The 109,409-nt window shown below is 39.1% G+C and overlaps 3 protein-coding genes and 1 pseudogene across 7 annotated transcripts; 1 reads left to right on the top strand and 3 right to left on the bottom strand.

Moving 5' to 3' along the window:
- Window positions 1-4,604: 4,604 nt before the first annotated feature.
- LOC121304974 (tubulin alpha-8 chain-like) lies at window positions 4,605-11,901 on the bottom strand. Its single transcript, XM_041236438.1, has 3 exons — window positions 11,670-11,901; window positions 7,344-7,492; window positions 4,605-6,048 (listed from the first exon to the last, which is right to left on the bottom strand). Exons 1-3 carry the CDS (start codon window positions 11,848-11,850, stop codon window positions 5,068-5,070), a joined length of 1,311 nt encoding a protein of 436 aa, XP_041092372.1. The 5' UTR covers window positions 11,851-11,901; the 3' UTR covers window positions 4,605-5,067.
- A 3,074-nt stretch (window positions 11,902-14,975) lies between these two features.
- LOC121327301 lies at window positions 14,976-19,277 on the bottom strand (annotated as a pseudogene).
- A 13,056-nt stretch (window positions 19,278-32,333) lies between these two features.
- On the bottom strand, window positions 32,334-36,253 carry LOC121304966 (tubulin alpha-8 chain-like). The gene is made up of 3 exons (XM_041236425.1): window positions 35,863-36,253; window positions 34,096-34,244; window positions 32,334-33,381 (listed from the first exon to the last, which is right to left on the bottom strand). The coding sequence occupies exons 1-3, from the start codon at window positions 36,140-36,142 to the stop codon at window positions 32,410-32,412; spliced, it is 1,401 nt and encodes a 466-aa protein (XP_041092359.1). The 5' UTR covers window positions 36,143-36,253; the 3' UTR covers window positions 32,334-32,409.
- Window positions 36,254-44,705: 8,452 nt separating this feature from the next.
- On the top strand, window positions 44,706-98,520 carry LOC121304936 (FYN-binding protein 1-like). 5 transcript variants are annotated; one of them, XM_041236392.1, is made up of 19 exons: window positions 44,706-44,780; window positions 68,919-69,930; window positions 72,079-72,208; window positions 75,150-75,232; window positions 79,109-79,128; window positions 79,644-79,690; window positions 81,078-81,201; window positions 84,403-84,562; window positions 85,044-85,194; window positions 86,748-86,767; window positions 87,075-87,144; window positions 90,614-90,715; window positions 92,263-92,291; window positions 93,127-93,205; window positions 93,916-93,994; window positions 94,373-94,535; window positions 95,833-95,866; window positions 97,031-97,062; window positions 97,809-98,520. In XM_041236392.1, exons 1-19 carry the CDS (start codon window positions 44,778-44,780, stop codon window positions 97,829-97,831), a joined length of 2,361 nt encoding a protein of 786 aa, XP_041092326.1. In that variant the 5' UTR covers window positions 44,706-44,777; the 3' UTR covers window positions 97,832-98,520. The 5 variants fall into 5 exon arrangements, with proteins under 5 accessions (XP_041092326.1, XP_041092316.1, XP_041092349.1 ...); XM_041236382.1 differs by lacking the exon at window positions 44,706-44,780 and adding an exon at window positions 48,888-48,954; XM_041236409.1 differs by lacking the exon at window positions 44,706-44,780 and adding an exon at window positions 60,957-61,034.
- Window positions 98,521-109,409: the final 10,889 nt, after the last annotated feature.

The raw sequence follows: 109,409 nt of genomic DNA, 5'->3' as shown, positions 1-109,409 counted from the left end.
CATTAAAAACATCTTTTATATATATATATATATATATATATATATATATATATATATATATATATATATATATATATATATATATAAAATACAAAACTGAAAGATCATAATTGGATAAGTCTCCACCTCCCTGAGTTAATACTTGGTGGAAGCACCTTTGGCAGCAATTACAGCTGTGAGTCTGTTGGGATAGGTCTCTACCAACTTTGCACACCTATTTTTCTTTACAAAATTATTCAAGCTCTGTGAAGTTCCTTGGGGAGTGTTGATGGACAGCAATCTTAAGTCATGCCACAAATTTTTGATTGGATTCAGGTCAGGGCTCTGACTGGGCCACTCGAGGGCATTTACCATTTCGTTCCTTAGCCACTCCAGTGTAGCTTCGGCTGTGTGCTTTGGGTCGTTGTCATGCTGAAAGGTGAACTTCTGCCCCAGTTTCAGCTTTCTTGCAGAGAGCAGCAGGTTTTCCCCAAGGACTACCAAACATAACACTGCATTTAGGTCAAAAAGTTCCATTTTAGTTTCGTCAGACCACAAAACTTTTTGCCACATGGCTGCAGAATCTCCTGACTGTTTTCTTTGCATACTTCAATGGGATTCAAGGTGGGCTTTCTTGAGCAATGGCTTCCTTCTGGCCACCCTACCATACAGGGCAGATTTGTGGAGTGCTTGGGATATTTTTGTCATACAGGGTCATGGTGGTGCCATCATCTTCCACTTTTTAATAATCGTCTTGACCGTGCTCCAATGGATATTCAAGGCCTTTGATGTTTTTTTTATACCAATCCCCTGACCTGTGCCTTTCAACAACTTTGTCCTGGAGTTCTTTTGAAAGCGCATTTGTGCTCATGGTTGAGTCTTTACTTTGAAATGCACTACGCAGCAGAGGGAACCTACAGGAACTGCTGCATTTATCCTGAAATCACGTGAATCACTACAGTTTAACACAGGTGGAGGCCACTTAACTTGGTGTGTGATTTTGAAGGCTATTGGTTACTCCCGATCTAATTTAGGATTGCTATTACAAGGGGGGTGGACACTTATCCAACCAAGCTATTTCAGTTTTTATTAATTAATTTTCTACAAATTTCGAGAATATTTCTCACTTGGAAGTTGTGGGGTAGGATGTGTAGATCAATGAAAAAAAAAAAACTTTTAATGCATTTTAATTCCAGGCTATAAGGCAACAAAAGGTGAACATTTTCAAAGGGGGTGTAGACTTTCTATAGGCACTGTGTGTGTATATATATAGACACACACACACACAGACTTTTAACATAACCTAGAATAAACATACTGTGCCGAGCTCTCAACAGGATAAATGACACTGCAGATAAGGTATTCAACATGGCTAAGTGACTGTAATTTATTTCTGACCAGAACTCACTACCGTCTGGAGTCCCTGTCTGGGCCAGGACCATGCCTCCAAAATAACAATAACGGTACTTCCCCATTCCTCACACACTCTCCATATAACACAGACCACCAATCTCCCCCTCTCTCTCTTATCAGTCACACCGCAGATTAGGTAACCTCAGTTTCTCTTTCTGTTGCTCTGTCAGTCAATGTCGCTATCTGTCTCTCACACTGTCTCTCCCACTCTCGCAGCTCCCACTTGCATGCACACACACACACACACATTTCCCTTAGCCAGGTCGCTACAATATTTTTATAATGCTATGTGCATGGATTAAAGACGGTGCTATATCATTTTGTTCTGTAAGCATTATGACAGCCACCATGAAAGTTCTGTAGAGTAAAAAGATTTACTTGTTGTGTTAGTCATAATTTAATGATGGCATTCCATTAGTTATACATCACACCATGAGCCATTCATAAAGGAGACTTTTGGAATATGTATTCCGCAATTTAAAATGGTAGTTTTTATTTGTAATTATGCTTCACAGGAATGCTCTGTCTTATTTTGCTACCTGTATCTGCTAAACTGATAAATTGTGATGCAACCAAAAGCACCAGAGACTTTTTTTAAAAGTGCAGGAACCAAGGTCTGGTGTTGTGTCAAATAGTGTCGCACAATTGTAATAATAAAGGGATAATGTGCAAAATATTGTATAACTGTATTGATTTGATATTTAAATGGTTTTACTTTTTTTTTTTTTTTTTTAAGATCAGAGAACATTGTACTGCTGATTAGTGCATGTACTACTGTAGCGGAGAATACTGTCTCAGTTTACCTTCTAATGTGTGGAATCATGTGCTGAGGATGCAAAAATAGTTGTCACTATTATTATTTTTTACTACTTTTTATAAGTAAATCAAACTACTCACAAAGTAAGCATACACAGAGTATGACCGCAACTAAACATTGTGTGCCAGAGGTTCTGTGTCGTGCCAATTTCTGCACCTCATTGAATTTTGCATTACTTTGAGATATGCACATGCATCAGTGTTCCGTTGAATATTGTCTGTGATTACTTATGGTATTCATTTATTCATCACCATGGTTCGAATGTGAACTTTCAGTATTATAAACAAAATGTACTTTTTAGACATCAGAACATTATAAAAATGGTAATTTCCTCACATAGCGTTTCATTTTTCAAGTACTCATGAAACATTTCCAGAATACGCCAGGCAGCTACAGGACCGGCTTGACTTGGTGTAGTTTTGCTTGGGACCAGCTGCAGGCCGGCACCAGAAGCAGAACTATGACAGTCGAGTAAGTAGACACTTCAGGGCCAAGGAGTTAGTTTGGGTTTACAATCCCCGACAGAAACATGGTCGTTGCCCCAAACTGGATAGTGGTTGGCTGGGGTCCTTTCGGGTTCTGCAGTGGTTCGGAGAAGTGATTTAAAGGGTGCTGCTGCCCCCCACCCAGGACCACAAGTTGTTACTCCACCATGCTCACCACAGTGCTGCTGTAGACTGCCCCCCTCGAGGATAAGGAGGACTAAAGGGGGACGGGGGACGGGGGCGAGTCCGGGCGGAACGGTTGTGCGTAGCTGGGGTTTCCCCTCTGGGGCTGTTGTGGGGGACACCAAGCCTCAGCTCTGCAGAGCAAGGCATGCAACTCTTGTCACCCTGCCAGTTCTTGCCAGCGGGAATAAGAACCACCACCATGCATGCAAACCCCAATGTAAGTGAATAGTGGGGTGCATAAGATGCACATGGGTAGGGGACCAGTGCATGCCGGTGTCCGGTAGGACGGGCAGTGGTTCGAGATGAGTAGACATAAGCAGTACAAATCTGTATTGTGTGGGCTGGAGATGATGAGAAGGGAACGTCATTATTTCAGATTGTGTTATGGCTATTTTGTATAATGGCACTTTCATTTTTTTATTCTTTTAATAAACAGTTACAAGGACATGGCAGTTTCTGTTTTGGATGCTCCTTTATCGAATCTCCATTTGTAACCCCCTGGTCCTTTTTTTTTTTTTTTTTTTTCAGGTCGCAAAATTCCCTTGGGTCGACATTGGCAAGCCTGTCTGCATATTACATGCCTTTTAAACTGGGAATAATTCTGGTCACTCCTCTTTGCACTCTTTCTAGAGCAGCAATATCTTTTTTGTAGCAAGGATTGAAGTAGTTGTTGATTGCAAATAAGGGACAAGTTATTTTGACCTATCATCTATTGTAACCAGAAAAAAACACACACACACACACACACAAAAAAAAAAAACGCATATCATTGGTAACAGAAAAAAAAAAACACACAACACAACTTGTGTGTGACTAAATATAATATTTGCTTGAAACTTTTGGTCAGGGTACTCGAATTCATTTCCAGGGTCTTTAAAAGATGAAACGTGTGCCAATTTGTTATTCTCTCAAATTTTGTGCACAAATATGTTTACATTCCTGTTAGTGAGCATTTCTCCTTTGCCAAGATAATCCATCCACCCGACAGGTGTGGCACATCAAGGAGCCGATTAAACTGCATGATCATTTCACAGGGGCACCTTGTGCTGGGGACAATAATAGGTCACTCTAAAATGTGCAGTTTTGTCACACAACACAATGCCACAGATGTCTTGAGGGAGCGTGCAAGTGGCATGCTGACTGCAGGAATGTCCACCAGAGCTGTTGCCAGAGATTTGAATGTTCATTTCTCTACCATAAACCACCTCCAACGTTATTTTAGAGAATTTGACAGTACGTCCAACCGGCCTCACAACCGCAGACCATGCCAGCCCACATCCTGCTTCTTCACCTGCAGGATCGTCTGAGACCAGCCACCCGGACAGCTAATGAAACTGTGGGTTTGCACAACCGAAGAATTTCTGCACAAACTATCAGAAACAGTCTCAGAAGCTCATTTGCACGCTCGTCGTCCTCACCAGTGTCTTAACCTGACTGCAGTTCGGCATTGTAACAGACTTCAGTGGGCAAATGCTCACTTTCAATGGCCACTAGCATGCTGGAAAAGTGTGCTCTTCACACATGAATCCCGGTTTCAACTGAACCGGGCAGCATCGTGTGGGAAAACTGTTTGCTGATGTCAACGTTGTTATTACAGGCCACGGTGTTTAGTTGCCTAGTTGATGAACGAGATACCTCTGCACAACGTGACGTAAGTGGTTCACACACCAGTGTGGATATACTGAATTTAAAAAAAAAAAAAAAAAAAAAAACCCATGACCAGCAGATGCATATCTGTATTCCCAGTCAAATCCATAGATTAGGGGCTAATAAATTTATTTCAATTGACCAATTTCCTTATATGAACCGTAACTCACTAAAGTCTCTGAAATTGTTGCATGTTACGTTTATTTTTGTAAAGTGTATATAAAAATCTAAGCACTATATAGGAGACACTTTGAAATTGACTGGATTCACAGAATCAATTCTCTTTAGGGCAAACTGGATTTAAAAAAAAAAAAAAAAAATGCAATAAATGAGAATGCCCCCATGGTTGTGGTTGTAGGTACAATTCAAGAATGTGGGAGTAATATTGCAATTACAGCTGTACACACAGACTCAAAACAAGTGCTTGTACAATGCACACATTTATTAGGAATACAAACATGCAATTTGCATCGATTTAAATAATTGGATAATAGATTCTCATTAAATACGTATTTTTACATTGACAGAATTCTCAAAAGGTTAATATTCATCCTCATCTTCCTCATCCAACCCATCTGCAGAGTCAGCTCCCACTTCTTCATAATCCTTTTCCAAAGCAGCCATATCTTCCCTGGCCTCTGAAAACTCCCCTTCCTCCATACCTTCCCCCACATACCAGTGAACAAAGGCCCTCTTTGCATACATCAGGTCAAACTTGTGGTCCAGGCGGCTCCAGGCCTCTGCAATAGCCGTGGTGTTGCTCAGCATGCACACGGCCCGCTGGACCTTCGCTAGGTCTCCGCCGGGCACCACAGTGGGCGGCTGGTAATTGATACCCACCTTGAAGCCAGTGGGGCACCAGTCAACAAACTGGATTGAGCGCCGGGTTTTAATATCAGCAATGGCTGCATTCACATCCTTTGGTACCACATCCCCACGATACAGCAGACAGCAGGCCATGTATTTCCCACGCCTCGGGTCACACTTCACCATCTGGTTGGAGGGCTCAAAGCAGGCATTTGTGATCTCTGGCACAGACATCTGTTCATGGTAGGCTCTCTCAGCAGATATGATGGGAGCATAGGTGACCAAAGGGAAATGGATTCTGGGATAGGGAACCAGGTTGGTCTGGAATTCTGTTAGGTCAACATTCATGGCCCCGTCAAACCGTAGAGAGGCAGTAGTGGACGACACAATCTGAGCAATTAGGCGGTTTAGATTGGTGTAGGACGGACGCTCTACATCCAGGTTGCGGTTGCAGATATCAAATATGGCCTCGTTGTCTACCATAAAGGCACAGTCCGAATGCTCCAATGTGGTGTGGGTTGTCAGAATAGAATTGTAGGGTTCCACCACCGCAGTGGAAACACGTGGAGCAGGGTAGACTGCAAACTCAAGCTTGGACTTCTTCCCATAATCCACAGAGAGGCGTTCCATCAACAGGGATGTGAATCCAGACCCAGTACCACCGCCAAAGCTGTGGAAAACCAAGAATCCCTGAAGTCCTGTGCACTGGTCAGCCTGAAAGCAAAGAGATTTCAAAGTAATCAGAAAACGTGGATTAGCCTTTCATGCATACATTGCTACTACAATGAATACAATTAAAATGATTAAGTAGTGTGTATGGGTTAAATGTGACTTGTTTCAACCAATTCTACAGTTCTGGTAGCACCACTTAACCCTTTGCCACCGGACCATTTAATTTTATGCATTTTTGACAGTTGATGCACCCTGTGTTCTGTGATGTCTCGGCAATAAACTGTGTGGTAATCAAACCCGTCTTTCTAAAGACTTAAGTAAACCTAGGCCCTAGAAACCAAAAAAAAAAAACACGTTTCCCTCTTTAATGATAGACTTCAAGTCGTGTACAGGCAATGTGACTGGCAGCGCAGACTTTGAAGCAGTTACATAGGAAGCGAGATATGCCATGTAAAACACAGCACGAAGACATCTCATCTACAGCTGTGAAAGCAATTCATGAACTTTTAATTCAATAAGTGTTTCAATTCAATATGTAATACTGAATTATTTCTCTTTATACTCAAACTGACGAGCTGCCTGTGTGATGGAACAGTACATTTGCTTGCACTGACCAATAACCATTGCATTTTACATGCACAATTGGTTTGTATTTACTTTGTATTGCATGTATTGCTTTATCAGTTGGTTTATCACTTTTCTTCCGAATACTTTTTAAATGGTGTGGTCGCAACATGTACGTAGGCTACGTTATTCTGCTTTACATAGCTTGCTTTCATACTTGTTTTTAATTGTGGTTTTATTGAACCTTCTCTAATGTTTGCATGTAATAGTAATACAATTAGTGTTTGCATGCTAAAAATAAAAAGAATGTGCTTTTCATGCACTTTAAATGCAAGAAATACTTAAACTGCATTCACGTGTATGTATTTGTAGATTCAGCGTAAAAGGTTTTGCATGAGACTTTACACTTACGATATTTTGCTTATTCCAGCAAATTTCCATAAGAATACACTGTCTGGGGCATTTTTATATAGACTATGGTTCAGACAAACCCTTGTAGAATGTCAACAGTAAAAGATATTTGAAAACTTTTGAAATCCTCAGTTTCGCAACTAATATCCGGAATTTCTCTATCCAAGTTGGAAAGTGATCGATTAACAGTTAAATATTACACATGTTCATATCCAAATATGGGAATTCAGATTAGGTGGCAAAGGGAAAACAACCCCCCCCAAAAAAAAAAAAAAAAAAAAAAAACACACAAATTGATGGGTCAAAAACACTGCAAATATGGGTTCTATATTTCAAGTTAAGTAGGAGAAACAGCCACTTGCCAGTTTCCGAATTCTGTCCATTACGGGATCAATGGTCTCCTTCCCAATAGTGTAGTGGCCACGTGCATAGTTATTGGCAGCATCCTCCTTCCCAGTGATCATCTGTTCTGGGTGGTAGAGCTGGCGGTATGTACCATTCCTGACCTCATCTGGAAAGAGAACAGTTTAGATGATATTGCCTCAATGGCCATGAAAAGTCAAAGTTTTTAAAAGGCATCATTTAAAACAGGGGTATATCCAATAACCAATGGTCATTCCATGACAAAAACAAAAATGCAGTTCAGAAGAAAAAATAATTCTGGTCCAATAGGGTCAAGACTTGCAACAGGTACATGCCTCCGACTGTGGTCCACTGTATTCCTTCCATTTCACTTATTATAAATGCAACTGGAGTTGCTTTTTCACATAAACAGTTTTAATTGCTCATCATCCTACGTCACCAACTAGTTTCATGAGTCTACCTCTCCTTTCTCAAGTGCACCATCGCACAAACCTGCTGCACTGAAAAGGACTCATTCCCAACATAGGCTTGTTGCTAAGGAGTGACATCACTGTCCTGTGCTTTCTGCTACAGCTAGTCAGCTAAAAACATTAAGGCAGTTTCTAGTCAACATTGCCCTAAACATGGATAGGTTTATTAGCAAAAGTGAAAATGAAAAGTTGTGAAAGACTAATTATTGTGTGTAACTGACAATCAGGGCAAGCCATGCCATCTGCTTTACTCATGTTCTGTCAGTATACAAAACATACAATATTGAGACATTTTGAAACTCAATTCTGTAAGAATTATAGTGGGCCATACATTAGATTCAACAGTTTCTGGATATGTAGCCCATGGTAAGTGTGGCTAGTCACTTTGTTAGAGGGATAACAAGTCTAGAAAAGAGGCAGTTGAAGGGGTAAGGACAACCACCTTCAAGCAAGTGCAACACTATCTGAAAGTGTGACTTGCAAACAGATTTCATGAGCCAATAGTACCTGATGTCTCAAATGTGAAACAAAGGCATGACTTTATACAATGGACTAGAAGTAGAATTGTTAGCTATAAAAATTGCTTTAAAAAAAAAAAAAAGTCAATCCTGACCAACCGTTGACCTAGGTTTTCAGCATTGGTAAGAGGAGTTCATGGTCATTTACACTGAACAAAAATACACAACATGAAGTGTTGGTTCCACGTTTCATGAGCTGAAAAAGATTCCAGAAATTTGCACAAAAAATGCGTTTACATTTGTTAGTGAGCATTTCTCCTTTGCCAAGATAATCCAGCCACCTGACAGGTGTGGCATATCAAAGAGCCGATTAAACTGCATGATCATTACACAGGGGCACCTTGTGCTGGGGACAATAGGCCACTCTAAAATGTGCAGTTTTGTCACACAACACAATGCCACAGATGGCTCATGTTTTGAGGGAGCGTGCAATTGGCATGCTGACTGCAGGAATGTCCACCAGAGCAGTTGCCAGAGAATTGTTCATTTCTCTACCGTAAGCCCTCTCCAACGTAGTTTTAGAGAATTTGGCAGGAAGTCCAAACGGCCTCACAACCGCAGACCTCCTGTAACCACGCCAGCCCAGGACCTCCACATCCGGCTTCTGTACCTGCAGTATCATCTGACCAGCCACTTTGACAGCTGACGAAACTGTGGGTTTGCACAACCGAAGAATTTCTGCACAAACTATCAGAAACCGTCTCGGGGAAGCTCATCTGCATGCTCATCCTCACCAGGGTCTTGACCTGACTGTAGTTCAGAGTCGTAACAGACTTCAGTGGGCAAATGCTCACCTCCGATGGCCACTGGCATGCTGGAGAAGTGTGCTCTTCACGGATGAATCCCAGTTTCAACTGTACCGGGCAGATGGCAGACAGCGTGTATGGCGTCATGTGGGCGAGCAGTTTGCTGATAAACATTGTGAACAGAGTGCCCCATGGTGACGGTGGGGTTATGGCATGGGCAGGTATAAGCTACGGACAACGAACAATTGCATTTTATCGATGGCAATTTGAATGCACAGAGATACCGTGACGAGATCCTGAGGCCCATTGTCATGCTAGTCATCCGCCGCCATCACCTCATGTTTCAGCATGATAATGCACAGCCCCATGTCACAAGGATCTGTACACAATTCCTGGAAGATGAAAATGTCCCAGTTCTTCCATAGCCTGCATACTCACCAGACATGTCACCCATTGAGCACATTTGGGATGCTCTGGATCGACGTGCATGACAGAGTGTTCCAGTTCCCACCAATATCCAACAATTTCGCACAGCCATTAGAGTGGTACAATATTCCACAGGCCACAAGCAATAGCCTGATCAACTATGCAAAGGAGATGTCACGCTACATGAGGCAAAATGGTGGTCACACCAGATACTGGTTTTCTGATCCATGCCCCTACCTTTTTTCTCTCTGACCAACAGATGCATATCCGTTTTCCCAGTCATGTGAAATCCATATATTATGGCCTAATGAATTTATTTCAGTTGACCGATTTCCTTATATGAACTAGCTCAGTAAAATCTTTAAAATTGTTGCATTTATATTTTTGTTCAGTATAGATGTACATTCCTCCAAAGGGGGCAACAACTGATGCAGTTTTTTTGATTGTATAATTGAGAAATCCATGCACCCTTGGGGGGAAATCAGGGCAGTATATCTGGCTAGAGAGAAATGCTGGGTATCTTAAAACATGCTATGAAGTGTTCAAAGCCCTTCAGATTCTACATGTGGGCTTTAAATATAAAATTTCAGAAAAGACTGGAGTGACTTGTTCCAAAATTGTTAGTCAGTTTTATGGAAAAGGGGGCAGGGGTTTATTTCACAGCAAACAAAACATGGTCTTCCTGTAACTTTATATGTTAAGCAGAGACTGACATTTTCATGTTGTTTTGTTGGGTCCCACCTCCCAATTTAAAAGAAAAATAGTATTTTTAGATTCCTAGTGCAATTGCCAAAAAAAAAAAAAAAAAAAAAAAAAAAAAAAAAAAAAAAAAAAACAAAAAACAAAACCCATGACACTGAACAAGTCTAGGTAAAATTAGTAAAACATTAAGGCTGGGAAGCAAACTGCATTACTTCTGACCAGATCAGGCTGAAAACATTTGCCTTGAACAATGATGAGCACTAAGTTTGGTGTAAATCGGATGTGGTAGGGTATTAAATCTAACATTTTGGGGGGTTATTTGTCATGAATGAACCCAGTAGTATATGCATATTGTATAGAGTGGGCAAAATGTCTGCAATTGTTAATATGAAATCTCACAGAAGAATGTACAATAGCCACTTATCATACAGTGGTAAACGGGACTATGTTAATTTTAATGTTGCTTCATTTCCAGTGGATATAAGCTATCAGATAGACATGAAAACAGCGGCATGAAGTAATTTTTTTAAGTGCAGAGAAACCATCGGAATACACAAAATGAACATTGCACAGGAATGATGGCAAAAATCCATGGTGGTGTCTGCCACAAATGACATTGTTAGTAAATATTAGAAAATCATCACAGCACATTTTGCCTTGCACAGATTTCCTCGCGAGAATTTGCACAAAAGTTTCTAAAGAATGGCAATATGTGGGACAGTAGGGATTAATACTAGAACAGGAGTGCTTCACATTTCACTGGCCCAATTTGCAAATTAAACATAGTATAGGGATTCATTTTATTTTGTTGTGATCCAAGTATATATAGAAGGACTAATTCGGGTTGCCAACTGGCCTCACAGTTCTGACAAGACAAGTCAAATTTTTCAACTTGCCTCTCAAACTGCAGTCATTTATTTATTGCGTGAACTGTTGCAAAAGGGATTTGTTTTGCTTATCAGCTACCAAAAAAAAAAAACACACACACCTGTCTGGGGATGGAAATTACTTCCTGCAAGGACAGTTTCCATCAGACCTCTACAGCTTACTGAGTTGCTGCATTTGTCTGAATGGGGCAGGACTGTGTGAATTAGGAAGTCATTAAATAAATATGAAGCTTAAAACAAGAGGGGGAATGCAAAGTTCTACAGACTTGCACTACTGAGATACTTGTAATTTTATATGATCAGGAGTAATACAATCAACATGTGTTATTATGCTCTCCAAATAATCACCACCACATTAAACACATTTACTGAAGCCCTGATGCACTTCACACCCACTGGATTTAATAGACTTGTGGTTCAGGAGGTGAATTAAACCAGGCCTGTCTTATACCTTGTTTCCATGGACAGCCAACTCAAGTGCATCCAAAAAAACCCACATGCCATTTTCATAGCAGTTCCCCCCCCCCCCTGCTTTTAACCATATGAGGCTGCAAAACAAATGACAAATCTCCTTACCAATGACTGTGGGCTCCAGGTCTACAAACACAGCTCTGGGTACATGCTTTCCTGATCCAGTCTCACTGAAGAAGGTCCCAAAGGAGGAGTCCGCTATGGCAGGACTATTTGGCTCAGCAACAGTTCCATCAGGCAGGATGCCATGTTCCAGACAGTACAGTTCCCAGCAGCCATTGCCCATCTGGACTCCAGCTTGGCCAATATGGACAGAAATGCACTCCCTCTGGAGAGAAGCAAGATCAGGGGTCAATGCAAGTTTAGTTATGGAGGGGTTCAATATTTAGTTCAATATTCAACAACGTTGTTCCTTTTACCAAACCATATACAACAAAATAAATAAAATATTAAAATGTGTGCGTTTGGTCAGACCAATGCGTTTCTGAGTTTACATAGATGATACGATAACTATAGACAAGCACATAGTGCAAAGTTCCACCATTACGTTTCAAATACCTATCGATCGATCACAAAAAAAAACGTGACGGCAAAGAATCAAACTGTTACTGGCACGTGTATATGTGTGTAATATATATATATATATATATATATATATATATATATATATATATATATATATATATATATCTCCTAGCCCACGTCTTACCATTGTTTTTTATTTAATTTTTTTCTTCCAAAACTGTTTGTGGCCCGCTCCTAACACGTATAGGTAACAACTTTGAGCTCTAATCTCGCGGTTTAAATAGCTGTTGCGTGCGTGGAATTATTAAACACACCTGAGTGAGTGCAGGGTTATTTGCAATGATTTAAAGACACAGTTGCTGTTTTTTTGTTGTTTGTTTTGTTTTTTACAAAGGCGTTAAAGGCTACGGTATATTTTCTGAAATTAATAATGTAATTTTAACGATAAAAACTAACAGTGTTGTGCCTATCTGCAACGAAGTTGTTTCTTGCGTTTCTTAACCGTTAACATTGGTTTATTAGGGTTGTCTTAAATATAGGTTTGTATTGTATTGTTTTTACAGTTAAACAATTATTTTAATCTACACATGTAACGGTAGTGTACATCACAATAGATACAAATAAACACTCTTACTGAGATTAAATAAACTATTGGGAAAACGGGGGCAAAGTAAAATTGTCAATTAACAAATATATACAAATTACTGTATATTCAACAAAGAAATACGTTTAAAAGTGCGTATATAATTAATGTTTTAAAATTATAGTCGAATACACGATCAAAATCCATATCGTAAGTAAAATTATCTATTCATACTTAAATTTAATTATAGTTATAGCAGTTTACTAGTGCCATTAAAAAAGTCAGAATTTCTGATACAAATGAGGAGATAGCCTTTAGCTTTTTCTTAAACTACCCAAAAGTTGTAATGTGCATTAGGGGCTTATTGTACAGGCTTTTAAACACTGAACTTTATTAAAATGTGAAAATATATATATATATCTATATATATATATATATATATATATATATATATATATATATATATATATATATATATATATATATATATATATATATATACACACACACACACACACACACACACACACACACACACACACACATATACAATGGCTTGAAAAAGTGTTCAGACCCCTGACCAATTCTCTCATATTACTGAATTACAATCAATTATTGTAAGGTGACATTGGTTTTATTTTGGGAAATATTTTTAAGAAAAATAAAAAACTGAAATATCTTGCTTGCATATGTATTCAACCCACACACATTAATATTTGGTAGAGCCACCTTTCGCTGCAATAACAGCTTTAAGTCTTTTGGAGTAAGTATGTACAAGCTTTGCACACAGTGTCGGAGTGATTTTGGCCCATTCTTCTTGGCAGATTTGCTCTGGTTGTTCAGGTTGGTTGGACGACGCTTGTGGACTGCAATTTTCAAATAGTGCCGCAGATTCTCACTGGGATTGAGATCAGGACTTTGACTAGGCCACTGTAGGACATTCACCTTTTTGTTCTTGAGCCATTCCAATGTTGCTTTGGCCTTGTGCTTGGGATCATTGTCCTGCTGAAAAGTGAATTTCCTCCCAAGCTTCAGTTTTTTAGCAGACTGAAGCAGATTCTCTTGCAGTATTTTCATGTATTTTGCTCCATCCATTCTTTCTTCAATTGTAACAAGATGCCCAGTCCCTGCTGATGAGAAGTATCCCCACAGCATGATGTTGCCACCACCATACTTCACTGTAGGAATGGTGTGTCTTGAGGCATGGGCAGTGTTAGGTTTGCGCCACACACAGAGCTTTTTGGCCAAAACTCAAAGCGCTATCTTGGTCTCATCTGACCACAAAACCTTTTCCCACATCGCAGCTGGGTCACTCTCATGCTTTCTGGCAAACTCCAGACGTGCTTTCAGATGGTACTTTTTGAGTAACGGCTTCTTTCTTGCCACCCTCCCATACAGGCCAGTGTTATGCAGAGCTCTTGATATGGTTGAGTGGTGAACCAGTACTCCACTCCCAGCCACTGAACTCTGTAGCTCCTTCAAAGTGATTGTTGGCCTCTCTGTGGCTTCTCTCACAAGTCTCCTTCTTGTTTGAGCGCTGAGTTTTGAGGGACAGCCTTTTCTTGGCAGTGCTTGGGTGGTGTGATACAGCTTCCACTTCTTGATTATTGATCCAACTGTGCTCACTGGGATATCCAAACACTTGGATATTATTTTGTACCCTTTCCCTAATCTATGCATTTGTATTACTTTATCTCTAACTTCTGTAGAATGCTCTTTGGTTTTCATTTTCCTTCAGATTCACAGCCTTACCAATGATCCTTCAACAGTGGGGTTTTTATCCAGAAAATGTGACAGCAACTTTAATGGTTCACAGGTGGAGGCCAATGGTAAGGTAATTGTGTCCTCGTTAGGGCAATTTCTTTCATCGGTGCAAACTGGGAGCTTCCACAGCACAGGGGTTGAACACTTATGCAAGCAAGATATTTCAGTTTTTTATTTTTCTTTAAAATATTTCCCAACATAAAACCAATGTCACCTTACAATAATTGATTCTGAGTTTCAGTTCCATTTGTAATTCAGTAGTATGAGAGAATTGGCCAGGGGTCTGAATACTTTTGCAAGCCACTGTCGTCTTCTTCGCATTCTTTCCCACTTATGTGGGAGTCTGCTGGTTTGCACAGATTTTTCCACTTCGTACGGTCTGCGGCGTCTCGGCTGGTAACTTTTGCAAGGCGCATGTCGCCTTTCAGCCGATCCAGCCAGCACGTAAATGGTCGTCCATGGGGCCGGCGGCCTTCCACATTCAATTGGAGGGCGGGCTCTGCCATTGATGTGTCATTGCTGCGGCACACGTGTCCATACTATCGTAGACACGATTCCCTCATTTTTTCAGTGATTGGGGCGACTTTGAGTGTTTTTCGCACCTCTTCATTCATGACATGGTTTAGTCTTGTCAAGCCAAGGGTCCATCGTAGTATCTTCATTTCCATCATATGGAGTGCCTGTTCATGTTTCTTTGTCGTTGGCCAGCATTCAGTTCCGTATAGGGCCACTGGTCTGACCACTGAGCGGTAGACTTTGGATTTTTGGCGCAAAGGGGTCTTCTTGTTGCACAGTACTCCAGTGACCTGCCGCCATTTCATCCAAGCGGCACTGACTCGCGTCTTGGAGGGTAGTGCAGTCGGAGTTGACACATGAGCCTAGGTACGATCGTGCGATTGTGCCATCGGTTTGTTCACCACATTCCAGATACTCCGTCTTCTTGATGTTCAGTTTCATCCCGAATCGTTCAAGGCACATCTTCCACTCCTGTACTTGCTGTTTGAGGCCGTGGTGCATTTCACTTGCTATCATAACATCGTCGGCATACAATAGCGTCCATGGATGTCTCGTTTGGATATCTTTGGTCACCGTATCCATGCAAAGTATGAAGAGCAGAGGAGACAAGGCTAAGCCTTGGTGGATGCCAACATTGATCGGGAAGGTGTCTGAGGTTCCAGATGCGCAACATACTGAGCTAGTGGCCTTTTGGTACAGGAGCTTCGTCCAGCTGACATAGGCTTCGGGGACGTGGTGCTGTCGCAGCGCCAGCCAGATGAGATGGTGTGGTACCCTGTCGAATGCCTTTTCCAGATCGAGAAATGCCATGTGGATCGTTTTCCTCTTCTTGTGGTGCCTTTCCATCAGTAGGCGGGCTGCGTGTATGGCGTCTATTGTTCCGCAGTTTTTCACAAAGCCGCATTGGTTTGGCGAGATATCGACGATGGTTCTTAGTCGTGCGTCCAGTATACGCTCAAAAATCTTCATTGTGTGGCACAGCAGCCGGATTGGCCTGTAATTGGAGCAGTCATTAACGTCGCCTTTGCCTTTCCAAATTGGCACTGTGATGCTGGTTTGCCACGTTTCCGGGGGTGCCTTTTCCTCGATGATCTTGTTGAAGAGGTCCGGGAGCCATGCTGCTCGTTGTGCTCCAAGGAGCTTCCATACTTCAGCTGGGATGTTGTCTGGGCCAGTTACTTTGCCACTTTTCATCTTGTTGATGGCAGTGGTTACTTCTGCGATTGTGATGGTGACTACTGGGCCGGAGATGGTATCGCCTGCTGGTAGTGGAGGATGCGGGAATTCCTCGTTGCATATTTTCTCGAAGTAGTCCTTCCAGCGCCGGATGATGTCTTTTGGCTTCTCAAGTATCTGCCCATTTTCATCTTTGATGTTGATGACGTGTCCTGGGTCTTGTGTGGCGCGGTCGCGTGCACCCCACCAGGTGTATCCAGTTGGTCATAGAGGTCCTGGTAGTGCGCCACCTTTGCAGTCACCACAGTCACCTTTGCGGTGGATTTCAGTGCGCGGTATCGTACAAGATCGTCTGGGCATTTTGTCTTCCACCAGATCTTGTAGGCATCCTTTTTTGTCTTGGTTGCATGCTGCACATCGTCATTCCACCACCAGGTCAGTTTGTCAATAAAACGGCGGTTTAGTTATGTGGTTCCCAGGGTGGTTGCGGCGCATGTCTTGACGTGTTCAGCCAGGTCGTTCCAATCTTTGCAGACTGTTGATCTTGGATTGGGTACCTATGGTCCTAGTGCCGCCTTCACGACAGCTCGATGTTCTGGTAATTTTCACCATTTTATGCATTCAATCTTGGTGGTTGGTCGTGCCGGGGTTCGCACTAGGCGGACTTTGGCATCCAACACCAGTAGCCGATGTTGTGGGGCGATGCTGTCGTACGGGATCACTTTGGTATCGGTGACCATTTTGAGGTCTCGTCGTCTTACCATTCAATAGTCGATCTGAGATGTTCGACCGCCGCTGTAGTAGGTGATAAGGTGTGATTCTCGCTTCTTGAAGAAGGTGTTGGTGATGGTCAGATCCCAGGCTTCCATGTGCTGTAGGATCAGGGTGCCGCCTTCATTACGGTTGCCGTGTCCTTGTCCGCCGTGGTTACAATCGAAATTATCCTTTGCTTGGCCAACATGCCCATTGAGGTCTCCACCAATGAAAAGAATTTCGCTGTCATCAATGGCTTGGACGTGCGTTTCGAGGTCGTGCCAAAATTTCTCTTTCTCCTTGTCTGGGCAGCCAACCTGCAGTGCATAGCATGACACAACACGTAGTGTGCTGGTTCCCATGCTGATTTTGGTGGACATGAGGCGGTCAGTGATTCGGGCTACTTCGGTGATGCTGTCGCGGATCCACTGGCTTACGACCACACCGACACCATTTTGTGCCATCTACTTGCCGTGGTAGATCAGCTTATAGCCTTCTCCAATTTCTCTTGATTTTGCACCGGCCCATTTGGTCTCTTGAACGCAGGCAATGTCCACTTTTCGCTCCTTCAGGGAATTAGCCAGATCTCGGCTTCGGCCCGTCATTGTTCCGATGTTGATGGTCGCCAGTCGGATCGTTTTTGGCTGTTGTTGTTGTTGTTGATGATGATGATGCCACTGTGTCATATATATATACACACACACACACACACACACACACACTTTTAACAAATGTATTTTTATAATTATATGTGCATGGACTAAAATTTGGTGTATTAAAAAGATTTACTTGTTATGTCAGGCATAATTTAATGATGGAATTCCATTAGCTATACATCACACCCTTAGCCATTCATAAAGGAGACTTTTGGAATATGTATTCCGCAATTTAAAATGGTAGTTTTTATTTGTAATTATGCTCCACAGGAATTCTATGTCTTATTTTGCTACCTGTATCTGCTAAACTGATAAATTGTGATGCAGCCAAGGGCACCGGGGACTTTTTGTAAAAGTGCAGGAACCAAGATCTGGTGTTGTGCCAAATAGTGTCGCACAATTGTAATAATAAAGGGATAATGTGCAAAGTATTGTATAACTGTATTGATTTGATATTTTAATTGTTTTACATTCTTTGTTTTTGTAAGATCAGAGAACATTGTACTGCTAGTGCGCGTACTAGTGTTGCGGTGAAGAATACTGTCTCCGTTTAATTTTGAATGTGTGAAATCATGTGCTGAGGATGCAAAAATAATTCTGACATTCTTTTAGAAATAAATGAAAATATTATTTCAAACAAACTACTCACATATGCAGAGTATAATCGCAAATAAACATTGTGTGCCAGAGGTTCTGTGTCGTGCCAAATTCTGCACCTCACTGAATGTAGCATTAGTTTGACATATGCACATGCATCAGTGTTTCGTTGAATGTTGTCTGTGTGATTACTTATGATATTCATTTATTCATCACCATGGTTTGAATGTGAACTTTCAGTATTATAAACAAAATGTACTTTTAGACATCAAAACAATATAAAAAACGGTAATTTCCTCACATTGCATTTCATTTTACAAGTACTCTGGAACTATTTCCAGAATATGCCAGGGAGCTGTAGGAGCGGCTTGACTTAGTGTAGTTTTGCTCGGGACCAGCTGCAGGCTGTTGCCAGAAGCAGCACTATGACAGTCGAGTGAGGAGCCACTTCAGCGCTGAGGAGTTTAGGTTTACGACGTGGTTGTCCCAAACTGGATAGTGGTTGGCTGGAGTCCTGTCAGGTTCTGCATTGGTTTGGGGAAGTGATTTACAGGGTGCTGCTGCCCCCCTGGACCACAAGGTGGTACTCCACCATGACCACCTTGCCACTTACAATGGCAGCGACCGCTGGGGCACTGAAGCCCCCAACCTCTCCTCAATTGGGGAGACGCCAGCAGTTGGAACCTGTGGCCCACAGCCGGCAGGACTATTCTCCACCACTGGTTCATCCAGGACACTTTCCCCAGCTGGCCACACCCTGGCCATAGCGCTGCAGTAGACCGCCCCCCTCAGAATGAGGGTTCTGTGTAATGGCGGGTCCGGGCGGAATGGTTGTGCGTAGCCAGGGTTTCCCCTCTGGGGCTGTTGTGGGGGACACCAAGCCTTTGCAGAGCGAGGCATGCAACTCTTGTCACCCTGCAAGCCTGCTAGTTCGTGCCAGTGGGAATAAGGACCACCAATCAAGGGCATGCATGCAAGCCCCAATGTAAGTGAATGGTGGGGTGCATAAGATGCACAGGAGTAGGGGACCAGTGCATGCCGGTGTTTGGTAGGACAGGTGGTGCAAGATGAGTACACATGTAAACAGGGCAAATCTGTATTGTGTGGGCTGGAGATGGTGAGAAGAGGAGAAGGGAAAGTCATCGTTATTGCAGATTGTGTTATAATTACTATTTACAATTGCACTTTCATTTGTATGTGTTTTATTCTTTTAATAAACTATTACAGGGACATGGCAATTAAGAATTTGTAGTGGTGGGTGTCTTGTCTGTGGTCTTACTTTGTCGGATACTAGCTATACTCTTCAAACATAAGAAAGTTTATAAACGAGAGGAGGCCATTTGGCCCACCTTGCTCATTTGGTTGTTAGTAGTTTATTGTCCCCAGAATCTCATCAAGCAGCTTCTTGAAGGCTCCCAGGGTGTCAGCTTCAACAACATTACTGGGAAGTTCGTTCCAGACTCCCACAATTCTCTGTGTAAAAAACTGCCTCCTATTTTCTGTTCTGAATGCCCCTTTGTCTAATCTCCATTTGTGACCCCTGGTCCTTGTTTGTTTTTTCAGGTCGAAAAAGTCCCTTGCTTCATGTGACGGAAAGGAGTTCTGGTGATGAATCTTCCTCCCAACCTGTGAGGGCGCTAAAGAACGAGAGGAGAAGTATCTGGAAGGGCTGGCCTGACAGTTCGTTTCCGGGTCAGGGAAGTGGGTCAGCCTGGAGGGAAGCGCGACTCTGTTGTAAGACCGTATTGATTTGAAAGGTAAATGAGAGGCAGCTGCAAGTAATAAGGCAGCTGCAGCCGTTTACCTAGATATCATGCAGGATTACATACAGGGGCCAGGGTAACACTGATCTTCTCCTTCGTTTGGGTTAAACGATTGGAGAGAGAGAAGGACTGAGAGAGGAGCTCTCAGAGTGGATTGTGCTCGTGTTTTGTATTGTTGTGTCTGTCCGTGTAACTGTCTGTTTTTGTATTCAACACTAGACATTTAACGCACGTCTCCGGAGCTGTCGAAAGGAGAGCACTATCCGGAGCACCACTGCACTGAGCACCTGCACGTTTTCGATCACCCAGGACTGGTGACCGTACCGCTGTTTTTGTTCAGGACTGTGCCCTTGGTTTCATTATCCCCGTGCTTTACACATTGTTGTGTATTGCCGGGGATTTATTATTTTTGACGGTTGCCAGACCTGGAAAAGAACAATAAAGCACTTATTCACTGAATCACTGTTGTCTGTTCATCACTCCTGCACCGCATCACCGCGACATCTGTTCTCCTTACCAACCACTTTGCCACAGTTCAACATTGTCAATACCTTTTAGAATTTTGAATGCTTGAATTAGGTCTCCGCGAAGTCTTCTTTGTTCAAGACTGAATAGATTCAATTCTTTTAGCCTGTGCATATTACATGCCTTTTAAACCCAGAATAATTCTGGTCACTCCTCTTTGCACTCTTTCTAAAGCAGCAATATCCTTTTTGTAGTGAGGTGACCAGAACTGAACACAATATTCAAGACGAGGTCTTACTAATGCATTGTAAAGTTTTAACATTACTTCCCTTGATTTAAATTCAACACTTTTCACTGTATATCTGAGCATTTTGTTGGCCTTTTTTATAGCTTTTTATACCCCACATTGTAAATATGAAAACATTTCTGAATCAACATAAACTCCTAGGTCTTTTTCCTAGATTCCTTCTTCAATTTTGGTATCTCCCATATGATATTTATAATCAACATTGTTATTGGGTTTAGTCTTCATTTTATCCACAGATAAGAGAGGGCAATTCTGAATTCTAGTTGACCTTACAGTTCCTGCTGCTTCAATGTTTCTTTTGTGTAGCTCATCTAAGAGAGGCAGTGAGGTAAAGCAGTTGTCAAAAGAAAGTCTGTAGGCTAGATCAGGTAAAGGGTCAATAAGCTAAAGAACAGCAGAGCTTACCAGACCCAATAGGATCATAGAAAGATCTTCCAGCCTAGGGATCAAAGAAAACGATAACCAGTGTATTTGTAAAGTTTTTTAAGAATTTTGCTGAGTGGTTCTGAGGATGTAGTCTTCCTTATTTCAGCCAATCAGAGACCAGAATTCATACAAAAATAAGTAAACATGACCAGGATTATTAAATTCTAAAGACTTAGATAATGTCCCTACCCAGTTTCTGGTGAATTAGTGTTCATCGGTTCATTCCTGGTAGAAAATGACCAATTTGTCAGTTAATGCCATGAGATGTATTGGAGTGGCATTAAAGTAGGCAGAATTATTATTATATTCCTTGAAACATAATGTTGTGTTGGCATTATAGTCTAATATTAGAAATTAGCAAAACAAAAAAAGCTGGTTTGGTACCGATTGCTGAAGTATTAGAGTGTTCATGTTTATCTGCAACGATGTGTGGACGGTGTGTGAATGGTGTGTGAATGGTGTATGAATGGTGTGTGAATGCTGTGTGAATGGTGTGTGAATGGTGTGTGAATGTTGTGTGGACGGTGTGTGAATGCTGTGTGGACGGTGTGTGAATGCTGTGTGGACGGTGTGTGAATGCTGTGTGGATGGAGTGTGAATATATATATATATACTTTTTTACTTACTTTTTGCTGCCTTTGGTGGCACTTGGCGTTACACAGGACTCCTGGCTGAAGCCTTAAGCGAAGGGGACACTAGTCTACATGTTGCTAGAAATTGTGAAATTTAATCACAACAGATTAGAAAGCGGAGGAAAACAGGTTGGAAAAACACACAATAAATACCAGTAGACAACGATAATCCAGTGAAGTGGCTTCTCTCACAAGTCTCCTTCTTGTTTGAGCGTTGAGTTTTGAGGGATGGCCTTTTCTTGGCAGTGCATCACACCACCCAGGCACTGCCAAGAAAAGGCTGTCCCTCAAAACTCAGTGCTCAAACAAGAAGGAGACTTGTGAGAGAAGCCACAGAGAGGCGAACAATCACTTTGAAGGAGCTACAGAGTTCAATGGCTGGGAGTGGAGTAATGGTGCACCAGTCAACCATATCAAGAGCTCTGCATAACACTGGCCTGTATGGGAAGGTGGCAAGAAAGAAGCCGTTACTCAAAAAGTACCATCTGAAAGCACGTCTGGAGTTTGCCAGAAAGCATGAGAGTGACCCAGCTGCTATGTGGGAAAAGGTTTTGTGGTCAGATAAGACCAAGATAGAGCTTTTTGGCCAAAAAGTCAAAGTGCTATGTGTGGCGCAAACCTGACACTGCCCATGCCTCAAGACACACCATCCCTACAGGGAAGTATGGTGGTGGCAGCATCATGCTGTGGGGATGTTTCTCATCAGCAGGGACTGGGTATCTTGTTACAATTGAAGGAAGAATGGATGCAGCAAAATACAGGAAAATACTGCAAGAAAATCTGCTTCAGTCCGCTAAAAAACTGAAGCTTGGGAGGAAATTCACCTTTCAGCAGGACAATGATCCCAAGCACAAGGACAAAGCAACTTTGGAGTGGCTCAAGAACAAAAAGGTGAATGTCCTACAGTGGCCCAGTCAGTCCTGATCTCAATCCCACTGAGAATCTGTGGCACTGTTTGAAAATTGCGGTCCACAAGCGTCGTCCAACCAACCTGAACAACCTGGAGCAAATCTGCCAAGAAGAATGGGCCAAAATCACTCTGACACTTTGTGCAAAGCTGGTACATACTTACCCCAAAAGACTTAAAACTGTTATTGCAGCAAAAGGTGGCTCTACCAGATATTAATGTGTGAGGATTGAATATTTATGCAAGCAAGATATTTCAGTTTTTTATTTTTCTTAAAAATATTTCCCAACATAAAACCAATGTCACCTTACAATAATTGATTTTGAGTTTAAGTGTTTTAAAATAAAATATCGAACAGAATGAAATTTCAATGCACCATTTGTAATTCAGTAATATGAGAGAATTGGTCAGGGGTCTGAATATTTTTGCAAGGCACTGTATATATAAAACAAGCAATTATATTAGTGTCATCGTATATAATGGCACAAAAAATTGCTAAAGCAAAATAATAATGCCGTGTGACATTGAAATTGTAAAGGAAACGTTTGGCGAGCAGAAGGCCAAATTACTTGCAAAAATACCAATGTGAAATGATACTGATGACACGACAGATCACGTTTATGTCAGATGACAGGCGTGTGTGCTTGGAGAAGATACCTCCACGTCTTGACAGAATTGTTACTCAGCACCAGCAACAAGTTTCACATTGAGTAAGTAAAACTAAAATAATAATGTGTGTGTGTGTGTGTGTGTGTGTGTGTGTGTGTGTGTGTGTGTGTGTGTGAGTGTGTGTGCAAAAAGGTTGAGAACCCTGACCTACAGGACAGCCTAATCTAAACATGAAGGGAGACAACTCAATCATATATTAATACAGGGAAAAAAACAAACAATGAATCAAGAGCAACAGATATCAAGACAGGTAAAGTGTGTTGCTGTGAACAAGATTAATATATATATATATATATATATATATATATATATATATATATATATATATATATATATACACACACACACACACTCACTACTCACTGTGTATAGTGCTGGTGGTCACCATAGCATTTTAAATATTAAGGATTCACTGTTATTTGCTGCTTGGTGTTTTTTTTTTTTTTTGTAACGTTTGTGGCACTGTAATAAATAACGTGTATGTGAACATAAGAATGAAACGGGCTGTATATCCAGAAAAACTAAAAAAAAAAAATGAGTGCCGAAAGCATGCTAGGTTTTTTGGGCCACTAGAGGTTAGTGTTGTATAGGCTATACAAGAGGTAACAGAATAACAAGCTTAATGGTTAAATCAGGTGTGTTCAAATGTATTCATTTTTTTAAAAATGATCAAATTTAGACGCCATATTTAAGAGTCTCTGGGAGGTTTGCCTCTGTGAAGAGTAGCGGAAGCAGACATGTGTGTGAGACCGCTGAAGTGAATAAGAGTTCAATGATCAGACCACAACATGGTCTCATTTGAAGTGTTTTTTAAAACCCCAAAAGTAATGACTAAAGCTAAGGTTTACAATTTTAGAAAAGCAAACTATGAAGGTATGAAACAGAGACTAACAAAAGTAGATTGGAGTAAAATAGAGAAAACACCCACAGAAGAAGGATGGTTGTTCTTCAAAAATGTAGTACTAGAGGCGCAAAACAATTACATCCCTAAAGTAGACAAATCTAAATGTAAAACTAAATTGCCAAAATGGTTTAATAGATCAATTAAAAAAAATATTCAGCAAAAAAAGGCACTTTACAGAGCATTAAAAAAGGACCAAAAAGAAAGTACGCAGAAAGAGAACACGGAACTGCAAACGCAAGTCAAAAAGGAAGTTAGAAAGGCCAAGAGAGAAATAGAAATGAACATTGCTAAGGGAGCTAAAACCAATTCCAAAATGTTTTTTCCAATATTACAACAGCAAGAGAACATTCAAAGAGGAGATTAAATGTTTAAGAGATACAAATGGCAAAATCGTAGATGAAGAAAAAAAATAGCAAATATATTAAATGATTACTTTTCATAAGTTTTTACAAAGGAAGATACTGACAACATGCCCCACATGTCATCCAGGTCCAATCCAGTTTTAAATAACTTTAGCATAACTGAGGCAGAAGTGTTAAAGGGACTAGGAGCTCTTAAAATAAACAAATCCCCTGGGCCGGATGAGATCCTCCCAGTAGTACTCAAAGAAATGAAAGAAGTAATTTACAAACCGCTAACCAAGATCATGCAGCAGTCTCTTGACACAGGGGTTGTACCGACAGACTGGAAAATTGCAAACTTAATACCGATCCACAAAAAGGGAAACAAAACTGAACCAGGTAACTACAGACCAGTAAGCCTGACTTCTATTATATGCAAACTTATGGAAACTATAATAAGATCCAAAATGGAAAATTACCTATATGGTAACAGGGTCCTGGGAGACAGTCAACATGATTTTAGGAAAGGGAGATCGTGTCTAACTAACTTGCTTGATTTTTTTGATTAGATAAAGGGGCATTCAGAACAGAAAATAGGAGGCACTTTTTTACACAGAGAATCGTGAGGGTCTGGAATCAACTCCCCAGTAATGTTGTTGAAGCTGACACCCTGGGATCCTTCAAGAAGCTGCTTGATGAGATTCTGGGATCAATAAGCTACTAACAACCAAACGAGCAAGATAGGCCAAATGACCTCCTCTCATTTGTAAACTTTCTTATGTTCTTATGATAACTGAAGGGGGTGGAGACTTATCCAATTACGATCTTTCAGTTTTGTATTTTTAATATATATATTTTTTTCTCTTTCCCTTTAACAGTGTGGAGTATGGTGTGTAGATAAGTGGAAAAAAAATCCTCATTTAAATGCATGAAACTCTGAGGCCCTGACACAGCAAAATGTGAAAAGAGTTCAAGGTGGTGTAGACTTTCTATAGGCAGTGTATATATTTATATAGTACTGGGACAACACAGGATTTTCATGTAATGGATTTTCATGGATTTTGAAAATTAGTGAAATTATTTTGTTTATTCCCTAAATAAATAGTACATAGTGACACCGCATTTCAGAGGTCATGTTTACGGGTGTTATGCACGCAGAGCATTTTAATAAAACACACAAAAAAAAACAACAGCAGTGTATTTCTAAAACACAAATATAAAAGACCACAAATCCTCTTTTCATACCTAGCCAATGATTTCATTTATATTATGAACTAGTTTTATGCAATGCAATGTATAAAAATGGTTCCACTGCTCCCTGCAAACTAAAAAAAACAAAAAAAACAAAAAACAGCCTAGGTCTCAGTGTCCCATATAGCACACGCCCCTGGTATTAGTGACTCTAATCAGTGTCAGGACATCTGTTGACACTGTCAGGCAAGAATTTGGACAAGTAAAACACATGCTCAAAAGTCATGGTTTAAAGACCATGGGTGAGGCCTGCTGGGTTTTTATTGAGAACTGTTCCTGCTTTTGCAAAACTTGCAGCAATTGCAATTATGATACCTGTATCTTGTGTACCGGCAGAACAGGGTTTTAACCGAATGTCAGAACAGAGTGCAGACCAGCAAACATTGTTGTTTACGTGAGGATCATCTAAAACAGCGGTTCCCAAACACGTACCCCCTTCCAGACCTATCAACTCTCTGTGTACCGCTGGCAAACAGGTTTATATTTTAATGTTATTTTTAATATATGGTTTTATAATACAGATTTATACACGTACACAATAATACATATAAATAACTATAGTAACATAATTAGTGCTTCTGATTTTAACCAATAAAACACCACAGACACAAAAAAAAATGCAAACGGTGTATAGTAAACACTGGAAAAACACTGGAAATGGTTACTCAAGTCACGTTGACTTCATCACCATTTTCACACTTAAAAAACTAAAACCTATGTTAGTGGTTAAAAAGTTTATTGATATTGGTGGTGGGAAAGGTATTGGTTCAGGATCCACTCCCGGAGCCTGTACCTTTAAAAACTGAAGGGGGATCAATTAAGGGTGGGACTATAAAAGTGAAACAGCCAGTAGTGAAGGGCGAGCGTGCAGGCAAGCGAAAGGAAAGTACATATTTTTGTTTGAAAAAAATATGAGTTGCACACACTGCCAAAGAAGAAGCATTTGTGTGTGTGTGTTTTGACGACTGAAGTAAAGTGCATATTGAAGATTATACGCTGCTGAAGGCAACGTGTGCAGCAAAGTAATCCTTTGCGCTGCACAGTATGTTTATGTTTTACAGCTCCTCCATGTGTGCTGCTGACTGCCAGGGGGGAGAAGACAGCCCTTGAGAAGGCTACAGGGGATGCAGGAGCAGTGTGTTGCACCTCAAGGCTGGGCTATAAGCCCCATAGGTTAAGTGCTCATGTTTGCTGGAAAAGCATATTTGTGTTTGACTGGGGTTGTAGCCAAACAGAGGTGTAACCATTTTTGAAAGCTGACTGTGTATGGAACCTGCAGTAAGGGCCCTGCTTTGTCTTTATGTTCAAGCATAGACGGTGACACCAGGGGGAGCTGCACCAGCCAGCTGTGACAACAGGAAGTAGAGCCTTTTAGAAGTGGATAAGTGGACCCCTGGAGAAAAAGCCAGCCAACCAGCCAGCAGACAGGGCTGTGAAAAATCCAGTCCTGCACACCAACACATAACACACAACACAGAACGTATAAAGTATAAATGGTTGAAAGGGAATTTTCTTACTTTTCCATTGACTCAGCTGCAACAACATATCTTGTAATCCCAATCTATACACTCACCACTCACCATATTATAATGCAGTTTAAAGTTCTTATTCATGTATTCCTCATACACGGGGAAACTGGAAAGGGGCAATAAATATGCTGACACAGTCTTCACATTATATACCTGTCTGCATGCATCTTCCCAAACAATAACTGTGAGTGAACAGCTTTTTGATTTGGTATGAAAACATTGCTTTGGACAAACAAACCATTAACTCTTACCAGGTGCCTTGCTGTTTGACACTAAAATGGTAATTAGTTTTATGAAGATGATTCTGGGACCATACAAAGCTCACTGCTATATAAGAGAGAAAATTAGGAATGCTGTTGCAAAGGGATCTTTGTGTGTGATGTCACAAATGACCAAAGTATTAATTGTTTTATTCACTGGTGGTTTTATTGTACACTGTTTTAGTTTCACTAATTATTTTACACTGTGTGCTTTAATTATTTATTATACCCAAAGGGAGGACCCAATAATAAGGGGTTAAATTATATGTTTTATGTACCCAAAGGAAGACCCCAATAAGGAGTTTCATGTATGTGTTTTTATCCTTTAATTATTTTACCACTCATGGTGCAAAGACAGTTCTCCTTGAACAAATACAGCTCAGTTGCATAGTTTAAGGGGAATGTTATATCAGATTGAATGTTTTTTAAACACGAACTAAAATGGAAAAGTGAAAATGATATGTATCATTAATATGTCCTGATATTAAAACAATGAAACAGTGACTGGTTTCATTTTTAATGTACAACTAAAGTAATGGAATTAGAAATTTAAAAAATGCATCTGTGAATGAAACATTTGTGTCCTGACCGATATTTGTAAGGGCGGAGATGACAGCACTTGGTTTGTAACCTCACACAAGCTCCTCTCACAGGGATGCTTTTAAGCATTCTTTAGCTGTCAGCCATAACTGATCTTTAAAACAAAAGTTATAAAACAAATGATTATTTGCTGAACACATATTGTAGCTTTGCATGGAATTGAAGGCAGACTAATACCAGGTTTTTCAGGTTCTCGAATTCTGCAATTTATTAAGCTGGGACTCTACACTGGACATTGTAAGCATGCTGCTTTACCAGTCACTGGTACAAATACTGCTGTGCAGCATAGTGCTACTTAGTCTGTGACAAATAATACAAATACACAAAACAAACTCCAAAAACACATTGCTACAGTGCAGTCTCTGGTTTCTCTCTTGTAGTCCCGCTTCTCTTCTGTGCTCTTTCTTTCAATATCACCAGCAGCCCGCTACATATCCCTGCAACAAGTGCACGCCCTCACTGCACCAGCCACCAACCCCAAGCAGGCATGGCATCCCACTCTCGATCCTCTGATGGATGCAACATCTCGTCCCTTGGTTTTGCCAACAACGTTGCAACTTGGTACCACTCGCACTGCAAGCCGAGCCCCTGATTGGTGGTGATATTAACTACGAGTTAGTGCTTAATATTTTGTAACAGACTGTGGTAGCCCCATTTGATTTTTTCTTCTTTTGTAATTTCTCTGTTTTTGTAATACTGTGATTTTGGCAGATGAGCCATCATTTTCCATTGCAGTTGCACGCACTTTCTGAAAACAAAAACAGGATTGGGTTCAGTCATCAATGTGTCGGTCCCAATAATAACTCGCAAATCACTGAGAATACTTCTTGCCATGAAGACTTGTATGGGGTAAAATAGCTTTCTCTATGAACTGTCATATGGTTAGCCTACTGTATAATGTAAACAGCATATGTGCATATTTTTCTTCATGATAAATCGAGAATTAATTTGCAAATCATGAACCTGAAATTCGCATTTGCTTTTGTAACAGGGCGAAATGTTTCAGGCAGCAACATAATTAAACACAAAAAAAACTATATTTTACTTGACAGTAAGAGCTGACAATCCTGAAAAATACGGAAAATTGTCAGGTAATGCTACCACTGCGCCCTTAGCTGACCCATGTTCTGACAAGGCTTTCCAGTACACACTGTTTAACTGGTACAGTACGTGGGTTCACTTCCTAAGAACCTCTCCAACAGTGCTTCAGCCACCATCTCTGCTTCCTGGTTGGGCAGGGCATATGCCTCCAGCCATTTTGTAAAATAGTCAAGGGTGACCTGGACGAACGGGTTCCCCCAGTCAGAGCGGGGCACTGTCCCCAAGATGTCGACCCGACCCTCTCCATCGGTGCCCCAACAAGAAACTGTTAGAGTGGAGCTGGCGACCGATCGGCGGGTCCCTTTTGAGCAGTGCATTCATCACACCACCACCAGTAATCCTCCACTTCTTTCCAACAGCGTCCACAATAGAACCCTTGCCAGACTCAATGCAGGGCTTTTGTTGCTTCAAAATGTCCGCTTCTGGGGGTGCCATGGTGTGCCTTCAGCACGATGTCCCGCAACCCGTTTGAGACCACCACCTGCCACCTTACTTCTCCTGTGGTTGGCTCTCTCCACAAAAGATGTCATTCTGGACTTTGAGTTCAGCCCACTGGGACCACAGTGTCTTTGTGGCCATTAATTGCGAGGCCACCTCTCACGGGGGTTGCCGCTGGTCCACCACCCATTGCAGCACCAGCCTTGGGTCTGTCCTCTTCCTGCCGACACCTCCACTCTTCAGCCCCCACCATGGTCAGTTCCCTGCTAGCAGCTGTTCCCGCCCTCATCTGGACCTTCTCCTGGCTTTGCTGCCTATCGGGATCTGCTCCGGTCCCAGCCAACATCAGCGCTCACTCTCTCTCGTTGAGGTCATTCGGCAGTAGGTACAGTTGTCCTCGGTGTAGGGCTCACTGAAGGTCAGGATGGTAAAGATGAGGCCGCGCAAGTAGTGCTTGAAGTGCAGGACCAATGCTACCACTGCCAGTAGCTCCTGTCAGGTCACACAGTATCTTTTCAGCCACCACCCGCTCACTCTCAGGTCCAGACTGGGCCAGCAGAGTTCCGATTCCCTCATTACTCTCATCTGTCTAGGAGGAACAGCAGGTCTGGGTCCAGGGGAGAGAGTACCGGGGCTTTACCAGACCGTCCGTCTGCCACGCCTTGTTCCATATAAAAGGCTCTCCTTTCTTCAGTAATTAATGAACTGGCGATAGTGTGGTGCCAACCCTAAGAATCCGCGGAGCTGGGCTTTGGTCACTGGTTGTTGGCACACTCTCTGATGGCCGCCACCTTGTCGGACTCTGTGCCCAGTCCTTCTATACCAATCCCATAGCCCAAGGTGGTGACCTCCCTTCCCATGAAGCAGCACTTCTCTGGGTGTAGCTTCAGGCCCGCCACGGCAGGACAATCCCATGCACCAGAAAGAAGGCCATTTCCTTGTGACCGTTCAGCTGCCTGTAGTCTACAGAAAACTGCCTTTCTCTAGTTTTTACAGAACCATCACTACAGGTGACATCCAGGGGCTGTCCAAGGGTTCTATCAAGCTGGCTTCCTTAATCTCCCTCAAGACCTTTTCAGCTGCCTCCTCACATGCCAAGGGTAAGCGTCAGGGTCTGCGCTTGATGGGTGTTGCGTCCCCGATGTCTATGGTGTGCTGGCACAACTGGCAGTGCTCTGCCAGCAGTTCCAACAGCTGGGCCCGCTGCTCCGGGCTAAGCCCCTCACAGCTGTGGTGTCAGACAGCGGTTATCAGCAGTTGCCAAAGCAGCGTCCTCTTCCACAGGTGGTGGGGGTCCGGTTAATCTAACCTGGATTTCTGTGGGTTGAAGGGTGGAGTGTGGTGGTGATGGATTCCGGCAGTCATCTGTTGGGACCTGGTGGACTCTGCAGGTCCGTTCCTAGGCGCATACTTGTCTCATTGGCCAGTCCCACATAGAGATTAGGCCTCGTTGTAGTCTTCGGGTACTGCAAACCAGGGGTCAGCCCCCCCATGGTATTTCTTCTGCAGTCACTTCTTTGCTCTGTAGCTTGCAGGATTTGAGGGTGTTGCAGCATCAAATGCAGTCTCATGTTTCAAGTAGCCAGTGCTTCCACGAACTGGATCCCTGATTGTCCCATCTCTGTCATCCCTGAACACCTACTGCACTGAACTGCTGACCCTGGGCCTGAACCTTCCCTAACGCAGTTACAGCAGGCCTAGGGTCTTTACAGCATATACAAAATTGACACTTTACCAATAAAACATATTCCAAGCTAGATGGTAGCTTTTAAATTGAAAGATTGAAGTTTTAAATGTACACGCTAGCTTCCCAAAAACATACCTCTCACTGTGGCCAAGGACAGCATGGGAACAGCAGCTATGTGTCACTTTTAAAGACATGAGCGTTTGCTATATATCAAAACGCAATTAAGGCCTTGTTTAAAACCTGTTGTATTAGTCTTTTAAATATTATACAATATATATTCTTTTAATATATTTGAGGTTAAAAACAAAATTTAAAAAAATCATATGGGCAACATTGAATGAAGCACGCATCGCCCCACCCTAAAATCACATTGTAAAATGACGCACTTGCAAATCGCGGTTCACGTTTCCGCCCATATATCAAAAATTCGAACCATGGGCTCTTGGGTTTAAATTACGATACATTATAGACACCTTCAACAGCAGATAGTGTAAAAGTTACTTCAGCCCCGATTGGTTTAGGTTATGAAATCTGACTCAATTATACCTTTTTGAATGTCCTACGAGCAAGGGCCTATAATAGGGACACGCAACCCGTGGCCCATTTATTGTCCGATTGTGGCCCAGTGTATTAATTCCAGTTCCCTTATGAATATATTGTTAATAGTTTTTAAAAAGCTTGTGGACTTGCTTTTTCACATTTTTCGCTCCTCAGAGGATAGTGGATATTAAGAGAATTAATTGTGTCTTTGGGGTTACTTAGAGATTAATGATATGCAATGAAAGGTAATGGCTCATGCGTTTGGCTTGTAGGTCCAACAATTCAAGAATGTGGTGCTATTATTATTTTTTTTTTTTAAACTATTATTCAAGTACAGCTGCACACACAAACTTAATGTACAGTGCATATTTATTAGGAATACAAAGTGTGCGATGGGTAGACTTTACATTCTCATTAAACACATTTTTACATTTTGATGGAATGGTTTCCAGAGGTTAATATTCGTCCTCATCCAACCCATCTGCAGAGTCAGCTCCCACTTCTTCATAATCCTTTTCCAAAGCAGCCATATCTTCCCTGGCCTCTGAAAACTCCCCTTCCTCCATACCTTCCCCCACATACCAGTGAACAAAGGCCCTCTTTGCATACATCAGGTCAAACTTGTGGTCCAGGCGGCTCCAGGCCTCTGCAATAGCCGTGGTGTTGCTCAGCATGCACACGGCCCGCTGGACCTTCGCTAGGTCTCCGCCGGGCACCACAGTGGGCGGCTGGTAATTGATACCCACCTTGAAGCCAGTGGGGCACCAGTCAACAAACTGGATTGAGCGCCGGGTTTTAATATCAGCAATGGCTGCATTCACATCCTTTGGTACCACATCCCCACGATACAGCAGACAGCAGGCCATGTATTTCCCACGCCTCGGGTCACACTTCACCATCTGGTTGGAGGGCTCAAAGCAGGCATTTGTGATCTCTGGCACAGACATCTGTTCATGGTAGGCTCTCTCAGCAGATATGATGGGAGCATAGGTGACCAAAGGGAAATGGATTCTGGGATAGGGAACCAGGTTGGTCTGGAATTCTGTTAGGTCAACATTCATGGCCCCGTCAAACCGTAGAGAGGCAGTAGTGGACGACACAATCTGAGCAATTAGGCGGTTTAGATTGGTGTAGGACGGACGCTCTACATCCAGGTTGCGGTTGCAGATATCAAATACGGCCTCGTTGTCTACCATAAAGGCACAGTCCGAATGCTCCAATGTGGTGTGGGTTGTCAGAATTGAGTTGTAGGGTTCCACCACCGCAGTGGAAACACGTGGAGCAGGGTAGACTGCAAACTCAAGCTTGGACTTCTTCCCATAATCCACAGAGAGGCGTTCCATCAACAGGGATGTGAATCCAGACCCAGTACCACCGCCAAAGCTGTGGAAAATCAAGAATCCCTGAAGTCCTGTGCACTGGTCAGCCTGAAAATAGAGATGTGAAAGCAATGGGATAGTTAGCCTTTCATGCACACATGGACAATTAACACACTATGTTTTACATACTCTATATATTCAAGGTTCAAATATGGTGAAGGAATGAGTTGATGTGGCAAATCTTTGATTAATTACACAACAGGTTTTGCCACATTCAGTTGGAGTCCTTTTCTCACCGGCTGAACTGATGACACGCCGTGATTGAGTGTGGATACTAGTATCCAAAGGCAACAATAGGAAAGCAGCAGGTATGAGTGACACCAGTCATTTGCAGAGATTTTCCTTGGTTCAGAAATCACCATGAAGTAGAAAAAAGCCCCTGCAACTCATTGCACAATTAACAGGTTTTATGATATCAAGAAATAGCTCTGCAATATATTTCACACACACACTATTAAATTCTATCTAGGTACAACGTTAAATATTTTCTCCACTGTTTGAGAGAGGGTTAAAAGTAAACCTTTTTAATCCAAGACTTTTAAAATGTTCTAGAACTGGGCATGTCAAAGCACGTGGCCGTTTTAAAACTAGAAAGTCCAGAACTACAAATTTGGCAAATCTAATTGGAGAGTTAAACAAATAAGGCTGGGTTATAAATTAGTCATATATACCAGCACACACTGCTGAAGGATTTCATACATCCTGTAAATATGGAAATCTACATCAAGACTTTCAGGAGAAAAAATAAATAAAATCACTTACTATTTTACGAATTCTGTCCATTACAGGATCAATGGTTTCCTTCCCTATGGTGTAGTGGCCACGCGCATAGTTGTTGGCTGCATCCTCCTTCCCAGATATCAACTGTGCTGGGTGGTAGAGCTGGCAGTAAGTGCCATTCCTGACCTCATCTGGGAAGAGAAAGTTTAGATGAGTGTGTCAGTTTTGAAAAAGGACAAGAACTTTCTAAATTACAATCAACTAGTGATGGGAATGAAGCTTCAGAGGGTTCGACCCTTACATGAATCAAAAGGAGGCAAACTCAAAGCAAAGGTTAATTTGAACAGTTACTGTTTATTTTAGGAATCCCTTGACATTTCAGACCTACAAACATAGTGATTTCAGCTACACAGCACAGTCAAATGTCTAGCAGAGTGCACAGTTTCAGGTAAAGCTGAAAATATTTTATTTTTTTTTTTTTTTTTTTTTTTTTTTTTTACACACTTCTGACATAAGATCCCTTTATACTCCTACTTGGAAGCATTGGGATAAATCGTAACCCTGTTCCACGAAATAACATCACTGTTAAGTGAGCAAATTGGGTCCAATTGCCTGCTGGTACGAAAAACAATTGTAAAATTCCCCTAGAGTAGAAAAACATCATTGTTATAATATTAATGCCATGGCCCCCTCACTTTGACAAAAGAAACATGAGCACAGTGGGGGAAAAACGTGCTTCTATTAGCACAATGTTCAGTTGTGTTTATACTCTGCATCCAACATGAAACAAGGCACTGGTCATATATCATACAAGAACCCACCTTGCTATCCCAATGTCGTAAGTTTTTCATCCAGGAGTTGGATTTAATAGCGTTTAAAACCACTGCTTCCTCCATATTCAGAAACATCTGACAATTGACGCTAAATGTTCTACATAACTTTTGTTGCCAGTGACACACTGTGCATTTTATTATTTTTTTTAGGAAAAACAAACACACAAACTAACATGTGTGAACATCAAATTGTACAAGTGGCATTGACAAAGCCTGTACACTACAGTTAACCAACCAGTTGTGTGTCTTTACAACAGAGTAATTTGTTTCAAGAGCAAAGCTACGTGCCCTTCCATCCCCACCCCAGGACCCTTTTAGAAAGACCCCGGTACCACTGGATTTAAATGAATACAACCACCTCACATGACTCCACTTCTGAAAGTTGTACAAACACACACACATAATATATATTATATATATACACACACACACATATACATGTGTGTGTGTATATATATATATATATATATATATATATATATATATATATATATATATATATATATATATATATATATATATATATATGTATGTATGTATGTATGTATGTATGTATGTATGTATACAAGGAAAAACATAAAAAACAACGCCTTTACGTAATTTATGTGGGATGCATGTAGCAAGACCCTTTATGGTCGTTCTGACGAAAATACGCTGACATGTTCGACGCACAAGTGCGTTTAATCCAAGAAGAGGGTGTATATATTTTCATTACTACATTGCATAAAACTAATGATGGAACGTAACTGAAATTTTGTGCAGATTTACCGTCTAAATGGTAATATTTAGTGTGATGTGATTCAGATAAGTCTAGTTTTTATTACAAAAATATATATTATATATTACACATATATCTAGATATATCTATTGCTTGCCCTATTGATATATATATATATATATTGAACGAATGTTATGAAAAAGCTGCAACAAACTTATGCAGCTGCAGAAAAAAAATGCATCATACCAGTGTCCTTACCTATGACAGTGGGCTCCAGGTCTACAAACACAGCTCTGGGTACATGCTTTCCTGATCCAGTCTCACTGAAGAAGGTCCCAAAGGAGGAGTCCGCTATGGCAGGACTATTTGGATCAGCAACAGTTCCATCAGGCAGGATGCCATGTTCCAGACAGTACAGTTCCCAGCAGCCATTGCCCATCTGGACTCCAGCTTGGCCAATATGGACAGAAATGCACTCCCTCTGGAGAGAAGCAAGATCGGGGGTCAATGCAAGGTTAGTTATGACGGAGTTTAACATATTGAAACTACTTAATTTGTTTTTGGGAACCCCGTGGAACAAAACACAACACGCTTTGAAGTGTGTGCCTCCGGTCAGTTCACAGCAACTTTATGATGAAGACGGGATGAAACGGGACGCCGAACAATCAGTATTTATTTCTTTTTTCTTTTTTCTTAAGCATAAGATAAAGAATGTATGATACTGTCTAGTAGTGCATAGTTGCAAGTTTACGTATGTGCAACTGGCAGAGCAAATACTTATTTTTATTTATTTTTTATTTTCAAACACGCACGCCAAGCCAATATCTATGCAACACTTACCATTTTACTTTTCCTTACGCGGAGGGAGTCAAGTTCTGTCCTAACATCCGGATGCGTTCCACTCTCGCGTTTTAAATAATTTTCATACGGGCAATTAGTACACCCGAGTGAAAAGGTGATTGGGAAAGCGTTTATAGACACAGTTACTCAATTTTTAAGGCAGTGACACCTATTTTGAAACAATAGGCAAAGGAACAGTTTCTGAAGGGAATGCAACGAGAAACTACACAATACCGTATTTAATTATGCGACCTACTTGTTTATAAACGATTGTGCTGATTTGAAAGTAACCAAATTTACTTTTTGTATTTTAAAACTTGGCGAGTAATGTGATAATTAATGATATCTATGCCTTGTGCTGTGATGTCTAGAATCGTATAAATAATTAAGAACATACACATTACGTGTGTTTGAGATAATATATATAGAGAGAGAGAGAGAGAAAGAGAGGAACGTTAGTTCCTTTTCAATTGAATGACAACTATTACCGAATGGGAAGAGCCATCTCTGACTGCCAATCACTGAGCATATATAAAAAAGCTGCCCTATCAGGGCCCTGCTGTGAGGGGAAAGTCCCTCCCACCTCCTGCTGAAGAGGGACGTCCTCACTGTAGCACATCGCCATTTTCTCTCTCACTTCACTGAGACAGGTCATAGATTGCTTTGTGTTTTCTTTGCACAAATTTGGCTGATTTGTTGTTTTTTTTTTACCGTCAAATGTATTTAAAACACGGTAGAATTATGCTTCTGAGTGTTTTTGACAGTGCTCCTACCTAATTCTCGTCAGGCAAGCCATAGTGGGAGGGGGGGGCTCCTTACCTTCCTTGCCACATACGTCGCAAAAGGAAGAGTTCCGGGCACTCATGCAGCGTGCAGCTGCAGCCATGGACGTCCCCTGGCCAGCAGAACAGGAGGAAAAGGGGAACCGCTTCCTACATAAAGGGGGTACCCACAGCATGCCCTCCCCTTGTGCCAGGATTTCCTCGAGCTGGTTCACTTGTCCTGGAGTAACCCAGCCTCCACCCCCTCAGCCTCTAGAACAGCAGAGGCCCTGCTACACACTGCAGGAGCCCAAGAAGCAGGCTTAGGCACGTTTCCCACCATCGGGAACACAGTCACAGTACTGGTGCAGGGATCCACCTTCACCAGAGAGGACAAAGACTTGACCTGCCCATCCAAACCATGCAGAATAACTGACGCCATGCTTAAAAAAGCATATGTGTCAGTGGCACTATCAGCCAGGGCAGCCAATGCAATGGCTATACTGGTCCTGTAGACACAGGAGTTACTGGCGGTAACATGAGAGATGACCGACCAAATGGGGGTCAGTTCGGTCAGGCATCATGCAGGTCTCTAGAGCGCTGGTAGCCGCGTGCAGACACCTCTGGCTAACACAGGCCAAGGTTGTCGAGACCGAGAAGGTAGCACTACTAGATGCCCCTATTACACTGGCCAGGCGTTCGGAGCGACTATTGATGTGAGCCTTGAAAGGTCCCACAAGGCCACGGAGGTCGCTTCCAAGTTCTCACGCCTTCCTGCCTACCGCCATTGCCCAAGGTGGAATTCACATCCTGCAGGGACAACAGGGCCTGAACATTGCCCGCCACCCCAAAACAGACAAGCAGGCAGAGGCAGAGCTGGTGGCAAGGGACCACCGCCGACCAGGGGTAACTGGTTTTCTTGCTGGAGACCGAGGCCGGGGCATAAGAAAGACCCGTCCCCTCCTAAGCCCAAGGGAAACCGCCCCTGAGGGGCCCCGACTGCCACCAACCCCCCTCACAACTGGACTGACCAAAGGCAACGACCCATGGCAAGACTGCACCCAGGACTCCTGGGTGCTATTGACAATGAGAAACTGATACGTTCTACAATTCCGGTTAGGTTCGCCACCCATCAAGGATGTGCTCCTTACCACCGTCGAACCAGCGAAAGCGATACTCCTTCAACAGGAGATCGCCAATCTTCAACAGAAGAACGCTGTATGCTTGATAGATCCAAGCAATGCCCTCAACGGCTTTTACTCCAGGTACTTCCTGGTGCCCAAGAGGGACGGTGGTTTTAAACCTATTCTGGACCTCAGGGTCCTCAATTTGTTCCTCAAACAGAGGAAGTTCAACATGTTGACAGCACGGCGTATCCTCCAGTCTGTCCAGTCGGGCGACTGGTTCATATCGATCGACCTGCAAGACGCCTACTTGCATGTCCTGATCCGTCCCATGCACAGAAAGTGTCCACACTTTGTATGAATTTAGCGTGCTGCCATCTGGACTCTTGCTGGCGCCCTGCACATTTTTCAAAGTGTGTGGATGCAGCACTGGCTCCACTCAGACTGTGCGGTATTCAGATCTGAACTATCTGGACGATTGGCTAGTTTGCGCACATTCCAAAACACAGGTTATAGATCATGTGAAGTTAAGGCTGTCAGTACATCAACAGAAGAGCAACTTCGTACCGTCTCAGTCCACAGTGTTCCTGGGGATCAAATTGAACTCTGAGAGCATGCTTTCCTGACTGTCGGAAGACAGGATTCTGTCGCTGGAGAGGACGCTGTCTTACAGGTCAAAGTATATCAAAGGTTGTTGGGGTGGATGGCAGCCGTCTCAAGAATCCTTCCATTAGGGCTGCTAAGAATGCGCCCTCTTCAGGCCTGGGTACATATGCTCAAGGTGCACCCAGTCCGAGATCGGTACCAGCTGGTGCGAGTGTCCAGACAATGCCAGAAGACACCGAGTGGTGGCTCTGTCCTGGCAATGTGCTCCTTGGATCTCCCCTCGGATCTCCTCTTAGAAGGGAAGTTATTATGGATAACCTCCTTATTTATGCTGTTCCCTTCTAATCATGTGATCAACAGGCATCAAGTGTTAATGAATAATTTTAATAAAAATGAATTTGAAATTGAACAGGCATGCAATTGTTTTTTGTTAACTGATGAAATAGATCTACCTCACTTCTCAATGAAGAGTAATAGCTATGATTGTCTAGGCCACACAGAAAACAGTTAAAGTACTTCTGTTTCATTCTTGTTCCTTTTTCTTTACTCTTTCACACTACACAATTGCATGCCTGTTCCTGATCGCATTCCTTTCTTAATGTTTTATACTAGCTGTAATGGGAGATCTACGCTGACTCTCCGGACGCATTCATAGTGCTGCAAGAAGAGGGCAGCAGCCTTACAATATTCGCCTGTCAGTCATGGTAGTGACACGGAGAGGTGGGAGAGAGGGTGTGTGGCTCTCTCTCTCTGAGTGGCTGAGAGGCGGACCTTGGGGGATTGCTGGCCCTGTAAACATTACACTGTATAAGATTATGATTATATAAGATAATATAAGATTGTGACAGCAGCGCCCTCCATGGGCTAAAATAAATCATTGCACCCAGAAAATGAAAACAGACACCTGTGCGGTGCTTCCAAATACACTCTTCTGTCTCCCGTGTCAGTGAGTACCCACACCCTTCCATAGACAGCAGCGCTTTACCAGGCAAACTGAAACTCTGGTGCTTTCAGTTTGGTCTACTGCCAAAACTGCTGTGGCCACTGACTGTGTACGAGGTTTCCTTGACAACAGTTGAGAAGCTTCCACATCAGATCAGCATATGACGTTCTCCCATCACCACAGAACCGAAACCTCTGGGTGGGTGAGGATCCCTCATGTCCTTTGTGTTCATCACCTGCAACATTAAGGCACATTTTAACAGGATGTAAGGTGGGTCTTAGCCAAGGACGGTTTACTTGGCACCATGACCAGGTTCTGAGATGTTTGACCTTAGCATTGGAAGACAAGCATAACCTGACCAATAAGTTGCCACCAGTTCCATCAAAGCATTATACACAAAAGACAACATTTCTTCCTCCAAGAGAGCAACCACCAAGAAAAGGTGTTAAAACCAAGCCTCACCCAGGACAACTGGAAGCTGCTAGAGACTGGAAGATGCTGACAGATGTTGGTTAATGGCTTATTTTTCCAACTGAGATTGCCACCACCAGCCTTCGACCAGACATCGTCTTGTGGTCTGGATCAGCATGCCTTGTTCATCTGGTAGAGTTAACAGTGCCATGGGAAGATGCTGTGGATGAGGCATATGAGAGAAAGAAACTTTGGTATGCTCAACTAGCTGCTGAAGCGAATGGGCAAGGATGGAGGTGGGTTGTCGAGGATTTGTGGCACACTCTACAACCTGGTTTCTCAGAGACGTCGGGTTCAGTGGCCAAGAGTTGCGTCACACAGTGAAAAACTTATCTGAAGCAGCAGAAAGGAGCAGCAACTGGCTGTGGTTGAGAGGAAAAGATTCTGGATGGGGATCTCAAGCACAATAGAAAGAAAGCAACGCTGATGTACAGGAAAGTAAGCTGGGCTGAGCTGAGTGGGGGATGGAGGGGGGTGATGCTGGGATGCCAGAATCACTGTTGAGCCCTCTTGAGGTGTCGTGGGCTACTCAACGAAACACAGAGGATGGAAGGTGCCCACTTGAAGACCCCAGAGATGTACCCTACTTAGCTCAATCCAGACGGTTGTCATGCTGATGCGCTGGGGAGACCGCACTGGGTTGATCCCCAGAGCCAGCATTGCAGCCGTTGTGTGTGCTGATGCGCTGGGGAGGCAAAATGAGCTGATCCCTGGAGCCAGCATTACACTTCGGCAATCCACACCAGACAGAGGGATATCTACATCATCAGATGGAAAACAACAAAAATTGATGGAGATGCAGATGGATCACATTAGTTTACTGCAAAGCTACGTCTTAGTTGGTGCTTATCTTGGCGAGAGCCGAGTTCAAATCAGCATGAAGTTATTGCATGGATATTATGGTATATAAATTTATATTATGGTATATAATATAAATTATGATATTATAAATGCATGGATATTATGGTAATCACAAAGCATGTATGGGAATACTGAATTGGATATCTGCTCTCCAAATGAACTGAACCATACTGAATAAAAAAATTTAAAAAAATCATACACATACTTTTTAAGAATCTACCTTCATGTTCTTAACAGGCACATTTACAGTTCCTAACAAAGCATGCCTGCTCTTATTTACCAGCTGCTGTTGAGACTTGGGAGTTCAGGGAATCTTTTTTTCAGGTACCTCAGTTAATAACTGTATTACTTACTAGTTTGCTCTACTAAAAGGCTCAACGGTCATTCAGTACTGTAAGAAACAGCACAATTACTCTGCATACTACTTCACAATTTACTTTCAGGAAAAAGGTTGTAGTCATTTTCAAAACCTCTTTCTTGAACCAATTCTTATGGAAACATACTCATGTTAAGTATTATTTTGTTGTCCATATAAAGGACTGTCTAGAAAGGCAAATTTTCTATACTGTATGTGTGTTACTGGCATATAAACAGTTTCTAGCTAGCTATCTCATTATTATATTACCAAAATAGTGTGAGATTGGCTTTTTGCGTTACAGACAGCACTCTGATCCCGTTTCTTGTCTATCCTGTTTTATTTTTGTAAATACATGCATCGTCATTCAAAATGTGTTTCTGTGGTTAAAACAAAGGTACTGTGTGAATGTTATGATTCTGAGCTTCACTGCCTCAATTCCTAGGGGATATGAAATAACACAGGCAGCATCATCTATCCATTCTGTATCCCCAGGGCAGGAAGGCAGGGGCTTAAGCTCACCCAGCCCTTCCCTCCTGTGCATGTCACTGCAGCTTGATCTTATTTCTTAAACTTTAAAGGCAGAATGTTCCTTGCTTGAGGGGTAAATTAGGTAATTAATAGCCAGTTGACCCCTCTGCCACAATATAAAAGACCTGTAGCTTTGGCGGAATGTGGTTGGACTGTTCAGGAGTGGAGAACAGGAGTAGAGAGGCGTGACACCAGCCAGCCAGCCTGCCACAGACATATTGGATTTTTTTGTACAGCCTCTTTACCTAGCATTCTCAACAGCAATCTCTACACTAAGACAGGTAATACTGTACCATCCACTTTTCAATGATTATATGGGGTTGCTTTGCTTTTGTAATATGATTTGATTTCCATTATATGAGAGTAGATGTTGAACTTCATACTGATTTGAACTTGGCTCTCGCCAAGATAAGCACCAACTAAGACGTAGCTTTGCAGTAAACTAATGTGATCTATCTGCATCTCCATCCATTTGCATTGTTTTCCATCTGATGATGTAGATATCCTTCTGTCTGGTGTTGATTGCCGAAGTGTAATGCTGGCTCCAGGGATCAGCTCATTTTGCCTCCCCAGCGCATCAGCACACACAACGGTTATGATGCTGGCTCCGGGGATCAACCCAGTGCGGTCTCCCCAACGCATCAAAATGACAACCGTCTGGATTGAACTAAGTAGGGTACATCTCTGGGGTCTTCAAGTGGGCACCTTCCATCCTCTGTGTTTTGTTGACTAGTCCACGACACCTCAAGACAGCTCAACAGTGATTCTGGCATCCCAGCATCACCCCCCTCCATCCCCCACTCAGCTCAGCCCAGCTTACTTTCCTGTACATCAGCGCTGCTTTCTTTCTGTTGTGCTTGAGATCCCCATCCAGAATCTTTCTGTCTCAACCACAGCCAGTTGCTGCTCCTTTCTACTGTTTCAGATAAGTTCTTCACTGTGCAACACAAGTCTTGACCACTGAACCCGACATCTCTGAGAAACCGGGTTGTAGAGTGTGCCACAAATCCTCGACAACCCGCCTCCACTGGGTAAACTCGGACTCACCATCCTCGCTGTTCCGTTTCAGCAGCTAGTTGAGCATACCAAAGTTTCTTCCTCTCACACGCCTCACCCACAGTATCCTCCCATGGCACTGTTAACTCTACCAGATGGACAAGGCATGCTGATCCAGACCACAAGATAATGTCTGGTCGAAGGTTAGTGGTGGCAATCTCTTTCTCTGACAATTAACCAATAGCAAAGGTATAACACATTATTCTGTTACCATATATTTAATTTTGTGTGTGTGTCTGTTATTGTTATTGTTTTGCAGAGTGGAGGGGAAGCCCCATCCACATTATAAAACCCGTGCAGAAGGTGGCCATCTCCCAAATTAATTAAGTGATTAATGTGTTGCTAATCGGGCGATGTTCACCTGTATAAATACCTGCAGCTCTCTACACTCGGGGTGGGTGTTTGGAGGAGGAACTGGAGAGCGAGAGGAGAGAAATATATTTAAAAACAGCAGATCAAGGATCCGTGAAGGCGACTGCCCAGCCGGACCTTAACTAATTATTGGTGTTCGTGATTATTTTTGTTTAATTATTTACTTTCTGTCCTCTGTGAGCAAGTGTTTATTTTTGTTTAAACATTTTATTTATTTTTGTATTTAAAATAAAAACTGTGCACGCCGCGTCTTTTTGTTGGAGCTGCAGCTGCCTGACCTACGTGTGCTTTCTTCTGGTTCTTCGAGTCACTGCAACACCATTTCCTGCCACAGACTGGTACATATTCGTCAACATGATGTGGAAATTATATGTGTCTTCTCTGATGATATTTCAACATATTATGGCAGTAAATCATATATATTGTGCCTGCCCCTGTGCATATTTATATGTTGCGTGTTGTGTTAATGTTGGTGTATAGTCATTGGTACACGGGATATAAATGGGTCTGTGTAACACGAGTGATTTAAAATGTATACTTGTATTTAGGCACGAGGATTGCACAGCACTTCACGTGCAGGTAAAATGTAATATGTGAGCACGGGGAATTGCATGAAATTAATTCACGTGCAGTTGTACTGAGACTCCAATTGAATGACTGATAAGCAATCGAGTCTCGGTACAGCTGCATAACAGCAGCATGTTTTCACCCACTCGGGGTTGTGTGTTCGTAAGGAGAGAGATTGAGATTTTTTAATTTAAATCTAACAATTGCTACAGCATGCTGGAAGCTCCCCCACAGTACATGTTTCTCTGTTCGTCCTCGGTTCTGTTAGTTTTGTTCATCTATTTACTTTGGCCACCGCGCCGATTTATTTGTTCAGTCTGTGTTCTGTTTTTTTCAACCTTTTTATTTACAATAAACCGGCGCAAGCAAGCGACTTCATCATTTCACCTCAGTATTGTGTGTGTGTTTCTTTCTGGCCTGACGTCACCACTCAGCCAGCTGTGTCACAGGCACACAATGGGTTAATACTCCATCATATTTTTCAGTGATGGAAAGAATCAGTCTACAGTCTGCAATAGGCAAATACAAAACAATCAATATGCTGATATGGTTTCCTGTGGTGGCCTTAAAAAAGAAGCCTCGTATTCAGAAAGGGAAGTTAAAACTGCTGGATCGTTAATTTCAGAACCCACCATCACTCACGGGCAATGTTTCACACTGAAAGAACACGTTAAAACTCAAGAAGAATGGTAAGTAACCACGGTGATTTTCATTGTTTCTTTGAAGTCCCAGGGATAAATGTAAAACCAGTAACTTGTAACTTTTATTTAACAATGCGGTAGTACCAACTGTACATATTTGTACATTGTTCTTTTTTTATGTTTGAAGTGGTCAAGAATTGTATACAGTATAAAACAATTTGTATTTAAAAAATAGTATACACCTTGATCAAAACATAGTTGTTTTTTTTTTTTTTTTACCAGTACCTGTATTTTTTTTTTTTTTTTTTTTTTTTTACTAAACCAGATTATTTAATGTATCAAAAAGGCAAACCTCTGTGTAAAGAGTGGAAGTAAAAAACTAACAAAATAAAAAGGTGTAAATTGAATTAACTGGTCACAAAAGGGATTGAATAGCATTGTTTTAGACAGGTATAGTAACTGTTTATTCAGGCTGTTTATAATTGGTTCTAATATTAAAGGTGGCCATCTCTGCGCATCTGAAAACTCAAACTGTCTAGCAAGCCAAATTATCATTTAGAGATATCTCGAAATGCATTTCAAGATATCTTAGATTGAATTGCAGATCTCAAACTAACTTGATCTCAAACTAATCTTGAAATTCAATTCAAGATATCTGAAATTCAGTGATCTTGAATTTGAGATAAATTATCTCAGATCATTCCTGAATTTAAGATCTCTCAAATACAATTTGATCTCTCAAATTGAATGTGAGATCTCTAAATTGATTTGGTCTCAAATTGACTAACTGTCTATGTTGAGGTATCTTTAAAATGGGTGAGAAGTCCATTCAAAACAGCATTTTCACAGGAAATCAATTTGAGGTATCAAAATGAGTTGGAGATGTGCAGTTCAATTTAAGATTTCTTGAAATGCATTTGTATCTCTAAATAATTTAGCTTGCCATACTAGCTGTCAGTCTTAGAACAGTCTCAGAACTGCAGAACTGACGGTGACTTGTGGAAGGGGGTGCCCAGCCTGAAGGAGATGGTCCAGTTTCACACAGTAATTCCTTTGTTTTCCAAAAGGGTGAGTCTTAAGAGAGACCATCAGTCTGACTCCCAGATATCTCCCCCTTTGTTGAAAATAAAAGTAAATCAACAAATGGATTTGAAATTTTTGTACACACAAACTGACGAGTAAATAAATATTGTTTTAATTGGATGCCTGAACAACAACAAACATGAAAAGATTCTTGCAAACAAGTTACTTCTGAAAAACAAAATGCATTCTAATATTCAAAAATTGTCGCATTGGATGTAGGAAGCTGTTGGCTTACTGTGCACCTAGCAGTTGATTTTATTTTGGTCACTGTGAATGTTGCATAATTATTAGTAACAAGTGCCTCCCACAGCTGGATCACTGCCTCATTTAATAGGGTTTCTTTTTTTTTTTTTTACAATAGTTTTTACTGGGCCTATGCTGTGAACAGATGCATATAAAATGTATTATTTTCACACAAGTTTTATTAAAAGACCCATGCATCTAGAATATGTTCATCATAATAAAGCTGAACTTGGAGCATACAATTAATATGCAGTCATGTGTTTTAATATGCTGACCAGCCAATGAAACACAACACTGACACCAGCGTTTGAGAAGGTTGGAGAACATGTTTGTTTAAATGCTGACTCCAAAATCTGTTTAGTAATGTGGAGAAGACTTTAAGTGAAACATGTAGGTAGATGAACATAGTAAGGAAAAAAGCATACTCTGGTATGACTCCACAGGTGAGGAATGGGGAACCTGTAGGTATTACCTGCTTGTGTCTGAGAAAGATACTGATTTGACTGTGTTTGTTTGGTTTTTTTTGGCAAGGTAAGAGAACAGGGAGGGTTGATTAAATGCAAATCGAACCTGATCAAACAGTGTACCTTATTCTATTAAACACTCATAATGTCATCAACGGCAGCACTACTGTAAATTTGATTACTGCATGCAAATCTGTACAATGCTCCTGGAAACCAAAAGGGGCTATTATTCAAATAGAAGCAGTGGCAAATGTGTAACACAATTTTGTCTTTGGAGGCATTATGTTTTAAACATAATTTCACAAAAACAGCTTGACATAACTTGTGATTTTTTTTTATTTGTGTGTGTGTGTGTGTGTGTGTGTATATATATATATATATATATATATATATATATATATATATATATATATATATATATATATATATATATAATATATATATATATATATATATATATATATATATATATATATATATATACACACACACACAAAAAAAAAAAATACTAGAATGAGAAACTATAGACAGGGAAAAAAAAACTGGCAACTTCCTTGGAACTGAGTATGGATCTAGATTTATCCAAGGGAGATGCTGTTTTTTTTTTTTTTTTTTTTTCCCCTCTGTCTATGGTTTTCCACAGTCAGGTATTTTGTTTGTTGAATTCCCAGGATAAGGCACCCCAGTTTGGAAATAAGTAGATAATATATATTTTTAGCACTGGTATAAACGTTTGACTTATATACATACATACAGTGCCTATAGAAAGTCTACACCCCCTTTCAAAATGTTCATCTTTTGTTGCCTTATAACCTGGAAAACCGGTAAATTAGTGATCAGCAGATGTGTCAGCCGCACGAGCACAGCGTGTGGTTTTCACTAACTCTGCTATGCAGAATATATATGTGTGTGTGTGTGTAAATATTGGGACTTTCTTCCTATTCATCGGAACGCCGGACATTTGCGAGGAAATCGGGAATGTCATGATTTATTTGATGTGTATAATCAGTTATGGTTTGTTTTCATAACAAAACAAAAAAAAAGTCTGACAGGGGCAGCTAAAATAAGCTTTGTAATGAATGCTTAATGCGACCTACCCGTTTATAAACGATTGTGCCGATTTCAAATTCATTTATTTTGTATACAGTACACACACACGATTGGCATTTACAGTGAGAAACACAGGGGATACCAAATTAGACAGCTGACAATAGCATAGTCTATGGCTGTATTATTTGGTATCCCCTGTGCATCTCTGGCGGTAGGGCGCCTAGAAATGTTCGATTTGCACAGTGCCCCATTATCGCACATAAAGGGTTTGAGTGAAGTTGGGTGTATTTACAGTGATGAACACGGGGGATACCAAATTAGACAGCCATAGACTAAGATATTGTCAGCTGTCTAATTTGGAACCCCCTGTGTTTCTAAGTACATGGATTATTGGTAACAACACCGCTACTAGTATCGTCGGGGAAATGCCCTCGATCGCCATCAGAAGAAACGACAGAATCAAATGAAGGGCACAGTGTGAATAAACAACAAAAAGACAGCGTGTGAATAACATATGTTGATTTATTTTGTACGTTTGCGTGTTTCCAGTGCCTGACCCTGTAGACAACAAAAAACAGAAACGTACTTTTCGGCTGAAATGGCTGCTCTAATAACCACCTCTGCAAATTGGATACTTATTCCCGGTTCCTTATTCTCGGTATAGTTGACAAAGCAGCTTGTCCTTTTTCTGTGTCTTTTAACTCGCGTACACACCTTAATATAATGTTACAATTTTAAAAAGAAAAACGAAAATATTAATTTAAAAAGTTTGTATCGGTACCACATATATTACCAGGTTGTTTTGTCCTTAGACGCTTTGCTCACTAAATATCTAGGTATCACTAAATAAGTTATCACTCCCTCTGCAAAAAGGGAGGTAAATGGGCACCCAAAGACGTGCCCCGTGCGTTGTGTATTGGTTATAAAGGGCTACATGGTGGGGTTTTGCTGCTCGTGGTGTACAGCTTGCTAATTAACCTTTAATATTTTTGCACAATGTAGACGATAACTTATCTAGGGATACCTCGATATTTAGTGAGCAAATCGTCTAAGGGGGTAAATGGGGCAAAATAAGCCGGTAATATATGGGGTATCGTTATGCTGCTGATACAAATATTTTATTAATATTTTCGTGTTTTTTTATCTTGAAAGAGAGATTATGTTTTAAATAGTAGCAATATATTAATTGAGCAAGCTGTGAGTGAGTTAAAATACACACAAAGCACATGTTGCTTTGTCAACTATGCCACGAATAAGGAACTGGGCAAAAGTAACCAACTTGCAGCTGGCAGCGTTATAAGCGAGAGAGACGTGGAAAGCTTTGATGTGTTTTGCCTAATCTGACTGACTCTTCTGACGAATCAATAATGGAGCTAGTTCAGGTAAGAGATTACTTGTTTAATACAGTGTTGTTGCTAATTTACAAACGGGCTTTGTAGCGCTACTGGCAATGCATCGCAGTCGCTGCATTTTTGTAGAGAATGTGATTGACTCTTTTGCACTCTCGGACCGACTGCTTGATTTTGTACATTTAATATTTTCTAGACTTCTGCTACTTGTCAGGTAACCGGAGTCCCCGCACCCCACACCAGTTATTTCGGTTGCAGTACACAGGTACTGTTCCACCGTTTTATTATTATAATCTATATTAATAGCTTATTTTTATATCCGTTGTTTGTATTACCTATGTGAATCACGTTTTACTCGAATGTGTGTTACGTTGGAAAACAAACAAGTTAAATAACGCCAACTACACATCTGCAGTGAACCGTACTTCCAAACTACTGCAGTCTGAGCTACACAGACTCACTGGATGAGTAGTACAGGTGAACCCAGTATCGCGAAGTGCCACCACCTCTAATAAAACAGGAAGCTAGGCTGTATAAAACAGGTTGACCAGAGTGGGGTAGAAGACTCCAGAGAGTAATATTAAAAATAATAAAGATAGTCTTTATTTTGATGATTAAAAACACACACAGGGCGTGTGAGGGACACCCAGCTTAAACCAAGAGTGTTAATATTTTAACATGTTGTCTTTTTTCCCCTGAATTTAACTTAAATCTCATATTTTTCCCCAGATTTATAAATGTTGTGAAAGTAAATTAATATATATTTTTTTAAATGTGTGTATTTAGATATAATTTAGTCTAGTTACAAGATTTAACATTTAGCTAAATAGTTAACTAAATCTTAAATCTTTTAACTAGATTTTACAGCTACATATTTAACTACATCTCAAGATTTAACATTTACTGAATATTTAACTCAATCTTAAATCTCTTAACAAGATTTAACATTTACTAAATATTTAACTGTCCAGCTAAATCTGGAGTTTGTATGCAAATGAGCTCTACCCCTGTGTGCTTTCACACGATTTGATTGGCTGTTGTAATGCTGAAATTTGCTAGTTATTTAAGTTAGGAACAGGTCGATATGTGGGTTATGTTGCCTGTAACCTGCTTCGTAAAAACTTGTGAAAAGTAATCATTTAGTATATTTGGTATTTTTTTTCTCTTCATCTATGATTTGGCCATTTGTGTCTCTTGGACATTTTACCTCCTCTTTTGAATGTTCTCTTGCTGTTGTAATATTGGAAAAACATTTTGGAATTGGTTTTAGCCCCCTTAGCAATGATCATTTCTATTTCTCTCTGGGCCTTTCTAACTTCTTTTTTGACTTGTGTTTGCAGTTCCATGTACTCTTTCTGTGTACTTTGTTCTTGGTCCTTTTTAAACACTCTGTTAAGTGCCTTTTTTCTCTGAATATGTTTTTTAATTGATCTATTAAACCATTTTGGCAATTTTGTTTTAGATTTTGATTTGTCTGCTTTTGGAATGCAATTGTTTTGTGCCTCTAGTACTATTTAAAAAAAAAAAAACAGCCATCCTTTTTTCCAAGGATGTTGTCTCTATTTTACTCCAATCTACTTCTGTTAGTCTTTGTTTCATTCCATCATAGGTTCCCTTACTAAAATTGTAAACCTTAGCTTTAGTCATTACTTTTGGGGTTTTAAAAAGCACTTCAAATGAGACGATGTTGTGGTCTGAGCTTGCCCATGGTTCTCTGTCTTCATTATTTGAAAAGACTAAATTAAGGCATCCCTCTAGTCGGTGCCTTGGCATGTTGCATTTGGAAGCAGTCATTTCTACCATTTCAATTTAGTCTGTTGTGCTCCCCACCAGGCTTTCCCATTTTATATGGGGGAAGTTGAAATCCCCCATTTCATATGGCTTCTTTGCAGCACGCATTTCTAATGTCATTGTATAACAGATTATTTTGCTCGGTGCCTGAATTTGGTGGTCTATAGCATGCCCCTATAATTATCATATTGTTGCTAACAAACAGTATATCCCTCAATCTTTACACATCTATTGTGAATATTGCATTTGAATTGGTGCATTGAGCAGGCTGCATGGTTTTTGCAAAAATATTATTGTTCTTGATATTTACTGTCTAAAAAGCTGCATTAATTTTGAGGCACCTTAGGGATATAATTCAAACTGACATCTCACACTACATACTGACATCTAATATACACTACATACTGAAACCTCATACGTTACATAAAGCAATTGCATACACTTCATAATTTTATAAGTAAAGTTTATTTCTTTTTTTAATTTTAAAACAGCAGGCACGCAAACACAGATGCTCATTGAGCTAGATTCCTCTGTGTCTATTCAAACAAAATGTATTACATTTGTATCTAGTTAATGGGTGGTTGGTTCATTCATTCTTAAAAGGAACATACTAAACATTACAATAAAACATTATACAACAGTTGTTTCAATAACTTATTTTACAATTCATTATTTTGCAACAATACAATTACAGAAATGGATCCAATGAAAGTTCCTCATTTAACCCTCCTAGAGATTCAGTTTGAAACCTACACGTCCATTTCGCTTCTTTTTGTAACAATATTACATCACGATCACCAACCCTTGAATTCTTAACCAATTCAATACCACAGAATCTAAGGGAGCAGATGTCATGCTCATTTAAAATGTCTTGTTACTGATGATCTAGGATTCCTCATAGCACTTTCATGTTCACAAATTCTCTTTTTGTTTTACCCATGTAACACAAGCAACATGGGTGTCACTGTGCTGAACAAATGGACAACCCAAAATGCCACTTTGTGAATAAAGTGTAACAGAAAAGATCAAATTAAAAAAAATAGATTAAAAAATGATTTATTCTAAATAAGTCCAAAAGATCTGTTAGGATGTACGGCACAATATTCCATGAAAAATGTATCCTTTGTTGCTGGGTCAATGGAGTCCTCTTCTACACATCAGCTGCACAAACTTCAACATCAGTTTTCTCAGCAAGCTGAACCATTCTGTGAGCATGGCACCTATCTTTGTCTCATCAGCCTGAAAAACAAAACATAAAAAAAACCTATTGCAATAAATAAATAGGCAATAAAAAGTGGGCCATGACTTGATTGGAAATGTGTTTGTAGCTTCTTTGGTCTGCATCCTGGAAAATATTGAGTCAATGAAACTAAAGCACAAAATCTTACCTGGAACAATTTGTTAAATTTATCACTTGAGTAAAAGGAATGTAAGCTTTGTCAGCGTTGTCTCTGGCTTTCTCTTGTTTCAGACAACCCTCTTGACTCGGCCAGGCTTCCCCACATCTGGGTGGCTGGCAAAGTAGCTTCTCAGGACTGGGTACTGATTCAGTACCCTGTCAGCCACCCTCTGAAGGGACAACCAGTGGGTTTGGCAGTGCTTGAGAATTTCAAACTGCTCCACATCAGTGAAGACTTGAAACTGCTTGAAGTCTTCTCTTGGAGCTGAAAAATGGAACAGACCAAAGAGAAAGATTAGATGTTTGAGCAATGGCTATATAATGTTTAATCCGAAAGAACCATAAAATAAATAAATAAATAAATAAATCTGAAAAATCTAACGGCAAAGTATTTTGCCTGAGGAAAATATTAAATATAAAGCAAGCAAGCAGGAAGGATACACAGAGCTTGGTAAAGCTGGAAGTCTACTTACTTACCTGTGCTAAAGAAAAGTATATGTCAACCATCAGATTGGCATGGCATTCTGCATTGGAATCTGAAGATTGCTGAAAGCAAAATGACTGGAAAATCAGTTTTAATTAATCAAATTCTGATGTAACTGATTAACAAACTGCTTAAGAAATTAATATTAAAACAGTTTAATAGATTAACATTCAAATGTATTTTTGCTTGTTATTGAAATTCTAAATGCAAATCTGAATACTTCCACTACCAAAACTAAATACAAACTTGACTAAATATTCCAAATGCATTTGAAATACTTTTCCATACAACACACATTTATTTATTGATTAATAGACACCAGCATTAGTGCACATAATGTTTTATTATTGCATTATTATTAATATATTTGCCTGATGCCTTAATCCAATACAACATAAAGGAATACAGTTTATACAATAGTAACATAAATACAGTATAATAAGTTACAAAACATATGTAAAAAGTAACAGGGCTTTAAAACAACTAGAACATAACACTGCTATATTTAATGTAATATATTTTGTTGCCTTCTAACATCTGTGCAGGGTATTTGTAGTTTAGAATATTTATATTAATTAACTACACTTTTTTTTCTTACCTCAGTGTCTTCTTCACAGCTGCTGCTGTACCACCACTGCGAACAGGCAAGTCCAGGAGTCTTGTCTTTGCTCCGTGTACCTCTTTAAAACATCAGACCAGGATAGCTAGCTTCTTCTCCATTTGTGTGTCATTACTCTCATCGGTCATGACGAGAGAAAACGGCCAGACTTGCTTTGACTGCCGAATAGCTGCTGTCTTTGTTTACATTTGAATTTCTTGCCGATACTGCTGTCAGTAAACATCAACGGCACTAAATCCGAAAAATGATTACCAATTGACGCTGGCAAGTTATATTCGCCGTCAAATTGGCAAAACATATCTTCTGCTTTTGTGACGGCATTCAAAGGTGTTGAGCTGTTTTAGGAGGACACTGGGCAGTTTTTGGGGAGTGCATTTGCTTTTTTAATTTTTTTTTTTTGTTGTTGTTATAAATAATCTTTGCATAGACCACTGGCAGAAACTTTCACACTGCGATTGCATACAAGGCACAAAGGGTACTTTTCACCCACGATTTCTTGGGTAAAGTTCAGCCCCCTCTTTTTTAATTCTTTTTGTAAATATTTTAATTTTATGGCACTTCAAAGCTATCTCGGGTTCTGATTTTCAATATGGTTACAGATAAGCTTCCAGAAACGTTTATCACTTGCTTGATCCTTAAATCTAATTTAACGTGCGATTCTCACGTGCTTACAAGTAGACCAAGAAAACGCACATAAGGTTGCCTCGATAATTAAAAAAATAAATGCTGACGCTTAAAACCTGTAAGGTTTGTATTTTGCTGCCATAAGATCTGAGAAATTGTGAAAACCCATAACACTTACAGGTAATAGGTAAGGATTGACAGTTCTGTATTTTACAGGCCTTATGATATTTTTCTATAGAATTCTATAGAAAAAAAAAAACTAGAATTTCAATGGAGAATTGGCCCTATGGAGCAACTCTATACAGATTAGAAAAAAATTATCCATAGAGAGCTGGTTCTATTGAACAGCTCCATAGGATTCTGTAGAAAAAAAATACTTTTATTTGGAGAATTAGCTCTATGGAACAGCTTGATAGGTTTCTGTACGCTATAGATAAATTAGTGATACCTTGTTTCATGTTCAGGGTGTCAATACTGCAACTGTACATGTTTATACATGTGCTCAACCTTAAAATCAAAGCTTCTGAAAAGAATGATAAAAGATCATTCTGAATGTATAAGACAAGACCTTGTTGATGCAATACCCATCCCAAGGTGAAAGGGGATTTTCACTCTTATACACATTAAAATGTAGTAACATGACAATGTGTGATGCAGTAATGATGTGAATGATGTAATAGTGGCAGTGATAACCCCAGAAAGTCTTTTTAAAAGGCAAAACATACATAGTTCATATTTAGAGGATGCCACTAGAGCCGGGGTGCAAAACTTCAGCCCTCGAGATGCATTCCAGTCCATGTCCATTCCAAGCAGGTTCTAAAATAGTTAATTGAATCTATAAGATGCAATTAATCAATTTAGGAACAGATTGGAATAAAGACCAGGACTGGAATGGATCTCGAGGGCCAGAGTTGTGGACCCCTGCACTAGAGGATTTGCTTTATTTAATTTTGCCACACCAAAAGATAATGATCTACCTCTTTGGCTAATCACAACATGATAAAGTGAATGTGTATGTAACTTTCTTGATCTCTGTTTTCCTTTGGCAACGAAAGAACTTATTGAAGCGTGGGTTTTCTGAGCGCCGCTGGCTTTGGTGTTTTTGTGATCTCTCATGCTTACCACAAACATCATCATTCTTTTTCCCTTGTCCCACCGTTAAAATCAGTCCTGCAAAGTTTACAGAAAGTAAGTTTCCAGTGTTGCTTAGGATTATGTGAGAATATGTTGTGGTCGAAGAAGCTTGAAATTTGGATCAAATCTTTTTTTTTTTTTTACCGAGGGCTTATTGAATGCTCAGCCAACATAGATGGTCAACTACTGACTGGATGCCTGCTACAGGGCTCCCCGTGGTCCTAAACCCTACAGTGACAGATGGGGATTGCAGTAACCACATACCGTACATGTCTTTTGCAGGAATTAATAGTTTATTGACAAAAGCATTTAACAGTTGAGTTCTGAGCAAAATACTAGAGTAAATCTGTCCCGGGTGTTCCAAAAACAGGAGAGTCCCGGCAAATAAGAATGAGAAGTCAGGCCTGCTGGAAGGGCACTAAGCAAGAGTGGTGGTATGCCTTCACAGGGATGGGACGACTCGATGGTAGGATGGAACCAGAAGTCATCCAGCTAGGTGAAAGGGCGTCGCTGTAAGACTGCTGAACAGCTCAAGTGTGATCAGCTGTGTTGTGCACACCAATTGGAGAGTGTGACACGGTGCTGATCACAGGGAGGAGTTTGGCAGGACAAAAGGGGTGCAGCTATGTGAGTACAGACCCTTACACTGAAACATAAATCAGGCAGAGCGCTATTTGTGGTTTTGTTTTGTTTCTGTATTGGCAGAGCAACACAGAGCTGTAGTCAAGGAGCCAGCACTTTCACCTGGAGCTCCTGCACTCCCACACCATGTACAAACATGATGGGCACCTGGAACTCCTGCACTTCCACACCACGCACAAACAGGACGGGCATCTGGAGCTGCTGCACTTCCACGCCATGCACAAACAAGACGGGCATCTGGAGCGCCTGCACTTCCACACCACGCACAAACAAGACGGGCACCTAGAGCTCCTGCACTTCCACACCACGCACAAACAAGACGGGCACCTGGAGCTCCTGCACTTCCACACCACGCACAAACAAGACGGGCACCTGGAGCTCCTGCACTTCCACACCACGCACAAACAAGACGGGCACCTGGAGCTCCTGCACTTCCACACCACGCACAAACAAGACGGGCACCTGGAGCTCCTGCACTTCCACACCACGCACAAACAAGACGGGCACCTGGAGCTCCTGCACTTCCACACCACGCACAAACAAGACGGGCACCTGGAGCTCCTGCACTTCCACACCACGCACAAACAAGACGGGCACCTGAAGCTCCTGCACTTTCCCTCACTTGAATGGATTGATTGTTTTATTATTTTGGAACCTGTTTGTGTTGGGACGGCAACCCACCATTTTAAACCCCTCCTACCATTGGGACTGTTTTAAAATATATGCTGTTGGACATTCACTGCTTCCCACACCACTCACACCGTGACAGCGTCTCAAATAGATTATAAGATAAACTCCACTATAGGGGACGGTTACAAGGAAAGGATATCAGACCAAAACATTTCACATGCGCAGACATAGTCAAGTAAGAATACCATAAGAGTTACAGTATAAATGGACTCTTTACAGAAAGGGAGAATGTAATGTATATTAATGCTTCTTCTCCAACTTAAAACCTTCAAAGGTTTTACAATGTTAAAGTTAATAGTAAGCATTTTGCATTGGAGCAGTATGTTAACCGAGACTTTTGAGTTAATTTAGCAGACATGAAAAAAAGAAAAACCAGACAGTTTTGCGGAAAGCACAGCAAACAATATCAGCAAGTGTTCTATTATTGTACTGTACTTCCTGTTTTAGGTGGTTGCTCTTCTTTCTCCAAAATCAGGAGATGACGATCTTGCATCACACTGCTCTCTGCTGGATTAAGTTTTTTTTTTACAGCAGCCTCTGGATTGGATATGAGAGAAGGGAGCAGAATTCTGACAGAGCAGCATGTTAGATCACCTTAAGCGTGGAAATTATTCCTGGTGGAAGCTAGGTCTAATTCTCCATTTCAGTTCGCAGATGTTCATCGTTGAGGGGAACTCCACTTGTCTTGTCACAAACATAATAAACTTGCAATAATGTATTAGTCACATTAATAAGTACATATTACTAAATGGCTGTTTTTCTACCCAGCTTTGAAAGTCGATACTCTCTCCACTGTCATGGTTTATGTGGCGTAGCAGCACATTCCACACGCTATAGGAAGTGTGCATCTAAAACATTGTATGAATTTAAAGGGGGGGGGGGGTAAATCGCCTTGTCACGATAGAAAGCCGTACAACTGACCAAAAATTAAGGCTTTTTTGCATGGAAGCTGTACCTAATGATTGCAAAAGGCCGTACCAAGCAATCCTTTATTTGAGATCTGCTGGAAGTAGCCGTGAGATGAGCACGAGGGGTTTAGAGACCTCCATTCTGTATAATTTTTATTTATTTGTGACACCCTTTTATTTAACCTTTTCAAATTGTTGCCGTTTGGGTGTTTTATAAAAAATACTGACGCTACTAAAAATAAAAAATGCAGCCTTTTGCAATACATACATACATACATAAATAATGAAGCCCTTTGCACAGCACATATATTTTTCATCCTTTTACACTTTTGTTATCTTCGTAATGGTAGATTTACATAATTAGTTTTATTTTATTATTTTGCCATGGACCAGTGGTATCTCAATTTTTGTCTGTGTTAATAAACCAGAAAACTGCCTGTATGTGAGCCTGCTTTTATTTTCACACAACGCTACATTGGTGTCAGATGCGGGAACATGGAGCGTATGCCTCAAAGTGAAGCAGGAACGGACAGTGATGGCAGTTTCATCGCCGCTTAGTGGGACGAGATGAAGGAGAGGCTGGAGGAGCTAGTTGCTAAACTGAGGGTCGTGAGTTTGCTGGAAATGGGCACCACAAGGACTGGGCATTTTCGAGCCGCAGGGTGCTCTGGCAGTTCCAGATCATACCATTTATGCTCTGCAATGCTCCTGCCACCTTTGAGCGGTTCATGGAGAAATTCTTGGTTGGTGTCCCGCCCCACGAGTGTCTGGTTTACCTGGATAACCTGGTGCATGGAACCTCCCTCCAGTCTGCCCTGGACACAATCAAGAGAGTGCTGGAATACTTGGTTGCAGCTTGGCTAAAGCTTAGGGTGACCAGATAGCATGAGTGAAAAATTGGTTCAGTTAGTGAGGGAGAAAATAAACATTGTGAACTACTACAAAACTCAAGCAACATAAACTACGTATCTTTCTTCTGTAGATAGGCTTTTTTTATTCCTTCACCTTCCTATGTGCATTGCACTTAGGCAGAAACAAAAACTTAGAAATATAATCAAATAAAAAAAAATACTCCAAAGCGTTAACTTTCTTGTTTACTGTTCAGATGACAACAATGTTTTAAACAGCCTATCAGCACGTCTACTGCTTTCCAGTGACCTGCTGTACTGAACGTAGCAGGTGGGACAAAGGCAGTGCTGTATTGTTTTGATTTAGGTTGCTAAAATCTGGTTTTCAGCATAGGATGTAAAATACCAAAATTGGCGACAAAGCAAAACAAGCAAAGTCTATTTTGGCTGAGGATCGCGTCAAGACATTTCCCAAAGAAACTGTACATGCAGATGGTGGTAGTTGTTTTGGTTATCTTGTGACTTAAAGAAAATATGATTGATTGCTACAAATTCAGAATCACACATTAAACAAAAGGCTACTACAGAAGCTGCTGAACAGAACGTAAAACAAACAGCTTTCGTAAAACAAACTGGAAGGTCGATTTTATCGGGATGTCTGGTCACCCTATAGGTTAATGAACTCAAATTCAACACCATTTGTTTAAAGTTGTGAAATCACATAGACATTTTTAGAAGTGGGAAGTATGTGGTTGAAGTATGCTACCCATTTTTGCAGGTTTTTTTCATACCTACTCTTTTCTGAGTGTACTTTATGGATTTACGTATATTGCTGATGACTGAAACTTGCTCACTGGTTGTGAGCAAGGTTTACATTTGCAAAACATCTAGCCCTGACACCCATCCATTGGGTTCAATTTGAATCATCTAAACAGCAGCCCTTAAACCTTTTCTAACACAGCCTGCAAAAGGGAACACTGATAGAATGTTTTACAGTATTTAAGTAAATTAGTAGGTTGTTTTGTTCTTGGAAATGTTCCCAACAATAAGTTTTCAAAGTCCAGTGTGAAACATTTCTTTCTGTTTCATAAGATCTTACGCACTAATGTAATCCTCATATGACAGGATGGAACGCATAGTACCATAAAACGCAATTCAAAAGTAGCATGCCATTTTATTTTAAATACTTCATTGCGTTATGACAAATTTAATGAGAAAAATGGCACTTTCCTTCTGCAATCAGCTTAGAAGATTAGATGTGACGGCGATAAGTAGATAGTCCTCCAAAGATTCACTTGCATCGCATGGGATGAGAAATCACCATCGGGATTGATTGAAAACAGATCACAGACAAAAACAATACGTACCTGGGGATGTTGAAGTTGTCAAAGCGAGCTCTGTATTTGTCTTTCAGCTGTACAATAAAGTCTGTTATCGTTAGGAGTCATTTTGAGTTACGTTTCACTTACAACAGGTTGGAATGTTAAACTAAACTAATTTGACTCATAATAGATACAACACAGATGCTATATTATTTAAACTAATGTTTATTTGGAGGTAACAAAGACATACTATCACAATTGTTACTTTTTGGTTTATTTTAAACCTGTTTGACCAGCTTTATTTCTTGACGAGCCGATATGGCTTGTGCATACTGCAACACATTTTTTAAGTGGCCTGCTCTGTGGCTGCCTATGGGTCATTTGACCAGCAATCAAATTTAATTGGTGCCCACTGGTGTAGAGGCTTGCAACTACCTTAAAGGTCTATTGACAATAACCTGACAAAATAAACTGTTGGCAGCACAGCAATTGGAGTAACTGGCTTTTATCCCAGCATACAAATAAGTATGTTGGTAAGCTGGTTATGAACTTGGCAGGCTACAACACAGGCTATTCTTGGAAATGCACTCTATTAGCTATCAGCACCTGTGATAGAAGCAAAGGATCAATAATTTTCACTCAATACCAATTCTATTATCTTATCCCTATTGGTATGTGATAGAGATCTAGAAAGACGTAAAAACATGCAGCATGTTTAAGAGCTGGAACATTGATAAGCAAAACCATTCCTGGCCCCCCTTTTTCTACAAAATAAACACTTCGGTGCCCGTTAATGAACATGTAATTGCTTTACAGTCAAACTTGCTTATAACCGCCACTGACTGGAATAGATTCTGAAGCCTAAAACCAGTGAAAACCAGTATTGGCTAGGCTTTATTTTACTGCTTTATGGGCACTGGTGTGAGGTGGTGTTTGGCTTAAGTCTCCCCTTTGGAGTAGTTGTGAACATGAGGTGGTAAATTGGCACAGTTTTTCTTGGTTAACTGATGTCAGGTGGCAGGTGGTTGCTGCTTTGAACATTATGCTAAACTGGTGCTGAACAGCAGTCTTTGTGTGTTGTGTAGTGGTATTTAGCTCGTCTCCCCATTGGAGTAGTGTTGTGGACATAAGGTGGTAAGATTTGCTTTTTTTTTTTAAAAACAAGAGGCAGTGTAGTCCAGTGGTTTAAGTTCAGCACTTGCAACCAGAAGGTCACTGGCTCAAATCCCACCTCTACCACTGACTGACTCACTGTGTGATCCTAAGTAAGTCACTTAATATACTTGCGTTCCATCCTGTGTATGAGATGTTAAGTCAGTGTCCTATTGTAAGTGACTCTGCATATAATGCACATTTCACACCCTACCTTTGTGATGGTGGTCTGTTATGAAAGGTGCTACATAAAGATATTATTATTACATTTCCATTGAGGTTTTATTGTTAATGGAGAGCAATCCACATACAGATAGAGTCCCTATACAACTTTTAGAGTTACTCTAAGTGCAAATTCCTCCTTTTGATACTTCCTGTATTTCTTTACCAGAACTATGTGTAACTATATCCTGTGTGCTGAAGTTGAAAGCACTTCCCTTTATAGATATACATGAGGAAAAAATGTTTATCACTTGGCTGAATCTGCAATTATTTCAATAGTAAGTACATAACTGTATTTTTTTATGGGTAATATTGTTTTAGAAAAGTGTATCTTGCAGTAAGATGAGAAACACCAGTGGGATTTTGAATAGTAATTTATTCGTAATTATTATAATACAGAATTTAAAGTATGAGCTTTGATTACAGTGTTAAACAACTCTTTAACAGCTAGCATTAGGCAAGGGCTTTGTTTCCTGCAGGAGTGCAGTATCTGTGAAAGGGTACAGTAGACAAATGCAGGCAGTAGAGACTTGGAGGAGCATAGCTGCCTGAGCAGCAAGCAAGACAGCAGAAAAGGCAAGGTAAGTCAACTAAGAAGACAAGCGGGAAAATGGTGATGATAGTTAAACAAATAGTGTAACAGATAACACAAGGTACCAAAAGGTAGAGGCCAAAAGAAAGAGTTATCTTTCAGCAAATACAATAAAGAGAGAAAACAGTATTGTTGCAAGGGAATGGGTGGAGTATTTTTTATAATACTGTACAATAATAATAATAATAATAATAATAATAATATAATAATAATAATAATAAATAATAATAATAAAAATAATAATAATGTTTATATTTTATTCAATCATAGTAGATTTAAAAAACTGTACCATGTTTATAATACATGCACATTTGTAGCATAAACCATCTTATTATGGCACATTCATATTTGTTGGTATATATTATAATTTATACAGTACTTCAAATTGAAAGTGAAATGTGTAGTGAAGGATTCTGCTTGTTTGCCTGAAACTTTTGTTTTTTATTTATTTATTTATTTTTATCAAATGTACTGATGCATCTCGCTTTTCTTATACAGAGTGGACATAGAGGCTTTAGTTAAGTTTTTTTTTTATTTTATTCTTTTTTAAACAAAGGTTAAAGTTATGCTAAATATGTATTTTAGAGGGCCGAGCAATTGTATTGTACCTGTGATTAAATGTATTTACAATACCTCCCTGCCCACAGCAAACTATTTGGTGATGACTACAATAAACAGAACAGCTCCACCTTAAAAAAAACGAATTAAATAAACAGATCGCATTTAACAGCTGTTCTTATGTGGCTCATAGCTCTGTTCTTCCTCTTTCATTTGCAGTAGCCTCCATTATAGGAGCCAGAACCTTCTCAATAACCTTATTTACTTTCTTAATATCTTAATAACTCTCCATCATGCTGTTTGAAATCCTTGTCGTCTTTATTATGTAACTATTGCTATTCTGTTATATCGATCTCCCAGGATGCACTTGTTTGTTAAGCTTTATTTTAACTTCGACTAAAGGTAACCCAATTTTTGCCACAATGTAAGTTCACTTCCTGTGTTATAAGTAAAAGGTTCCCATCGTAGCCTGTTCTGTGCTTCACATAGAAATATAATACTGAGGGAGACACAGAGCATTGGGTGTTGATTTAATAAACACAGGCCATGACGCTAGGGTACCAACAATGGTAATCCTAGATGCAGATTTTAATAAAGAAAACAAAACAAAGCTAAAATTAAGTATGCCACACAAGGGGAGTGCAAGTCCCCTTGTGAGGAAGGGGGGAGAAATCAACAAAAAAACAGAAGGGAGACCGCATCAAAACAAGAACAACTCAGGTAAGACAACCATTAAATGTATTTATCTAAATGCTAGAAGTATCAGAAACAAAATTCTAGAACTTGAAGCTACTGCACTAACAGGTAACTATGATGTGATAGGTGTTACAGAAACGTGGTTATCTGAGAGTGATGGGGACGAATATAATATTTGTGGGTATACACTGTATAGGAAAGACAGGCAGGACAGAAGAGGAGGAGGGGTAGCGCTATACATAAGAAACAGCCTTGAAGCCCAGGGGTTAAACCTGGACAAAGAAAATAAAACCGAATCAATATGGGTCAGAATAACAGACAAAAATTCAAAAGGCATAATAATAGGAGCATGCTATAGACCGCCAGATTCAGACGGTGAGCACAATAATCTGTTATACAATGACATTAGAAATGTGTGTAGCAAAGGAGAAGCCATACTAATGGGGGATTTCAACTTCCCCCAAATAAAATGGGAAAACCTGGTGGGTAGCGCGAAGGATGAAATAGAAATGGTGGAAATGACAAATGACTGCTTCCTAACACAATTTGTGAAGGCACCCACTAGAGGGGAGGCATGCCTTGATTTAGTCTTTTCAAATAACGAAGATAGAATAACTAAAACAGAGGTCAGAGAACCACTGGCAAACTCAGACCACAACATGGTCTCATTTGAAGTGTTTTTTAAATCCCCAAAAGTAAAGACTAAAGCTAAGGTTTACAATTTTAGAAAAGCAAACTATGAAGGTATGAAACAGAGACTAACAGAAGTAGATTGGAGTAAAATAGAGAAAACACCCACAGAAGAAGGATGGTTGTTCTTCAAAAATGTAGTACTAGAGGCGCAAAACAATTATATCCCTAAAGTAGACAAATCTAAATGTAAAACTAAATTGCCAAAATGGTTTAATAGATCAATTAAAAAAAATATTCAGCGAAAAAAGGCACTTTACAGAGCATTAAAAAAGGACCAAAAAGAAAGTACGCAGAAAGAGTACACAGAACTGCAAACGCAAGTCAAAAAGGAAGTTAGAAAGGCCAAGAGAGAAATAGAAATAAACATTGCTAAGGGAGCTAAAACCAATTCCAAAATGTTTTTCCAATATTACAACAGCAAGAGAACATTCAAAGAGGAGATTAAATGTTTAAGAGATACAAATGGCAAAATCGTATAGCAAATATGTTAAATGATTACTTTTCACAAGTTTTTACAAAGGAAGATACTGACAACATGCCCCACATGTCATCTAGTTCCTATCCAGTTTTAAATAACTTTAGCATAACTGAGGCAGAAGTGTTAAAGGGACTAGGAGCTCTTAAAATAAACAAATCCCCTGGGCCGGATGAGATCCTCCCAGTAGTACTCAAAGAAATGAAAGAAGTAATTTACAAACCGCTAACCAAGATCATGCAGCAGTCTCTTGACACAGGGGTGGTACCGACAGACTGGAAAATTGCAAACGTAATACCGATCCACAAAAAGGGAAACAAAACTGAACCAGGTAACTACAGACCAGTAAGCCTGACTTCTATTATATGCAAACTTATGGAAACTATAATAAGATCCAAAATGGAAAATTACCTATATGGTAACAGGGTACTGGGAGACAGTCAACATGGTTTTAGGAAAGGGAGATCGTGCCTAACTAACTTGCTTGATTTTTTTGAGGATGCAACATCGATAATGGATAATTGCAAAGCATATGACATGGTTTATTTAGATTTCCAGAAAGCTTTTGACAAAGTCCCGCACAAAAGATTAATTCTCAAACTGAACGCAGTTGGGATTCAAGGAAACACATGTACATGGATTAGGGAGTGGTTAACATGTAGAAAACAGAAAGTACTGATTAGAGGAAAAACCTCAGAATGGAGTGTGGTAACCAGCGGTGTACCACAGGGATCAGTATTAGGTCCTCTGCTATTCCTAATCTACATTAATGATTTAGATTCTGGTATAGTAAGCAAACTTGTTAAATTTGCAGACGACACAAAAGTAGGAGGAGTGGCAAACACTGTTGCAGCAGCAAAGGTCATTCAAAATGATCTAGACAAGATTCAGAACTGGGCAGACACATGGCAAATGACATTTAATAGAGAAAAGTGTAAGGTACTGCACGCAGGAAATAAAAATGTACATTATAAATATCATATGGGAGATATTGAAATTGGAGAAGGAATCTATGAAAAAGACCTAGGAGTTTTTGTTGACTCAGAAATGTCTTCATCTAGACAATGTGGGGAAGCTATAAAAAAGGCTAACAAGATGCTCGGATACATTGTGAAAAGTGTTGAATTTAAATCAAGGGAAGTAATGTTAAAACTGTACAATGCACTAGTAAGACCTCATCTTGAATATTGTGTTCAGTTCTGGTCACCTCGCTATAAAAAAGATATTGCTGCTCTAGAAAGAGTGCAAAGAAGAGCGACCAGAATTATTCCGGGCTTAAAAGGCATGTCATATGCAGACAGGCTAAAAGAATTGAATCTGTTCAGTCTTGAACAAAGAAAACTACGTGGCGACCTAATTCAAGCATTCAAAATTCTAAAAGGTATGGACAGTGTCGACCCAAGGGACTTTTTCAGCCTGAAAAAAGAAACAAGGACCAGGGGTCACAAATGGAGTTTAGAAAAAGGGGCATTCAGAACAAAAAATAGGAGACACTTTTTTACACAGAGAATTGTGAGGGTCTGGAATCAACTCCCCAGTAATGTTGTTGAAGCTGACACCCTGGGATCCTTCAAGAAGCTGCTTGATGAGATTTTGGGATCAATAAGCTACTAACAACCAAACGAGCAAGATGGGCCGAATGGCCTCCTCTCGTTTGTAAACTTTCTTATGTTCTTATGTTCTTATGTTCTTATGTTCTTAAGTCTCACTAAAAGAGACATATTGCTCCAGGAACCTACTACAATACAGAAATCCTCTCTATACACTATTTGGGATCAACCTCCCCTAAACTAACCTTCTTCTGGGCTTCCAGAGTCCTGGCATTCTCACAGCGACTCCTGCCTCTTTAAACTGCCTCAGCTAGGCAATTCCTTCACAAGCACGGTCTTGCAGTTGAAGGGTTCCATAGTAGTTTATTCTGCGGAGCAGATGCTCTCCTCCTTGATGACAACAAACGCAAGCTATATATATATTTGTGTGTATATATATGTGTATATATGTATATATATATATATATATATATATATATATATATATATATATATATATACACACACACACACACATATATATATATATATATATATATATATATATATATATATATATATATATATATATATATATATATATATAGTGCCTATAGAAAGTCTACACCCCCTGGAACTTTTTTCAAATTTTGTTGTGTCAGTGCCTCAGAGTTTCATACATTTAAATGAGGATTTTTTCCCACTTATCTACACACCATACTCCACACTGTTAAGGGGAAAAAAAAGTTTTTATTGAGAAAAAAATTATATATTAAAAATACAAAACTGAAAGATCAAAGTTGGATAAGAATCCACCCCCCTGAGTTAATATTTGGTTGAAGCACCTTATCAGCAATTACAGCTGTGAGTCTGTTGGGATAGGTCTCTATGAACTTTGCACAATTTGGCAATATTTCACCATTCTTCTTGCAAAACTGTTCAAGCTCTGTCAAGTTGCTTGAGGGGAGTGTGATGGACAGCAATCTTCAAGTCATGCCACAAATTTTCGACTGGATTTAGGTCAGAGTTCTGACTGGGCCACTCAAGGACATTTATCTTTTTGTTCCTTAGCCACTCCAGTGTAGCTTTGGCTGTGTGCTTTGGGTCCTTGTCATGGTGAAAGGTGAACTTCAGTCCCAGTTTCAGCTTTCTTGCAGAGGGCAGCAGGTTTTCCTCAAGGACTTCTCTATACTTTGCGCCATTCATTTTCCCTTATTTCCTGACAAGTGCCTGTGACAAGCTGGTTTTAGTGGTGACGTCAGACCAGAAATGGACACACACAGCATTGCAAGGGGATACGGTGAGCGAAATGTGCTGTTGTGCTGTTTAATCAACAAACAGAAAATAAAAGCCTGAACAAACGAAAAACACTTTGTAAAATAAAACGACACAGTAGCCAAAACAAAGACAGACAGACAAATGGTGGACGAACAAACAAGTATTGTGCTGGTTGAAATCCAGCACGTAGCAATTGTTAATCTTTAAATTGTTCTCCTTCGAGTCTCATCCGTTTTTGACTCGCTGAACACACAACCCCGAGTGAGTAAAATGTGCATCTATTATCAGTCGTGCCCACAGCAGCTGTTCTTAAGTTATGGGTTGTGAACACATTTCTAGCGGGTCGTAGCGTCCCCATTTGTTCAAAATTGTGTTAAAAGGTTATTTCAAAATCAGTGCAAAAACGTTGGTTTTAGTCTGTCATCAGACGACGCCTGTGGCGACGCTGCGAATCTTACGACACCGAACATGAGAGAGAGAGCTCTGCAGCAGAGCGAGAGCTAGAGAGAGAGCGGAGAGAGGCGAGAGATATATATTATATATTATATATATATATATATATCGGGATATATATCTAACCATATATATATTACGATAGGACAAGGAGTATTGGTTGCCTAGCAATGCATATCCTGTTCCGCGCCCAGCTGTACACATTTTGCGCAAGAACCAACCACAGGGCTCTCTGTCACACTTGGTAACACACACACACAAATATCTCCCAGTATAGCCTCTAGTCTAAGTCTAAAAATCTAGTCTAAAACTCTTCAAAATGGGAGGATAAATTGAACATAACACAGGATGTTTTACCTTTTGGGAGGGAACTGGTTTCCACAAATCAGACCAACTTTTACTGAAATAAAAGAAGGGTCTGAAACTGCTCAAATACTCATTTATTATTTGAAGCATCTCGCCGAAATAGTCACGTATTTAGAAGCATATAGAAGTATACAAGCCCTTTTTGTTGTTATGGGCAGGCTATAGACTAGATTGATTTAACATTTTAGAATAGCTGTTCTCATGAATGTAAAAAAGATGAATAACACACACACTATATATATATATATATATATAATATATATATATATATATATATATATATATATATAAATATTTTATGTTGTTGAGGTTTAATTTTGATTGTAAATAAGGTTTTGTTTAGTTTTTTATTCATTGTTTGTGTTGATAACCTAGGTATTAAATTTATTTAGAGGCAACACAAAGAGCACAAAAAATGTTGACTTTGTTTTTGCTGTACTTCACTAATACAATAACCGAAGATCAAAATACAGCCTCCAGTTGGAATGCTTCAATATTGAAATTAGAGAAATGCAAATTCCCCTTTGTGCAGCATCTGGAATTTTGTTTTGATATCAAGCAATTCCAATGCTTTGTGACTTTGTGTTTAAATATCAATATTTATCCCACCTAGCTAAGGTGGCACACAGAATTGAGATTTAATCTGGCCCCTAGGTTTGTAAACTGATGTTGAAATGTTAAGCTTTAACACAAGTGTGTTCACTTGTTTACGTACAAACTCAACACCCTAATAATTTTATTTTTTCCTCCTTTTTATTTGAAGCATGAAAGACTATGGGAACAATGTATTATCATACTGTGATTCAGTCCTACTACAGGAAAAAAAAAAAAAACTGACTCTTCTCTCTCTACAGTATTGTGTGCTTTTATTTAAATGGGCATTTTACTTTACAAGTGTGATCAACTACTGTTCTATCCAGTACATTTTAATTGCCTCACACAAGAAGTATGTCCATGTGTAAAAAAAAAAAGAAAAATAGAGTCTGGACAGCTACAATAAATGTCTGGTAACAAATTCAAAAGCTATTACCATACTGAAAATGAACTATAAGAAAAAAGAAGGAAACACGTTCAATCAATAATTGACCAAATTGCCTTTTTTTCTGCCAAAATGTCTTCTGCTGTAATGTTCTAAACAGTTTTTTTTTTAAAACTGAAAGAGTCATTTTGTTCTCAGCTAAATATCACATGAAAAAAGCAGCCGAGCAATATAATAAACTCCCTCTTGTCTATGAGATGATGTATCAATTGAAACAACATATTAGAGACTACAGCACAAAAAAAGAATACCCATTAGCCTTCTGCAAGTAGAAATCTGAGCAGTGGATTGTTAATTTACACAACAATGGTGTACCCACGACTGAACTCAAAAGGCAACATATTTTGTCACAGGAAGGCACACACGTGTCAGCTGCCAATCAGCAGCGCTGTCACTTTCAATCCAGAAGTCACTGTACATCTCACAGACTCATAGCCACTTCTCAATTTTATTTCTTATCATTTCTTTCCTTTTTGTGTGCAGGACAACGCCTCAGGTGTGAAGGCTATTATGGCCAAATTCAACTGTGAAGGCAGCCAGCCTAAAATCGCAGACCATCCTCCTGTCTCTTCACTACAACCCAAAAAAGCTGCACTTGAAAAACTAAGAGCTCCAAAGACAGAGAACAGCCTTCAAGGAAATCCATCTAAAAATATACAACCAAAGCCATTGTTTCCAAAGGGATCTTGTAAGTCACTTCCTGGTGAAAAAAATCTCAAGGAACCTTTTCCAAAACCTAAGCCTGCAATAAATAAATTTAACAACATTAATACTCAAAATGAAGGCAAAGTTGTTTTTCCTAAATCGCAGTTTAATGGTAAACCTTCAGAGGTGCAGAAGGATAATGAACCAAAACCCATGTTTCCAAAGCCACTTGTACCTAAGCCGACAACCAACCTGAACCAGCCAGAAAAAGAGCAAAAATCGTTGTTTCTGAAACCTCCCTCTGTGTCCAAGCCACCGTGGGTCACAGAAAACTCTCAGAACAATGACAGCAATACAAAAAGCACCATTCCTCCCAAACCCCCTTCTGCCCTCAAACCAAAGCCAGGCTCATTCAAGGTCCACAAAGAACAATCGAAGGATAGCAGTGTGACAGAATCCACGCCAAAGGCCTTCCCAGGGGTTATCCTTAAACCAGCAGGTTCAAAGAGTAGGGATCCTGTTACAAATGAAAGCAGAGATTCAAAATTCAATGACAACAAAAAGGAAGAAGCATCAACAAGCAGCAACAAACCCATACACCCTCAGGAAGCTTTTCTTTCAAAAGTAAACCAGAAATATGGGGGGCCCCCTCCAGGTCCTAAGTTTATATCGAAAAAACCCGGCTTTCAGGAAACAGGCAGCACCAGCGAAGAGAAAAAGGACCCATCTACTCCTAAACGAAATACTTTGCCTAATATATTTGCACTGGGGAGCCCACCGGCAAAACCAAACAGACCCCCAAATGTTAACTTGGAGAAATTCAAAAAGGGAGCAGAGTTCACCAGTGCTGGTAGGTGTTTTTGCTATATAGTAGGGTTTTTGCTCTTTTTCTTAAGATAGGTATTTATATTGTGTTGGATTTGTTGCAGATTATACCATCTGATATGTTGTATGTGTAAATGAGTGTACTGTTGTCTAATTACTGCATTAATATGATGATTTAACATTGATTGTTGATCAGTTGTTATAATTTTATCATTGATTTTGTTTACCAGTTGTGAACACAATCAAAATACAAACTGTAGTGCTAAAGAAAGCAGTACTTGTTAATACCTGACTTAACCCTACCCCCCCATTACATATCACAGAACCTCTCAAATGCCTGTATAAGAGGTCTATCAAGTTAGTTACTGTTACTTCACAAAACAGCATACAGTATTAGTCGATTTTATTAACTACCTAAATTATGTATCTTTTAACACTTCCTAAAAATATGTTAGACCAAGTAAAAGCAAATACCATGAAACAGTAATTCGTTATACAAAAATCTTGCCCATACGTACCACAGTGGTTTCTGTGGCTGTTCAGTTCACTGGACTGGAACCACAACGAGTGCAGAAAACAGGTGCCACTTAGCAGCCAATACTTTGCAGTTTCATTTGCACAAAGATAAGCAAAGTTATAGAGTATAAAACACATTTCTGCTGTTTCTTTTGTGTGTGTTTAATGCAGGCTATTTCCACATTGGCACATTGTTAAATGTAAAACACTACATTTTGAAATGCTTTTCACCACAATGTGTTTCCACTTTAATCATCTCTGATTTCTAGCGTTGGCTGTTTTCCTTTTTGCTAAACAATTGTTGGCAAGTTGAATACATTTTACATTATCTATTAATCATTATGCAGTGGTATGCTGGCATTTTAAATTGATGTGTTTCATCTTGAAACATTTCGTTTGAGGGGCTCTGGTTGTGAAATCAATACACTTCCTTCACTTGAAACTGCAGGATTATAGAATAATAAGGAAGAACTGCTGAACAGAAAGAAAGAATTACATATTTTTTCTTTAACCAAGTGCAAAGAAGTGAATCGATTGCAAGCCCTCATTCAGTTTATTTTGCAAACAGAGCTTTTGCTCTTAGTTTGTCTAAACACCTGCGTGCTTGTTTTTTTTTTTTTAGTGGTGGAAAAAATGAAAATTATAGCAGAAAATGGCTGGTTAACTTCCTTATCTGTAATCATGCTTTTTAAGACCTCATTCTTGTCTATAGAAATATATGAATTGGGCTTACATTTGTGATCCATGCTGCAACTGCACAAAGAAACTATGAGGGGTCATAACTGGTGCCATTGCTATGGCTTTAACACCACTCAGTGTGAACCTGCTATTAATGGTTGTATTATAGCTGGTTAAATAAAGGAACTGATTGATAATGTGTGGTTTGTGGCACCAGCACATAACATACTGTAAATAGGTGAAGCTACAACTCTCCTCCAGTGGCTATTCAGGTGTCTATTTAACAGACCTAAACACCCCTTAGCTATGCTTTACTATAATTTCACTTTGCTAAGTGACTCTTATGAGAACGTGTAACTTCTCTGTGGAGTACACTGGTGAGACAGTGAGGGACCAGTCTGACCATTTCAACACATAAAATATAGGGAGGGAACCGTATTGGTTTCTATACAGCTTGCACAGATCAAGCAACTGAAACATTATTTTGCAAAAGTTATAGATCAATCAGCTGTCTGTAGCACAAAAAAAGAAACCTCATGTCATCAGACTGACTAAAGGGATAATGTTTAAGCAAGGGTAGATCATTAACATGTTACATAACTTGAATCTATAGGAGTATATGCCGTGTTACAACTGCAGCCTGCCTGATCTGTCATCAGATCTCCACATACACCATTACAAGTGGAAATAGCATCAGGTTAAATTTGAAGTGTCCTTTTGAAAAAAAACTATCAGAATTTATTAAATCAAAAAATCATTAATAAACCTTTGGAGAAAAATACATACATGTCTAGATGTTTTATACACTTTGTTTTATACAGCTGCTACCAATATGCATTTAGATATAATGGAGTTGTTTGAATTATATGTCAGTTCGGACTACCAGGGCCAGATAAGAGACAGTCTATTGTACGTTTTTAAGCTTTTGTTTTTCTGTGTTACATTCACTACCTGATAACAATGTCTTTGTTTCTTTCAGTGCCTAACCTTGGTATAAACAACCCTATAGCTCCTTCTCCACCTCCCTCACACCCAGGGGTCCAAGCGGCACCCTCGCTGCCTCCCGGAACGCCTCTGCCAAGTCTGCCTCGGCATCATCCTGGTGCAGTGTGAGTATGAAGCAATGGCATTACTAACTTTGAAGTTTCAGAGTTCTTGTTGCATTAATCAAATAACTACCATTACAATATGTTGCCTCGGTAGGGTACATTGTCAAATAAAACAGAAATTTGGACTCCAGCTTGGACTTCAAAAGTCAGAGTATCCAGGGGCATCTTAAGTAACTGCGCACCACTGTGGTGTTGCTAAGCTACAGAGCAGATAATAATGTGCTGTTATGCTTTACAGGAGACCAGGGCCATTTATTCACATGTTACAGTACAGTATTTGTATGTTTTTATGTACTGTATGTAGACAGAGTCAGAGGACACAACGACCAACATGCTGACACTACCGCAGTTTAACTAAATCCAGAAATCTTTTTTGTTTTACATGTTGTAGGAGACTCAAATTGCCTATTTGAAATCAGTTAAAACAGAGCATTTACTGTAATTTGCAATCTAATTTGATACAGCCTCACACTGTCATGCACATAAAACTTATGCAATGTGGAAAGATAATCCCACTGTGTCAGTACGGTTTGGCTGTATAATAAGGTTTATGCAAATAACAAGGATGTGTGTTATCTAGTCATTTGCCTCTGTTAAAATAATTAAGGTCAAGGCATTCTTATCAGTTTTCTTTTTAATTACACATTTTATACTTCACATATGATGTATAATTCAGCATGGAGCACCCAATAGGTGGTTGAAAACACTACAAGGTCTATTTCAAACCAGATATTTAATGATTGCTTTATGAATAAATAGGTATTACATTCTCAAGGACTGTTCAGGACTGTGAGGAAATGTGACAGTCCATACTCATATTGTTAGAATATTTGGAATGTATGGTACTTTCAATGGAGAGATATTGAGCACAGAGTTTAGTTGGGGTATTTTGGAATGCAGGGTCTGTCTCAATAAATTGACCGAGGGAGAGCAAATATGACCATTTTATGGGGATTTGTGAAGGGTTCTTTTTTCTGCTCTGGTTGGTTGCATGAGGGGATGGCAGAATCTCAGAGATAACAGATGCAAATGAATGTTTGTGAGGCTTGGAAACTTGAGAACACATGTATAGTGAGGAGTGGATCATAAATGACATCATTAAAAGGGTGTTTTTTGGATTCTACAAAACTAAAGTTAATGCATTGGCTGGTGCTCAGTTCTGTCAAACTCACTGCAGCCCAGAGTGGCGTGACTCTGTTCAATACAATTCTCTATTCTATGCTATACAATAAACATATATAGTTGACAGAACTAATATTGTTTATCAGTTTCATTATTTCTTACATTGGTCACCATAGTTACCTGCAGAATGTCAGTTCTTCCTGTATTAAATTCTCCAGGAACACCCTCACTTTAAATAGCACCTGCTGTATATATAGAATAATATTTCAATAGTCCCTTTGAGGAATGGACAAAAATTTTACAGTCTTAAAGGTTAAATTGAGTTTCAATGTTATGATTAGGGTTAAATGTAGAATACATACTTAGGGAACTTCGTTTTCGGTTTTTATTTTATTTTTGGTTATGTGTATTGAGCCAACTCTGTTTCTTAATTACACTCTTGGAAAAGCATTGTGAAACAAACTCACTTTAGTTTTTTGTCCCGTAACTTGAATGAGACTGTGAAAATGTAAAAATAAAAAAGACTGCTCTTTTATTTTATTAAAACAGAACACAAAAAGCGAGTTGAGTCAAATTGCTTTTCACGGATTTTAAATCTTATTGACTCGTTGCAAAAATGTTAGAACATGTTTTATACACTATAATAGTTTCCTCTTAATTACGGTTTAATGAAATCAATTTAACATCACTTGCTGTTTGTGTTCGTTTTGAATTGAAACTAAGGAGCTGGGTGTTTTTTTTTTTTTTTTTTTTTTACATTATCAAAAATACAACAGAAAATGAACTTGTTTAATTGAACAGAGACGGCTCAAAAAAGGGACATCACATGTTCAAAAATAAAAACAGAAAACAAAGAGCCCTACAGATACTGTAAGTAATTGATAAAAAAAAAACACTTTGTTCTTCAAAGTGTTGCATTCCAACGCACCTTATCTGACAACACAGATAGTCTGTTGCCTGATACAAATGACTTAATAATAAAATAAAAAAAACAATGAACACCTGTGTTATGAACATGTTATGATTCAGAGCTACCAGGAAATATTGACTTTGAAGGTTTACCTGTAGCTGAATTCGTGCCTCTACCTACAAATATTTCCATTGGTTTTTAGAACTGGCAGATATTAACATTTTATACAACGCTAGACCTTTCGTTAAGTTAGTTGCAGTTGAAATTCCATCATGTGTTGTAGTGTTAATTTCCTTATTGTTGGGGAAGGGGGATTTTAACATCAATGTTTTTTTTTTTTTTTTTTTTTTCCATCAGTACCCGCCACAGTCAATTATGCATATCCGGTTTTGTATTTAATAAGTATGAATTATTCTGGTCAGACAGTGTTTGCTATATTGTTGAACTAGCTATGTTGTAAAATTCAGATCAATGTATGTACTCACATGGATTACATCTTAACTTTTGGGTACCATTCTATATTACGGTATCTCTGTTGGCATATTGATGTCTGTGATAGGGCGGAATCCTGCGCATGTAAATTTGTACTTTGTGTATTTTTTTTTAGTAGCAGGCTGTGCTCGCAGCTCTAGCGCTGAGATAGCTGTTGCGGGGCTGCATGTTGCTTTTTATTTTGTCTATTAATGGTGCGCTTTGGCACTTAAACTGCAGCCTTCCTCTTCTGGGTCTTTTCTGCAGGGTAGTAAGCCTTGGCCACCTTGCTACTCATTCACAATGTCTCTCAGAATTATTGCATTGCATGAGGGAGTCTTAGAAATGTGTTTTATCCTGTTCTGCACAAGTATTCAAAATACTATTGAAAAAAATAGTATTTTTCAGACTTAATTTTATTTATTTTTGTATTTGTAGCGTACAACCTGACCCAGATGAAATGTATGATGATGTGGGTACGTCCAGCCCACCACCATTACCTGCTGGGAAGCCAAGAGATGGTAATATTGAGCAGTGATTCACTTGTGATATGCACACGCACACAATAAACACTATTTTAAGGTGTTCACAAAGTCACTATACATAAATATAGACATACATATATACCGCACATGCACCCAGGGGCGTAGATCTGCCTGAAAACCACCCCCAACCCCCACCCCCACCCCACCCCCGTAAAATTGAATGAAAGACTAATTGGGGGTGGAAGGGACCATATTAATTATTAGTCAGTAAATTGTGTATGTATGACACACGACAACGACTGGTAAATTATGTGTAAATTGTGATAGTCAATGAACTTGACCTTTATTTGAACACTCAAGGTGAATTCTGTACCATACTTATTACACTGTTTAGTTCTCAGATTGACCAATGATGTTCGTGCAAATGTCTGACCTGTTTACAAACACCTTTGGAAGGCTCTTTATGTCTATTATGTCAATCCTGGGTTTGTAAACATGACACACTGATACAAAATGTAATCTTTCCTGTGTCATTGTACTTCACAACCAAGTCTTCAGTCTTCTCAGACCTGAAAAGCTTCTCTCACATTCACATGAAGTAACAGGGCAAACAAGTAAGATTTTTAGTAGCATGAAGACCTGTGTGAACAGTAGACCTCATTTCTGGTAACATTGCTTTATATTCTGTCTTTGCTTCATATAGATCTTTGGCGTTAGTGTGATCTAATAACTGTAGCGATAGTAAGTTGTGTGTTAACTCTGGATATTTCTTAGTTATCTCTTCATTGACTGTTCCTGTGGTCAGCATGTTTTCTGGCTCCTGGTAGCTTCAAATCCCAGTATTTTATGGATCATGTTTCTTCAATAAGTTCCTCTGAACCAAATCCATAAATTCATAGTATTGAAACCTGAAATGTTCTTCAACTGTGGGGCTGTGGGGCACATCCTGTGTATTTTTGACTTCTATGTGGTAACTGCAATGGATGCAGATCCAGACTCTGCTATCTCAGCTGTTTCTGTGAAGATTTCATGGAAGGTCTCCTCACTGTGCCAATCTTGTAATCTGTTACTGGTTCGATCTACTGCTGAAAGCATGCCTGGCACAGTTGAAGATGTTGCTTGCAGAGAGCTGTTGAGCTGCTCTAGCAATGCTAGTGGATTTAGTGCCATATTCAGCCCCAGTAGTGTCTCCACCTTTTCAAACGCCATTTTCAGGCTGTCTGGAGTTTCAGGTGTTCCAGACATCTCAGATCAGTAATTGTCAACTGCTGATTTTATAGCGGGTAAAAGAGAAGACCCAGCATGTTTCGCACCTAGATTTGAGGAGAGATGGATTTGGACAGGCCTGACACTATCTCCTAAAACAGATCCCTGTACTTTCTTGATCTATTGAATAATACACCTAGCTGATGAACCCACTAGATGGCATCCCTTACTATCAGTGAACATCATTTATTATGTACTGAGGCCTGTATGACCAGGTTGGAAATGTAGGCACCACAATGGAAGTAAATTGCAAGAGGCTGCTTTTCTTTTACCTTTGCCTGACAGCCATTGTATTTACTGCTCATGTCTGGGGCTCCATCATATGTCTGTCCTCGTAAATAGTCAAGTGAGAGTCCAAGGCATGTGATGACATCAAACACCATTTTAGAGATTCCATGACCAGTTGTTGAAACTAATTCATAAAGCCCTACAATTTTTTTTAATTAATGCCATGCCTGTTACCTTTGCACAGGTAAAACAGATCATTTTGAAACTGTATCATAGCGAAGCCACAGATTGTCTTTAAACTACTTTGTTTGGAAATATAGTTTTTTAGTGCTTGTTTGCCTTGGTGGTGTTATAGCAGTATCTGGCTGGTAAGGCTCAGTTGGTTCCGTAACAGTATTAGTCACAGATGCATCCCCAACATCATCTTCCTCATCCTCATTGGTGGCTGAGCTGCCTAGTGTCAGCTCAACATGGTCAACTTGAACATCATCTGTTGGAGCATTGTTAATACTATTAACCTGTCAACAATAAAATTAAAAAGTCAGTAAACTAAGTAATAACAAATTTAAAAGATAATCTTTTTATTTGTTTCTTTTTATTCTAAAAAAATAATACAGAATAGAAATACTATGAATGTAATAAACACAATAAACAATAAAAGTTCATGGGTGGGAGCCAGGACTGCAAGAGGAAGGGAGTGGTTTTTTGCAACTTAGGATTGGAGGCTCAGCCTCTAGACAAGGGAGAGAGAAAGACGGGCTGGACCGAGAGAGCCTTCCCTATGGAGTCAAGGCTAGCCCTTATGGCCCCCTGGCCCCTGAAACACAGAGTCCTCTGACTTCTGAGAGTCGTTATGGGCTCGACTTCGAGCCTGTGTCCTAGTTAACGACCGGGGTCGACCCTCAGAGGACGGAACGGCTCTTACAAAGCCTTGATGTAAGGAAGAAAAGAATCTGAAAGAACACAATTGTTAGTTATGGGACTCGAGCACTAAGAGTAAGAGGGCCACATCCCAGGAAGGTAAAGAAGGAAGGAAGAAAGGACTTTCTTTCTTGAGGCAAGATATATAGCGTATGAGCTGCGAAAGAATAGTGTGGCCGGTGGTCCCCTCTGACCACATAAAGAACCTGCAGAGTTACTGGAACTCAAGGTTGGGGAAGTGAGACTCACTATCCCCCCAGAGGGGACCAACACAGAAGCACGAGGCATATGAAAAAAGTAAGGAGGAAAACGCAAGAGAAAGAGCTGGGCTGTGACTGTGATTAAATAGAGAATCAATGACGACAGACAATGCGGTATTAATTAGTGTGTTATATAGTTAAATGTATTACTGCTTTTAATGATCAAAAGTATTGTCTTTGCTCTTTTATCATAAATCTTAAATTATTTGTTATACATTTCTAATGTGTTAAATGCTAAAAGAAAATGTTTAAACATAAATAAATAAACTGAAGTCCAAAGACACCAAACATCTCACAGGCAAATATACAAATAATCATTGTAGTTTATTACTGAATCTCAGTTAAAATAAATAAATAAATAAATAAATAAATAATCACAAGTTAAAGTAGAAAGGTAAAGAGCAGAAAACACTCAAGCTTATTAATTTGATTTGCCCTGTCTCAGCTCTGTTTTTGAATCGTATGCATTATTCACTTTTACAGTTAATTTATTGACAAAATAAATGTGTCTGGTTGACCGATGAAATCTTACTTTGTTTTATTTAGGTATTTTTTATTTTGATATGGTATTTTCTAAATCACAGATTGTGCATCCCTTCCAGCAATTTAAATCAGGCAGTGTGCGATTGCTCACAAAGATGTTTTAGACCTCCTCTATTGAGATGCGACGGTCGCATCGGGCAGTGTGTTCTGAGGCTTAAGATGTTTGGGCCAACCTACCTGCCGAGTTCCTTCAAAAACTGTGTGCAAGTGTACCTAGAAGAATTGATGCTGTTTTGAAGGCAAAGGGTGGTCACACCAAATATTGATTTGATGTAGATTTTTCTTCTGTTTACTCACTTTGCATTTAGTTAATTGATAACTATAAACTATTAACATGTCTATTTTTGAAAGCATTCTTACTTTACAGCATAAACGGGACCATGCATACACCTCAGGGATCTGTATGATCAACCAGTGTTATCAGCCACCATACTCCTGCATGCATGGCATATTACTGTATTAGTGGTTAAACAGTGGCAGATGCTGCCACATCAGCCTGTCTCGGTGTGTCCATGTCAGCTTTGCATAAGGACTTTGCAAACAGTAAATTTATCTCAAATTGCAGTTGTGGTGCAATTGTAATTGTTTTCTAAAAAGAGTGTCTGTCATTTTGTTATTATTATGGCAGCAATTTTAATTGATGTTGAATTGCTCAGCCTACTGTAATAACTGCAATGTGTACATTTATTTGCAGGCTATCCTGGCAATAATGAGGTATGTAAAATGAACTATTTTTTATTGCGTTATTCAATATAAAACTTCAAATTATTAGTAATAACATAATATAACTAAACAGATACTCTTTTTTAGAAGTTCTGGCCAAAGTAAAGTAGAGATGGTGCGTAAGCAAATATTACAGATATGAAAACTACACAGGCTTACATTTATTATTATTATTATTATTATTATTATTATTATTATTATTATTAAAAATAAAATAAAAAGTTATTATAGTAAGTAGAGCTTACCCCGTCTGACCTAGAAATATGTCAAACTAAAATATCTGCACTATTGTTGTCCATGTCATAGTAAAGCAATGACTGTGTTCAGAGTTGAGAATGGTTTTGCTGTACTGTACCAAGGCAGTGTTTAACCATGGAAAATAACAGTCAAATCATATTAGATCATGTGAACAGTTCCTAGTTGATAAAAAAAAAATATCTAGCTACCTTGGGGCTACTTATATTATAGCCCTGATTTTTATTTCTGTCTTTGTTTTCTTATTAAAGGATGATGCCATTGATGAAGAGATGTATGAGGATCTGGAGGAACGCTGGTAAACGCTTTTTTTTTGTGGTGGTGGTGGTGGTGGTGGTGAATAATGCTGCTGATATTGTTTTTAGATGTAGGTAAAGTATAGCACTGTAGAAATTAGCATAGGTTCATTCCAGATCAGTAAACTGATAATCTATTGAGTTTATCTGAGATATTCACTGTATTTCAATCAATAATAAAACCAAGTGCTGTTTGAGATGTATGTGATAGTGGTTGCTAGGACAGGAGGTCCAGACAGGAACAGGATATTACAATAACATGTATTTTAAGGAACTATGAGCATTTTAGAACAGGAAGCAGGCGATGACGAGAAGCTGAGTTGTACCCGATCGCAGTGTTCTGGGTGTGCTTCATAGCAAGCAGTATGCCGTAAGAGGCACCATACTGTAACGAGGGGGGAAAAAAATTGATCTATCAATTGATCAATCTAAAATTGAAAACCAGGGCAAAAAGAACACTAAAATACTTAAAGGAATACAATAGTCCTTCACTCAAGCCCACCACCAAAATATTTGATGACTAACACATTAGGCTTGGTGTGGAGTTACAGTTTAACACTTACTGCACGCTCTGTCAGAGTTGTGAACCTTTCAAACCACAGGTATGTATAAACAATAGCAGAATAACATGTTTTTTGTTTTGTTTTTTAAGCCTTACGTGCTGTATAGGAAGTGACATTAGATATACAATAAAATTAGAAATGCTGAGATCAGAAAAGCAAAGTAAGAAACTTTGTAAATATAGTTCTGTGGCTAGTTGTTCCTCTCGGAAATGGTGCGAACTTATTAGCTTAGAAGTTAACGCCCTCTAGTGGTAAAAAATGAACAACCACTCCTTCATTTGTCATAACTGTATTTAAACACACCTGCAAGTAGGAGACTTTTAAAATCCTCGTTCTGAACATGATTATTTGGTTCACAATGGCAGACTGTTAGCATTGAAAAAATAACTGCAGATTTACTGGCTTTCTTATTCTAGAACTAATTTTAACTTTGGGTCTGTGCACACTCGGAGAATCCTTATAACACTTGACAATAGCACAGTACCTGAAATATTTGTATAAAATTGAGAGTTTATCAGATTATAGCCAAATAGGCTAGGAGTGTAAGATAAAAGTTTGGTTGAGAATGGTGCAAAATCAAGACTGTTATATCATGTTTACCATGTACAGTGTGACATCAGTTTTGCTGCCTTTTGACTGTACGTCTACCTAAGACCTCTACAGAATGTTGTGCTGGTGAGACGTAAGAGTTATTTTCACAGGCTTGGTTCCCAACCTTAACATGTTCTCTGAGTTGCCAGCCAAGTAAAGCTATATCTACAGCTCAGTCTGTCCAAGCTGAAAAGATGCTTACCTGTCTAACTGTTGAACGAACTTTTCTAATAAGGTCTGTGAAAGAATCAAAAGACGAAAAGAAACGAGAGAAAGAGGAGAAGAAACGCTTGGAACAGGAGAAAAAGGAACAGAAGGAGAAGGAAAGAAAGGAAAATGGTTTAAAAAAACGATTTAAGGTAAGAACACATTTCACAAAGTGAAGTTGTACACAAAACACATTGACAGTTGGGCCTGATTTGGTCACTTATGTTTTGGAATACATTCTCAGAATAATGAAGTATATTATTATTTGCGAAAATTCATTTAGCCTCGGTCTTGACTGAGCAAAATAGATAATATGTAAATATAAGCTGATTTATAGGCTTTTATGTTTATTTTGAAAATAATAAACTTACCCAAACCTGACTACAGTAAACATTTTGACTTTTTAGGATGCATTTTATTAATAAAAGTAATGTATTGAAACTTAAGTATCGATAAACCAAGCAATTTTGTTTGAAAAATACATTTGAAAACTTAACATACAGCAAAAAAAAAAAAAAAAACATACATCGGGGTACTGTGGCAAAGTGGTTGATAGTGTGCAGATGATTAAAGAACAGACAGACAGTTGTAATCCAGGTGAAAAGGTTTGTTTTTATTTTTATATCCAGGTCTGGTGACCAATAAAACAGTAATGCCCAGGCAATATACAGCAATGTGTACTGCACGGGGTAGACAATAATGGGCTAAGACACTAAACAATAAAAATACGTATCAAACCCACAATAATACCGCCACGGTCACCAGTCCTGGGTGCGTGTAGTAGTGCTCGTGGTTGGTGATACAGTTTATTTTGTAACAGTAGTGCAGTGTTGTTCTGGCTAGTGTTGGCCCTCATCCAGAATCGTGTTAGCTGGCAAGTGCTTTACAAACAAGACGAAATACACAAAGACAAACAAACAAAACAATCACGATACTGAAACAGGGGTTACTGGGTCTCTGTCACAGAGACGGCCGAAGTGGGCGGCGTCAGAACCAGGAAAGGTAAGGCAATACACAAAACACAGGACGGATGAAATGAAATGATGAAGACGCCTGTTGGCGCCGGTTTAATACAAAATAAAAGGTTTACACAAACACGAAAAACACAGGACACGGCACTCTACGCCAAAATAAATAAACAAACGAAAACAGACTAAACTTAACAAAACGGTGCACGCACAGACACTGACAAACACGGTGAGCGGATACTTTCTCCTCTTATTATTACTACTACTCCTGCTTATTTCCTCCGTCTCCAATCCCGTTCTCCGCTCACCGAACACCCAACCACCAGTATGTGACAACGTGCATCTATATATACTATTGTGCTGGGATTCAATTACCAATTAATTATTCACTTGAATCCCAGCACGTGAATTAATAAAGTGCAATTCCCCGTGCTCACATATTACTACATTTTACTTGCACGTGAAGTGCTGTGCAATCCTCGTGCCTAAATACACATATACATTTTCAAACACTCGTGTTACACAGACCCGTTTATATCCCGTGTACCAATGTCTATACACCAACATTTAAACACACCACACGCAACACATAACAGATAATATACACAGGGGCGGGCACTTTGTTACAGTCTCTCACAGTCCTTCTCGGTTCTATAACACAAACCAAAGTTAAGGATAAACAGATTACGATTCTCCCTCCCCTTTTTATGCTGTCACACATGACCCCTTGGTTAATGAGCGCAACCGCCTCTCCAATCTGCAGCTGCCATGTAGTTTCCCTTCTGGGTCAATGCATTTCTGCAATGGAGTCTCGCCTTCTTTCAGATTAGCCGACTTCCCGACCCTGTGAAAACTGTCAGACCAGCCCGTCCAGAGAACTCTGTTCTCGCTACTTAGCGCCTTCACAGGTCGGGAGTGAGATTTACAACCAAGAATCACTGTATTTCTGTCTCAGGTACATTTTGTGGAATCACAAATGAAAAGACACTACAATGAGGTACTTCCTTTTTCATGTTTAATGTTTATATTATGCAAATACTGTAATTCCAATTAAATCTATTAAACCGACTAGCAGGATAGCATCAATAACAAGACTAAGAGTCAAGAAAGCTGCAGTTTAAAGCATTGGTGCGCATGTTTATTAATAAACACAAAGATAAAAGGTTTAAACAAAACAATAAAGTGCAGTACAAACACTATTGTCAGGGTGGGCATGTGACTTAACTGACCACATTACCAAAGCACACACTCAGTTACCTAGTTACCTACTCACCCTAACTCCCTTCTCCTGACAGATGATTTTTCCTTGCTTTTATGCATGTGGCCACTTCACAATTGTCATCAATTATCTAATTAGAGAAGGGCCACATCTGTGATTGTTGGCACAGACAAATTTAACGCCATCACTGCCAAACTTACATTCCCACAGCCACACTATTTATATCAGCAGAGCTTCTGCCCTGCCACCTCACTTTTTATTTTACTTACAAAATTCAATAACTGGCTCCTCTGTTGATGAAATGTTACAAAATCCACAGATGGCAGAACATTGAGCATCACGCATTGCTGTATTCATGACTGTGATCGAATGATTCTCGGTGTTACATATCCCCCCCCCCGACCTGTGAGGGCGCTGTGTAAAGGGAACAGAGTACCTTGGACTAGTTGGCCAGACAATTCAGAAGCCGGATGTGGAGGTCCTGGGCTGGCGTGGTTACACGTTGTCTGCAGTTGTGAGGCCAGTTGGACGTACTGCCAAATTCTCTAAAACGACACTGGAGGAGGCTTATGGTAGAGAATGAACATTCAGTTCTCTGGCAACATCTGTGGTGGACATTCCTGCAGTCAGCATGCCAATTGCACGCTCCCTCAAAACTTGAGACATCTGTGGCATTGTGTTGTGTGACAAAACTGCACATTTTAGAGAGACCTATTATTGTCCACAGCACAAGGTGCACCTGTGTAATGATCATGCTGTTTAATCAGCTTCTTGATATGCCACACCTGTCAGGTGGATGGATTATCTTGGCAAAGGAGAAATGCTCACCAGCATGGTTGTAAACACATTTGTGCACAAAATTTGAGAGAAATAAGCTTTTTGTGCGTAGGGAAAATTTCTGGGATCTTTTATTTCAGCTCATGAAACATGGGACCAACACTTCACATGTTGCGTTTTTGTTTTTGTTCAGTGTAAAATGCAGTCAAGTTTGCTGTCATTTATCCATTGTGTTTTGTTTAAAACTAAAATAAATGTTCAGAGTAAAACTGCCCGTACTTGCTTTGAAATCTGCATCACCTTTCTGAATACATTTGTTATAATAATCCCTGTCAGTAGAGTATAAAGTATTCAATTTCTAATTGGTGTGTTTGTAAATTATCCTTTAGTTGCCATGCCCAATTGAAGTAATTCATAAAGTGAAAGCTAGAGTGGACTACAAGGGAGCAAAGAACGAACTGACTGTAAAGCAAGGAGAAATCATCGATATAATCCGCATTGCCGAAAACCCTGAAGGGAAGTGGCTTGGCAGAACAGCGGACGGGTCATGTAAGCATCTGTCCTCATCAGCATTATAACCTAATATTATTATTTTGCAGCAGCCCTTAAATGTATTTCGTTTGTTTTAGTTTTGGTTTCTTTTTTAGAAAGGCATGGTGCAAACTGTGCACTGGATCATAGTAAATCTTGTCCAGTATGCAAGAGCCCAGTTTTTAAGATGAATAAATTCATGAAATTTAACAAAAGGAAGCAATTTTATTTAAATTAATGTTATAGATTGCCTCATATTGTTTGTATGTCTTTTTTGCACATGCAAAAATATTCAAACTTTTGACAAAGTTCCAGATCTCGTTGCTCATTGCATACATTTATATTTTCTCTCAGCTATGAAATTACCAGAATTGAATTAAGGCCTTAATATTTCAAATGTAATTTAATAATGCAGAGAAACATCTCTACGGTGTCACAGATGTGCTGTGGTTTTGGATTCATCCAAGACTAAGTGACTTTAAATGCTTCCTTGGTTTAGATGGCTACATTAAGACAGTGTCAGTGGAGATTGACTATGACACTTTGAAAAGGCAACAGAAGACTGCCTTGCTCTCTTCCTCTCAGAGACATGTCACAGAGCAAGATCAAGATGTTTATGATGATGTTGGACAGGAAGATGATGTTATCAGGTAAGGAGCAGTTATGTCAGAGAACCACTGATTTCAAACAAACATATTTTAAACAAAATATTTAACCCAGGTAGGATGTTGTTTTTGAAAGTAGCATACAGTTTGATGGGAAGCAGATTCACATTTTTCTTCTACAGTACATCTTGTATTTTAAAAAGAATGGATGCTTTTCAATTGATCTTCATAATGGTGGATCTAAATGTGGAGACAACAGGATTTGTGTGAGGGACAGCAAGTTTTGCCATTATATTTTGCCCATTAGACAAATAGATTTTATTGATTTATTTTTCCTGTGTTTGTTCTGTTGCTAGAAAAACACTCAGTGTATATTTCTAGAGAGCCATGCAAGTTTCTGAAAACTGAATTGTGGAAGTCTAGCACCTACAAACAAACATTTTAAAACGTGTTTACGTCCCAACCTATCACTTCTGATTGGCTAGCTGCTAGCTAGCATATTTACATATTTTTTTAGATTTAAATGTTATATTTTCAAAAACCAAATTAATATATATATATATATATATATATATATATATATATATATATATATATATATATATATATATATATATATATATATATATATATATATATATATATATATATATATATATATATATACTAGATTTAAACAGAAGCGATATTTTAGTTATTTATTGGACCTGCACAATCCATTGATTTGTGAAACTATTAAAATGTGAAGATTGACATAATGATAGATATTAAATGCTTGTATATGAGATTCTGTACAACATTTTGTTATTTTAAGATAAAATAAGACTGTAAATCTCCTGGCAATGTGTTTATGTATTCAGTAATTTATGAGTTTATTTCAGTGAGAGTAGTGCTGGGAAAGAATATTGCCACCACCCCCCCACCCCCACAAAACATCAAGGTGTGAATAACACTATGTAACACAATTTTTGTTCCTGGGTAGTAAGTGTTATTTCCTAATTGCTTATGCCTCAAAAGTATAGAAAATGGCTATTATTCCCCACAAACTTTGCTTTTGTGACCAGGACAGTGATATTTCAAAATATCACTATTTCCAATGGGAAAACGGGCAAATGTGTGTCTTTTTGTTCACATAAAGTCAGAAAAAAACAACATATGAATCCAAATTAACATGTATCTATACTAAAGTAATACAAAAATGACTTCAAAAGATTTAGAAGTGAGTAGTTTTTCGAGATTTACGTTTATACTGTAAATACAGTATAATCGTAAATCTCGAAAAACTACTCACTTCTTAAGACACACATTTGCCCATTTTCCCATTGGAAATAGTGATATTTTGAAATATCACTGTCCTGGTCACAAAAGAAAAGTTGGGGGGGAATAATAGCCATTTTCTAGACTTTTGGGGCATAAGGAAATAACACTTACTACAAAAACAAAAAAAATAATAATAATAATAACAATAATTGTTACACAGTGCAATAGATGATGTAAATGGCAGTATTGAGCTTAACAATGAACTTAAAGTATTAAAAGAAAAAGAATCCCATAAACAAAACAGAAATATTTAAGTATCTCTTTTTTCTCTTTGTTAGGCATGACCCTGGTGCTGGAGGTGGGTGTTTATTTTTTTAAAATATTTTTTTGGTATCTTTTTTTTTTATATTTATTAAAAACAACCATAGATTTTTTTAAAAGTATATGGTTTTGGATATATATATAAGATGTAAATATATATATAATATTATATTCATGTTATCATTGCATAGAATATCTATATATATATATATATTATGTGTAGTATCATGTAGTATGATTTCAGATACATTTTGTTAATGATTGACTACTTTTAACAAATGTGTTCAAGAAAGTCCCTTTAACTGTAAGTCATGTATTTATGTATGTATTTGTATTTGCACTAGTTGTATTACCTCCGCCTCCTGGAGAAGATGGTATTTATAATGATGTGGATGATCCCGGCTTGAACGTAAGGTAAATGTTTTCAAACATTATCAAAGATCCTTAAAAGGAAAACACTTTGCATTAGATTTGTACTACTGGAACATGTTAACCACTTGTGGTAATGAAAGGCGATTTAAGCAATAAAACCTGACAAAGAAGGAATTGACAGAAACTATGGACTGGGTTTTAAGGCTGTAATGGACTAGAATGGTCATTGCAATGATATTTGTCATTGAAAGTATGTTTGGATTATCTATGTTCACCTTGTGGTGCCTAGGCATATTTATTCCAAATGTGGGTATTGATTTATAAGCCACATGATGCAGAATAATCAGCTAAAGCTTCACATTACTATTATTTTTATTATTATTATTGGCCTCATTTAGAAAGAGTTTACCACATGCAAAACATGATTAGCGGTGCAGTCCTGTCCCTGGCCTGTTTACTATTCCCATTTCAGTGCGGAAAACAAGGGTTTAGCGGTTGCGAAATGAATGGGCGGAATAGCGCCTCCACCTCATTTGTATTAATTAATGGTGTTTACATATGCAGAGCAGCATGTAAAACGCAGATAATGAGTTGCCGTACATTTGTGAGCTATTCACAAAGGTCTGACAAGGATTTTACTCAGGTAAAACTGACTCAAAGATTCCGCCGACTGAATGCTGCCGCAAAGCAGAGAGCACATTAATGTTATTTTAATATGCCCTCATATTTATTAGGCTGTTTTATTTTTACTAAACAAACATAAATCAATTGAAAACATACAAATACGTATATAGTACTTTAATTTCAAAATAAATAAACAAATATATAAATAAATAAATAAATAAATAAATAAATAAAGCCTCCTAAGATAAAGAAACACCTCCCCCAAACCTGAAGAAAACCATGTAAAATGTTAACCTCAAACAAAAAACAGGCCCAAACGAACAGTTGAACTCTGGAGTTGTATTCCTGAGAGCTGCACATTATGCATGCATGCAGTGTGGAGTAGTGGTTAGGGCTCTTGACTGTTCATTGAAGGGTCTTAGGGTTAATACCAGGACACTGCTGATGTACCCTTGAGCAATGAATTGCGCCAGTAAAAACCCATCTGTATAAATGGGTACCAGAATTTGTATGTAAAACAACTAATTGTAACTTGCTTTGGAAAACAGTGTCAGCTAAATAAATACATTGTTATTTTTATTACAAATAGACAAGATGATGAAAAACCTGCCCAAACCGACCTTTATTTCACATACCTTACCAGAAATACCTAACTTTATTAAAAAAAACAGACTGGAACACCCTGTTTTTAAGTTCCATTTGGGATGAGAATAATGCACGTATAACACAATACTAACGAAAAAACCTCCCCCAACGACCTTTAAATAACTTTATTGATCAAACAATGTTAGAACAAGTGACAACAATGTCAGTTGACACAATGTTACAAGATTCGTCATAGCTGTAATTAAACATAGTTACAATGTATATTTTTCTGTAGGTTCTTTCTGGCTTTAACAAAGTTGGGAGGTTACGTGGTAATAATGAATCTTATAGCATTGTGTCAAACAGATGAATTGAGCTAAAATTCTGGTACCTATGTATACAGTTGGGTTTTTACTGGAGCCAAAACATATTTCCCATATTTTTGCTTCCAATTAGTTAGTAAATAAGGTGTGACACTTTGGGAAATACTATGCACAGTCATCTACATTTTAGTCCTGCAATTCTGGCCAAATTACCACCGCTTAGTAAATGAGGCCCTATATGTGGTGAACTGTAATTTTCTTATAAACAGTTGACCAGCTGTATCGCTAAGACTGCAAGTCCAATCGTTATATCTAGAGGGTGCATCAAGTGTACACGGAGACAGCCGTCTCCCTCGTTAGATTACAATCTCAATGTTATCAACTCTAAGGCTGCATTCACACAGCCTTGGTCTGGTTTGTTTCATTTGAAACAATGTATCACTTTGCTTGCTGTTCACATTTATCTGCGAGCAAAGGGACTGAGTTCGTTTGGATGCAAGCTGAAGTTTTGGGGGGTTTTTTTTTGTTTTTGTTTGTTTTTGTTCACAGTGCAGTTTTCAAGTGAATCCGTTTCATTAATATGGTGTGTGTGTGTGTGTGTGTGTGTGTGTGTGTGCACCGGATGTTTACAATATCCTGCAAGTCTTTAATATAGCATGTTTTAGATTCTTACATATTGCTGTGGAAGAAAGCACTGGGGTACAACTTAACTAATTTAATGAATACATTTCTTGAATGCCGACAGTAGGAGAATACAGTTTACATAATTCTGCACAGTTCTCCTAATGTCGGCATTAAGTAATCTGAGAAAAGACTGAATATTTTACTATTTTGAGAGTTTTATCCAATTCAGCAAGATTGTGGTGCAACATTTTCTACCAGAGCACCAGTTTCTGGCACTGGCCAGAACTGGCACATAGTTCAGGATTACCAGATTTCCACAGTGAAAAACTTTTTTTTTTTTTTCCTTCTCTGAAGCCAAAAAAAGAATTAAACTTCTGGTGAATTTTATTGCAGCTGACCACAACTCATTATTTTCTTTATATTGTCATCTAGTCAAAACATGTTAAATGTACAAAAAAACATTTAAAAAAAATAGATCAGCTATTACCATTTAAACATATGCTATACACATAATCAGAATGGTTCAACAAATGATCCGTAAGATTGTTTGTTTATTTTATTTTTGAATGGCACTAACACACAACCTAATACATTTCTCTGCTATTATTAATATTAATTTAGTCATCGCCAATTTTTTTTTTTTTATCCTAGTTTTCTCCCAAATTTGGAATGCCCAATTATTATCTGTATCCCGGTTCACCACTGCAACCCCCTGGCGACTCGGGAAACGGAGGCTGCAACATGCATCCTCCAGAACGTGCTCCTGCCAATCTGTCATTTTCCACGCTCACCAGATATGCGCCGCCTCCTAGGAACCCCCAAGCATGCTGATACAGTTTTGTACTTGAGTAAAAATACAACAGTAAAACCTGGACAATTAACAATTTTACTCTTTCTGACTTGGACAAAAAATGAAGGCTGAAAACTGCGACAATCTCAATTTCCCCAGGATGTCTAGTAACCGTAATGGCAGTTCCCCGAGACGTTTGCTTACTTCAGTGTCAGGTTACCTTGCATAGTTCGTTTTCTATGTGCAGGAAGACTGACTTGTTCACATTGACATTGATGGTTCATTTCCCAAGTGGATTTTGTTGTTCACACTTCACACCAAACGTACCAAACCGTACCGAGTGCAGACCAAACCCTCTAAAAGGACCCAGTGTGATCACAGCCTTACACTTGATGCACCGTACTGTTATCACCTTATAATCACAAATAAAACACACCTAAACATACATAATAAGATTGTAAAGTCGGTTCTAATCCTTGACGGAATTAGTCGTCTGTAAAGTTGGGGGTACATTATTATTTGTATTATTATTATTACAATTGATAACCACGTGTATGCTCTAAAGTTCTGCCTCACAGGAAGAACCAAAGCCCAGCTCCTGGTCCTGGGGGCTGCTGAAGATACTAAAAGGCAAAGATGACAAAAAGGAAAATGTAGAAGAACATTTGTAAGATGCCAAAAGCAAACAAAAACAAACAAATAAAAAAATAATGAAACCAATGATTAACAATAACTAATGTAATGAATTCAATTACACTAATAGGGTGACTCTGATTTAATGGGTGCAAAAGAGTAGGTATAGCACACTACATCTGTTACTGGAATAGTTCCCAAACATGCAAGTGTAACCTAAGAAAGTAAGAGTATAAAATATACAAAAACAAATATGCAGTCATTTGTTTTTTTTTTCATTGGCGGAGACAACTGTTTTACCTCCACCATTATGGGAGTATGTTGCATATATGGACACTTTTGCATCTTTTAAATCTTACAGCATCAAATTACATTGTATGGGTCACATCACTGAACATATCATTGACTCTGTTTAATCTCAGAGATGGTGGCATGTCCTACAGTATATGGTATTCAGTGGACATACCCAGCTGATTTTTATTTCAAATTAAAATAGATCCCAAATGCTTCACCAGTGTTTCTCAACTTCAACACTCAAAGCCATAATGAACAAGAGATGCATTTATCAAAGATTACTGCATGCAAAGTACAATGCTACAAAGATTTGAATGCAAACTTAAATGACTGCATTTCCATTGTAGTTTCCAAGTATTTTTGTTACATTGGCTTTTAGTTGTCATATCCATAAGATAATCAACATGTACAGAAGTTTCCTTGCTCATTTATTATATCATAAAAGCAATAATTGTACCCAAGTGTTAATAGAAAATGAAAGTCTTCTGTCTTTTAGGAAATACGTGCTTATCACGTTTTAATCAGTTAGGCTCTCATTCTCTCAATCACTGAACAGTAGTGTTTGTTTTCTGTTACCGGGCAAAGGAAACACTCAGAATAGACTACACAGTTGCCTTCTAATTGGAAACAAAATTCTTTATATACTGTATAACAGTGTAGTGTGTTACATGCATGCTGCAATACAGATGGATGTGTCTTGCTTAGTTCATTAATATGGTTAGATTATGGGTTAAAATAGTATATAATATTGCAGTGCCACAAACAGTAAACATGCAGCAATTAGACCTGAAGCATATGTGTAAGCAACAAGCAGATATGTGGGGCCTTATTCACAAAACATTAGGGACTGATTTAAAGAATGTTCTGTTAAGGGATGTTTTTCTAGTCACATTATGATTAATTAAATAAAGGTTTTAGTTTAAGCCTTTTTTTAATTAATCATAATGTTTAATTCTTCAAAGCTCAGTTTAGCCAAAAATAATGTTTATAAACACTCTTCAAATAAAAGTCTTTAAAAACAGTCCTTTGAGTTTCATGAATATGGACATTTAAACATGATTTGCTTTCTGCCTGATTTAGAATAATTATATAGAGTACACTACAGTAAACTGATTGAACCGCTCACCAATGAAAATTAACATTTAATTGTTAAAATCTATATTTTTTTTTCTGTTTTCTTTTTGTATTAAATACTGCTGTAGTCCAGATATATGCCTGGGAGATCTATCTATCTATCTATCTATCTATCTATCTATCTATCTGTCTAATTCAGTGTTGATTTCACAGAATACCTCCACCGACTGAGTTTTCAAAAGGTAAGAAAACATTTTAACATTCACTTTAATCTGTGTAGTTGATTGTATTGAGTCAGAGATGCACCTACAGTAAAGTATTTGTATTTGTTGTTGACAGTGCAGTAACACCTACTGCCGAAATTAAAACACACACACGCTCAGCTTTTAGTTATATCAAAGAAACAAATAGTATTTCCCAACACGTAGATTTTCCAACACACAGGATCTGAATGAAACAGCGCTGATATGGCCTTTTAATTCTTAAAAATAAACAAAAACAAAACAAACCCCTAGCTCCTTCGAAACTCTTACTAACGATGTATGCCGGTCCTTGACTATCTCGCCAGCTGTTTACCAGGCATAACAACTAAAACCCAGGGTTTTTTTTTTTTTTTTTTTTTAAAGTTTAACACAAAAAAGGCTACTCTTTATTACGATTGAACATTCCGATTCTTATTTACAATTGCTTCCCGGTGCAGGGGAAAATTAACAATCAAATAAATTAAATACCTAAACAAAACGTGCATTTGCACATGTTTATGGCAGGGAGGATTTTAACCCCCTCCTTGCCGTCTGTGTGTGTGTGTTATATATATATATATATATATATATATATATATATATATATATTAATAGCTTTCAAGACCAAAATGTCCCTTTTTATCAAGTAAAATAAGATTTGAGTGTATTTGCAGATGTTTAAATTTTAAAAGGGACATTAACTTTTTCAAATGATATGTTGATTCAGTGAAATGTGTCATCTTCAACACTGTTTCCATTTCATTTTTCAAATTGTATACCTATGAGATTAATCCTTAGTCCTATATTGATTAAAAGCCACCCTTCCCTTTTTCAGATAAAGCACCAGCACCAACAGATGAGATCTATGATGATGTGGAATCACATGATCTCCCTCCACCCACACCACCATCCAGGTAATAATGTTATTGTCCTTCACCCAATGTACAAACAACAATAACAACAAGTGTGTCAGTAACATACAGCCCAGCCTCACCTGCCATGGCTGTACAGACTTAGGGCCTAGTTTACGAAAGGGCACTAGACGTTAATGTGCACCACAACTGTAATTAATGTGCACGTTCATGATTTCCATATTTACTATTGCAATGTTATTAATTATCGTGCGAATTATAGGTATTGTAATTTAAAACAACCTCCTCCACTAGAATTTCTGCATGCAGTTTTAGTTTGCATTGCTTCTGCCTGTCCTGCTGCTGAGTGCAGCGTCTGTTGATCGCTCATTTTTGGTCAGTGTAAGCCACCTCCACCTTTCACAATAAGCTACTGACCAAAAGATATGCCTGGACTGCTGGGGCTTTTTATATCACGGCAAGTCTGTGACATTATCATGCACATTAAATGATCGCTCACAATACATGTAGTGTGCACACTATGGTATGTAAATTAGTCAAATAGTGCCCACGTAAATAAATCTGTCCTCTGTTAGTAAATGGGACCACAAATATCGATTTATGGTGCATGTTACAGCTACATTTATTACCCTTTCGTAAATTAGGCCTTTAGCGCTGTCACTATCAGCATCTTTAAAAAGTTGTACTTTTCTTTCTGTCTCTGAAAGTGCACAGTTGAATGTGGCTAATTTCAGAAGCTAAATTTCTTTTAGTCTCTTGAAGTTGAAAGCTGATCCCAAAAAGCAGAAGAAATTTGAAAGAGAGGAGAAGGAGTTCAGGAAAAAGTTCAAAGTAAGAACATACAAAGATATATATTGTGTTCGGTATACCAAGTAATGTTTCGGTTCAATGGACAGTTATGTTTTCTACATCAGCATGTTGAATATAAACAAAAAAAACAAGCACATAAGAGAATATAAAAATGGTTTACCTTAGATGTTTTGAAAAAACATATTACAGTACAAAGGAGGGATGAGCTAATGCATACTGCTAGTGCTTCGAACTTTTACTTTGTAGAGCCATTAAAGATGCAATTGGTACTTTACCATACTTTACTACAGTTTTCTACACTTGGCAAGGCTTTTACCAAGGCACACTGAAATATGCTGCTTGTTTTCAAGTAATAATTCAGGTTGCTCTTTTGTTTTCAATTTTTACCACTGTCTGCAGTATGATGGAGAAATCCAGGTTCTACACCAGGTGACAGTGGTACCCACAGTGACAAACAAGAAGTGGGGAGGCAAAGACTTACCCCTGAAGCCTGGGGAGGTGCTCGATGTTATACAAAAGGCAGTAGACAACAAAATGATTTGCAGGAATGACGAAGGCAAATGTAAGTTGGGGGAAAAATATATATGACGGATTGTCCTCTGGTCTCACGTTTTCCTTCTTCAAATAAACACTTAGACATAGGATGCCAGGAAATGCCATAGCATGTGTTTATTATTTACAATGAAAAGAAAATAAACAAAACCTAACCCGATCACGGGCCCTTTCTAAACAAATGATGTTCCTACCTCTTCACAAAACCCAAATCATAATCCAAATTGTATTCGAAATACCTTTTCCATAGTTCGTTTTCCCATTTCACAATACTCACAATAACTCTCCAACTCTCCAACCAAACTCCTACCATCACCCACACAAAACACACACACACACACTCGCATCCTTTTAAACCTAATTAATTAATCCCCTAATTAGTCTATTGACTAAACCTGGAGTTGGTCCTGACTCCAGTAACCACTACTGGGTCCTAATGGCCCTCCATTATGGTCTCATTCAAACAAGACGTGTTTATTCCAAACCAGACTTAATATATAGTATATATATATATATATATATATATATATATATATTATATATATATATATATATATATATATATAATGAGCCTTTCTGTAATTGTTTCTGTTTCATATGTTCATTTTACTCTTAAATACATTTACTTTCATATTCCATGCCCCTTAAATGGGGATATTTAACTTAAACAACGTACATTTAAGGGGAGTGGAAAATTCCCTAAAAATCAACAAGCTTTGTGTGTGTCCTATAAGTATATACCCTTGCAATGCCCTAACTTGTGATTTACAGGATTAGGCCTTTATTCACAGAGCTGCAACTTGGTTTCTTTAGCTACAGTCTAGAAAAGTTCCATGTATATAAAACATATTTAATCGGTCAAAAGAGATAACACTCTGCATTGTGGGTTTGCCTCATGAATCATTAAGCTTTGTTAATATGGGGGTCCCACTATTAGAAATACTGTACTGACACCATTCAGTAGCTGTATAAATAGGTATGTCCTTTCTAAGTGTTGTTCCATCTACTAAGTTACTTATGGTACAGGAAGATTGAATAACTTATAACTTGTACGTCAACGGACTGCTATAGACGAGAGAGAGAGAGAGAGAGAGAGAGAGAGAGAGAGAGAGAGAGAGACTGTAACTACCAGCTATATAGCTAATTAAAGTAAAGCATTTTGACTTCATGGTTTCTTTATCTGATTGCTGCAATGTTTCTAATAAATTTTATATTTTCAACCTTTAAATTAAACAAAGCAGACTCTTGTGTTAGCTTTATCATGAATGTACATTTACAAAGCATAACATGTGTATTTTCTTTTACAGTTGGTTACGTTTTAAACAACAATATAATCGTGGAGTAAGTAAAAAAAAAAAAAAACTTTCATTTTTAATTAAGCAGATTAGATATTGAAGAGGGTTACATCTTGCGGCAGACCACATTGTATGGCTTAATCTATCTGTGTAGATTTTAAAACTGTAGTGAGACACAGTGTCTTACCCACTACTCCAAATGACTAAGTTCAAGTTGAAAGCAAGTGTCTGATTTAGGGATTCATCTAGTTCTTAATGATATATTGCATTAAGGCAGCTGGGAAAGATTGTTTACACATAAACAAAAGGCTTCCCCAGTTTAAGATCATGCTTCTCTACACCTGAAACACTCAAGTGTACTGTTACATTTGAAAAGAGCACAGCTGTGAACTTTGCACTGTACTCTGTCCTATTAAGTTAGTGGGGGAGAGTTCCTGGGGTCTAGGTCGGCCAGGGTGTCCCCTGTAGTCTGGCCGGGTGCCTGTGGGCTTGCCTGTAAGCTGCCCGGGAGCCTCGTTGTTCTCCTACGCTGTAGCTCCTGGGCGGCTGCATGGTGAATCCGCAGCGTGTAATGAAGGGGTCGGCTGACGGCACACACTTCGGAGGACAGCATGTGTTCGTCATCGCTGCTCCCGAGTCAGCGCAGGGGTGGTAGCAGTGAGCTGAGCCTAAATAATAATTGGCCATTTCAAATTGGGAGAAAATTAAAATAATTGAATAAAAAAATTAGCAAACAGAAAAGGCAGCATTTTGCATTTGGGAATGTGTGGGTAAAGAGACAAGGCAAAATAAAATGAACCCCATGTTTTAAACTGTATTGCCTAGACTGCATGCATATTCCCATCAGGTACAGGTTTTTCAGATTATATATATATATATATATATATATATATATATATATATATATATATATATATATATAATTATATATATATATATACATATATATAAACTTGCCATGTTCATATTCTGTATATATATTTAGTCTCAAATAGGGGAATTTATATTTTAAGTTTTTTTAAGAGGTAAACGATACAGTTGGCTATTGTGTATTTGTTTACTGCTGTCCCTCCTGAAGGATTACCAGTTTCAGTTGAAGAAGAATGAACATTTAAAAAATGGCATATTTTCAAAAATACAATTTCTCTTATTGACATATTCTTCCCCCCTGAAACCTTTGTGCTAAATATACAACCCTTCTCTTTCTTAGTGATGCTGATATATATGATGACATCGGAGAAGGTAAGTCACATCTAAAAAATTACCTGTACTTGGAATTGTTACAATATGCAGCACAACTGAATAACACGCTAGTGGCAAAGCCTCAAGTTTTGTATGTCAAGCAATGTCGCAAAAAGTTATTGTCCTTTACAAAACCATGCAGTATCTCTTTATGTACGAAAGCATTTAAGCTAATATAAAGGCTGAGGAACTAGAGAACTGTTGATGACACCACTGTAGCAACTTATAGAAACAAGCTATCACGTTCTCGACAGCTGGAGATCGTATTATACATCGCATAAAATGCATCAACATACATTTCAACTTTTTTTTCTGTTACTGTTAATTCCATATTGTTTTCATACAAGTTCAATATCTTTTGCATATGCTGCTCACCAATTATTTGTATCTAATATCTCTTTTTTTCCATGATATACTGTGATTCAAAACTGATTTTGTATGTAATTATTTATTTTCATGTTAGCTACTTACAATATGTATTTGTCTGCAGCGTGCCTTATATGTGATTGTGCTTTTTTGAAAGCCTGCTTTTACGTTTAATAACATGTTTTAGTACATGATTTAGTTTTCCAGACTTTATTTTGAATCCGACATGTAAAACTAAACACAAGAATGACAAGGAACTTGCAGGAAAGTTTTATAACATTGGTAATTAATATTCTGTTAAAGTTTACTTAATATGGCCCATTATTATTGTTATTATTAGTTAGAATTTTAAATTTAAAAAACTGTTTTTTCCCCAACAGGTTGCATCTATGATAATGACTGAACATCATTCAAGAGATATGTGTTAGCTACTGTATGCCTTTGTGTGAACATTCAAGCTTTATCAATGCTTGCATCAATGAGTTAAGCCATGTACAGTATATAATGTGTGCTAATGCTCACACACCTCATAGATTGTACAGAGAATAATATGAGGGTTAGCACCTTGCATAGTACCCTGTAAATTTGAACAGGCATTATTATTATTATTATTATTATTATTATTATTATTATTATTATTATTTTGTATTTTTAATGTAACTGCTTTTTTTTTTAATGACTTTCCAATGCCTGTAGTATGGGGGAGAAATCCATTCTGAACTAACATTTCCTGAGAATTTAACTTATTAGTATTACCAATAACTTTTTTTTTTTTTATTGCACTAATGAAATTCCAGTGAATTAGCTGTTATACCTGTAGTGAATTTATTACGTATCTGTGACCATTTTTAGTTATCGTCATAACTAGGAAATAGCTTCAATATATGAGTTATTTGATTTTTGTTTTCAATTATAATGGTAATACTGTACCTGTACCTATACCATTGTATCACAATCATTTTACTAGTTTGCATTTTACTAGGTCATCCTATGAGGTGTTCTAGGAATCATTAAGCATTGAAGGTCTTATTCAGTATGTTTATTCTCATTAGATCTTATTACTATATTCACAGAATGTAAATAGCTGTATTTTAAGTAATGGTATTGTTGTTAGACACTTTGCAATGTGTGAGCCTTTTTTTTAAATAAAATTAGCAACAGCAGGGGCTCCCGAGTGGTGCATTCAGTAAAGACACTCCACGTGAAGTGCAGGACAAGCCCTATAGCCTGGACGGCGCTGGCTATTCCATTGGTGACCGTGGATGGGAGCTCCCAGGGGGCAATGCACAATTGGCCGCCCCAGGGGGCGGGGGGCCTAGGTAAGCCAGGGTGTTCTCAGCTCACTGTGCACCAGCGCCCCCTGTAGCCTGGCCAGGTGCCTGCAGGCTTGCCTGTAAGCTGCCCAGAGTTACGATGTCCTCTGATGCTGTAGCTCTGAGGTGTCTGCATGGTGGGTCTGCAGTGTGAAAAGAAGTGGTCGGCTGATGGCACACGTTTCAGAGGACAGTGTCTGTTCATCTTCACCACTCCTGAATCAGCGCAGGGGGTGGTAGCAGTGAGCTGAGCCTAATAATAATTGGATATTCTAAATTGGGAGAAAATACAAAAAATAATTGCTGACTACTAAATTTATTTTAAAAAAAAATAGCAACAGCAACTGCAAGAAGTTTGTGCATATTGTTTTTATAGTAATAAAAAAATAAAAGTTGAAAAGCAGTTGTCTTTAGTATTTTTTTTTTTTCAGGTAAGTGGGCTATAAAATGAAATATGCAAAATGTATTTGTATTGGGAAAGGGGCTTGACAGTTGTATCCCAGACAGAAAGTGCATTGTGTCTCATCTGCTTCTGTAGTGGGTCCTCTACGCACGCCCTGCTCTGGTCTACTGAAGCACTTTTCTTGACTGAAGCTCTGCATCATGCAATTGTTTGTTTTAGGCTATCAGCCACTAAACCCTCAGGACACAGACACGTTAGGAAGAAGCCATTTTGGGAGAGATGTAACTCCTATAATACAACCTTGCTGGCTTTGATTCCTGACACACACTTGGTTATTTCCTGAATAAACTTTATTTACATGTGTATGTTAGAGCAAGACAAAACAATATCTGTTAAAACAAATGTGCGGAATACATGACCCTGAGACTGAAGTTTAACGTCTCCGATGCGGGGGTCTGATGATGGCTCAAGGAGCTGGTTTTGTCATGCCGGAGGAACCCACAGTAGCAGAGACGAATGTCATTTCTAAAAAGACATCCTGGAACGTAGAATGTTGACAGGATTCCTTTGTGATGGGGGGGTGGAGCAGATCTTGCATGTCTTGCAGCGATATTTGTACCTTGAAGGTTGGAAAAGATCCTTGAATATCGCATCTGAGGTAGTGAGTTAAGGGAAACATTCATTGTGAGTAGTGAAGGTGATATGTCAACTTGATTAGTAATACAATTAACAAGTGATATTTTAACCTGATGAGTAATGATGTATGTAAAAAGAGACACTAATTGCATTGAGTAAAGCAAAGGTTAAATTCTATAATAGGATTTTCAGTATGCGACCTGACAAAGTATGATTGAGTACGAATCTGATAACAATTGTCAGTCTGTATTGGATCCTCAGGTGCTTTGGGACCTTAATTTGCAGTATGCCTTTGAATAGGATGTTCAATTCATTCGTGATGTCTTGAACATTGGGCAGGAATCCTACAGTGTCTCGTGCTGGAAGGCGTTAAAGTCATGCGTCAATCCATTGCACACTATAAGCATTGATATCGTACTTCGGAGTGCTGATGTGCAGCGGAGGCTTTGGAGTAAATATACCAAGTTTCAGTATTTTAATAAAAAAATTATACAATTCTGTTAATTCTTACATAACTTTGAACACAAAAAATGTTAAATGTAGTATAAACTTAATGATCAGCAAACACTGGTGGAGGTTAAAATGTTTGCTAATTATTACAATTCTATTAGATCTATAATAATGTTACGCAATACATAATAAAAAAAAATTATAAAAAACATATGACATTACACAACACAGTAGTCATAGAATCACAAACCATATGACCGATATTTAATTTTTGTAATAAATATAGCTAAAGGTTGGGAAGCTAGCAATGAGCTACCGAAAATGCTTTATCATAATGACCTACTCACTGTGTATGGAGCCAGAAATTCCATCACTTTCATGTACTGCCCCTCTTTTCTGATTGTTAAGCCCTGACCGCTCTTGCCCTGTTACACTTCTTTCTCTGATATGTGTTTCCAGGTTAGGCCATTGTTTCTTTACTTGCTTGTCTACAAATGAAATTAAAAGTATATGCTTGTAATAACCTATACTGTACAAAATCCATGTGTGTATGCATAATTTCATGTTTTATAATACATATCAATCCCAAGTCTGAAGCAATGTCTTTCCATATGTTTTTTTTTTAAGTCTTTGTAATCTTTGTTGGATTTATCATAAATTAATTTTCGTTTGGCAACGTACACAATTAGTTTTTCCATTTTGTATGGAGCATTATAAAGGTCAAAATTAAATAGTTAATTTGTCAATTCATGAGTCAATTCGTAAATGAATTCTTATTTATAAATTAATGTTTAAATGTATGAATTAACTCTTAAATTTTATACATTCATTGGGAAGTTAATTTGTCAATTCTTATGTTAAATTGTAAATGAGCTATTTGCCAACTGAGCTTTCAATTTCATTTGGCAACTCAACTTTTTAAAGCCTATGTTTGAACATTGTCAAACACACGAGGAGGCGTCTACAATTGATAGTGCTGCCAGCGATTGTTCATGCCTTAGTGATGTCGCTGCGTTCCTAGCACTGGCTTAGCATTGGTTTCAAAAGTGGGGGAGGGGGCTGGGGGACAGTTTCTGTAGCTGGGCCATGCATGAAGATTATTCTATCTGAAATAATACAATATGCGACAAACACATATAACAAAACATTGCATCCATTGTATGTCTAATTCAGAAGATCCAAAGACATTCCTGAGGCAATCATTCAAAGCAATGCATTGTTGGTACAATGTCATAAGTGAGGAGTGTGGCAAATAGTTGTAGTCAATTGCAATAGTCAATTGCTTCTGAGTCATGGAATTACAAAGCCATGACTTTAGTCTTCGAAGAGCCAGGATCAGATCCCTTTACAACCGTCTGCCGAGGCAGTGCACAGTCCTAGAGCGAGTGTAGCCTAATGCAAGTTTAATGAGAGGGATGAGAATTGCCCTTGAAATATATTTCTAGAAAAGTTGAAGGTTTCCCCACAATTTAAATACTAAAGATAAATACAGTTTCGCTATTACAATGCTGCTGCTATGTACTGGTATAAGAAAGTATTTTCCTGTTCCATCCTCTTAAAATAAGCTGATATATTGATAATAATGTAAATAAACACCAAGCACCAGACAATGTTCCTGTTTACAGGTAAGAACTCAACCTTACCATGATGAATACAATAATGTTTGTTATGTTAATTGTTTATTAGTTTAAAAATGTTTAGTAAAATGTGACTATTTTTTTAAAACATTGATAAATAGAAACGCAAGAGTCTGTGTGATATATTTAAATACGCAGAATGATTTTTGAATCAATAATATATTGTCGTTAATTTGGTATATTTGTGTAAAAAGTGGCAATGTGTTGTTGATGTCTATTTACACAAAGGTCATTTTGCTGTTTTAAGTTTACTGTTTCAATTTGAAATGAGAAGTTACACTGTAAGTAGCCAGAAACCTCAATGTGTGATAACATTAGTAAATAACACTTATAGTGAATTACAAACTCAAACCATTTTCCTGTGTTTTGGATACAGCAACGTAGTGCATCCTTCTTTATCTTTGTCCATCCGTTTGCCATTTTCGCCTAACATTACTGTGATCAAAGGTTGTATAAATTTGTTAGCTGGGGCCTTTAAACTACCTGCCACATATGTTCACTTCTCAGTTTCCCTAGTTAAGGTGTGTGCAGCTTCAGGGTCGGATCAACATCACAGATCAGTGAAGCCTAATCCAGATCCTCAAAGTAAAAACACCACCTCATGATCCCGATCCGATCGTATTTTTCTTCCCACTGACTTCTATGCTGACTAGTGATTTATACCAATACATTTTTTGTAAAATAAGTGTTACTACTCCTGCAATTTGAGGGGAACATTTACACATCACTAAAAAAGTGAGGGGGGACTGTGAAATAAAGAGTTGTTATACATCTCCCTTCTGACCTGTGAGGTTGCTGTGTAAAGGGAACAGAGTACCCCGGACTGGATGGTCCGACAACTCATTCCAAGGGTTAGGTGGAAGTCAGACATCTAGAAAGGGGGCGAAGCTATGGTACACCAGCTCATCACTCCAGAGGGAAAGAGATGTGGCAACCGCAGATTGGAGGAGAAACAGTTGCACTCGCTAACCCATGGGGCGTGATTAAGTGATCGGTTCCTTTTGTAATGGTTAAGAGAAAACTGCTGAAGGACAAGTATAAAATAACTGAGTGTTTTGTTTGTTTGTATCGTCTAATTGTACTGTTTGTTATTTATTAGACAGCTAACACGATCTGGAGCTGTCGCTAAAGGCCAGCACAAAACCGGACAAGACTTCACCATTGTACACAGGTAAATTGTATTTCACCATGAGCACCACAGCACTCACTGGACTTGTGACTGTGTCTGTGTTTTATCTGTGTATTTAATACTGTGTTTATTATTTCAGGACTGAACCCAGTGTTTATTGAACTGTACAAAACACATTGTGTATTGCCAACCCTCCATTTCTTTACTGTTTTCAGCAGACTTTGGATTATAAATAAACCACTACTTCACCAGTACTTTGTTGTTTGTCATTGTCTTGAGCATCACATCACCTCTACACCTGCACATTGCAAACCACTTTGCCACACATGGTGTCAGAACAGGGATGGCTCATGTTACACTATCAGCACTGTTGGAGGCGCTGGATAGCAGACAGGAGACTGAGGAGAGAGGAGCAGTACACTACTCTAATTGAGAGGGTTGGGGTCGCCATAATGCCCAATGCACCGACGGGACCTGTGACGATGGCCCCAAAGGCACGGACAGAGTAAATGATGGTGGCGTATGCCCCGGAAGTCTACCTGGTCACCCACTATGACCTGGTGAAGCAAGTCATTCTCCGCCGCCTGAACATCGGGGGAAACCCACAGGGTATGGTTCAGGGAGAACCAATGGTCTCCATGCCCCAGGGTGGTCGCCCAACAATTCTGTGACCACACAATACACTGGCTCAGGCCCGCTCAGAAGACAGGGCTAGATGGGCAAGGCGATAGAAACTGAGCAGTTTTGCCATGTGGTTGGTGCCGAAACCCAGGCTTGGATACGGCGCCACAATCCTGAGAAGCTGCAGTTAAACTGGCGGAAGACTTCGAGGACCCTTATCTCTGCCAAGACCGGCCTACTCACCCCCACTCCGGTACCACGGAACAGCCAAGCACTACCTCCTCTCCCAGTACCACCACCTCCAGAACCCAGTTCGAGCCCTCCGGGACCGACAATCCCAATGGGCAACCTTACCTCAAACCATGGAGGCAAACTTTGGTTCCCAGCTGGGATAGATTTGCTGCCCCTACCCCGTTGCCATAATAGAGATGATTCAGATTCACTATAACCAGATGTCAGTTGTTCTGCTAAAAAGAAAATCCTCTAATCATCTTGCCATCTAGAATGAACTTGAGTAGAAATGTTTATATTGTTGTGAACTTATTGATCTCTATGCATAAAACAGTAAGCATATACACAGAATAATCTATTATCAAGCAGGATTTTATTTGCAGGTAACTCAATTCTGATAACAACAACATCCTTTCCCCACAAGAGGGCAGAGCGTGCATCACCAATACAGCCGCCCTGAAATCGAAGCAAGATTATCCCAGCATTCATTATCGAAAACATACCTCGGTAGAACTTTGTCTGCTATGCAGTCTCAAAACATCCAGCATGTTTGTATGGTTCCACATCCGATGCTCCAAGATCTCCCCCCCTTTAATAGGAGCACAGGATGGATGGTGATAGAGACTGAGCTGAAGTGACATACTAAAATAGCTAAGCATAGAAGTACAAATGCACCGTTTTGAAAGACTATTAAAGTTATGCTGTGATACTGTGTTACGTTAACAATGGTGAAATAATTTATATTTTCTTCCTGTGATCCTGTTGTGCATGATTGCTCTCGATTTCAGCTATGCTCCATGGCATTGATGCACACTTGGCGGCACATTGGCTGTGTATATGAACATGAGAACATTGGCCTCCTCTCGCTTGTAACCTTTCGGCCCATCTTGCTCGTTTGGTTGTTAGTAGCTTATTGATCCCAGAATCTCATCAAGCAGCTTCTTGAAGGATCACAGGGTGTCAGCTTCAACAACTTTACTGGGGAGTTGGTTACAGACTCCCACAATTCTTTGTGTAAAAGAACTAACCTGAAACAATTCTGGAAAAGTTACTTTTTGCACAAGTGAGGTGTCGCAGTCCTGAACTTGATGTCATGCATTTCAAGAAGTATCAATATGACACGTGAATTTTGAGAATGAATTTACTGGAACGTTCAACCACAGAGTGACAGGAATGAAGGATCACTGAAAAATGAAACATTGCAGCGTTTGTAAGCAGGATGTGATTTTAGATGATCCCTGTCAGGGCATTTTTCTGCCGAATCCCTGAACTGGATTGGAGAAGTTTAATTCATAATGTGAAGGTAAGGGACAACATCGACATGACTAGCGGAGAGATTTAACCAAACAAACGACGAACGGTATTTCGAAAACATGGCTGGACTGAGTTTGCAAAGTAGGTTTACATACCTTATAGGTTGATAGGTGAGACCGGGGGCAGTTGTAACACGGGACGGTTGTAAATTTCTCCAATTAGAAGCAAACTAGAGTGCCATCACTCACTGGACACATGCCCAGTTCAAGTCTCTGTGGAAGATGAGCTGTCTGTTCCAAAACCGTGAGATTTTATCTACAAAAATTGATTTTTGACCTAGTAGAGTACATTTTTCCCCAATTTTTTTTTTGTGATATATACAGTGCCTATAGAAAGTCTACATCACCTTTCAAATTTTTCACCTTTTGTTGCCTTATAGACTGGAATTAAAATGCATTACAATATTTTTTTTCATTTATCTACATATCCTACCCTACAACTTCCAAGTGAAAAAAATATTCTAGAAATTTGTAGAAAATTAATTAAAAATAAAAACTGAAATAGCTTGGTTGGATAAGTGTCCACCCCCTTTGTAATAGCAATCCTAAATTAGCTCAGGTGTAACCAATCACCTTCAAAATCACACAACAAGTTAAGTGGTCTCATTTCAGGATAAATTAAGCAGTTGCTGTAGGTTCCCTCTGCTGGGTAGTGCATTTCCAAGCAAAGACTCAACCATGAGCACCAAGGCGCTTTCAAAAGAACTCCGGGACACAATTGTTGAAAGGCACAGATCAGGGGATGGGTATAAAAAATATCAAAGGCCTTGAATATCCCTTGGAGCACGGTCAAAATGATTATTAAGAAGTGGAAGGTGTATGGCACCACCAAGACCCTGCCTAGAACAGGCCGTCCTTCCAAACTGCATGACCGAGCAAGAAGGAGACTGATCAGAGAGGCTACCAAGAGGCCGATGGCAACTTTGCAAGATCTACAGGCTTTTATGGCCAAGACTGGTCAAAGTGTGCACGTGACAACAATATCCCAAGAACTCCACCAATCTGGCCTGTACGGTAGGGTGGCCATTACTCAAGAAAGCCCACCTTGAATCCCGTTTGAAGTATGCAAAAAAAACACTCAGGAGATTATGTAGCCATGTGGCAAAAAGTTTTGTGGTCTGACAAAACTAAAATGGAACTTTTTGGCCTAAATGAAAAGCATTGAGTTTGGCGCAAACCCAAAACAGCGCATCACCCAAAGAACACCATCCCTACTGTGAAGCACGGTGGTGGCAGCATCATGTTATGGGATGTTTTTCATTGGCAGGGACTGGAGCACTTGTCAGGACAGAAGAAAAAATTAATTGAGCAAAGCACAGAGGAAGTTCTTGAGGAAAACCTACTGCCCTCTGCAAGAAAGCTGAAACTGGGACCAAAGTTAACCTTTCAGCATGACAACGACCCAAAGCACACAACCAAAGCTACATTGGAGTGCCCCGACCTAAATCCAATTGAAAATTTGTGGCATGACTTGAAGATTGCTGTCCATCAATGCTCCCCAAGGAACTTGACAGAGCTTGAACAGTTTTGTAAGAAGGATGGTCAAATATTGCCAAATCTAGGTGTGCAAAGTTGGTAGAGACCTATCCCAACAGACTCACGCTGTAACTGCTGCCAAAGGTGCTTCAACCAACTGTTAACTCAGGGAGGTGGAAACTTATCTAATAATGATATTTCAGTTTTGTATTTTTAATATCTAATTTTTTTTCTCAATAAAAAACTTTTTTCCCCTTAACAGTGTGGAGTATGGTGTGTAGATAAGTGGAAAAAAATATTTTTTAAATGCATTTAAATTGCATGAAATTCTGAGGCACTGACACAACAAAATGTGAAAAAAGTTCAAGGGGGAGTAGGCTTTCAATAGGCACTGTACCTGTAGTTATCCAGTTTTTGGATCCATGATCTCTGTACTTATAATTGACCCCATTCAACATTAGCTGAGCTATATTTGGGCACTTTAATCTTGCACTGAAGGAAACAAAATGTTGTGACTCAGTGACATATTTATGCTTGATAAGGTCTATAATTTTAGGGATGCTAAAAAGTTTGTGAACATTTTTATTTTTCAAATAAGATGCTCAGTTTTTGAGTTAAATAAAAACAAACATATTTGCTTTGAATTTATCTTATTCAATAAAACATTCAATTCTCGAGTTAAATTAAATGTGTTGTTTATTTATTCTTCACAGAATGTTAGCTCTGACCATACTTCCTGTTACAACTGACCCTGGCCATGGAGTCAATTGTAATATCAAGCACTTTACATTTCAAGCCCTCTTGCCATATGTATATCTGCTCTTAAAACATGATAACTATGGGGCTTGGTAGTGGACAGGTGTGAGTTGTTTGTATCAAAGTGGTCAAACTAGCTCAAATCATCTGTGCGTAATGGGGATTAAGGTAAAAAATGCTACAACTGTCCCCAGTCTCCCCCTGCTATATATTTCTTTCCTGAAAACCTTGCAAGCTTTATAATACAGGTAGAAAAGCCAGGGTGAGATAACTGTGTTCTGTGCTCCTGTGTTCCTGTGCATTATTGTTCAGTGATGGCACAGCTCAGCCTGAACAGTACTCTGTGTTTGTTTAAGCCATTATTTTGGCTTGTGTGCCTTTGTTTTGTATTTGGTATTTGTTGTTTGTTTATTAAATTTGTGCAGCAGCGCTGACACTGTTTATTTCCCTGCCTATAACACCTAGGTTCACAATGCTGTCCTGTCACATATGGTGTCAGCGTGGGATAGCGCCCTCTCGAGACTCGGAGTGGGACTGTAGTTAAAAAGGGAAGGAAATGAAGGCAGCAGCCCCCAGAGGTGCTGCTTAAGGAACAGGAGAAGAGGTGGCGGTTGTATGTTCTGACTCTGCTGGGACCACCAGACTCCATCACATAAAAAGGAGAGCTCAGGGCTCCATTTGGTACAGGAGTTTTGGATGAGTGAACCTGTCTGTTACTGTGTGTTATTTTTTGTAAATGTTCAGTGAAGGCTCTGCTCAGCCTGAACGGTACTTTGTGTTTGTTTAAACCTTTATTTTGGCCCTTGTGCCTTTTTGTTTTGTATTTGGTATTTTTTGTTTGTTTATTAAAATTGCTCAGCAGCGCTTAAACTGCAGTTTTCTTGCCTCTGAGTCCCCTTCCCTGCTAATAACACCTGCGCCCACAACGCCACCCTATCACAAGACGCATAATAATTTCTGTAAAATAATGAAAAGCCTGTCAGAAGGTATTAAGTTTGATCAAATATGTTGCCAAAAATGAAGTGTAAATTATATCTTCTTATGTTTGTCATGTTCAGTGATGCATATTCATGATTTGGCTTGAAACTGGTTACAGAATTTGCATTTGTAACCTTTGAATTGTCTTTAAATTAATAATACTGATGTTGTATAACTTCAAGGTGCCTTCAGTCATTTTAAAGGCTGTTTCATAGAGCCATCAACACATGTAAGTGCAGATTGATTTGGAAGTTATATTATGAGTGGCTACCAAAGTCATTGGTAGAGGACAGCAGAGTGCTGATGAGTAATGAATTCTATTCCCCTGAAGTCCTTGTTAAGTCCCAACATCCATGAAGAAGCACAACAGGGAAAACTCACAAAGCCTTTTACCCCAAATGGTTTCTAAATAGAGAAAACAGACACTGAAATTACAAAATGAAGTAAAAAAAAAAAAAAAAAAAAAAAAGAATTCAAGAGCTCTGGGATTAAGTTGTTTCATTCTAGTTCTGCGATCAACAGAAAGGTAAAATGCTTCTGTGATTTTTTTTCCAATACTGTATTTCTGCTCCTTAATTTGAATTTCTTTATCTGTGAATGTCATGCAAATATTATAAGCAACTTTCAGGCATTATTGCAAATCCAGCCAACGTATTTTTGGTGATGCTTTTAAACAATATTTATCAAGTTGCACAAATCAAACATGCTTCTATTTTGTTAGTTGAATTATGTATTTTGTAGAGTCACAAGCCTCATATGTCATGGCAAATATTGACTAGTATCTGTTGTGTAGTCGTTGGATTCTTACTTGCTGAGACGGGATGACCAAAATTGTGTATAAACAAACTAGTTGGTTTGGTTCTATGGGAAGGTGATATTTACTGTTCAGCCCAATTTGAACCAAGAAGTAAAGGGACGACACACCTGCCACACAGCTAGGCAACAGAAAAATATTCCAGAGGTTTGTGTGCAAACCAATTGGATGGTTACACCCTTAGCCTGTTTTGGAAAAGTGTAAGTAGTAACAAATCATAGAAC

Source organism: Polyodon spathula, chromosome 2, assembly GCF_017654505.1.
Source record: "Polyodon spathula isolate WHYD16114869_AA chromosome 2, ASM1765450v1, whole genome shotgun sequence".
In the NCBI taxonomy this organism is placed as follows: domain Eukaryota; kingdom Metazoa; phylum Chordata; class Actinopteri; order Acipenseriformes; family Polyodontidae; genus Polyodon; species Polyodon spathula.
Note: the sequence above shows the minus strand (reverse complement) of the source record. Positions and strands in the feature narration are given on the sequence as shown.

Bases quoted from the DNA above. Each gene is read 5' to 3' on its own strand.
- LOC121304974 (XM_041236438.1), bottom strand. From the start codon at position 11,850: ATGGGCAATGGCTGCTGGGAACTGTACTGTCTGGAACATGGCATCCTG. The intron at 7,493-11,669 runs GTAAGGAGATTT...TTCTCTTTCCAG, and splicing joins CCTGGAGCCCACAGTCATTG to ATGAGGTCAGGAATGGTACA. The intron at 6,049-7,343 runs GCAAGTGGCTGT...CTTTGCTTTCAG, and splicing joins TGGACAGAATTCGGAAACTG to GCTGACCAGTGCACAGGACT.
- LOC121304966 (XM_041236425.1), bottom strand. From the start codon at position 36,142: ATGTTAAACTCCGTCATAACTAACCTTGCATTGACCCCCGATCTTGCT. The intron at 34,245-35,862 runs GTAAGGACACTG...TTCTCTTCCCAG, and splicing joins CCTGGAGCCCACTGTCATAG to ATGAGGTCAGGAATGGCACT. The intron at 33,382-34,095 runs GTAAGTGATTTT...CTCTATTTTCAG, and splicing joins TGGACAGAATTCGTAAAATA to GCTGACCAGTGCACAGGACT.
- LOC121304936 (XM_041236382.1), top strand. The intron at 87,145-90,613 runs GTAAATGTTTTC...TATGCTCTAAAG, and splicing joins GATCCCGGCTTGAACGTAAG to TTCTGCCTCACAGGAAGAAC. The intron at 97,063-97,808 runs GTAAGTCACATC...TTTCCCCAACAG, and splicing joins ATATGATGACATCGGAGAAG to GTTGCATCTATGATAATGAC.